At 41.2% G+C, this 144,179-nt stretch overlaps 1 protein-coding gene across 1 annotated transcript; it reads left to right on the top strand.

Moving 5' to 3' along the window:
• Positions 1 to 49,127: 49,127 nt before the first annotated feature.
• LOC126355710 (facilitated trehalose transporter Tret1-2 homolog) lies at positions 49,128 to 128,649 on the top strand. The gene is made up of 6 exons (XM_050006077.1): positions 49,128 to 49,243; positions 49,319 to 49,442; positions 58,927 to 59,196; positions 71,054 to 71,362; positions 96,910 to 97,018; positions 127,859 to 128,649. The coding sequence occupies exons 1-6, from the start codon at positions 49,128 to 49,130 to the stop codon at positions 128,149 to 128,151; spliced, it is 1,221 nt and encodes a 406-aa protein (XP_049862034.1). The 3' UTR covers positions 128,152 to 128,649.
• The last annotated feature ends 15,530 nt before the right edge of the window (positions 128,650 to 144,179 follow it).

Genomic DNA, 144,179 nt, shown 5'->3' with positions numbered 1-144,179 from the left:
AGAGACACCTGCTGACTGTTGTCACACAAAGCTGGTGCAGACGCTACAAACTTTTACATCTCGTCATGCTACGTGGGGGCCTACGGAGACAGCTCCTTGCTGTTTCAAGTAGTAAGTAAACATATATTTTCGTCATTTATATTACTAATTCTTTTGTATTCTAATTTGCGCTTGTTCAACAAGGTCGTGTTCCTTTACATAACTTCTCGATTTTAAGTCTAATAACCGAAAACATCTTGTTAAATTGTCAACAGACGACTCCTTAACCATCTTGCACTGTATTTTAATAGTTATTTTCTTCCTTGTAGCATCCCGCAAAGCAGGGGCCCAACCGATATTTCACTGCTTCTGACCAACCTGCCCTTTTTCCTCCTCTCTGGGAATATTCCCTGACGACACAGCATCGTCTTAACCGAAGAAAACCTACACTATGTGATCAAAAGTATCCGGCTGAAAATGACGTACAAGCTCGTGGCGCCCTCCATCGCTAATGCTGGAATTCAGTATGGTGTTGGCCCACCCTTAGCCTTGATGACAGCTTCCACTCTTGCAGGCAATACCTTCAATCAGATGCTGGAAGGTTTCTTGGGGAATGGTAGCCCATTCTTGACGGAGTTCTGCGATGAGGAGAGGTATCGATGTTGGTCGGTGAGGCCTGGCACGAAGTCGGCGTTCCTAAACATCCTGAAGGTGTCCTACAGGATTCAGGTCAGGATTCTGTGCAAGACGGTCCATTACAGGGATATTATTGTCGTGTAACCACTGCGCCACAGGCCGTGCTTTATGAACTGGTGATCGATGGTGTTGCAAGATGCAATCGCCATCCCCGAATTGCTCTTCAACAGTGGGAAGCAAGAAGGTGTTTAAAACATCAGTGTAGGCCTGTGCTGTGATAGTGCCACCCAAAACAACAGGGCGTATAAGCCCCCTCCATAAAAAACACCAGCACACCATAACACCACCGCATCCAAATTTTACTGTAGGCAGTACACACGCTGGCAGATGACGTTCACCGGGCATTCGCCATACCCACACCCTGCCATCGGATCGCCACATCGTGTACCGTGAGTCGTCACTCCATACAAAGTTTTTCCAACTGTTCAGTCGTCCAATGTTTATGCGCCTTACACCAAGCGAGGCGTCCTTTGGAATTTATCGACGTGATGTGTGGCTTATGAGCAGCCGCTCGACCACTACATCCAAGTTTTCTCACCTCCCGCCTAACTTTCATAGTACTTGCACTGCATCCTGATGCAGTTTGAAATTCCTGTGTTGTGGTCTTGATAGATGTCTGCCTAGCACTCATTACGACCCTCTTCAACAGTCTGCGGTCTCTGTCAGTCAAGAGACGAGATCGGCCTGTACACTTTTGTGCTGTACGTGTCCCTTCACGCTTCCACTTCACTATCTCATTGGAAGCAGTGGACCTAGGGATGTTTAGGAGTGTGGAAATCTGTCGTACAGACTTCGACACAAGTGACACCCAATCACCTGACCATGTACGAAGTCCGTGAGTTCCGCGCTCTCACACGATGACCAAAGACAACTGAGGTCGGTTATATGGAGTATCTGGCAGTAGGGGGCAGCACAATGCACCTAATATGAAAAACGTATGTTTTTGGGGGTATGAAGACTGGCGTCTTTTCGTTTTTCAACTGTTTATGTTTTCGAGGTACCCTGGGGAACTTTGTCGCTTTTTTAAAATCATAAATATATAATGTCCGTTTCAAATCTCTGACGCCAGCATCAGTATCTCTGGAATCACTGACGTCATCATCATCGTTCTTGGAAATCCTTCCCCTCCTCTCTCATTTCCCAGAATTCTGTCCACCCTACCCCTCACAACGTTATGCATACCATGCTCTCAGCCAAAGGCCTTAGGACTATAGTGTACTAACGTTTCACCAAATGGCGCGCGAATTCAGCCCCTCTCCCTTGAGCAATTTTAATTTTTATAATTCGATTGCGTCAGTGTCATTATTTGTGTCTGCACTTCGAGGATGAAGGGTCCTTCTGCCATTGGGAATTGTGCTCTCCATTGTAGCTCATTGCCTGAGTATTTGTTATAATTAAGTAATGCACTATTATTAGGTGAATTTTGTCATTCGCAGTAGTAATAATAACAGTGTCTTGTGGTTAGGATCTCCCGTCGGGTAGACCGTTCGCCTGGTGCTGGTCTTTCGAGTTGACGCCACTACGGTGACCTGCGCGTCGATGGCGATGAAATGATGATGATTAGGATTAGATTAGATTAATACTTGTTCCATAGATCATGAATACGACACTTCGTAATGATGTGGAACGTGTCAGGTTAAAGAAAGATGTCTGTACAAGATATTACATTACACAAAATGTTGCATGGCACTAATGCTTAAGTTAGTTTTTATTTCCCTCCCTTAATTTACACTCCTGGAAATGGAAAAAAGAACACATTGACACTGGTGTGTCAGACCCACCATACTTGCTCCGGACACTGCGAGAGGGCTGTACAAGCAATGATTACACGCACGGCACAGCGGACACACCAGGAACCGCGGTGTTGGCCGTCGAATGGCGCTAGCTGCGCAGCATTTGTGCACCGCCGCCGTCAGTGTCAGCCAGTTTGCCGTGGCATACGGAGCTCCATCGCAGTCTTTAACACTGGTAGCATGCCGCGACAGCGTGGACGTGAACCGTATGTGCAGTTGACGGACTTTGAGCGAGGGCGTATAGTGGGCATGCGGGAGGCCGGGTGGACGTACCGCCGAATTGCTCAACACGTGGGCGTGGGGTCTCCACAGTACATCGATGTTGTCGCCAGTGGTCGGCGGAAGGTGCACGTACCCGTCGACCTGGGACCGGACCGCAGCGACGCACGGATGCACTCCAAGACCGTAGGATCCTACGCAGCGCCGTAGGGGACCGCACCGCCACTTCCCAGCAAATTAGGGACACTGTTGCTCCTGGGGTATCGGCGAGGACCATTCGCAACCGTCTCCATGAAGCTGGGCTACGGTCCCGCACACCGTTAGGCCGTCTTCCGCTCACGCCCCAACATCGTGCAGCCCGCCTCCAGTGGTGTCGCGACAGGCGTGAATGGAGGGACGAATGGAGACGTGTCGTCTTCAGCGATGAGAGTCGCTTCTGCCTTGGTGCCAATGATGGTCGTATGCGTGTTTGGCGCCGTGCAGGTGAGCGCCACAATCAGGACTGCGTACGACCGAGGCACACAGGGCCAACACCCGGCATCATGGTGTGGGGAGCGATCTCCTACACTGGCCGTACACTCTGGTGATCGTCGAGGGGACACTGAATAGTGCACGGTACATCCAAACCGTCATCGAACCCATCGTTCTACCATTCCTAGACCGGCAAGGGAACTTGCTGTTCCAACAGGACAATGCACGTCCGCATGTATCCCGTGCCACCCAACGTGCTCTAGAAGGTGTAAGTCAACTACCATGGCCAGCAAGATCTCCGGATCTGTCCCCCATTGAGCATTTTTGGGACTGGATGAAGCGTCGTCTCACGCAGTCTGCACGTCCAGCACGAACGCTGGTCCAACAGAGGCGCCAGGTGGAAATGGCATGGCAAGCCGTTCCACAGGACTACATCCAGCATCTCTACGATCGTCTTCATGGGAGAATAGCAGCCTGCATTGCTGCGAAAGGTGGATATACACTGTACTAGTGCCGACATTGTGCATGCACTGTTGCCTGTGTCTATGTGCCTGTGGTTCTGTCAGTGTGATCATGTGATGTATCTGACCCCAGGAATGTGTCAATAAAGTTTCCCCTTCCTGGGACAATGAATTCACGATGTTCTTATTTCAATTTCCAGGAGTGTATATCTAAACATTCAGCCAATGAGTAGAAGGAGTTGTCATCTAGAAATTCCTTTAATTTATTTTTAAATGTTGGTTGACTTTCTGTCAAGCTTTTGATGCTGTTTGGTAGGTGACCAAAGACTTTTGTGGCAGCATAATTTACCCCCTTCTGAGCCAAAGTCAGATTTAACCCTGCATAGTGAAGATTATCCTTTCTCCTGGTGTTATAGCTATGCACACTGCTATTACTCTTGAACTGAGCTGGATTATTAACAACAAATTTCATAAGTGAATATATATACTATGAGGTTACTGTGAGGATCCCTAGATCCTTAAATAGATGTCTGCAGGATGACCATGGGTGGACTCCAGCAATTATTCTGATTACACGTTTTTGAGCACTGAATACTTTTCTACTCAACGATGAATTACCCCAGAATATGATACCATACGAAAGCAGTGAATGAAAGTAGGCATAGTAAACTAATTTACTGAGATTCTTATCACCAAAATTTGCAATAACCCTAATAGCATACCTAGCCGAACTCAGACGTTTCAGCAGACCATCAATGTGTTGCTTCCAGTTTAACCTCTCATCAATGGACACACCTAAAAATTTAGAAAATTCTACCTTAGCTACAGACTTCTGTTCAAAGTCTATATTTATTACTGTAGTTGTGCCATTACTGTACGGAACTGTATATACTGTGATTTCTCAAAATTTAAAGAGAATCCGTTTGCTGAGGACCACTTAATAATTTTGTGAAAAACATCATTTACAATTACATCACTTAGTTCTTGATTTTTGGATGTTATTACTATACTTGTATCATCAACAAAAAGAACTATCTTTGCATCTTCATCAATATGGAATGGTAAGTCATTAATGTATATCAAGAACAGTAAAGGACCTAAGACCGAACCCTGTGGGACTCCGTACTTGATAGCCCCCAGTTTGAGGAATCAGCTGTTGTATTAACATTACATGAACCACTTATTTCAACTTTCTGCATTCTTCCAGTTAAGTATGAATTAAACCATTTGTGCCCTGCCCCTCTCAAACCATAATGATTTAGCTTATCTAAAAGAATTCCATGATTTACACAGTGAAATGCCTTTGAGAGATCACAAAAAAAAGCAATGGGTGATGTCCGGTTATTCAGAGCATTTAATATTTGGTCAGTGAAAGCGTATATAGCATTTTCTGTTGAAAAGCCTTTCTGAAAACCAAACTGACATTTTGTTAGTACTTTATTTTTACAAATATGGGAGGCTACTCTTGAATACATTACTTTCTCAAAAATTTTTGATAGAGCTCTCAGAAGAGAGATTGGGCGATAGTTGTTGACATCCGACGTATCCCCCTTTTTATGCAATGGCTTTACAATGTCATATTTCAGTCTATCGGAGAAAACACCCTGCTCCAAAGAGCTATTACATACGTGGCTGAGAATCCTACTTATCTGTGGGGAACGAGCTTTAAGTATCTTGCTGGAAATGCCATCAATTCCATAAGAGCTTTTACTTTTCAGTGAGTTTATTATTTTACTGATTTCAGAGGGAGAGGTTCGTGGAAATACAGTTGTTTCAAACTGCACAGGGATGGCCTCTTCTATTAGAAGCAACACAACAAGGACAACACAACACCCAGTCCCTGAGTGGAGAAAATCTCCGACCCAGCCGGGAATCGAACCCGGGCCCTTGGGACTGACATTCTGTCACGATGACTACTTTTTTTAAACTTATTCTGTCTTCTTCCTTTTTTTTAATAATCTTTATTGAACAAACTAAAAGTGCATATATATACACTATGCAAGAGTTCTTCAAGGTACCATTTAAACATATACAAATGACTGTTAGTTAAACAAAAAATATTAGGAAAACATTAAATACAACTAAATATAACGTATTCTGTCTTCTTCCTTTTTTTATATGTTTTTTTGGTCGATGCATGAGAACGTGGATAATGATGTTGCATCATGTGACAGGTAGGCACGGCACACCCCAACTTTGAAGGGGGGTCAAGGAAGACGCTGCAGAGATAACCGCTAAAAGTTTGTCGGTAAGATGGTTTTCGGGTGAGGGTGCTATGCGCGGTCACAGCTTTGTACCAGAAGTCGAGGACTGTTTGCGGACCACTCTTAAAGAGGTATTCTAAAGCCTGTCCTCGAAACCAATGAGGGTATGGTGCTTAGCAAGAGGGTAGTGATGAGTCTGGGGCAACAACACGAAATCCGGGATTACCGTCGTTGGCGGAGCACGGAGGTCAAAAGCACACGATTCGTTGGATGAGGAGCCATACGTTTTGTTTGAGGGGGCAGGTAAGACGGTGCTCGTCGGTGTCTTCGAGCTGACAGTCAGGGCAGAGTGGGGAAGTGGCCAGTCCTATGCGGATTAAGTGGACTATTAGTTGGGAATTTGCCATAGACTAAAACATGCCTGAGTGCAGACACAGACGACGGTAAAAAGGGTGCATGCACACACCCCCAAACCGTTCGCCAGTTAATGTCAGAATGCTCTAGCACCATGGCGTGCGGATGTGGTGTCCTTCCAAACCGTCAGTTTCTGCGTTTGGCGTCCTACAAAATTACCATCGTTGCAGCCAGTTTTATGAATTTGCAGATTTGGTATCCTACCAGTTTACCAGTTGTACAGCCTGTACTACCAGTTTCTAGATTTTGTATGCTACAAAAACTGTTAGTCCTCTAGCTCAGGCTTGGGAAACCTATGGCGACCTGTGTGTCAGATTCACGTAATAATTTACGTTCACTGGAGGCGTCTTCACGACGCGACAGCAGCGCCCCTAGTGAATAAAGTCAAACTCTAGTGTCTGTGACTTTAACGTTTATGAGGTGATGCATTGATACGTAGGGCACTCCTTTCCGGACATGCCAGTCCAACAAATAAGGCTTTATAACATGTGTTTTTAATAAAACAATCATTTCATGTTCATCCGGAATTTCTTGCTCAGGCCGGATTGAAGCCAATCGCGGGTCATTGGTTGCCCACGTGTGCTGTAGGTGAACTGTGTGTGACAGAAGCTAAAAATGGTAGCAAATATTACCATAATTAATGGCATTGGTATCTTATTTAACACAGTTAGAAGCAAAGTATTAGACGTTTTTAGTAAACACTATACAAACATGTGCTCTAAGTACCAGACTGGGTAACACATATGCGTTCAATATTCGGGTGCTGTGAATGGGTCTTAGCGATTATGTATGTAAGAGCATTTGTTTGGCACAAAATGTTGATTACGTGTCAACAAACTCAAATTCGCATGTTTTGCCGTTCTCAACCTGTTCCTACACCCATGCATTTCTGTCAAGACAGTCATTGAAGAAAGTACTAAGTACTTTTACAAACTCCAGTTCTTCAGGAGGAACATTCTGTCTACTTCCGTGTGTAACGTAGTGCCTATGCCCCTGCATAAATGTTGTATTGAAACAGCATCAGAAATATATTTTTTAACCACAATCCCATCAAATAATTTCCGAATTATGACTGAGACCTGCAAGCGATGTTATTTCATAGGTCTTACGGAAAAGAGCCAGTGTATCAAACACATACTGTTATGTTTCCTGTCTACAGTTTTAATTATTTATCGAGGAATAAGAGACATTGTTGTATAAGAGGTGGCACAAAGTCTTGCAGAATATAGTTAATGTATTTTGTATGTTAAGCTTCTACTATTTAACTACAGCGTTTGCCCTGCGCATACAAAGAAGGCGTTAATTGTGTAATGAACTTTTTTAGCTGCACTGTGGGTACGCCCCACATCTCGTGGTCGTGCGGTAGCGTTCTCGCTTCCCACGCCCGGGTTCCCGGGTTCGATTCCCCGCGGTGTCAGGGATTTTCTCTGCCTCGTGATGGCTGGGTGTTGTGTGATGTCCTTAGGTTACTTAGGTTTAAGTAGTTCTAAGTTCTAGGGGACTGATGACCATAGATGTTAAGTCCCATAGTGCTCAGAGCCATTTGAACTGTGGGTACAGCGAACACATCCACCTGTCACCCCTGTCAAGTGCGACCAGCTGTAAAAAGTGATGGAATAGACTAATATGCAAGCGTTAAAAGTTGGTATAATTAGCTGCCTGACGTTAAGATAATACATCTCAGTTTGAGCAATTCCATGGCTGCCTTTAAAATAATTAGGAGCATTGCCTCCAGTATTAAGTGCTCTAAAAAGGAAGGGAAACTTTTACTACTTCCTGAAGAGTTAATACGTTGCCTGTGAGCGCTACAAAGTATGACCACCACACATCTTTCTTCCACCATGTATTCATGCATTAATATGACACCTATATACATCCTCACACAGTAAAGCGATATCTATATCAAAAATGTTCCACGTATCTGTAACGTTTTTGATGAATGTGACTCTCTGGTAAATTAATATTGTCCTGTGGCTGCAGAGTACTGGAATAATGTGCATCCCACTTCTACATATGTACCACCACCAATTCTTAATTCACAGCTATAAATTAACATAGAGAGATTGTGCAGTTGTCACACAGCTGGTCATCCATATACTGAGTGCATTTCATGAGGTGCAGCATCTCCCCTCATAACTAGCTGCTACACCATACGCCCATGTCCCTAGCCTTGACATCTGTATCAGATACCACATGCGGATGGTACACATCTTGATGCAGTGCACTCTCATTCCACTGTGTAGAGTACAACTGTTTGTATAGATGCTTTGGTAGTGTTTCCGTGTTAAAAAATTTAATATGTAGATAACAGAGCATAGTTTTATAAACTGTTATGGTCCTGTTTACCTGGAATTGTGTACTTTTACACAACTCAACCTTCATCTTTTATGTTTTTACATTAACTCTCCAGAAGGTGTTGCTTTAGTTCCCACTTGAGTCTGTCTTCGTACTTTTATACTTGTAGGCCAAATATACCAAGGCGTTTTAGTATAGCAATGTAATCAGAATGGTTTATGCATTCTTGCTGATGATGATTATTCGAATTGGTAGTGAAAATCTGTAGACCAAGGTGGTAACACTTCTGCTCACAAGTTCTTCCAGGGAAAGTCCTTGAGCTTCAAGCGCTAATAGAAAGCACAGAAGCTGAAATCGTTATAGGTACAGAAACCTGGCTAAAGCCTGAAATAAATTCTTCAGAAATTTTTACGAAGTCTCAGACGGTGTTCAGGAAAGATAGATTAGGCAGAATTGGTGGTGGAGTGTTTGTGTCTGTCAGTAGTGGTTTATCTTGTAGTGAAGTCGAAGTAGGTATTCTGTGCGACTTGGTATGGGTGGAGGAAACTGTTTGGGCGTTTCCTCCAGGCTCTACGTACAGAGGTGATGAATATAGCAATCAATTCTGGGAATGTGTAGCAATAGTGCGTCTCGTTCTTAGAGCAGATAGTTGTGGCGAGCTTACTGAAAAATACCCAATACTTCACTGCTAAATGTATTAATTAAGATACGAAACTTGGGTCCTACGATATTACGAACTACGAAACCATTACTTATAATAATAATGATGGTTACCATTTTTAAGTTAGATAGCTCCTCCTTTCACACACAATTCGTGTACAGCGACGGCGCATGGCATTGCAGCAGAGCCCTCGTTCTGCGTACATGGTGGCAGAGTGGCTGAATGCTTCACTAAATGCCACATAGCGTTTCGACTTCCAAGAACTGCACATACGACCCCATGTGCAGATGACTGCTACCACATAATAACACATGCAGTTGAAGATCGGAAGATTAGATGTGCTGATGATACTGAGGAACTTGTTCATTTGCGCTAACTACGACTGCCTTAAAAGCACCCCTTTCCCAGATGTTTTCTAATAGCTTTAGGAACATCGACAAAAACTAGTAAGACTCATTATCTTCGTGGTAGTAACTCTGATAGTGCAAAGAACAGCTATACATCTCTGCTAACAAAGACGCGCCTGACGGTCTTACTGGCGAAGACTTTTTTTTGTCATCTGTCTTCTGACTGGTTCGATGCGGCCCGCGACGAATTCCTCTCCTTTGCTAACCTATTCATCTCAGAGTAGGCCTTGCAATCTATTTCCTCAATTATTTGCTGGATATATTCCAATCGCTGTCTTCCTCTACAGTTTTTGCCCTCTACAGCTCCCTCTAGCACCATGGAAGTAATTCCCTCATGTCGTAACAGATGTCCTATCATCCTGGCCCTTTTCCTTAGATTTTCCACATGTTCCTTTCCTCTCCGATTCTGCGCAGAACCTCCACATTCCTTACCTTATCAGTCCACTTACTTTTCAACATTCATCTGTAGCATCACATCTCAAATGCTTTAATTCTCTTCTGCTCCGATTTTCTCACAGTCCGTACAATGCTGTACACCAGACGTAAATGCACAGAAATGTCTTCCTCAAGGCCAATATTTTCTATTGGTAGACCTCTCTTGGCCAGGAATGTCCTTTTTGTCATTGCTAGCCTTCTTTTGATGCCCTGCTTGCTCCTTCCGTCATTGGTTATTTTACTGCCTAGGTAGCAGAATTCATTAACTTCGTCTGCTTCGTGGTCTTCAATCATGTTTCTCGCTGTTCTCATTTTTATTACTTATCATTACCTTCGTCTTTCTTCGATTTACTCTCAGTCCATACTCTGTACTCATTAGACTGTTCATTCCGTACAGCAGATCATGTACAGGTAATTCTTCTTCACTTTCTCTCAAAATAGCAATGTCGTCAGCGAATGGTATCATTGATATCCTTTCAACTTGAATTTTAATTTCACTCCTGAACCTTTCTTTTATTTCCATCATTGCTTCCTCAAAGTACAGATTGAACAGTAGGGACGGAAACTACATCCTTGTCTTAAACCCTTTTTATACGAGCACTTCGTTCTTGGTCGTCCACTCTTACTATTCCCTCTTGGCTCTTGTACATATTGTATGTTACGCGTCTCGCGCTATAGCTTTCTCCTATTTTTTTCAGAATTTCGAACATCTTTTACCATTTTACATCGTCTAACGCTTTATCCAGGTCGACAAATCCTATGATGAGATGTATGCATAATTAGCTTATGTTTCAGTCTGATAGTTGTTCGGACATATGTATAAGTAAACAGTGGGCTGCCTTACCGTGTCCACAGTAAAACATGCTGCCATCATATTTTGTCCAGATAATTGTACCGCACAGCTATTAATCCTACCTGGTAAATGTCCTAGGCTGACGAACAAATCCCGTATTTTATTCATAAGACACCACAAAGCACGGTATTTAGATATAAATAAGTATAGACTGAATCAAACATAACGGGTAATCACAGGTATTTTACGACTACATACTGACATTGGCATGACATGGTGGAACTGTAAGACATTTATGCATACGATGTTATCTGTTGTAGTTTTAGAGCACTAAGCTAACACCAAATGGGATGTCATGGTCATGTGACCAGCTTAGAAGCTCTTAATAGGTAATGCCTTAAGTCTGTTCATCGCACTGACTCCTTTAGGTACCTATATCTTCGATAGTTCAGCTGTACATGCCGATGTCGCAAGAAAGCGTATGAGGATATTGAAAGGGTAATGTAGTATGTAAAGGGGGATGAAAATCTAATAGTCATGGGGGACTGGAATGCAGTTGTAGGGCAAGGAGTAGAAGAATAGGTTACAGGAGAATATGGACTTGGGACAAGGAATGAGAGAGGAGAAGACTAATTGAGTTCTGTAACAAGATTCAGCTAGTTACTCTGTTCAAGAATCACGAGAGGGGGAGGTATACTTGGAAAAAGCCGGGTGACACGGGAAGATTTCAATTAGATTACATCAGGGTAAGACAGAGGTTCCGAAATCAGATACTGCATTGTAAGGTGTACCCAGGAGCAGATATAGACTGAGATCACACTATAGTAGGCTGAAGTTTAAGACATTAGTTAGGAAGAATCAATGCGGAAAGAAGTGGGATACGGAAGTACTAAGGAATGACGAGATACTCTTGAAGTTCTCTAATCCTGTAGATAAAGCAATAAGGAATAGCTCAGTAGGCAGGACACTTGAAGAGGATTGGACATCTCTAAAAAGAGCCATAAAGAAGTTGGGAAGGAACACATAGGTTCAAAGAAGGTAACTGCGAAGAAACCATGGGTAACAGAAGAAATACTTCAACTAATCGATGAAAGGAGGAAGTACAAAAATGTTCCGGGAAATTCAGGAATACAGAAATACAAGTCGCTGAGCAATGAAATAAATGAGGCGTCCAGATGATGTAAGTCCACTTTTTCTCGAAAATGAGTTGCTGCCACTACTTTGTTCTCTGTGCTGCCATCTATCGATTACGCTCTTAAAAAACGAACGAAACAGTTTTTTCTGGCCTGTAATGTACCTCGAAAACCGTCTACGGATGCAAAACTCTGTTTTTCCACTTCTGGTTGCAAAGCCCTTTCCAGCTTATTACTTCATAAACTTCACTTTTGAGCCTATGGGTGGCAATTTGTCAAGTTGTCTCTACTGCAAACTAATGTGAAACAAGAAACAGTAGTACGTGAACTGGTACCTAGCTATATTGGTGCGTTTTTCTTGGCATGGCTTGTTTGTGAGTGCATGGAGAGCGTTTGTGGTATTGTTGTTGGATAAAGTATGAAGAGTGCTTTATCATTTCCTCCATAATCATGGATGTTACCGATGGAAGACATGTACAATTAGTTCCAAAATTAAAAGGCCGTAAAAATCGGCCAATCATTTTGATTGGAAGAGGAACAATGCAAAACGCATGAGGTGAGATTTAGTTCTCAACCCTGGTATTTGATGCAATTTCACTGCATGGAAATAATAACTTCGTTACCAACATTTCTGTAAACAGTAAGTTACACTGTGATGTTATAGGTTTTTGATAATATATATTATGGTCATTTCATATGGCTGCAGCCAGGAACGATTTCCTCGAATGAAGAGTGCGTCATTGATTTTATAATCATTTGTTTAGGAAAATGAAGTACAGTATATGGTTTTTTTAGTGCATTATCCGAGCTGTCTCCTTATTAGTACTGTTCTTTGATAGATATTCCACAAGTGGGTTTCCAGTTCGTCCCCATTGCAAGCAAGTAGCTTCATCAGTATACCAGTGTGCAAGAGTATCAATGCAGCATATAAAGAGATCACATCAAGCCTTTTATAAAGTTGCAGACAAAATTAAACGGGACGAGTTTATAATTATACAAATATCAGTCGAATCTCAGAGGAGACGTCGGATTCAAGCAGCAGATTCCAGGAAAAGCATAAATACTTCAATCAGATACTATTTGCCCCATCTGAAAGCGGTTAACCAAACTCAGCAACTGTTTGTGTCCCAAAAGATGTTTACTAGTGTTCTCGGCACATCAAGAGCGAAAATACAAAGAGTCTGTAGACGGTACTTACAGACCGGAGAAGCTCCAATTGAAAGACGAGGTGGAGACCGAATGTCGAAATTTAGCAACGAAAACGAGGTACGGTTAAGAGGTTTATTGAGAAGCTGTGTTGGAAGAATGCCGTTGCTGGTGTCATTAAACCACCTCGCCAATGGCACTTCAGATTTGCCCCTGTAAAACGGGTTGTGATCATCAGAAGTAAATAAAGAAACACACTAGTAACAGGTGAAGTGGCTTACAGAATGGACGCTGGTGAAGGAAGAGTGATATGCAGACGAGGCAAAGTCTACTTGTCCATGGAGCCAAACGTTGTCAGTACTGGATGTTCAAAAAGCATTTCGGGCACACTTGGGAAGAAAACGAAAATCTTGCTTTCTACAAGAATGTAATTCATTGTCAGACAGCTGGGAACAATACAGATCAAGATTCAAACTTTGAAATTCGTCGAGGGGACAATGAGTTGCCAGTGTAATTTAGAGGGGACGGGACAGGACTTGAAAGGTTGTGTCGTATTAACTACTTTCAAACTATTGTTTACTGTCACATACTTTGTATTAACTGCTTTCAAACTACTGTTTGATGTCACATACTTTGTAATCACATTCAGGTTTAGTCATTAAATCTCTTGTAACAGTATTAAGATGTCTTTTTATTTTTATGTAATGCTAATATATACACAATCTCTACAGAAGCATAACTCTGTAGATCCCTGGGAACAGAGGAAAAACTCAGTGAATTTAAATCATTCTAAGTAATAAATTGCAAAATAAAAGCCGAATATTTCAGGAATTGTCAGAAATATACTCGTTACGCAAGCATAAATCTATGATGAAAAGGAATTTCGAATATCTGCCGTATGAAGTGCGTAAGAAGTTTTTTGCGTTCGCTTAAAAAAAATGTTCCAGTGCACTCTCTGCATTTAGCATTTGGACGCCTCAAATAGGAAGTGAAGGGAAGCTAAGACGAAATGGCTACAGGAAAAATGTGAAGACATCGAAAAAGAAGTGATTGCTGGAAAGGCAGACTCAGCATACAGAAAAGTCAAAACAACCTTCGGTGACATCAAAAGCAAGGGTGGTAACATTAATAATGCAATGGGAATTCCACTATTAAATTAAGTGGAGAGAGCGGATAGGTGGAAACGATACATTGAAAGCGTCTATGAGGGGGGAGATTTGTTTGATGTGATAGAAGAAAAAACAGGAGTCCATTTAGTAGAGATAGAGGATCGAGTAGTAGAATCAGAATTTCAAAGAGCTTTGGAGGACTTAAGGTCAAATAAGGCAGAAGAGTTAGCTAACATTCCATCAGAATTTCTAAAATAATTGGGGTAAGCGGCAACAAAACGTCTGTTCATGTGGGTGTAGAATGTATGACTATAACGACATACCATCTGACTTTCGGAAAAATATTATCCACACAATTCCGAAGACAGTAGGGGCTGACAAGTGCGAGAATTATGGCTCAATCAGCTTAACAGCTCATGCATCCACGTTACTTGTTGTTGTTGTGGTCTTCTGTCCTGAGACTGGTTTGATGCAGCTCTCCATGCTACTCTATCCTGTAAAAGCTTCTTCATCCTCCAGTACCTACTGCAACCTACATCCTTCTGAATCTGCTTGGTGTATTCATCTCTTGGTCTCCATCTACGATTTTTACTCTCCACGCTGTCCTCCAATACTAAACTGGTGATCCTTGATGCCTCAGAACAAGTCCTACCAACCGAGCCCTTCTTCTAGTCAAGTTGTGCCACAAACTTCTCTTCTCCCCAATCCTATTCAACACCTCCTCATTAGTTATGTGATCTACCCATCTAATCTTCAGCATTCTTCTGTAGCACCACATTTTGAAAGCTTCTATTCTCTTCTTGTCTAAACTATTTATCGTCCATGTTTCACTTCCATACATGGCTACACTCCATACAAATACTTTCAGAAACGACTTCCTAACAGTTAAATCAATACTCGATGTTAACAAATTTCTCTTCTTCAGAAACGCTTTCCTTCCGATTAACAGTCTATTTTATATCCTCTCTACTTCGACCATCATCAGTTATTTTGCTCCCCAAATAGCAAACCTCCTTTACCACTTTAAGTGTCTCATTTCCTATACTAATACCCTCAACATCACCGACTTAATTCGACTACATTCCATTATCCTCATTTTGCTTTTGTTGATGATCATCTTATATCCTCCCTTCAAGACACCATCCATTCTGTTCAACTGCTCTTCCAAGTCCTTTCCTGTCTCTGAGAGAATTACAATGTCATCGGCGAACCTCAAAGTTTTTCTTTCTTCTCCATGGATTTTAATACCTAATCCGAATTTTTCTTTTGTTTCCTTCACTATATTTTACCCCTGCTGCCTTCAGAATTTGAAAGAGAGTATTCCAGTCAACATTGTCAAAAGCTTTCTCTAAGTCTACAAATGCTAGAAACGTAGGTTTGCCTTTCCTTAATCTAGCTTCTAAGATAAGCCGTAGGGTCAGTATTGCCTCACGTGTTCCAACATTTCTACGGAATCCAAACTAATCTTCCTCAAGGTCGGCTTCTACTAGTTTTTCCATTCATCTGTAAAGAAATCGCGTTAGTATTTTGCAGCTGTGACTTATTAAACTGATAGTTCGGTAATTTTCACATCTGTCAACACCTGGTTTCTTTGGGATTGGGATTATTATATTCTTCTTGAAGTCTGAGGGTATTTCACCTGTCTCATACATCTTGCTCACCATATGATAGAGTTTTCTCAGCACTGGCTCTCCCAAGGCCGTCAGTAGTTCCTATGGAATGTTGTCTACCCCCGGGGCCTTGTTTCGGCTTAGGTCTTTCAGTGCTCTGTCGAACTCTTCACGCATTATCATATATCCCATTTCATCTTCATCTACATCCTCTTCCATTTTCATAATATTGTCCTCAAGTACGTCGCCTTTGTATAGACCCTCTATATATATTCGTTCCACCTTTCTGATTTCCCTTCTTTGCTTAGAACTGGGTTTCCATCTGAGCTCTTGATATTCATAGGCGGTATCTATCTTACTCTTAGTGAGATAAGCCTCTATATCCTTACATTTGTTCTCTAGCCATCCCTGCTTAGCCATTTTGTCTATCTCATTTTTGACACGTTTGTATTCCTTTTTGCCTGCTTCGTTTTCTCAATTTTTATATTTTCTCCTTTCATCAATTAAATTCAATATTTCTTCTGTTACCCAAGAATTTCTACTAGCTCTCGTCTTTTTATCCACTTGACCCTCTGCTGCCTTCACTACTTCATCCCTCAAAGCTACCCATTCTTCTTGTACTGTATTTCTTTCCCCCATTCCTGCCATTTGTTCCCTTACGCTATCCCTGAAACTCTGTACAACCTCTTGTTTAGTCAGTTTATCCAGGTCCCATCTCATTAAATTCCCACCTTTTTGCAGTTTATTCAGTTTTAATCTACAGTTCATAACCAATAGATTGTGGTCAGAGTCCACACCTGCCCCTGGAAATGTCTTACAATTTAAAACCTGGTTCCTAAATCTCTGTCTTACCATTATATTATCTATCTGATACCTTTTAGTATCTCCAAGGTTCTTCCATGTATACAACCTTCTTTCGTGATTCTTGAACCAAATGGTAGCTATGATTAAGTTATACTGTGTACAAAATTCTACCAGGCGGCTTCCTCTTTCATATCTTACCCCCAATCCATATTCACCTACTACTTTTCCTTCCTTTTTCATACTACCGAATTCCAGTCACCCATGACTATTAAATTTTCGTCTCCCTTCACTATCTGAATAATTTCTTTTATTTAATCATACATTTCTTCAATTTCTTCGTCATCTGCAGAGGTATTTGGCATATAAACTTGTACTACTGTAGTAGGCGTGGGCTTCGTGTCTATCTTGGCCACAATAATGCGTTCACTATGCCGTTTGTAGTACCTTACCCGCACTCCTATTTTTTTATTCATTATTAAACCTACTCCTGCATTACGCCTATTTGATTTTGTATTTACAACCCTGTATTCGCCTGACCGAAAGTCTTGTTCCTTCTGCCACCGAACGTCACTAATTCCCACTGTATCTAACTGTAACCTACCCATTTCCCTTTTGAAATTTTCTAAACTACCAGCCCGATTAAGGCATCTGACATTCCACGCTCCGATATGTAGAACACCAGTTTTGTTTCTCCTCATAACGATGTCCTCTTGAGTAGTCCCCACCTGGAGATCCGAATGGAGGACTATTTTACCTCCGGGATATTTTACACAAAAGGACGTCATCATCATTAACCTTACAGTAAAGCTGCATGCCCTCGGGCTAAAATTACGGCTGTAGTTTCCCCTTGCTTTCAACCATTCACAGTACCAGCACGGCAAGGTCGTTTTAGTTAGTGTTACAATGCCAGATCAGTCAATCATCCAGACTGTTGCCCCTGCAACTACTGAAAAGGATGCTGCCCTCTTCAAGAACCACACTTTTGTCTGGCCTCTCAACAGATACCCCTCTGTTGTGGTTGCACCTATGCTATGGCTACCTGTATCACTGAGGCATGCAAGCCTCCCCACCAATGACAAGGTCCATGGTTCATGGGGGGCCAAATTACTTACAAAAATAATGTTCAGAAGAATGTAAAAGAAAACTGAGGATGCTCTAGATAACGATCAGTTTGGCTTTAGAAAAGGTAAAGGCATGAGGAAGGCAATTCTGACTTTGCAGTTAATAATGGAAGCAAGACTAAAGAAAACTCATATGTAGAGAAAAATTGTTTCACGCATTTTTAACCCTGGATAGTTGACGCCAGTAGGAACCAGAATTACTAGTGTTGTGTAGGTCGACAACGCACAATTTTTGAACTACGGAAACTTGGCGCCACGCGCTCTGATTGGCCATGGGACTGCCCTGTTGCCAGATGCTCTGGCCAACCCACGACCGCGTATGCTTTGCCTGCCAGAGATCGCGATGTATCCAAGGCGGCCCTCACTGACAACCATAGCGCTGCCCGTCAGCCGACCAACGGCAACAGAGCAGTCTCACGACCAATCGGAGCGTGTGGCTCCACGTTTTCGTGGTTTAAAAATGGTGCGTTCTCGACTTACACAACATTAGAAATTTTGGTTCCCACTAGCATCAGCTATCCAGAGTTACAATTTTGTGACGCAGTCTTTCTCTACCCTGTATAATGGAGTCATTTGCACCTTTTCCTAGTCGGTTGGGACTTTGTACTGAGAGAGAGATTCACGATAAATGCAAGCCAATGCCATAGAATACTCTTTGTAATGTCGAACTTGGATTCCATTCGGCCCTGGTGATCTGTTTACTCTCAAATCCTTCAGTTGTTTCTCTGCACCAGATATGCTTATTACTATGTCTTCCATGTCTGTCCGTCAGTCAAATGGCGGTATGTTTGTACGAGTCTCCTGTGCGAGCGATCTCTTGAATGTGAAATTTAGAACATTGGCTTTCGTTTTGCTTTAAATGAAACAATAAGTTTACTGTTATCAGTCACTGTTTATTTGTTTCCACGACGCGTTTCAAAGGTTTAAACCTCCATCATCAGGTGGATATACATCTGTTAATATGGCATTTGTGTGTTTGTGTTGTGTTACGATTTCTTTGGAGGAAGTTGTGACACTGTCTAGTGGAGAAAACAAAACAGTATTTCAGAACTTGGTCTGTTTTGACAAAAATTGAACTTGTATCTAGCAGTAAACATAAATTAAGTAAGATAAAGTACCTCCAGTGGTCACAGGATCCTTTCACAGTCGTAACACATCACATGAACACTATCATATTGTATAAACAAATATGGCGTCGTAATCTATTAGATGCATGGATCGTACAGCAAAAGAGAAAACGTTCTCACAAAGTCCAGAGAATATACGTCCTAACAACATTATTACAGAAAACTTTTATGAATGATTTGGAGGTGTTGAATACATTTGTTGGAGTAAATACTTCAGGCAGTAAGTAAATACGATTTTGACAGCTTAAAATAGCATAAAGTTCATACTCATTTATACAATCAGGTGAGGTGTTAGAAACTTTAAGTACAATAATCATATTGGCTACAGTGATAAAATAAAATAAAATAATACACAATTGACCATTCTTATAGGGGTTCATAGGTAGATATGAAAGGCTGGAGGCAGAGGGGAAGGAATATAAAGAGAACATGAGAGGGAGGGAGAGGGTGGAGAGAGATATTGTATGACAGCAAACTTTACAAGGCAAAGGATCTTAAGATTATATCTGTTGCATGTATTAACTGTCTAAAGGTTGTGGTAATACATTGGTAAATGCTTAAAAAGTGCACATGGATGTGCATTTGTATCAGCAGTTGTATACATAGTTTCAAGCTGACAAGGGGTACAAACTGTTGGTGTGATTGTATATCTGTAAATGAAGTCAATCTCCTGTACACTCAGGGCTGTTATGGTAACATAAATAAATATTAGTGGTAAATCTTAGGGTCTGTGTGTGTGTGTGTGTGTGTGTGTGTGTGTGTGTGTGTGTGTGTGTGTGTGTGCTTAGCAATTTTTAATGACGTAGGCAGTTGTTGAAACCGGAGATGATACTACTGTAAATATTGTCATTTTTGTCATTTAAGATGCATTCAGGTTGTTTAGTTTGATGTTTGTATATTTGGAGTGTTTCAAGGATGTCTAGTTTTCTGCCTTTTGGTTGGATGTGTAGGATGCTGATACTTGTGTTGTTAACATGGTGTTTTGTTTCATGCAGGTGGGTGGCAATAGCTGATGTGTGGTGTTTTTTGTTTTTTAGTGCTGCCATGTGTTCTTTGAACCTAATCTCAAATGATCTCCCTGTCTGGCCTATGTAGAAGCAGTCACAGTCTAAACATTTAATTTTGTATACGCCTGTGTGATGCAGAGGGTTTTGTGTGCTGATGTTGTGGGGTAATTTCTGTCCGATCCTGTTGTCTGTTGTGAAGGATATGCTTATGCCTTTTCGTTTGAAGACATTAGCTATCTGATGGACCTGCTCGAATTTACACTTTCACACAACTACTTTAAATTCAACACACACACACACACACACACACACAGACCCTAAGATTTACCACTAATATTTATTTATGTTACCATAACAGCCCTGAGTGTACAGGAGATTGACTTCATTTACAGATATACAATCACACCAACAGTTTGTACCCCTTGTCAGCTTGAAACTATGTATACAACTGCTGATACAAATGCACATCCATGTGCACTTTTTAAGCATTTACCAATGTATTACCACAACCTTTAGACAGTTAATACATGCAACAGATATAATCTTAAGATCCTTTGCCTTGTAAAGTTTGCTGTCATACAATATCTCTCTCCACCCTCTCCCTCCCTCTCATGTTCTCTTTATATTCCTTCCCCTCTGCCTCCAGCCTTTCATATCTACCTATGAACCCCTATAAGAATGGTCAATTGTGTATTATTTTATTTTATTTTATCACTGTAGCCAATATGATTATTGTACTTAAAGTTTCTAACACCTCACCTGATTGTATAAATGAGTATGAACTTTATGCTATTTTAAGCTGTCAAAATCGTATTTACTTACTGCCTGAAGTATTTACTCCAACAAATGTATTCAACACCTCCAAATCATTCATAAAAGTTTTCTGTAATAATGTTGTTAGGACGTATATTCTCTGGACTTTGTGAGAACGTTTTCTCTTTTGCTGTACGATCCATGCATCTAATAGATTACGACGCCATATTTGTTTATACAATATGATAGTGTTCATGTGATGTGTTACGACTGTGAAAGGATCCTGTGACCACTGGAGGTACTTTATCTTACTTAATTTATGTTTACTGCTAGATACAAGTTCAATTTTTGTCAAAACAGACCAAGTTCTGAAATACTGTTTTGTTTTCTCCACTAGACAGTGTCACAACTTCCTCCAAAGAAATCGTAACACAACACAAACACACAAATGCCATATTAACAGATGTATATCCACCTGATGATGGAGGTTTAAACCTTTGAAACGCGTCGTGGAAACAAATAAACAGTGACTGGTAACAGTAAACTTATTGTTTCATTTAATGTCAATAACAGTCACGGTAATGCCTAACCTAAAAATGTTCGCATTTAAAGTTTCGTTTTGCTGTCTTTAACTGCCACATTAGACTTGTCAACCAGGGACTGAACGAAAGTCTGAGACCCGATTGGCGATTTTACCAACGGCGAAAATTTCCTCTGGTTCTCTGCCAAATCTCTTACTATGATGTGACGGTCGTAAATGTTGGACTCTTCGTGCATTTATGGTTTCACAGACGCCCGAATCTCCATTAACCTTTCTTAGCGTCAGTTGTGGGTTCCCCTTTGAACCCAGAGTGCCAGAGCCCCAACTTCTTCAGCATGCTCCGAATTTCTATAGTAAACCATGGTGGGTGATTTCCATCCTTAATCCACTTGCTAGGCACTTAACTCTCCAGACTACGATTTACAATCTGTTTAAACTTTGCCCATAATTCCTCTACATCCATTTAACTGGAGCTAAGTGATGCCAATTCACTGTCTAAATGAGATACTAATAACCGCTTATCTGCTCCATCTAGCAGAAACGCTCTCCTAGCCTTCTTGACTGATTTATTAACTTATGTAATCATAGTTGCTAGAATGGCATCATGATCGCCAATCCCCATTTCTATAATGACATTCTCGAAAAGGTCCAGCCCATTTGCAGCTAGTAGGTCTAATGTATTTCCACTGTGTGTGGGCTGCCAAGCTCAGAAAACGTGTTCAAAAGTATTTCGCATGACTATTTGTCTGTACCCCCCCCCCCCCCCCCACAATGAATCCATAGACATTCCAGTCTGTTCTCGTAGCCAACTAGTATTGCATGATCTGGGCAATTACGCGCTGTTGACCCTAGACTTTCTTTGAATGACTCTAGAACTGTCACATTAGGGTCAGGCGGCCAATATGCAACAATTAATTTGGTTTCATCTAACCTCCTATACGAGACCAGATAACTTCGGTGTCACACTAAACTTCGACCTAACTAGAGACAATATTTTTGTCAACTGCAATGAACAGTCGCACTTCTACGGTCTAATCTGTCTTTCCGATATCTGTCTTGACGTCAGTTTTTTACTCGGCATCCCAAATCGCCAATTGTTGCGTTCCACATGCTTTATGAACATCTATAACAACATAGACCGTCACTCACTATCACTGAAATGTTGCATAATCTGATACCATCGAAGTTATTGTCAAAGTTTTTTCTCTGCAACTCATTATTACACAGGATTATATATTCGTATTTTACACTGTGTTCGTTACATTAATATAAATTGTCACTGTACAACCATTCACAGAGACGTTTCATACTGTCATGAATTCAGTTTCAAAATCAATTATTTACTGTCACAGTACTAAAAATCCGTTCCCACGAAGGATATTAAACAAAAACCCTTCCACTCGTAGGAGTGACGGGCCATGGTATTTGATGGTAACTGATTAGTGGTGCGTGTGAGAGCTGTTGTTCGAAATGAACTTCGTCAGGACCATCTCTTGGTATTTCCCCGTAGAACACGCACCTCACGTCTTGTAATGATGTCCCTCTCGCTGAAGTGGCAAACACTGTCGTATTCTCGTTTAGAAGTGGTGCTGCGTCAGTGAGAATTGGAGCAAAGCACTTAAGTACTTCTCAGTAAAGAGTAGCAGTTATTATTCCAAGGATACCTTTCATGAAGTGCTGCGGTTCTTGACACAGTATGTTCAACATTATTCAGAACAGTGGCCCACTAAGATGAACGTTTATAATGCAGTTATCAACACATTTTGTAAATAATTGGTGGAGCTATAACCGGCATGACACTGCGCCGTTGCCAACTCCACTAGATTCTTAATAAACAGTACTTGTCAACAAAACAATTGGATAGATCCATAACTGATACGACTGCCCACCGCGACCGCCGTTAGCAGGCTTCTACGTGTACGATCGCTCACGACAATGGTCTGCTACCCACTGCTTCTCCCCGCACAGGAGAACTTCCCTAGCTCGAGCGTTTCAGCCAATCACAGCAAAGAAAATTTCATGCTACTATACAGGGTGTTACAAAAAGGTACGGCCAAACTTTCAGGAAACATTCCTCACACACAAATAAAGAAAAGATGCTATGTGGACACGTGTCTGGAAACGCTTAATTTCCATGTTAGAGCTCATTTTAATTTCGTCAGTATGTACTGTACTTCCTAGATTCACAGCCAGTTGGCCCAACTGAAGGAAGGTAATGTTGACTTCTGTGCAATTGTGCAATCACCTCATTCAACACAGATTTTCTGTGAACGTTTGGGCAGGCATTGTTGGTGATGTCTTCATTTGGCCCCATGTTCTTCCACCTATGCTCAATGGAGCATGTTATCATGATTTCATACAGGATACTCTACCTGTGCTGCTAGAACATGTGCCTTTACAAGTACGACACAACATGTGGTTCTTGCACGATGGAGCTCCTGCATATTGCAGTCAAAGTGTTCGTACGCTTCTCAACAACAGATTCAGTGACCGATGGATTGGCAGAGGCGGATCAATTCCATGGCCTCCGTGCTCTCCTGACCTCAACCCTCTTGACTTTCATTTATGGGGGCATTTGAAAGCTCTTGTCAACGCAACCCCGGTGCCAAATGTAGAGACTCTTCGTGCTCGTATTGTGGACGGCTGTAATACAATACGCCATTCTCCAGGGCTGCTTCAGCGCATCAGGGATTCCATACAATGGAGGGTGGATGCATGCATCCTCGCTAACGGGGGATATTTTGAACATTTCCTGTAACAAAGTGTTTTTAGTCACGCTGGTACGTTCTGTTGCTGCGTGTTTCCATTCCATAATTATTGTGATTTGAAGAGAAGTAATAAAATGAGCTCTAACATGGAAAGTAAGCATTTCCGGACACATGTCCACATAACATATTTTCTTTCTTTGTGTGTGAGGAATATTTCCTGAAAGTTTGGCCATATCTTTTTTTAACACCCTGTATATGGTGGAGCTTTGCTTACCCATTAGCAAACGAGGATGCTGTTACCGGGTGGATGACACCATGACACGTCAGCAAACAGCTAAGCTGGAAATGCCACATTTTCCTTCTGCCCAGACAGTGGCCTGGTGATATATTGCACAATATTACAAATATTCGATAGCCGTTTTAACGTAAGTCCTATAGACACTACGAGAAGCCAGTAATCCATCTTGCCAAGCTGGCTGGTAACTTCTGCAGCCTATGCCGCCTCTTGAAACGACTCTCAATGACTCTCATAGTTATTTAGCAACTCTAAATCTCTTGCTGTGGGGTTTTTCCCCGAGTGCATTTGAAATTTGAACTATTTTTGTTTCCTACATTATTGTAGTATTTACTTGGTCGACTGCCATATTGTAGTTCTGTTTCAACATGTTACAGGTTAGGCTAAGCGAACTTCTCTGTCTCTTTAAAACTATTTCAATTCAGATATTTCCTCATGTCTAACATTGATATTCACACTGATAATCCTGAATAGTGGATTAGCGGCCACCATAATAGAAAAGCTGGTGCAAATTTAATTTCTTGGTGAAGTATACATCAAATTACTTTAGATCCTCCTGCTGCAGTCTTGGCCATAGAATTCTCTGATGCTAAGAAATTGCTTGAAAGTTGGGAAGGAAACAAAAGGCGACAAACAATCCTAGGGGTTACACCACCAGCAGTTCCCGATTTCACAGGAGTGTAAATATGTGCATGTTCAAAGAGCCTACTATTATTTAGGTTATTGTCTCATTTTGAATTCACAATAAAATTATTTTTCACCATGCTTATTCTTTCATTCCATTTAATTCCATTCTAATACACACATGCAGATGTGCTGATGGTGCAAAACGTGTTTTGAGCCATTTATATACACATTTTGTCTTTCCGTTTGAGGCACTTAAGCGTCAAAAACCCTCAACATGTCACTGTTTCTACATCGTATCTTCATACTCCACACGAATTTGTGGGTAAACCAGTTTTAGGACAACGGTTAAAGCTTAGTATTTATCGTTACCATTGTCTCAAAGACATCACTCCGAGCGAAAATATTTAACTCCTAGGAAAGCGCAGCTTTGATATTTTCAGAGCACTCTTCCCAGGAATATGTATTCAAATCCCAATTGGCCACAAATGGTCTACACAGAGAGGAACTTAATAAACAGTTATTGAAGTAATGTAGATCATGATGCGTAATAACAAATTTCTTGACTCTATCCAAAATTTATAAAAACTGAATTCCATTTCTTTATATACGTAAGACATATTTATGACAACAAAACAATATTGCTGGTCCTTTCTGAAGTTGTATTTTATGATTCCTGTAAGTAATCCATGTTTCGAATGTTAAACCATTTTAATACGTAATCCAGAAGTTCACTACCATGAATTGAGGATCTACACGCTGTGAATTACAACTATTTACAACGTATCACAGTGAAGCTGGGAAATTATGTCAAAAAGGACTACATAAGCCATCTAAGTTACAGCACATGTGCATCACAAGAGATTCTGGATAACGTTGTTCTTGAATATTAGAAACTCCTTGTTCTTGCACTTACAAAACAAAAATTGTCATTTGCGGAAATTGCACTTCAAAATATTGTGAATTCCAAACCAAAATTAAAAATTAAAAGCGTTTTGCTTGTTTGGCCTACTTACAGAGACTCTACTGTGCTTGTGAGGGTTAATCAAATTAGTGTGTGCATAAAGTTTACAAAAGTCATTTTCCTTCATTACCCTCAAGGGAAAGCTTAAATTAATAATTTAACAAAAAATCTGATTAAAAGGGCCTATTGTATAGATATCACTGACTAGAGATCAAATTTGACATTAGATCAGAAATGGAACTATGTTCAGGTCTCAGCTGTAGTGTATGTTGCTAAGCTTGAATCAACCAAAGCAGGTCCAGATTTGATCTTAGCAAATAACATGCTTGGCAAGACAGATAAAATCGGCTATCGACACGATTATTGCTCATCAACTGCAGACTTTTATCGTACATTGTAGATATGCAGAAATGATTATAGAAGGCATCGTGCTATACCGGGAGCAAATAAACAGGAGAAGGAACGATCGTTAAACTTCTCTCTCAATACAAGAAAGATTTTCTGCCGGAAATTTTACTGGTCCCATATAAAGATATAACTGAGGCCAAAAAACACATTAAGTCACTGTGGCCAACAAAAAGGCACAAAGAGAGGTTGCTGTTGACTTTATAATTCTCATAAGGCCGATACCTCATGCACAGATCTGCAAGCTGTTGCTGTGTCTGATTTAAGCAGATCACGAACCACAATTTTAAAGGTTCTTGTGGCGTAAAATTTTAAGGTTAAGGTTAACATTCACATATCATTGGTTGATTTCTTTTGGTTGGTTTCATCAGACAGTCTCTAAGCCTTAGTTCCATCTGCTCTGCAGTACTTTTCTCGAAACGAAACCTCAGTTTAAATGAAATGTTATCTAATCCCAAGTATGGGTTCAGCCTTTCACGGGACGTGCAGGAAGGTCGTTATGTCCAGTCATCGTCATCCTCAGTGGATATATCTGAATGCTCAGATATTTGTAAAGTAAATGAAAGGAAAGACTGTAATTCAGATTGCGTAGGATTATTGAGCACAGAATTTGGCCCATTTTGTCGATAGTGCTCAGGAAACAGAGAGTACGATATGGTTCCAATGGTACAGATTGGTGTGGTAATGTTGTTATATTTATCTTTATGACCAATAACGTAGAGAAAGTAACAACAAATGGTAAAAAATTCAAGAATTGACGTGGGTTCCCACATGTGATCTTCTGCACAGAAGTCAACAATGCAACCTCTAAGCCACAGAAATGAATAAAAGTGGCTTCGTTTAAGGATGTGTTCAGCAGTTAAAAATTTCATACGAACTGGATACTTACTTCTATTTGAGCTGAATTCTGTGTGGTCTCTTTGCTGAGATAGCAGATAGGTTTGTGAACATACTTGTGTATTCATGCATGGTTGCTACCACATAAATTCAAACAAATTTAGTATGTAACTGAAAGACTCATTTAAGTTAATACTAATACAAATGAAAAAAAATTTGGCCTTCAGGTAGCTTAATTCTATTATTAAACACATTCATTTTGTCATTGTGTGACATCACATTTCTTGATGGATGTTTAAAATACAACAAGCATCACTAGATAGTGAGCTAATGTTGTGGAAGACGACATAGAGTTTGAAGTTCTGAGAATACCAACCAAGTGTTGGTTGGCAGCATTAGTATATGGGTACATTGAACGTAATAGTGTTTGTTTGGAAAACGATTAAAAAGGAAACAATGGAAAAGTAAAACAATGGAAGAGTATCATAATTTTCTAGAACTACTCTTTTATCATTCTGAAACAATAATTCTTTTTTAACATCTTACTTTATTAAATTTTTAGTATTAATGTGTCCAGTTATGTGATTGTGTTCTAATTGTACCTTTTCTTTTACTTCATTTTCGATTAATCATATCATAGTTTCACCATTCAACTTTGGAGGATTCTTATAGTTTAATACAAATTCTTTTATCTTTGTTACAGAACTTTTATCATTTGTTTCATAATAATAAACTTTAGGGCCAGTTGAAGCCCAGTTTGTAATCTATTAATTATTTCTGAACTCATCTGTCCACTCTCCTAACATACAATCTGTCTCTCATGTATTTTCCCCATTGTAAATATACAATATAGAATCACTATCAAAATAAACAATATCTATTCCTAGTTTATCTATCATTTCATATAATCTAAGTCTAGCATTTGATGTAGTAAATGCCACTATGAAAATATTTGTAGCTGTGCTATTTTCCACATAATAATAATAATTGAAATTGTAGTTATCTGAATCATATTGTCATTATTAAAATTTATGTCTATTTTATCTAATCATCTAATAATATTTCATAGAATTTTTGTAAATCTGTAACATACTCAGTTTTAGTTATATTTTGATGTTGTCCAAATTTTCCCCATAATGAAACAAGATATCTCCTAAAAACAGCTCTCTTTCCTAGATTTGATTTTATATTATTAAGATCTAATTCAATGTCCGTTTTTTCTTTCACATATTTTTTTCTCCTTATTGTCTTTGAAATTATATGGACTGGTTTCTAATACTATTTTCATAAAGTCCTTCAGATAATTTTTAAACAACATGTTGCTTTTATTTCTAAAATTCCACACTTCATATGTTTCTATAATTTTATATCCTTTTTCTAATGCCTTATTTACTTCATCAGTTGTCCAAGTACCAATAAAACTTCTTTCACCATTATTGTGATTACATTCATTTGTTCTTTCTTCTACACATTTTATACACAATGGAAACAATAGTTTTTCATTTTGATTGATTTCTATACATACTGGAAAACAGGATGGTACAATTTTCTATGTGCTAGTATGTTACACTTTCTTAATCCATACCATTTTTCTATAGCATTGTGGTTTTCATATTTTTGCTGGGTGTCCTACAGGATAATAATCATAGTATTGTACAGTTGGATAAAGGCTACAAACATCAAAGTATGTTATTTTGATTTACTTGTGTATTGAATGAATGTGGAAAGTAACCTTTCTTTAATTTTTTCAAATCAAATATTTTTGGAAACTCACTAAGTTTTCCTTGTAGAAAATTATTATTATCTATAATTTTAAAACCTAATGGCTTTATTTTTAACAACATTAATTTTGTACCTGTGTAGATAGTGTATGGTTTTATTGCATTTTCAATGCGATACTTCAAAATAAACTGTGAATCATAACTTTTAGCATAATGAGCTATGAAAGTATAATCTTTATATTTATTAGATATCATTCACATGCAGAAATCATCATTGGTCTTAAATCTGTAAGTAGTATCACTATTAAAATAGTGTACTTTATTAGATTCGGATAATGTGTTCCCGTTTCTTAATCAGCTTCATAATAAACCACATATATTATTCTGTATTAGAACAATCAATTTGCTTTGGATGCCCATTTTCACAACATCTGAAAACTTGCCTGTAACTACATTATGGCATTCTTCACTTTCAAATACATAATAATTTTAACTTTTGCAATTAACATTACAACAATTTTTACTACAATCCTGACATCTTTTCACTTTATATTTCTTACTTTCATTACCGATTTTGTTTCTTGCACATTGACCAACTTTCGTTTTTTTATATTCCATGTAACATTGATGTGTTTTTATTTCAACTTCTAGAAGACAATTTGGACATATTTCAAAACCAAATTTATCTTCTTCAGGTCTCAAACAAATCTTCTGACATTCTGAACAAACAGTTTGAGGATTGTTTAAATATTCTCGATTATAACAATATCTATTACATTTTTCACAATATTATTTATTTTCTATTGTATAGTGTTCCTTGCTATTTCATAATATACACTTTTTCCTTTGCTTTTTACATTGATGTCGATTGTTGTTTTATATGCTTTTTTATACACTGCAATAATACGATGATTCTAAGAATGCTGACATGCTATTAATTACATCAAAATGGTTTTGATTTTTATACAAATGTACCTTTATTTCTTTATCAGCACCATAATAGATAACTGAACTGAAATTGTCAGCACATACAACATTTGTTTGAATATTTAGTAATTCTTCAACATGTCTAATATACTTTATTGTAAATCCTTCTCCATTATAATCTTTTAATTTGTTACACAATATCGTAATTAGTTCTTTTTTAAGTTTATATTTTTCTCCTGCACTAATTTTCTTAATCTCACCTGTAGTTAATTCTCTACCTAAGATACAATTTGTAGAATATGTTCATGCAACTATTATTGCTCTAGGACAGCATAAATTATCATTATTAATCCTTGTAATAGATCTTTTAGTTCTCAATATACTATTTTACTACCTATACTACCTCTAAGAATTGCAAACAATTGAATAGTAAAAGAGGTATCTGCTACATCAATAGTCTCATCAGATGTTAATATATATTTCTCCCTATTATACAACACTTGAACGGCTTGTTTAGGATTATTTTAGGATTTATATCCTGTAGATATTGTATAAGATATATTTGGATTTTTTACTGTTATATTTAGTTTATCTCCATTTCTGAAATTAGTTCTTCTTTTAGCTACATGAGCCATAGCATTAAGTGATTTGTTATATAATCTATTTGCAATTAATTTTATTGAGCTTACTAATACAATCATCATTAAAAACAATTTTGTAATCAACAAACCAGGCTTTAAATTGTTGAATGAATCGTGATTTCATTACTTTAATTTCAAATCCATCTTTTTTAATTTTTTATCTTATACTGTTTCATCAAATAATTTATTACCAGATGGAAATGTTTGATCTAATTTTACTAATTTCCCTTTTCTTTGTGGTTTAGATTTGCAAAGATTTCATCATCAAATTTGTAAAAGTAATTTATATTAAGTAGTCGTTTTGATTTTGAAATTGTTGAAACAATTCATTTTGAAAAGGAAATTCATGTAACATAATTAAATTAAGTAACTCTGATTTCTTTAAATTACTATAGTGTTTAATACCAAGACTTTTGGCTAAATCGTGAGAGTCTTTAAACTCATACTGCTAGTTGAGTAGATCTTCCTCTTTCAGTAAACTGTATCAGTTCATTTTTGTTTAATTTCGAGCAACCATTAAGTTTTAAACTCTTAGCTGAAACTTTGAGCTCTTTGATCTTAATTTCAGATAGCTCCATTGAAAAAAGAAAAAAATGTTATTTCTGTGTCTATGTCTCTTTATAAGTACAATTATTATACAGAATTTTTTGTCTTATTGAGATTAATATGAATGAATCACTTTTCATGTTGTGTAAGTTTACACATATCTACAACACCCACATGAAACTTTTTCACATATTTATTCTTATTATTCTCAAAATACTTTTTAGCATAGAAAGAAACACATGGCCATATTTTGAAATTAATCAAAATGAATCTTAATCAATATCTTTATCATTTTTGCATCGACTACATTTCTTGGTTGCAGCCATATATTATATATATAAAAATCTATATCATGAGTTTCATTAGTCATACCTTTAATTTTAATCTTATCATCTAGCATCAAACATGTTTATAGCCATATTTTGTATTCCCATTTTCTTTATTTGTAATTAATATGATTGATTTGTATCAAGTTCTCTTAACTTCATTAAAGGCATACATTTACAGTTTCTATTGAGCTTTGCTAGAAGTTGATTTTTCTCAACTTACATATCTAAAAAAGCTAATCTTGAATTTTTTCTAATGGTTCAATATAAAGAAATTCTTACCACAGTTTAACGTTTCTTTTTATATACTTAATTTCGGTGTTGTCGATATTTAACAAATCAGTTATTTTTGCAATGAAATAATTGTATGGTAAATCTTTTCCTTTGTTTGTTGTTGTTGTTGTGGTCTTCAGTCCTGTGACTGGTTTGATGCAGCTCTCCATGCTACTCTATCCAGTGCAAGCTTCTTCATCGCCCAGTACTTACTGCATCCTACATCCTTCTGAATCTGTTTAGTATATTCATCTCTTGGTCTCCCTCTACGACTTTTAACCTCCACAGTGCCCTCCAATACTGAATTGGTGACCCCTTGATGCCTCAGAACATGTACTACCAACTCCTCTTCTCCCCGATTCTGTTCAATACCTCCTCATTAGTTATGTGACCTACCCATCAAATCTTCCGCATTTTTCTGTAGCACCACATTTCGAAAGCTTCTATTCTCTTCTTGTCTTAACTATTTATCATCCATGTTTCACTTCCATTCATTGCTACACTCCATACAAATACTTTCAGAATCGACTTCCTGACACTTAAAGCTATACTTGATGTTAACAAATTTCTCTTCTTCAGAAACGACTTCCTTGCCATTGCCATTTAATTTGACTACATTCCATGATAATCGTTTTGCTTTTGTTGATGTTCATATTATATCCTCTTTCCAAGACACTCTCCATTCCTTTCAAATGCTCTTCCACGTCCTTTGCCGTCTCAGACAGAATTATAATGTAATCGGTGAACTTCAAAGTTTTTACTTGTACTCCATGAATTTTAATACCTACTCCACATTTTTCTTTTGATCCCCTTTACTGATTGCTCAATATACAGATTGAATAACATCGGGGAGAGGCTACAACCCTGTCTCACTCCTTTCCCAACCACTGCTTCCCTTTCATGCCCCTCGACTCTAATAACTGCCATCTGGTTTCTGTACAAATTGTAAATAGCCTTTCGCTCCCTGTATTTTCCCCCTGCCACCTTCAGAATTTGAAAGAGAGTATTCCAGTCAACATCGTCAAAAGCTTTCACTAAGTCTACAAATGCTAGAAACTTAAGTTTGCCTTTCCTTAATGTTTCTTATAAGATAAGTCGTAAGGTCAGTATTGCCTCACGTGTTCCAACATTTCTGCGGAATCCAAACTGATTTTCCCCGAGGTCGGTTTCTACTAGTTTTTCCATTCGTCTGTAAAGAATTCGCGTTAGTATTTTGCAGCTGTGACTTATTAAACTGATAGTTCGGTAATTTTCACATCTGTCAACACCTGCTTTCTTTGGGATTGGAATTATTATATTCTTCTTGAAGTCTGAGGGTATTTCGCCTGTCTAATACATCCTGCTCACCAGATGGTAGAGCTTTGCCAGAACTGGCTCTCCCAAGGCCGTCAGGAGTTCTAATGGAATGTTGTCTACTCCGGGGGCCTTGTTTCGACTTAGGTCTTTCAGTGCTCTGTCAAACTCTTCACGCAGTATCTTACCTCCCATTTCGTCTTCATCAACATCGTCTTCCATTTCCATGATATTGTCCTCAAGTACATCGCCCTTGTATAGACCCTCTATATACTCCTTCTACTTTTCTGCTTTCCCTTCTTTGCTTAGAACTGGGTTGCCATCTGAGCTCTTGATATTCATACACGTGGTTCTCTTCTCTCCAAAGGTCTCTTTAATTTTCCTGTAGGCAGTATCTATCTTAACCTTAGTGATATAAGCTTCTACATCCTTACATTTGCCCTCTAGCCATGCCTACTTAGCCATTTTGCACTTCCTGTCGATCTCATTTTTGAGACGTTTGTATTCCTTTTGCCTGCTTCATTTACTGCATTTTTATTTTTTCTCCTTTCATCAATTACATTCAATATTTCTTCTGTTACCCAAGGATTTATAGCAGCCCTCGTCTTTTTACCAACTTTATCCTCTGCTGCCTTCACTACTTCATACCTCAGAGCTACCCATTCTTCTTCTACTGTGTTTCTTTCTCCCACTGCTGTCAATTGTTCCCTTATGCTCTCCTTGAAACTCTGTACAACCTCTGGTTCTTTCAGCTGCCCCTGGAAATGTCTTACAATTTAAAACCTGATTCCTAAATCTCTGTTGTACCATTATATAATCTATGTGATACCTTTTAGTATCTCCAGGATTCTTCCATGTATATAACCTTCTTTTGTTAGCTATGATTAAGTTACGCTCTGTACAAAATACTACCAGACGGCTTCCTCTTTCATTTCTTCACCTACTGTGTTTCCTTCTCTCCCTTTTCCTACTGACGAATTCTAGTCACCCATGACTATTAAATTTTCGTCTCCCTTCATCATACTTATCATCAATTTCTTCATCATCTGAAGAGCTAGTTGGCGTATAAACTTGTACTACTGTGGTAGGCATGGGCTTTGTGTCTATCTTGGCCACAATAATGCGTTCACTATGCTGTTTGTAGTAGCTTACCCGCACTCCTATTTTATTATTCATTATTAAACCTACTCCTGCATTACCCCTATTTGATTTTGTATTTATAACCCTCTAGTCACCTGACCAAAAGTCTTGTTCCTCCTGCCCCCGAACTTCACTAATTCCCACTATATCTAACGTTAATCTATCTATTTCCCTTTTTAAATTTTCTGATGTACCTGCCCGATTAAGGTATCTGACATTCCTCGCTCCGATCCGTAGAACGCCAGTTTTCTTTCTCCTGATAACGACATGCTCCTGAGTAGTCCCCACCTGGAGATCCGAATGGGGGGCTATTTTACCTCCGGAATATTTTACCCAGGAGGACGCCATCATCATTTAATCATACAATAAAGCTGCATGTCCTCGGGAAAAATTACGGCTGTAGTTTCCCCTTGCTTTCAGCCGTTCGCAGTACCAGCACAGCAAGGCCGTTTTGGTTAATGCTGCAAAGCCAGCTCACCAACGGCAAGGTCCATGGTTCATGGGGGGGTCACAAATAATAGGTGATCTATATTTTCACTTGTACATAATGATTCAACTGGTTCAGTTGGTGTAGATAATGCCGTCTGCTTCACGTCTGCTGTGCAGCGAGCTACCTTAATTTAAGTATTAACTGTATTTTTCTTACTTGTCACTTCTTCTTCTGCGTGTTTTTGCTTTTAGGAAGCTTTAATAGTTGAGTGCTATTAAGTGTTCCATAGATCTCGTGTTTGTTTTGAATACAGTCAGAGAGTCCCTTTAGTCAGCCATAGTGCTAGTAGTGCTAGTGTTTGTTTTGAATACAGTCCAGAGACAGGTAGTGCTATTTTCCTTGTTTTCTACAAGAAGTGGTTAGTAATCACAGTTTAGTCAATAATCAACCGCCTTTAGTGAATTAGCAGTGTATTAAAAAGTTTATTAACACTCTATAGTAAATTGATTTCTTAGGATGGATAGGATGTGTGGCTGCTGTGTACGGACGCAGGAGGAGATGGCCACTCTTCGCGAACAGCTGAGCATGTTGATGGCCGCGGTTAGCCGTCTTCAGGCTGCTGCCTCGGAGTGTAGCGGCAGTGGGGAGTTTGGTGCGTCGCAAGGTACACCCCAGGTGTTACATGCTTTACCCACTGTCCCTGCTGTCGAGACATCTTCACGGGTACCGGGCGCGGTTGGGCCACCCTCTCCCCAAGGGGAGTGGCGGGTTCAGCGGCGTTCGCGGCGCACGAGGCGGAGGGTCAATGTGGAGGCTGGCCGTGTGGCATCGCCCGCTCTGCCTGTGAGTGGACATGTGGCTGCTCCTTCAGCAAGGTCCGAGCAGGCACACGGGGGGAGGGGTTTATTAGTTATTGGGAGCTCCAACGTTAGACGGGTGATGGAGCCCCTTAGGGAAATAGCGGAAAGGTCGGGGAAGAAGGCCAGTGTTCACTCTGTCTGCTTGCCGGGGGGTCTCATCCGAGATGTGGAGGAGGCCCTACCGGCGGCGATAGAGAGCACTGGGTGCACCCGACTGCAAATTGTTGCTCATGTCGGCACCAATGACTCCTGCCGTCTGGGTTCAGAGGTCATCCTCAGTTCGTACAGGCGGTTGGCGGAGTTGGTGAAGGCGGAAAGCCTCGCTCGCGGGGTGGAATCAGAGATAACTATTTGTAGTATCGTTCCCAGAACCGATCGCGGTCCTCTGGTTTGGAGCCGAGTGGAAGGCTTAAACCAGAGGCTCAGACGATTCTGCGGAGAGCTGGGGTGCAAATTTCTCGACCTCCGCTATCGGGTGGAGAAATGTAGGGTCCCCCTAAATAGGTCAGGCGTGCACTACACGCCGGAAGCGGCTACGAGGGTAGCGGAGTACGTGTGGAGTGCACATGGGGTTTTTTTAGGTTAGAGAATTCCCTCCCTAGGCCCGACAAGACGCCTCCTGAGACGCGGCAAGGCAGGAGTAGGCAAAATGCAACAAGGAATAACAATATTAATGTGCTAATAGTAAAATGCAGGAGCGTCTATAGAAAGGTCCCAGAACTGCTCTCATTAATAAATGGTCACAACGCCCATATAGTACTAGGAACAGAAAGTTGGCTGAAACCAGACGTAAACAGTAATGAAATCCTAAACTCGGATTGGAATGTATACCGCAGAGATAGGCTGGACAGTGAAGGGGGAGGCGTGTTTATAGCGATAAGAAGTGCAATAGTATCGAAGGAAATTGACGGAGATTCGAATTGTGAAATGATTTGGGTGAAGGTCACGGTTAAAGCAGGCTCAGACATGGTAATTGGATGTGTCTATAGGCCCCCGGGCTCAGCAGCTGATGTGGCTCAGCACCTGAAGAACAATTTGGAAAATATTTTGAGTAGATTTCCCCACCATGTTATAGCTCTGGGTGGAGATTTTAATTTGCCGGATATATACTGGGAGACTCAAACGTTCATAACGAGTGGCAGGGACAAAGAATCCAGTGAAATATTTTTAAGTGCTTTATCTGAAAACTACCTTGAGCAGTTAAACAGAAAACCGACTCGTGGCGATAACATATTAGACCTTCTGGTGACAAACAGACCCGAACTATTTGAATCAGTTAATGCAGAACAGGCAGCGATCATAAAGCGGTTACTGCATCGATGATTTCAGCCGTAAATAGAAATATTAAAAAAGGTAGGAAGATTTTTCTGTTTAGCAAAAGTGACAAAAAGCCGATTTCAGAGTACTTGGTGGCTCAACACAAAAGTTTTGTCTCAAGTACAGACAGTGTTGAGGATCAGTGGACAAAGTTCAAAACCATGGTACAATATGCGTTAGATGAGTATGAGACAAGCAAGATCGTAAGAGATGGGAAAGAGCCACCGTAGTACAACAACCGAGTTAGAAAACTGCTGCGGAAGCAAAGGGAACTTCACAGCAAACATAAACATAGCCAAAGACTTGCAGACAAACAAAAATTAGCGAAATGCAGTGTGAGGAGGGCTATGCGAGAGGCTTTCAATGAATTCGAAAGTAAAGTTCTATGTACTGACTTGGCAGAAAATCCTAAGAAATTTTGGTCCTGTGTCAAAGCGGTAGGTGGATCAAAACAAAATGTCCAGACACTCTGTGACCAAAATGGTACTGAAACAGAGGATGACAGACTAAAGGCCGAATTACTAAATGTCTTCTTCCAAAGCTGTTTCACAGAGGAAGACTGCACTGTGCTCCCTTCTCTAGATTGTCGCACAGTTGACAAAATGGTAGATATCGAAGTAGACGACAGAGGGATAGAGAAACAATAAAAATCGCTCAAAAGAGGAAAGGCCGCTGGTCCTGATGGAATACCAGTTCGATTTTACACAGAGTACGCGAAGGAACTTGCCCCCCTTCTAGCAGCGGTGTACCGTAGGTCTCTAGAAGAGCGAAGCGTTCCAAAGGATTGGAAAAGGGCACAGGTCATCCCCGTTTTCAAGAAGGGACGTCGAACAGATGTGCAGAACTATAGACCTATATCTCTAACGTCGATCAGTTGTAGAATTTTGGAACACGTATTATGTTTGAGTATAATGTCTTTTCTGGAGACTAGAAATCTACTCTGTAGGAATCAGCATGGGTTTCGAAAAAGACGGTCGTGTGAAACCCAACTCGCGCTATTCGTCCACGAGACTCAGAGGGCCTTAGACACGGGTTCACAGGTAGATGCCGTGTTTCTTGACTTCCGCAAGGCGTTTGACACAGTTTCCCACAGTCGTTTAATGAACAAAGTAAGAGCATACGGACTATCAGATCAATTGTGTGATTGGATTGAGGAGTTCCTAGATAACAGAACGCAGCATGTCATTCTCAATGGAGAGAAGTCTTCCGAAGTAAGAGTGATTTCAGGTGGGCTGCAGGGGAGTGTCATAGGACCGTTGCTATTCACAATATACATAAATGACCTGGTGGATGACATCGGAAGTTCACTGAGGCTTTTTGCAGATGATGCTGTGGTGTATCGAGAGGTTGCAACAATGGAAAATTGTACTGAAATGCAGGAGGATCTGCAGCGAATTGACGCATGGTGCATGGAATGGCAATTGAATCTCAATGTAGACAAGTGTAATGTGATGCGAATACATAGAAAGATAGGTCCCTTATCATTTAGCTACAAAATAGCAGGTCAGCAACTGGAAGCAGTTAATTCCATAAATTATCTGGGAGTACTCATTAGGAGTGATTTAAAATGGAATGATCATATAAAGATGATCGTCGGTAAAGCAGATGCCAGACTGAGATTCATTGGAAGAATCCTAAGGAAATGCAATCCGACAACAAAGGAAGTAGGTTACAGTACGCTTGTTCGCCCAATGCTTGAATACTGCTCAGCAGTGTGGGATCCGCACCAGGTAGGGTTGATAGAAGAGATAGAGAAGATCCAACGGAGAGCAGCGCGCTTCGTTACAGGATCATTTAGTAATTGCGAAAGCGTTACGGAGATGATAGATAAACTCCAGTGGAAGACTCTGCAGGAGAGACGCTCAGTAGCTCGGTACAGGCTTTTGTTAAAGTTTAGAGAACATACCTTCACCAAAGAGTCAAGCAGTATATTGCTCCCTCCTACGTATATCTCGCGAAGAGACCATGAGGATAAAATCAGAGAGATTAGAGCCCACACAGAAGCATACCGACAATCCTTCTTTCCACGTACAATACGAGACTGGAATAGAAGGGAGAACCGATAGAGGTACTCAGGGTACCCTCCGCCACACACCGTCAGGTGGCTTGCGGAGTATGGATGTAGATGTAGATGTAGATGGTGTTTGAATAGCATCAATATAATTTTGCGACAATTCTAAGTGTGAACCATAATATAGAGAGTACATTATTGATCCATAAACATCTAAATTTTGAAAAACGTAATGTATGGGCAATCTCATGTAATACTTCAAATAGATTTATTTGATTTTTTGATGTATTTGTGTCAGTTTCTGAATACCATAAATCTTCGTCATCCATGTGTATTTCTACTGCATTATTATTCATATTTAGAAAAAAGCATGTCCTAATAAGTTACTTAATCGTTTTGGACATTGGGTATGTTTATGAATTTCATATTTATTTATGTTTTCTTCTTTTATTTGTAATTAAAATGTCAGGATTATTGAGCAAATTTAATATCGATTTATTTTTGCCACACATTAAATGCTGTATCTCTTATTTGTAATACTGTTTTAGTAGCACCTTTATAACGCCATTTTATATATTTCTTATTCCATTTATAGAAAGCAGTACTATAGCTACCAAACCGATCTTTTGTACCACACTTTGGCATTTTCATAAAATTCATTAATCTTCATTTATCTCACAATTTTTTTTTGAGATTATGTGTTAACTGAAACAACATTAATGCTTCGCTTAAATCATCTCTTCTCACTTGAGTGTTTTCATTATCAGGTATATTAAAATAACCAAAATCATTTAAATATTTTATTACTCTATTCCTGTCATCTCCAGCTAGTATTTGTGAAAATAACAGTAGTAGAAGTATCTTCGATTATATATGTATAAAATATACTTATTATTTAATCAATGATATTTTATGCTATTTTTCAAATGGAATTTCAGAGGTCATCAACATGACCCTTTATTTAAAACATATAATAAAATTGACGAGGGAGTTGTTTCACCACCCTAGAAGAAACACAACTTTTACATACACTTGAAAAATTCAATCCTTATATGGTCATTCTCAACACTAGACTGATTATCAAATGTTTCAAATGCTCTAAGCACTATGGGACTTACCTTCTGAGGTCATCAGTCCCCTAGAACATAGAACTACTTAAACCTAACTAACCTAAAGACATCACACACATCCATGCCAGAGACAGGATTCGAACCTGCGACCATAGCAGTCACGTGGTTGCAGAGTAGTGCCTAGAACCGTTCGGCCACCCCAGCTGGCAATATGATTATCAAGTGTAGACTAAAATTCCCAATCAGATGAGGTGACTGATTCTTTATAGCTATGAAATATCTTTTCATCAATGTTATAAATAATTATTTTGTAACTTATATACACCCTTTTTTCATATGTTAAGTAAACTATTCTAAGATTATTGTGTAAATAAAAATCTACTATAAATGCTTCTTGTTTAGATAAGACATTTATCAACATCATTTATTAATAAAGAAAACATATACTAGAGCAGTGTGCGGTCACAACTACCCACTAAGTTATTGTGATGTAAAAAAAGATTTAATAATATTCGAAATGGTATTACTGGCCCAGTATCCTGGACGATAAAAAATTGAAGAAAATAATTTTTACATATGTAAATGGAGTCAGCTGCAAGTACATCAAATGCTATAGCACCTAAGATGAATGTATTTGAACTAATTCAGAATAATAATCTATTATACAACAACAAGCAAGTATGTGTTATTGTTCATAATGATAATGAGCCATTGTTGCAGAAATATTAGGGTATAAAGATACTAAACAAGCTATTAGAAAAAATGTTGATAAAGATGATTGTATTGTATTAGAAAATATGAAGAGTGTCTTTGAGGCACCTTTAAGAGGTAATGAAAAATCTTCAATATTTGTTAATAAATCTGGTTTATAAGCACTCACTTTATCATCTAAAAAGAAGAGGCTAAAAAGTTTATTAAATGGGTAACTAGTGATATCTTACCATCAATAAGATAATATTGCAAATGCAAATTGCAAAAAGAAAAAGAGGAACTAGCAATAGAATTTCAGCAACTAAAACAACAATTACAAGAGGAAGACAAGGAGTGCTTGAAGCTTAAATCTATGATATCTGGTGTTGTAGAAATGAAGAAAGATCAGATTATCTACATTGCAACATCCAAAGAGTATGTCAAGAAAAACTATTTTAAAGTTGGAGGTGTATTGTCTGAAAATCATCTCTCAGGAAGAGTATAAACTTACAATAGTGGAAGACCTAAAGAAGATAAAATATCTAATATGAGCAATCCTGAATGTACTGATTTTAAATCAGTAGAACATATGATTTCAGTTTATTTTGGTGTATATAGAGTACATGGAAGGAAAGAAATGTATAACATACACTTCAACAGTATATCTTTTTTTTTAGAAATTATGTAACCAATCCTGCAATATTGTTGATGAAATAAATGGGAAAAGGAAACATATTTTTGAAGAGCTTTTGACTAAGGCTAGTATAGAATTTGAACCTATGTTAACTGAGGAAGTAAATGAGCCAATTGTAGTAGACAACTTACCTAGAGAATAACTTCAACAAATTATTTTTTCTGTATACAATACAGTGGTGGATTAAATGAATGTGACTAGAAAAACTCTAGAAGAATTAGTTGAATCAAAAGGATATATAATTAATGAAAAGAGAAATATTTGGAATAAGGCAAAGGAAACATTGAAAACAATTAATTCACAAATGTACTTCAAGTACCGGTATTCTTAAAGTATTCATAAACAACACATGATTCATCACCATCCAAATCAAATACATAATTCAAAGACTTCTCTGTTAACTGCTTTACGAATAGAGATAAATTATCATCAGGATAACAAAGAGATAGGAGAAGTTGAAGTTCAAACTTCTTTATTTATATATATTAAAAAACTACATTATCTTTATTTACCCAGTTGTAAATAAATCTTAACGACTTTACATATACTTTATCACCTTTTTGTCTCAACACCTTTTCAATAAGATATACAGGTGAATATTTTGTTTTGTGTGATTCTTCTTCATAAAAATTTTCTTTAGTATCTTTTAACTTGTATGTAACTGGAACTGAATATATAACATCTACAATTCAAATAATTCTGTAGACCAATCAGCAGTGTATCATTTTTCAAAAATTCCTTTATCTTTAATTATCCTAACATTTTCACCAACAGAATGTTTAAATGGGTACCTAATAACTATTGTATTAGGTTTATAATTTTTCACATTAACTTCTATTGGTTTAATTTTTACAGTTGAATGTTTTGTGTTGTTATATTCATCAACTAATTTTGAGTCAATTTCTATCCACTTACAGTTACCTTGAATAGAAAACGTTTTCCACATTTTACTATTAATGTCATATTTAATCTTTCAGCAACAGATGCTTTTATTTAAGAATAACTTGAATTATGGTTAACATTGTATTTTTTCATTAATTCTTGCAAACCTTTATTATAGAATTCCTTACCATTGTCTGTTTGTAAATTTTGTGGATTTCTATTTCTAAATATTTTTCAAAAGCATCAGTTTCATTTTTGCCTCTTCTGTTGTTAACTGGAATAGCCCAAGCACATTTAGAAAACTCATCGATCACAGTTAACAAATATTTATATCCTTTATTTTTGCTATTCATTTTAATTTTCCAGAATTTATTTAAATTAAATCAGCTTGCATAAATCATCAATTCCAATAGCTGCAACTTTTCTTTTATTATATTTTTAGTTTTACATATTGCACATATACCATCAACTTACTGTCTTTCATTTTTAGTTGTTACTCTGAGAGGGCTATGTGTTTCTGTAACTTTTTTGCACTTCAGACAGTAGATATGGTGCTCCATTTATGTAGTTTAAAATCTATCCACCTAAATGCTTCAATATTTCTAGATCTCTTCCAACTTTTTCATCTAATTTGGAACAATAATTTTAAGTGTACATTCTATCGAATTGATCTTTGTTTTCATCTGACGTATCTCCTTATTATGATGTGACATGATGCCATCATTAATTCCAAATTCTTTCTTAATCGATTCATCAAGATCAGCATAGTTCTTTCATTAAAATTTGTTGTGGCGACATCATTACTGAATTGTATTTGAATACTTGTACATTCAGGTCTTGTAACAAATTCCTTTCCAATGTATTGTTGGGTAACTCCATCATATCCATTTACAGGATCTTTTACCTCCACTAATCTTCTATTAAAATTAATATGATCTTTACTTATACAAAAAACTTTTAATTCCTTTTGAAATTGCTTAATTAAATTTTCTATTCTAATTCCTTTTTCATTTTTTCTGAATGTTTAAGTTTTGTTTTTTCATTGCTTTGTTTGCTGATTTTATTTTCAAAAACGTCCATTTATTAGATTCAAAATATCGTTAAATTCATAACTGTCTGATTCTAACACAAATAAACACAACTGATCACATATTCTTTCATTATTATAGTACACATCACTTTTCCTCAAATAATTAACTAGTTGTTTAGGTACGTTGCCACCAAATGAGTCAAACACAAATTTTTTATCATTATTCTTATAGTAGCTTGTCCAATGGGTATTAACACGTTCAGATGTATCTACATTAACTACTCCACATTCGAATATTTTTAGTTTATTAGGTAACTCGCCAATCATGAACACAACACAAAAGTATTAAATTTTCATTTTTTTAGCAAGTTTTCTGTATCAAAATTTGTTTATGCATTAGGATAGTTATCTTTTTTTTGCAACGTTTTTGAACCCTGCGCCTTTCTTTTCCGTTTCTAAATTATGTCTCTTTGGCTCCTCTATTTCTTTATCACCTTTTTTCTTGTTCATGACAGCATATGCAACTGCTGCAGCACCACCTGCTAATGTACCAATAGTAGCTAAACATGTTAATGCTGCTAATAGTAATGGTAGAAAATCACCTCCATGTTTATTTAAACCAGATCCTTCTTTCTTTTTCGTTAGATATGCAATAATTTTCTTCACAAAAGGAGTTGCTAATGTTATCAATAAATTTCTATCAGTTTGCTTATCTCTTTTTCTTTTTTGCACTTCAGTTTAAAATTTATCAGTACTGTACAGTTGATCATTATTAGCTTTAATTTTTATTTCTGTTGGTTTAATTTTACCACTAGGTAGCAATTTCTAAACAATGTCAAAGCTACTCATTTACATAATCAAAATCATCCATTGTCATCATGGTCAAGTCCCATTCCTAATTATCTTTTTCCATACATTATTCCTCTACCGGCCTCTGCTGCTAATTTTTCACTAACATATGCATCAGAAGCGTACATGATTTCGTATGCAGCTAACTGAGGCTCTTTATCTGATTCATGTCTTTTTTCTGAATCTTTATTATATCTGTAGGTGATATCACGTTGTTTGCAAGCTTCATTTAATGGATTAATTCCTTTACCTTCTCTAGATAATCTTTGATCTGATTTTGCACCTAGACCACAATAATAATATCCTGGAAGACACATTCCAAATGGAAGATTTTTAATTAATATGTTTACTATCCCTTTTCCATATTTTTCACTTTTACAAAGTGTATGGGGTAGGTTATTCAAAAATCGAATTAAACATGATATACCTAATGATTTGCTGATAATAAAATCTCAAAATTTATTTGTTAACATCTGTACTATGCCAACTTTTTATTGTGATAGTTTTTATATCCAGCTATTCTTTCTTCATGGATTACTGTTAATCCATCAATTAAATCTCTAACATTATATATACAAACATATTATACTGATTTTTCTCTATATTTCCTTATTAAACCGATACCCATTTTCTCATCAGAACTTATTTTATAATCTGATTGTTATCGTCTTAATTTTGGAAAATAAACATCAACAATTTCTTTCATCTGCATAATTTGATAAATCAACTTCATCAAATTTTTCATTCATATCATTCATAGTAATCTGCTTTTTGGTTAAAAGGTTCATTAATCCATCTGTACCTTAAATATGTCTTTTCATCGATTTTCAATTTATCTCCCTTAAATTCAACTATAATTACTAACATATTCGAATGTACCAACAGGTCTCAATCCAAAAACTTTATCTTCACTATGATTAATATACTTTAACATTCCTTCTCTAACACTTATTTTTTAATATCATTGCCAACCTTCTTTAATTTTTTTCTATTTACTTCATATTTCTCTTCTTCATATTTATTTAAGGCAGATTGAATTCCTGATTCACTTAATGTAAAGTCATACTGACCAGGAATGTCATCAGACCAATCTCCGAAGGCTACTACATCATGACGATATGTAATCATTTGTTTTAACTTCTGTTTTTTTCAATAGCTTTCATAACATTATTACCTAAACCTTCAATTCCTTGTTTAACACCGAGCGAGGTGGGGCAGTGGTTAGCACACTGGACTCGCATTCGGGAGGACGATGGTTCAATCCCGTCTCCAGCCATCCTGATTTAGGTTTTCCATGATTTCCCTAAATCGTTTCAGACAAATGCCAGGATGGTTCCTTTGAAAGGGAACGGCCGATTTCCTTCCCAGTCCTTCCCTAACCCGAGCTTGCGCTCTGTCTTCAATGACCTCGTTGTCGATGGGACGTTAAACACTAACCACCACCACCATCTCGTTTAACTTGTTCTATTGCATCAGTAACAGGTGGGTCTTCCTTTTTGTGTTTTTCATGTTCTGGACTTGGTTGATTTTCCACTTTTAAAATCCTTGTTTTAACTTTTCTTATTTCTTTTTATTTCGTTTTTCTTGTTTAACAAGCTGTGGATCGTATTTTGTAATCATTTATATAATGTAAAAACGTTCATGTTTATGTTTAACATTTATTTTTATGTTCGTAAATGTTTAATTTGTGCTCTGTATTTAACATCATTTGATTTACATATCATGTCTCTTGCTATAAAACCAAAATCATCATTCCAACATTTACTATGCATATTTCTGCGTTCATCATATCTTAAATTACCTGCAACAAATTCATAAGAAATGTGACATAGATATGTATTATCTTGTCTACAAATATTTAAGAATTGAGATTATCTCCAACTAGTTCTTTTGGTATCTTTGAATACGATTTGAGCTAAATATAAAAGCAATCGTTTCCTTTATGTCTACCTCTAGTAAAATATTCTCTTACAATATCTTGATTTTCCAACATAAAGTCACCAAATACTACAACTACATTATCTTTACACTCATGTAATGGTATAATTTCGCCATAGTTACTAATAAATGAACTATTTCAGTATCTTATTTATCTTCCAGTTTTGACACTTTTTAATAAATGCTTGATACTTTGATTGATCAAAGCTTTTTAAATAGATGTGTAGATGATTAATTTTATCCTAATTTAAACATCCTGGTGCTGAAATATAATTATCGATGATTAATGTTGTTTTACCACTTCCACTAGTTCCAACAATAGCACATCTAATAGAATTAGGTAATAATTTACCATGTCTATTTTTTTACTTCTCTTCTGAAATTCTTATTTTTGGATCCCAATCTGTTTTCATTTAATTATCAATAAATGAGTAAAATAATACATCTAAGTGACAATTCGTCAGAGTTCAAAAAAGATTAACTGCACCTATAAGAGAATTTTAAAAGTGTAGCATTGGTTGGGTTTTATACTACATTTTTAACTCCAAATGTTACACCAAAAAATAATGAATTATATTACAATGGTGAAACAATAATAATGTCAACTGGCCAGTATAGTTTGAAAAGTTTAGAAGAATATATCCACTGAAAGAAGCCTAATATACAAATTAAAGCTGATGAATTGTTAAATAGAGTTACTATTGTAAGCAATTTTAAATTGTGTATGGATGTAAAAGATAGGATTGGAAGTGTGTAACTATAACTGATGAAAATGTAACAGTTGTTTTAGAGATGAAATGATATTTTTATTCTTTATAAATTAACAATATTGAAAGCTTTCATTATTACTCATTTCCTGCGAATGAGAAAACTAAAAATAACCTGAATATTGCTGGCAAGGATACAAAATTTAATATTCATATTGGAGGTGGATGGGTGCATCCTAATGATGCTCAGTTGTACATGAAATTTATTATTGGAGCTCATGGCACTGAGTACCCTACATATGGTGGAAAATCCAATAAGAAATTGATTTACAACTATGTGACAAAACTATTAGACTTCATAACCATAAAAAAGGGAAATAATTTTTTATCTAGTGTTGAACATCCTTTCATTTCATCAGTAGTTTCATTGAATTTAGAATCATCCGTTAATGATAAAATATGTATGAAGTGCATATACTTGATAATGGTAAAATGAGAAAGAAGACATATCTTCTAGAAATGTTTCATGGATTTTTCAAAGATTACAAAGAGATGATTTGAGAAGAAGAAATTACTGTAATTTTCACATGGACAACTAGTGCAAAAGATTGTGTTCTTAGAAGAGCTGATGTTAATAATGCTGGTCTTGAAATGAAGGATACACTACCAAAGGAAAGTAAAATAGTAGTAGAAAATATGGAAATTAGAGTACCAGTTGTTAAACATGAAGCTAATTATGAACTAGAACAAAGAGAAAACATTCTGAAAAATCCTAAAATTCCCATATCATTTTATGAACTACAAACTACAGAGGTGGCTGGATTGAGTGGTAAGAAAACGTTTGAGCTAGATATCACAAACTGAGACATCAAGGCAGCACAAATTAGCATTGGATGGCGGTGTGGAGGGTAAAAATCGTAGAGGGAGATCAAGAGATGAATACACTAAGCAGATTCAGAAGGATGTAGGTTGCAGTAAGTACTGGGAGATGAAGAAGCTTGCAGAGGATAGAGTAGCATGGAGAGCTGCATCAAACCAGTCTCAGGACTGAAGACCACAACAACAACAACAGCACATACTACTATAATTCAATGGAGTTTGATATGCCTTATTTTATATTTGTTGTTTTTCAAACTAATCGAAAAATAATCAGTTGATTGATTTATCATTATGTGATCATGTAATGCTACATACATTATACTTGAAAAATGGAAGAAATCAAGTATTTCCTCAAGAAATACACAATTTAGATCCACCTTATGATTACATGAAAGCTTGTGATGCATTTAATGAATTTAAGCGTGTTAAACAATTGAATGGAGATGCTGATATAAGTCCATATAATTTTATAACAAACTATCCTATCTACATGATTAATATGACACATAGAAAAAATGTAGTAGCTACACAAAAAACACAATGAAGTTATGTGCTAATGTTAATAGTTTACATAATTATGTATGGAAAGAAAAATCTCACTTATGATTCACAACATAGAATCCTAACTGAAAATTTTTAGGTCATTGTACAAGCTCTAAAATTGGGTCCCCATATATTTGTCACATTCCTTTTGTTTTTTAATTATATCAAAAGGATTCATGTCTAAATTAGCATAAATTACTGTTACACTTTGTATCATTTACGTTTATTTCATGCTTAATATTTAACAAATTGGCTATCTTTGCAATAAAATATTTGGCAAAGCTTTGTTTTTGTACCGTTTATTAAACACATCAAATACGTCTATAATATGTTCCATTTCATAATTAGTAAACATAAATACGATTGCAGCATTGCAATCGATCCTCATTTATCTAATTAGTTTATCTACAAAATATTTTGCTCGATATTTAGGATTGCATTTTGGTTTAATTTTATTAGGATAGCAATTGTACCACTTTTTATAAACACTACACCACTGTCCACAAATTTTGACAAAATACAGGTGGAAAAGGTACATAGGGAATTTCAATCACAATTGCTTTCTGGAATTGCTCCATTTACTATATAAAAAAATGAAAAAACTGTTGTCATTACTTTTTGTCGCTTAATAAATGAATGAGAAATTACAAAAAGTTACTGTACACTATCAGAGTGTTTGTATTTCTTTCTGAAGCGCTTTAAGGGGCAAAAAAGTACAAGGAAATGAACTGTACATTTTTAAACTTTCAGTCAGATACCTAGAGATGTATTTACCAAAAATTTAATAAACAAAGATGTTAAAAACGAATTCTCATTTCAGTACAATAAAAGAGTAGTTCTAGAAAAATATCCATATGGATATTAATTGGAAACCTCTAAATACATAAATACAGAATAAATTGTAAATAAATCCCGCTTTTGCATTGTTTCCTTTTTAATCGTTTTCAAAACAACCGCTACTGCAGTCAACGTACCCATATACCACAGGCAACAGGTCATAGATATGACTGAAGTCAAGCATGAGAATCTTTTATGAGATTTTTTTACAAAATAAATCTGAGCTATGAAGCCAGGTTTCTATTCATCCATTTACATTACACACAGTTACAAAACCTCTCAGCACAGGTGCGCTTCAGGACCAGGGACCTGAAATCGAGTGCGGCCATCAGGTTCATTTCATTACATCACTGAAATCCACAAGTTGTTTTTGTGACCTGCCGTATTGAGTGGGGTATTTGACTACTTTTTTTTATCAACCCCAAGAGTAGATTTTGAATTGCCTTGCCTTGCCTCTCCATGAGTGTCAACCTTGGTGCCTCTTTTGGCAGTGAGCCTGGGGATCATATCGATGGGTGTCGTGCTGGCGTGGTCGTCGCCGGCGGTGCCCAAACTGCCCCACCTGACGGCCGCCGAGGCGTCGTGGGTGGGCTCCCTGCCGTCGCTGGCGGCGGCGCTGGGCCCCTGGCTGGGCGGCTGGGCGGCGGACTGCGTGGGGCGGCGGACCGCGGCGCTCCTGGGGGTGCTGCCAATCGCTGCCAGCTGGGTCGCGCTCATGTTCGTCGAGCACGCGCCCACATGGCTCTGCATCGTGCGCTTCATCTCGGGGCTCGGCATCGGCCTCATCATGCCCGCCCTCGGCATGTACGGCGCCGAGATCTTCCAGGTATGAGTGGCTGCTCTGTCTGGGAGAGTCAATGAAATCATTTTTGTACTAAACAGGAAACTAAGGATATCTTACATGACGACCAGTTTGGCTTTAGGAAGGATAAAAGCATCAGAGACAGTTTTGACTTTGAATTTGGTAATGGAAAGAGAAATCAGGAGAAGTACACTTTGAAAAGGTTCTGAAAACGTAAAATGTAGATATTTTAGTGGCGTCTGTTCTGTTGGACATGGTCGACAGAACAGACACTGGTACGTAATTTCTTTTTGAATTGCAATTTCCTTAACCTTTAATATACAGGGAGTGGAAGGACTTGACCCACACAGTGACCATTTCATTTCTACATATTCATTTGCATCATAGATAAATCATTAAGAGAATTACAATCGTAAATCAGATAGTAATTTCTTTAAGAAACGCCATTCAGGCAAACTTTACAAACTGCTTGTCATATGAAACCACAAGCGAATTAATCTCTTTGCAAACATTTAAAAAACCGCCACTTGGGCCAAGTAAATCATTTAAAATAATCTTTACATCAGATAAGCAGGAAATCAATTATTATTTCCACATAGACTGAAAACCGCCCCACCCAGGCGAGATATTACGAAACAACTTTACAAGGTTATTGACAGTTTGATCAATAATAATCCAGTTATTTCCCCATCAAAATTGGCATACACCACTAAGGCTGAATTTCACCACAATATTATAAAACGGTTTCAATTAAGAAACATTCTTCTCAAAATCCCCCGAAATTCTTAAGAAATATATTTAAAACATTTAACCTGGGCAACCTTGCAGAGCCACCACAAGTCTTCAAGAACTGCAGCATGTACAATAACTGAGGCCCGAAATTGTGAGGCTGTGACTTGGCCACGAACGGTGGAGGCAACTGAGTACTTATCTTCGAATTAAGATGTGGAGTCTGTTTCTACTTCCACCCCGTTCAGAACACCAAAATCGGAACCAAACAGCACACACGAGCTAAGGTTAAGTCCACCGCCCGTACGCCCACTAGTAATTTAAAAAGGGGAGGCACTGCACTTCAGTGGCCCACTGCTTCTGATCTCTGAAACATAAATCAGAAGAGACAACAGGGAATCAAACAACGCTTCCTTCACCTTAATGCTCAAACTTATACAGAAAACTACTTCGATAAAATTGACAATAATAAAACTGATTTCACTCCTTTAAGCATAATCATGTACACGAATGATGGAAACAGAACTGGCTCATTAAAACCCAAGCATCACGCGGAGCACCTTATGTGGGCCTGTAACGTACCACATGGCAATCTTTAGACACGGAATACAGATCGTTCAGTAAGGCTGCACACACGTATCAATATTTCAGACACTTGCTTACTGAAGTAAGAACAATACTATTAAGGAGCGAAGCACACACTTATTAAGAGGCACGAAATATCACATCACAGTCCGTGCAACGCTTTGCTGCCTCAAGAGCAATCATCATTATATTTCACTAATCGTTGGTAGGACTTGAATTACTTAACTTGATGCCAGTTGCTGGATCGATGTGGCGAAGACGCCAGACGTTGCGTAGTCCGACAGTAACAGCGTGTTGCTTCATGGAAACGAGCATGTGCATATCTTCACGAGGTTGCCAAGAAGCCACAGCGCCGGCCCGCTGTTACTGACCCCAGTACGATCAAGCGCCAACTGCCGCCCGTAGTCAGGCACACCGTGCTCTGCTGTCGTCTCTCCAACGTCTTGCTAATACGCGCTCTTCCGCGTTCCGTGCCCAACGTTGTTGCCCTTTTCCACTCGGTACTTCCTCTATATCCTGACCCGGCCCAGGCTCCAAAGACAAACTTCTGCCGGAGGGAATCGATAGTGCCTAAGCCAGAGATATCCCTGGAGCCAGTCCCGCCACAGCTCAGACACCACTCAGATTTGTACATTTCTATAAGAGCGCGACGGCTCCTTGATCTTTGTTTCAACGCAAATGCAGTAAATCGTCACAATCCCTATGCGAATCATTAAATCGCATGTAAGAGGTCAATGGATGAGGGACGTTGCATTGCAGCATGCTATTAATTGGAAATGTGAGTCGCTCAGGGGCTGTGTCTGGATGGCCAAAGTGGTTGAGTCAACTGGTCATCACAAGCCGTTAATCCAGTTCCGAGTCCTAGAGCGACATAGATTTTCAATTTTCGCCATTGGTTTACCTCAGTGCCATGTGCAACTAGAAGTCACGAAGAAGTCACGAATTCCCAGACATTCCTTGCAACCCTTTCTCTGTTTCATATGTAAAATGTTCCAAGATGTTAGAACGTTTCAGACAGATAGGTGTACACTATAGGGATAAACAGATAATATTCAGTATCCACAAAAAGCAAGGAGGAGCAATAATGTAATACTGCTTGGGGTGTGGATACCACTTATGCCACCATGTTCATCATAGGATAATGGTGTGTGCATGACAGTGGCTTGCGAGCTCCATGGTGGTCGTGGAATCAGAAGATCTCAATTGGCAACAAAAATCGGTACTACATTCATATGGAGGTTGATGGTAGCGACTCACTGGTGTGTGTAGATACTCCGATACTGGCTGCTAGCCCAGCATAGCACATAGCAGCTTGTTTGGCCATTGCAGCACAAGGATGCCAGGCAGGCCAGGCAACCACGGGTACCATTAGAGATGTCCTGATGCTAGCCAAAGTCACATTAGAGGTAGTCCCTTATGGAGTCACCAGCTTGTGCCCCAAGAATCATCAGCTCTAGCAGCAACCTAAAGGCCAGCAGGTATTGGATGATGTGTCTAGATGTAGGTGATGTTGACTGGCCGACATGGGGCTGATGTCTGACGTGGAATACGTCTCAGTGCCAGCGGTAGTTGGACACAATGTACTCCTAGGGTCTGGACATTGACTGTGTATAGTAGATCTACCCAATTTTGTTGAGACAGGGCCCCACCAGAGTCATACAAGTGACCAAGGCAGGCAGCATTGGGCTCCAGTGTGAGAATATTTAGCTTGCCACTGTGGCAAACTGATCCCTTGCACCAGGCTGTTTCAGCAATATTGTGGCCCTACCAGCAGGACCTGATAAGCAGATCGCTTCCCCATCTCAACACTGGTTTTGAAGTCTCAGTGGAGAGGAAGATTCATTCGGTAAATTAAAGGCTGCTGCTAAACCCATGAATTACTTAAGCTGATATGGTACTATTGACATTCTCTTACATGATTATTTACAGTTTTCACACTTGATATCTTTCCTTCTTTGCTCACTCTGGCACATGGGGGTACATACATTGCTCAAGTCTTAAGGGTGACCCATTCAACCAGTATTTAATGTAACTGAAGTTCAGGAGGGCAGACGGCACTTTGCTGTTAAAAAGATAAGAGTACTCTTTGGAAGAGAGAAACAGGTTCAACGTGGTACCTGAAGACTTGATTCCTGTTACCATCATCCTGTGCTGACATCTGCCACAATACTGCAGAATATGTTGGAACCTCTGTTCCACGCTAATGCTCCCCAACAATGTGGCTATCGTTTCGTCATGTTGGGATTCAGGGTTCACGCAGGTGGTCAGTTGGTCAGTTCGTGGCTAGCAGTATTCTAGAGGGTTATTCAGCAACTGCAGTATGGATATGTTAATCCCTGTTATTGTTGCTCGAAGCAGAAAAATTGGTCCCAGTATGTCACACTTATAACATTTGGTATTAGCTCACTCTCCCACTGTTCTAAGTTTCCTATTACCTTTAAATGTCCCTGCCTGCAGCAAGTGGTGACAACTACAACTGGGTCATATATTAAGTCTGCCCAGTGAGATCATGTCTTCTGGAACAGCAGTTGGATTGTAAGGATGTTCCGTCGGCATCCTTCCATCTCAATCCGGCTAGAAACTTTCTCGCATGTCTCTGTGAGTGTTTGGACTATCAGGAAGAGTATGCCGAAATCTGTTCTCCTTGGCTTTGCCGCAATCTGCTGACATGGTTTACTGTCTGATGTAACTAGTAACATATCCTTCGTTCTAATATGTACAAATTTCCCCAGCGTTCACTATTTTACAGGATACAAGGGATTCGCATATCCGCTACTGGTTCGTCTACAAGGACACAGAGGCAGACATTTGGCAATAAATCTACTGACTCAAGCTAATGGTACAGAGGCAATATTTCTTTCCTCTGGAAGTACAGTAAATTCCAGGACAGCTAGCTGCTTATCTTGTGTCTGGTGTAGACTGGCCAGAAACTCATTCGACGACTTCAGGACAGGAATCAGCTATCCTTACACTGCATAGTATAGGACTTCCTCTGACTTATCTATTTCTACAAGTGCATCCTCCACACTCGGCAAGAGCAGATAGGAGCCTTACCATGGTACGAAGGCATCCAGTAGATCCAGCTGGGCCTGCAATATGCTCAAATCTCGATTCATGGAAGTGATAGTCGCCTTTATGTAACTTGTCAGCTCTGCCATTGGCCCCAAAACAGTCTGGTATTACATGACACAAGTTTTTTCAGTTGGGTGGTATGCCATTCCTCTTCGATTTTGGTGCCTTCTGCTTCCCTTTGTAACCCTTATATCGTTGCCATCAGTGATTCAAACACAGGTTTTGAAAGCCTCATCTTGCATCTATCCACCCTTGCTTCTGTTTTCTCAAAGTGTAGAAACCAAAGCCTTGGCCTGCTGTAACTTTCCCCAAAAATGATACTAATTATCCTACAACACCTGGTACTTTTCTCACACTTTGCTTAGTAATTCCTTCTCTTCAACGTTTTGGCAAAGCCCATGAAATCTTCGCCCAGCCTCTGCGCTTCATTCCTGAGCGTCCATGCATTGTATGTCAGTTTCTGCCCACCCTGTAGTGGTCACGCCTGCAAGACGTCTGCACCAACAAGGCTGTAGAAGTGCAGTGCTTACAATGCACATCTCCTTTTCTCTTGTTATATGAGGCAGGGAAGTCTCAATCATTCTCCTTTCGTAGGCTTTACGGCGCATGAAGAAAAGCGCACGTAGATGGCACAGCCATGGTCTGGTCCAGCTGTCTTCACCTTCCTAACGCCTGCCCCTTTTTTGTGCTGGTAATTGTAGTGAAAGTCCAGAGCACGCTGAAAAGGGCAGATACACCCACTGTATGCGTACTATGCAAAGGAACTTTGTGACATTAAATTAACCAAAGTAATATGAGTAACGAGTGAGCAAATGGAATACCACAGACTAACACAAGAATGCCTAAATGCATGTCGTACCTTCCGACCATGAGACCGACGCAGTTCCGAGGCGAGAAACGAGAACAGAAGCTGAGAGCATAACCGTCTTAAGCTAGAAGGCCCTACGATAAGGGACAGACTGGACACCCACGCCGCCAGCCTACCTGTACGACTACCACCCGCACGTTTTAGCGTGAGACTTTTTCGCGTCTCAGGTATGTCAAGGACCACCCCCCAGCCCATGTTAAAAGATAGAGCCCTCCATAAGAACAGTATAGATCTTAAGATAACGCTAAAAGGCCCACACCAGCTGCAGGTTTTAGCATGAGACTTTTTCGCGTCTCTGTTACGTTGCAAACTTTAAAAACATTGCCCCACCACGAAAAGTATAACATTTCTCATTGGATAGAAAGAATTTTTGTAGGCGGAGCTTAAGGTTAACATTGAGACCCTGACTGGTCAGATGACAACACAGCCAGATAATTCGGTAAATTGTAGTAAGGAGAAGTTAGGGGAGAGTTGCTTCCGAGATGGCGAGGTGAGTGGAGCTGGCTGCCCGCCGCTGCCCTGACGCTGTCTAAACACCGACAAGGTAATGAACGCACGCGATGCCGCATTTTTGAGCGCATAAGGCTTCACTAAGAACTGCAGAAGTCTCATCTGTTACACCCCTTTTTTGCGTAATACTAGTGTCGACCGTTAATTAAAACTCATGGTGTTCACATTTGCCACTTGAAGAACAGATCTGAAACGCGATGATTTTTCTTTTATATAGTTATTGAGAAGCCACATCAGCCACTGTAATTTACGACAAATTAAATAAGTAATTAAAGATAATTGAGGGTCACTGTAGACAATTTTGATAGTTGTAGACCATTTTGATAGTTTTCTCTTTTGTGAAACTCAAATTAAACCTAGATTATAGATGTGATATGGCATAGGTCATCCTTCGATCGATTGTAGAACTTGGAAACCCATTCAGGGAATATTCGTTCATATTTTTGTTGAACGCAGTTGGTTTTTACCATCCTGTATTGAAACATTTCCTTTTATCAATAGTGCAATTTATAAACGATGTTTTGTGAGTAGAATAAAATTTCCAATGGTAAACTTAACTGCTTTTTCGACGTTATTTTACCAGCTAACTAAAAATAGGAAAGCCTTGAACCCTTTCCACTATATTTAGTTAGTATTAAGATTCTTTTACAGGGAGTGCAGTGGAGCTGACGCTGAGATCATTTAGTATTTGGTTATATCATCGCTAGTCTCACTGAACTCTTCTGAATTCTACATGTCATGTGTGGTCTGGCGTCTCCTTACCAGTAACAGGTCCAGGGTTCAAACTAGTCAATTCTCTAAAAAACACGCTCAGAGCGTCGTTGCGCGAAAGTGGTAGGGAGACACGATATAGAACAGACAGACACCACCATGAATGTTTAGAACTTATAGCTTCTGGTTCATCTGTGGCGTTGGTTGGTTGGTTAGTTGGTTGGGGAAGGAGACCAGACAGCGTGGTCATCAGTCTCATCGTATTAGGGAAGGATGGGGAAGGAAGTCGGCCGTGCCCTTTCAGAGGAGCCATCCCGGCATTTGCCTGGAGTGATTTAGGGAAATCACGCAAAACCTAAATCAGGATGGTCTGACGCGGGATTGAACCGTCGTCCTCCCAAATTCGAGTCCAGTGTCTAAGATCCGTGGCGTTATTTAAATCACTTGGTAAACAGACCTTCGTAACGAGTGGAACCTCTTTGTGTTTCGCTTCAAGGTGATCAGTCTCGTTAACACCACTATACAATATACAAGTAAATTTGCATTCTGTTGTCCCTTTCGTTCCCTGACTTCCTGTACTTGTTTACATACCTCTTGCAAAATTCTTACGAAACTTCCTACTTTAGGCTTCGCTATATCTAATGGTGGTGGCGTTTTCTAGTTATATTCTGCCTTGTGTAAAGTCAGACCCATACTTTCATAAAGCTTAGAACTATATGATGTGACAATATTCGGTAGCACAGTCCCTCAGTCATTGCAAAGCCTATTTACATAGTCACTTAACATCTCCCTTGGTGTCTGATGAACTAACTCTGTTCTCTCATTGATCAGTGAATCTGATGCTCTTGTCCTTAACTTACAAATATGCAATAAATGACAAAGCTGATTCAATAGCCCTGATACAAAATTTATGCCTTGATCTATATTCAGTGTCTCTGGAACAACAAACAACCAGTTATTTACCATAGCCCTAACTATTGCATTGTCTTTCTGATTTAGATAACCGCCATTCCCACATATCATAAAATGTGATCTACTATTATCAGTACCCAGTGATCCCATGTCTGTCTTTGAGCAAAAGGACCAGTGATGTCTATACCAATCATTTAAAGTAGCTTACTACTCTCTGATAATCTACAGTGAAATACGTCGCCGACCGGGGTGGCCGAACAGTTCTAGGCGCTACAGTCTGGAACCGCGCGACCGCTACGGTCGCAGTTTCGAATCCTGCCTCGGGCATGGATGTGTGTGATGTCCTTAGGTTAGTTAGGTTCAAGTAGTTCTATGTTCTAGGAGACTGATGACCTCCGATGTTAAGTCCTATAGTGCTCAGAGCCATTTGAACCATTTGAACCATTCCAAATATCACAGAAGCGCTCCTGCGTTCCCTGCAGTTCAAAAGTGTAATAGAGGTACTGGCGGAAGTTAAGTTGGTAGGATTGGTCACGAGCACTTCCCAAGAAAGACGAGGTTCTACGTCTAATCTACACCTACACTTATGAGTGTGTAGCACACTGTACATCTGCTACCACAGTGATTTTCATCCTTTTATGTTTCGTTTGCCAATAGTACGTCGGAGGAACGACGGTCTTGAAACTTCTGTTTGAGTTCCAATTACTCTGATTTTCTCGTCCATCGAGGTTATTTAGCGAGTCAAAAATGGTTCAAATGGCTCTGAGCGCTATGGGACTCAACTGCTGTGGTCATCAGTCCCCTAGAACTTAGAACTACTTAAACCTAACTAACCTAAGGACACCACACACATCCATGCCCGAGGCAGGATTCGAACCTGCGACCGTAGCAGTCGCACGGTTCCGGACTGCGCGCCTAGAACCGCGAGACCACCGCGGCCGGCTTTAGCGAGTCTTAAGTGGGAGGAAGTATTAAGTTGTCCGATTGTTCTTCGAATTTACACTCTCGAAATTTAAACAATAACTCCCTACTTGATACACAACGCCTGTCTTGTAGCGTTTACCACTGGAGTTTGTTGAGCATCTCGCGCCGACTAAATGATTCCATGGCGAAACGCGCCGCTCTCCGTTTATTCTATTAACACTTGACCCTACATAGTAATCGTCCTATACTGATAAACAAGATTCGATAATCGGTCGAACAAGTGTTTCGCAAGCTACTTCTTTCGTTGATGAATTTCTTTTCCTTAATGTTCTTCCAGTTAATCTCAGCCTGTCATTTGCTTTTCCAGCAATTACCTTTATGTGACCGTTTGATACTTTACATGATGCGATTGCACAATTTGGTTTACTTGTTTTAATTTCTATTGTCCAGCATAATGATCATAATTGAAAGAATATTTTCAGCTTTCTTAATGCTTACCGTAGAATCTTTGCTGGAGATGCAACGAGCTCGAATCATCATGACGACTTTTATTGCGTCTTTTATTCTATTGTATGATGTTTGTACGCCCTGTAACGTAGTTTCCCTGAAAACGCAGTAAATGTCTTATATTTCGTTCACTGCAGTGGCTATTGCGTCCTTCCCAGGCGCCTCAGCCATGCATGCGTTGTTACTGTCTCCAGTGAGTGTTCACCAATAGCGTAATCGTACCGTAATGTATTTCTTCGCCCGTTTACGGGTAATATGTTAAATTTATTTATGTTCAGAGACAAGTGCGCCGGTCATTGGTCCCATACACAACAGCATCATCTGCCTAGAGACTCGAGGAGCTACAAACGTTATCAACTAGATCATTTACGTATATTGTGAACGATAAATCGCCCTTTACCACTCTTCTGAGGTATTCCAAAAATTAACTTTAACTCTGTAGCCTTCTTTCTGTTCTGTACCAGGTTCAAGTCCCGGTCCAGAAAGCTGTTATAATTTGCCAGACCGTTTTGAAATACCACACATTCTGCTTCAAAGTAAAAGACACACTCTATCCTCTTCTGTTATTTGTATTTAGGTTAACGACTCGAGTTTTAACCCAGGCGTCACTTTTCTAAATAAGCGCGGTGCACACACAGCTTTCTCTAGAAATGTACTTTTCGCTACAAACGCGGCACTTTCTTCCTACAGGCCAACATCAGGGGCGCGCTGTCTATGGTGCAGCAGCCATCGATAACCACGGGCTTCATGATCGACTACTGCATCGGCCCTTTTGTGTCGTACACTACGCTAGCCGCCATAGGGCTGGCCGTTCCTCTCCTGTTTCTGGTGACCTTCGTCTGGGTGCCAGAGTCGCCCTACTACCTGCTGGCCAAGGGTAGGGATGAAGACGCCGCGGAATCTCTCCGGCGACTGCGAGGCGACAACAGCGACATCTCTTCTGAACTTCAGAGGATGAAGGTACGCGCTTCATACGACCTGTACTCAGTGCAATTCCAGCCTAATCATTTCTCCTCCACTGCAAGATACTGTGGTTACAATTGTCGTCTGAAACTCGCTTAGATTTTCTTAATAGATTTCAATTTAGCCTTCTCGCACCCCTACTCTCCATCCGTCCCCCCCTCCCCCCGTCCTTTTAGATTTCACGGTCATCTTCACTGTATGCCTTGTTTTTTAATGATCAAGCACTGGCGGTAAAGCCTCAACTAAGACATAAGAAGTAAAGTTGTACAAGAGGAAAGAAAGGCTTTTAACAAGATACTAAATCAACTGATGTGTGTCAGTTCCGACTATAAATTGCAAGAAACCACAACCCTACAAATGCTACTCCTGCGTCCACAGTACTAGGCTCATCTGTACTGAGACTGCAGCCCATGTGGGCGTCGCAATTGCGTCTTAATGCATGTGCAGATGGCTGTACTCTGTAAGTTGTACCGACTCCCAGCAGTTTGCCCCAGCACTTGAGAGGCAAGGCGTCGGTTCTTGATCAATTACTGTTGGGCAAAATGGATTGCTGCTGTATGTGACTCGGATATTCAGGTCTAGGCACACTATTAATTAACACAACTGACACCATCTCAATGTTAATTAATGAGAGGACACTTTCAACAGACCTTAACAAAAGGACTGAGTGACAACTTGAACATCTTCACAAATTTTTACTACAATACAGCAAAAAATATCTTTCAAATTTACTTAAGTTTATTTCTTTTATCAATTAACATGTTTTAGCTGCAAGAATTTTTTTCTTTTCCTATTAAAACAGTGCAACATTACAAAGGGTTAACCACAGTGAGAATCCATTTTTTGCATTGTGTTTCAAAAATATTGCAAGAATGTCAGGCATTAAATGTTTTCTTACTAAAAATGTACAACTCTACAACGAGGCTCACTTACATTAAGAAAACAAATTTCCTCATTAAGTTCCAAAAGAGTGGTCCATTGATCGTGACAAGGCCAAACATCTCACGAAATAAGCGTCAAACGAAAAACTACAAAGAATGAAACTTGTTTAGCTTGAAGGGGGAAACCAGATGGCGCTATGGTTGGCCCGCTATACGGCGCTGCCATAGGTCAAACGGATATCAACGGTTGTTTTTTTTTTAACATGAACCCCCATTTTTTATTACATATTCGTGTAGTACGTAAAGCAATATGAATGTTTTAGTTGGACCAGTTTTTTCGCTTTGTGTTAGATGGCGCTGTAATAGTCACTAACATATGGCTCACAATTTTAGACGAACAGTTGGTAACAGGTAGGTTTTTTAAATTAAAATATAGAACGTAGGTACGTTTGAACCTTTTATTTCGGTTGTTCCAATCTGATACATGTACCTTTGTGAACTTCTTATTTCTGAGAAAGCATGCTGTTACAGCGTGATTACCTGTAAAATTAATGCAGTAAATGCTCAAAAAGATGTCCGTCAACCTCAAAGGATTTGGCAATAAGTGTAACGGCATTCCTCTCACCAGCGAGTAGTTCGCCTTCCGTAATGTTCGCACATTCATTGACAATGCGCTGACGCATGTTGTCAGGCGTTGTCGGTGGATCACCATGGCAAATATCCTTCAACTTTCCCCACAGAACGAAATCCGGGGACGTCAGATCCGGTGAACGTGCGCGCCAATCCACCTGTCATGAAATATGGTATTCATTACTGCTTCAACAGCACGCGAGCTATGTGCCGGACATCCATCACGTTGGAAGTACATCGCCATTCTGTCATGCACTGAAACATCTTGTAGTAACATCGGTAGAACATTACGTAGGAAATCAGCATACATTTCACCATTTACATTGCCATCGATAAAATGGTGGCCAATTATCCTTCCTCTCGTAATGCCGCACCATTCATTAATCCGCCAAGGTCGCTGACGTTCCACTTGTCGCAGCCATCGTGGATTTTCCGTTGCCCGATAGTGCATATTATGCTGGTTTACGTTACCGCTGTTGGTGAATAACGCGTCGTGGCTAAATAGAACACGTGCAAAAAATCTGTCATCGTCCCGTAATTTCTCTTGTGCCCAGTGGCAGAATTGTACACGACGTTCAAAGTCGTCGCCATGTAATTCCTGGTGCACAGAAATATGGTACAGGTGCAATCGATGTTGATTTAGTGTTCTCACGTTTTAGAGATCCCGGATTCGCGCGCAATTTGTCTGCTGCTGATGTGCGGTTAACCAAGGCAGCAGCTGAGACACCGACTTGGGCATCATCATTTGTTGCAGATCGTGGTTAACGTTTCACATGTGGCTGAACACTTCCTGTTTCCCTAAATGACGTAACTATCCGACAAACGGTCCGGACACGTGGATGATGTCCAGGTTACCGAGCAGCATACATAGCACACGCCCGTTGGGCATTTTGACCACAATAGCCATACATCAACACGATATCGACCTTTTCTGCAATTGGTAAACGGTCTATTTTAACATGAGTAATGTATCACGAAGCAAATGCCGTCCGCACTGGAGGAATGTTACGTGATACCACGTAATTATACGTTTGTGGCTATTAAAGCGCCATCTATCGCAAAGCGAAGAAAGTGGTGCAACTAAAACATTCATATTTCTTTACGTACTACACGAATATGTATTAAAAATGGGGGTTCCTGTTTTAAAAAACGCAGTTGATATCCGTTTGACCTATGGCAGCACAATCTAGCGGGCCAACCATAGCGCCATCTGGTTTCCCCCTTCAAGCTAGACGAGTTTCGTTCTTTGTAGTTTTTTCGTTTGATGCTTATTTCGTCAGATATTTGACCCGGTCACTATCAATAGACCATATAATTAGAAAGCAAGAGGCATAATGTGTTCCTATCAATGTTGACAGCTGCCTGACACAGTTTGAATGCTATTTGATGATCGACCAGAAAATGGTACCAGAATGGGAACGTGTATTATAAAAACATCTATTAGGCAAAATACTGTAATTCTTAAACTGTAACAGATATTTCAATAAATTTCCTTTTACGGCTTGAGTTAATGTCATTCATTGCTGGTAAAAAGCCACAACTTCCTCCACATTGCCGATCAAGAGTAATGTTCACTGAGAGCGAGATATAAAAATGCAGCCTGTTGTCGTCCAGGTCGCCTTAAAGCAAGTGTTCAAAATTTTCGCCCTACATTTGAAGGCGAAGATGAGCACGGGAGCGAACCGCGCGAGTAGCATTCCGTAATTTCAAATGCTCGCTCCTTATTGACGTCGCGGCATCGGAAATGCGTGGCATCAATTCTTCTCGTGTTTCCACCTTAACTTCGTACACGATGTCTTTCATCCACCCCCAGATGCAGTAATCCAGGTGTGTTAAATCTGGGAATCTGGTAGGCCAGTTGAGAGGGTCCCCTCGACCTATCCATCGATGTGGGGATTGCTGATTAAGATAAGCTCTTACGACACTGTGGAAGTGCGCAGCTGTCCCGTCATGTTGGACGTAACTGTGACGACGTGTTTCCAGAGGAACATCTTCAAGAAGCTGCGGTAAGTCTTGTAAAAAGTTACCCTGCATCTGACCATTTCAGTTTCCCGGGAGAATAAACGGCCCCAGTAACTAGAAACACACAACACACACCAGACATTGGCACTGAATCTGCGTTGAAATTGAGACACTACCGTGGCATGGAGGTTTTCGTCTGCCCAGACATGCACGTTGTCGATGCCACCTCTTGTAAAGGTTGTCGCATCACTGAACATTATAAAGCGATAGAACTGCCAATTTTCATTTAACCAGTTACAAAAGTGGAGACGCTTGGCACAATCATATGACTCTAAATGGTGAACTTTCTGCACATGAAAAGGATACAGTACACTCTCATGAAGAATCCTACATACCTTAATTGTGAAACGTTCAATTGGGTAGACAGGCGTCTTGTACTTGTACGAGGATTGCGCTCTATTGAATTAAGAATGTTTCCCTCTTCTTGAACGCCACGATGTCATTCGGAGTGAATGCGAATACTGGGAAGAATACCAGTTTCTAGCAATGTTCGAAATGTTCCAGTAAATGTTTTGGCACTAGGAATCCTACGATTAGGATACCGACGGTCATATTCGGCAACAGCAGCTTTCGCATTACCATTGCAGAAGCCCAAAATGTACACCATCTCTCCATACTCCTGCGATGACAACTTGTACGGCACCGCAAAGTGTACCGTACACAGGAGCCAATAACAGTAAACAGCGACTGCAGTATCAACAACGTGGTTGTTATGAAAATGAACCAATCTCTGCACTTGTCTACTTAAGAATGGTCGTGTGTCCTGTCAACACACATACACCGTGGCATGTTTCGGAACTCTGTTGTAGCTCCTTTATTATGGATCTCATCACATTACTGTATTTACATTTTTTGTTCCAAATAGCCAAAGGAATAACCTCCAGCAACGGGGAGAAAACCTCGTGACTCATCCTGTGTATGAAGATTCCATACTCCGCATCATTTTTATTGAAAATTGTTAGAACTAAAAATGGAATAATTGTTGGAGCTTCAGAAATTTTACTATTCATACAATCACATCTTCAAACGCTCCATGCGTGGAAATGTAGCACAAAGTGCTTCTTGATGTACAGAACAGTTGTAACGTCCTCTTAGGAAAATTAATGAAATACTGTGCTGGAAAACCCCTTACGTTATTTGATTTTCAAACAGCTGAGCAGAACTGAACGCACTCAGACATTTAGCTCTTTACTTATTCTGATCAACACTAAACTGGCAAACAATATTTTTAGCGCAATGCAATCTTACTTTTAATAATCTCTACAAAAGAATGGCCCTGACTAACAATAACGTATACCTTCCATGAATCACATACCTCACAAAAACCTTCATTACTGGAACTACTGCAATAGAGCGAGAGCCACTACTGCCAGCTAAATAAAAGATTCTAACTACCGAAGGCACTAACTACTCATAGGCATACTTAGCAAATGAAAGATTTTGATGGAGAACAAACAATGTGTTTACCTTAATAGTGTTGAAAAGTCAGTTCATGACATCCAGTCTTACAAATTTAGTGTCTCTGATGGACACATGTCCAGATCATCCGCTCTCAAAACTCCGCCGTCTCTCCCCCCACATCCACCACTGCTAGCGGCTCACCTCCAACGGCGGAACGCTATGCGCTGTATTTTTATTTTTTATTTTTTTCTATTTTTTATTTGGCCTTTGAGTGTGTACTCAATTTAGCCATCGGCAACACATAGTGACAATGTACACATAATTGAATAAACAAATGCAGAAATGCATATTTACAAGAATAAAAAGCTTAACGGTTACAGTTTTGTACATAATGTTTTAAAAATTGAATTGAATTGCACATCCAACTGCTCAGCACTACAATGGCGAATATTGCAACAATGGCAACCAGCCACAGACTGCACACAGCACAGCCAGTGATTTTCATACAGAGCGCTAGGTGACTTTACCAACATAAAAACCTAAACAGCCTACTTACACAGTGAATCCCATCTGTTGATCGTTGTAATTTTTTGCTCTTTCATTGTCATCTAAAAGTTTAAATTCTTCCTGCATGGTACTATAATGTCATTTGATACCAAATATGCAGTAACGGTCGCCTTTGCAAATTGACAATTTTCATCCCTCTCTTCTGTCATTCCTGTCCATTTTTACTTGATTGTACCGATAGATCATTAGGATGCCTCCTTTTCTGCAGAAAGCTACTCGACCTGTGACTTCCATAATACTACGAACAAGTACCGAAGGATAAACAGAGGTGACAACACGGTTCTGCGAACTCAAAGAGTTGTGCTCACTGCAGAAGTGCCGCACTTCAATGCTAAATGAAATGTCGCACTGTTGCGGGTACTTCCGAAGAGTACCGAACAGAACTTACTGGCAGGCCGGTCCTCAGCCTGCACATCTGGAGTTTGGCAATCGGTGGCCCGCCCCGCTCTATACCGACAGCGCCAGCACACGGGCCCTGCTGAAGGAATATGCGCACACCGGGAAAGTTGGTCACTCTAAGAGTCTAACCCAAAAGCAGGTATGCTTTGCCTATGAGCAGCCCTCTGTAGACTCCATACCAGCCTCCAACTGACTGTAACTTCCACCGTCCTTCCGCCAGACAGCGCTAGCTCCAAACATATCCAAAGACGGTGCTCAACATCGCCAGGTACAAGGTATTTCATAATGCTCGTGGACAAACAGTGCGAGCTGGCTTTCACACAATGTTGTTCCCTGCAGAGGAGATTTGCGGTCTCAAGCAATGTCATAATACGGGTGTATGAAACATGTTGGCAGCACTACAGCCAACCTAAATCACTGATCCATGCCTGTAGTTCTGTACGCATGTTCGACTACCATTCTTGGAAACGGGAACGCTTCGCTCCTCAGTGGCCTACAGTGCAATGTGCTTCGTTCACCCTATGTAGAATGGTACTGGAGTCCCATCAGATCCAGTGATCTCTCCTCTATGTAGGGCTTTCAGTTACTTTCCTATCCCCGTCGTCACTTGTTTCGATATTTGTCATTTTGACGTCCTTACAACGATTTAAGGGAGGACCGCAGTACGATCATCCTCAGTGGAATAGTTTTCGAAAAAGGTATTTGGTATTTCTGCCTTTTCTCAGTTATCTTCCGTTACGATGCCATAGGGTCACAGAGGGTCTGGACAGACGGCTTCAATCCGTTTATTCATTTAACTTAAGGCCAAAATTCTTATGATTTTCTGTCAAGCCGGTAAATAGAGATATTGATAGTCGACTTCCAAACTCCGTATATCACTCATACGCCAGAGGCAGGAAACCACAAACAATTTCTTCGTCCTATGACGAATGTCTTGCCACGTTGCTCCTTATTTTCCCACGTAAACAGCTTCTCCCTTTGCAGATGACAAACTTGTTATTGTCAAAGATGTTGCATGTATTGCTACTGATGTAGCTAATAGTGTAAGTCAGGATGTGGCTCTCAGAGAAAAGATTAAGACTTAAGTGCGACTACACGCACTTCATACTCACGAAACTCCTCTAAAAGTGAAGTTATTCTGTCAGAAGGTGCTCAAACAGGAAATGAAGTCAATCGTATTGAATTCTTATAACGGAGGTTAGATGGAAAGCGTACTTGGAAGTACCACTTTCAAGAGCATCTGCAGAAACTGAATGCTTCTGTCTGCCCTATAACAATACTCTCCACTTTGACTGATACTTAAGCGCAAAGGCTTGTTTACTTTTATTACTTGAACTTCATGATTTCTTGTGATACCATATTTTGGCTGTGCTCTCACCGAGAATATTCCCAGCCAAAGAAAGAGATATCAGGTAGATCTGAGGTGTCGTTTCACGAACTTCATGAAGGCCAAGACCGTTGTTCAGGTGCCACGGGATTCCAAATCCGCCATTCATGTACACACACACACACACACACACACACACACACACACACACACACACACGTCATCGTCATCGTCATCATCATCATCATCATCATCATCATCATCATCATCATCATCATCATCTTAATCTTCATGGTATTTGTTGTTGACAATAGTGCCTCATCCAGAAGAAACTGCAACGTTCGTTCAATGACCTCTAGATGTAAAAACGATTTTCACGTAAGACTTGCTTTATTGGTTGAAATGGCTCTAAGCACTATCGAACTTAATATCTGAGGTCATCAGTCCCCTAGAACTTAGAACTACTTAAAACTAACTAACCTAAGGATATCACACACATCCATGCCTGAGGCAAGATTCGAACCTGCGACCGTAGCGACCGCGCGGTTCCAGAATGAAACGCCTAGAACCGCACGGCCACAGCGGCCGGCAGACTTGCTTTATTATCGTACAGAATAGTGTGCACGATTCAACAGTTTCCTTTCATAGAAAGTTTTCCGCAGAACTAAATAAAAATTAAGCGATAATCCACAAGTGTTGAAATATAACTAATTTGAAAAGTTTCCTTGTGGCACACACATTAAATACTACACAGGAGTATCTCCCATCAGTAGAGGACTTTTCTGTGTACAGCATTATTCATATTTATACTCTCCCATTTTTTTGTACTGTTTTCTCAGTTCTTCAATTCTTTTTCTCCATAAATTTTCTAATAATCAGCCTGTTGTGGTAGATTCTTTTATGTGTTTGTCTGTTTTTTATTTGTCTGTTGTCGATGTGTTATGCTCGCAGTAAAAGGTCGGAACAACGTGATAAAATCTTCTCTGATAGTGCTGTCAAAAGAATTACTGTTTGTTGTACGTATGAAGAGTCTTGGGAGAGACGGCTGGATATTTTTAGCAACTATTCATACATGAGATTGCAGGTTCGAGTATCATTGTCCACGTCTCTTCCCGTACACGTCGCATTCAGTCTGAAAACAATTCTGCTATTTCGATACTTCCATAAATACTAATCAAGGTCGTGACGCTCACCTTTGTTCTCATGAAATAATAACGGTTTATTGTGTCTCTTGTACAATTCTCCAAATAACATCAAAAGAAGTGAACAGAAAACCTTAGTTACGAGTAAACCACGTAGAGAGTAATATTCCGAGACAACGATATAATTATCATAGAATGTATCACATAACGTCTTTGCCACTTAGCTTTCTCACAGTCGATTCAGTACATTACATATTTATTACACTACACTGTCCGCAGCTCGTGATCTGGCGGTAGCGTTCTCGCTTCCCGCGCGCGGGGTCCCGGTTTCGATTCAAGGCGGCGCGCGGGGTCCCGGTTTCGATTCAAGGCGGGGCCAGGGATTTTCTCTGCCTCGTGATGACTGGGTGTTCTGTGTCATTCATCATCATTACATCTCCATCGACACGCAAGTCGCCGAAGCGGCGTCAACTCGAAAGACTTGAACCAGGCGAACGATCTACACGACGGAAGGCTTTAGCCACACGGCATTTCCACTTGCATTACACTACACTGCTATCAATCTACTGACGCATTCCATGATCAGAAGTCTTTGAGTCATCTGGTCCCAAGCAACGTGACAAGTAAAAATAAAGAAAAGAAAATCACCGACCATATAAGTCTTGAAGGCCCAATGCCACCTCGTGGTCGTGCGGTAGCGTTCTCGTTTGCCACGCCCGGATTCCCGGGTTCGATTCCCGGCAGGGTCAGCGATTTTGCCTGCCTCGTGATGACTGGATGTTGTGTGCTGTCCTTAGGTTAGTTACGTTTAAGTAGTTCTAGGGGACTGATCACCATAGATGTTAAGTCCCATAGTGCTCAGAGCCCAATGCCACCGACCGGCCGCCATGTCATCCTCAGCCTTGAGTTGTCACCAGATGCAGATACGGATGGGCATGTGGTCAGCACACCACATTCCTGGCCATTGTCAGCCTTCGTGTATGCCACCGACCGGCCGCCATGTCATCCTCAGCCTTGAGGTGTCACCGGATGCAGATACGGATGGGCATGTGGTCAGCACACCACATTGCAGGCCATTGTCAGCCTTCATGTATGCCACAGACCGGCCGCCGTGTCATCCTCAGCCTTGAGGTGTCACCGGATGCAGATACGGATGGGCATGTGGTCAGCACGCCACCTTCCTGGCCATTGTCAGCCTTCGTGTATGCCACCGACGGGCCGCCATGTCATCCTCAACCTTGAGGTGTCACCAGATGCAGATACGGATGGGCATGTGGTCAGCACACCACATTCCAGGCCATTGTCAGCCTTCGTGTATGCCACCGACGGGCCGCCATGTCATCCTCAACCTTGAGGTGTCACCAGATGCAAATACGGATGGGCATGTGGTCAGCACGCCACCTTCCTGGCCATTGTCAGTTTTCGTGTCTGGTGCCACTACTTATCAATCAGGTAGCTCCTCAGTTGGCCTCACAAGGGCTGAGAGCGCCCCACTTGCCAACAGCACTTGGCAGACCTGGACGGTGACCCATCCAAGTGCTAGCCAAGCCCGCCAGCGCCTAACTTCGGTGATCTGACGGGGACCAGCATTATCACTGCATCAAGGCCGTTGCCTATGATGAGTGAACAAATACACGAGGAGATCTCTTGTTTTGCCATACCTGGCGACGTTACGCTTTTAAACAAATCCTGTAGGTCCAGGAATGGGGTCAGTAGTATCTCTGTCCTGCATGCGTGTTTTAAAATTACGCTATTGCATTCTTTTCAATAGTAAGATATAGATTAGCCCGCCGGGTTGGCCGTGTGGTCTAACGCCCGGCTTTCCGGGAGGGAAGAAGCGCCTGGTCCCCGCCACGAATCAGCCCGGCGGATTGTGGCGAGGTCCGGTGAACCGCCCAGTCTGTAGATAGTTTTTAGGCGGTTTTCCATCTGCCTTGGCGAATGCGGGCTGGTTCCCCTTATTACGCTTCAGTTACACTATGTCGGTGGTTGGTGTGCAAACAAGTTCTCCACGTATGCGTACACCACCATTACTCTAGCACGGAAACATAGGGGTTACACGCCTCTGGTGTGAGACATTCCCTGGGGGGTCCACCGGGGGCTGAAACGCACAATAGCCCTAGGTTCGGTGTGGGGCGGCGGAGGGCTGAAGTGGACCTCGGTAGTCGTCATGGGGTTGTGGACCACTGCGGCTGCGGCGGGGGCATAGCCTCTCTGTCGTTTCTAGGTCCACGGTTAACATACAATACAACATACAATGCAAGATATAGATTAGTTTTTGATGCGGCCTTGTACCTCAGCAAACTCCAAACTTGAAGCACACCATTTGGTTTCGAAGCCTGCTGCTGGGACGATGTGGTGGTTCTCCAACCCCAGGTTCTCTATCTCAAATTGTTAAAGGGAGCATTCTGTGTGTCCGGTTACATTTTTGCACTCTCCTACGGAAATACCCTGTAGAACCGATTGTCAGTGACACAAGTGACCTTGAGGCGACGTCGTGGCACCCGAAATGGTGAGCGTAGACAGCCCCCTTTGGGGTCATACATAAACGCTAATACCAATCAACTTTTGAGCCCAACTCGATAACAGAATCGATCGCATTCGTGCCATTCGCCACTTAGATCACCACTCGGATTATACCAGGGACTACAAACAAGATCTAAGTGGCAAGATTGACAGAAAATCATCTGGAAACTAGTAAGGTTTACCTGTGATAATCAGTACAGGCCGAAGCAATCAGCAAGGGACGCGGGTTTCGAATCCAGGCATTGGTAAAAAATTTATTACGGTGCTTCGACTTGCATGCATTATCATTGATAAAATTTAGAGTTTATGTAACATACAATTTTACCTAACAGACAGTTTACGTTACTCCGATTTTCCGTAAAAGAGCAGCAGGCACTAACCTTTACAGTAACATTATCAATACAAATACCCCTCATATCTTTCGGGCGGGAAGGAGCGCCTGGTCCCTGGCACGAATCCACCCGGTGGACTTGTGAAGAGGTCCGCTGAGCCGGCCAGTCTGTGGATGGTTTTTGGGCGGTTTTCCATCTGCCTCGGCAAATGCGGGCTGCTTCCCCTTAGTCCGCCTCAGTTACTATGTCGGAGATTGCTGCGCAATCAAGTTCTCCATCATGTACGCGTACACCACCATTACCCTACCACGCAAGCATAGGGGCTACACTCGTCTGGTGTGAGACGTTCTCTGAGAGGTCCACCGGGGGCCGAACCGCACAATAACCTTAGATTCGGTGTGGGGTGACAGATAGGTGGACTGCGGTAGACGTCGTAGGGTTGTGGACCACTGCGGCTGCGGCGGGGACAGAGCCTCTCCGTCGTTTCTAGGTCCCCAGTTAACATACAATACAAGATATAGATTGGTTTTTGATGCGGCCTTGTATACCAGGAAGCTCCACACTTGAAGCACGCCATTTGGTCTTGAGGCCTGGTGACTAGGCCGGTGTGGTGGTTTTGCCTTACAGAAAGCCGTGGAGGAGTCCAAGGTGAACGAGGCCTCCGTGCTGGACCTGTTCCGATCCCGCAGATGCTGGCGCGCGCTGGCCATCTCGCTGGGGGTGGTCTGCGCCGAGCAGCTGGCGGGCATCAACGCGGTGCTCTTCTACACGCAGAGCATCTTCGACGCCGCTGGCGGCGACGTGGACAGTCGTGTCGCGCCCATCATCGTCAACGGCGTCATGCTGCTCGAGTCATGCGTCACGCCCTTCCTGGTGGACCGCCTGGGTCGCAGGCCGCTGCTCGTCTTCTCCTCCACTGGCATGTCAGTCGCCCTGGTGAGGACTGGTCTCTCAGATATCTCTCATTACTATGACCGTACATTCGATTCTTATGATACATGTTTGATCTGTATCTGTCCTGCAGAAGTATGAAGTGGTGCACCGACTTTATATCCTAAAGAACACTCATAATCTAAACAGCGTGTTAAAAAGAGTCAATATTTTGGGAGAAGGTTAAACAAAAGGTTACCGAACGACGTGGCCCAGTGGTTAGCACACTGGACTCGCATTCGGGAAGACGACGGTTCAATCCCGAGTCCAGCCATCCTGATTTAGGTTTTCTGTGATTTCCCTAAATCGCTCCAGGCAAATGCAGGGATGATTCCTTTGAAAGGGCATGGCCGACTTGCTGCCCCATGCTTCCCTAATCCGATCAGACTGATGACCTCGCAATTTGGTCCCTTCCCCCAAACAACCCAACCCAAACAAAAGATTTCGAACGCTTGGCACATTTTTTGTTTTAACTAAGGCATTTGATTGTGTTGATCACAAAATATTACTCCAGAAGTTGGACCATTACGGAATATGGGGAGTAGCTCACAATTGATTCAGCTCTTACTTTAACAACAGGCAGCAATAAGTCATTATTCACAATGTTGATAACGGCTGTGATGTGAGGTCTGAGTGGGGTACTGTCAAGTAAGGAGTGCCCCAGGGGTCAGTGTTGGGGCCACTCCTGTTCATTATTTATATAAATGACATGCCCTCTAGGATTACGGGTAACTTTAAAATATTTCTGTTTGCTGATGACACTAGCTTGGTAGTAAAGGATGTCATGTGCAACATTGGCTCGGTTTCAAATAGTGGAGTACATGACCTCAGTTCATGGCTTGTAGTAAATAAAGTAACGCTAATTCACAGTAAGACTCAGTTTTTACAGTTTCTAACACATAATTCGACGCAGACGCACATAATGGTCTTTACTTGACTTTTGTGCTGTTTTTTTTTCTTTTAAGGTTGAAAGGATAGTTAGAGCGATAGTAGAAGAGGTAGGAAAAACGAACGGCCCAATTGACTTGCCAGCGTGATTTTTGAAAGATGACAGGACAGTAGAAGGGACAGTCGAAGTGTGAGGAAAACGAACAGCCCATTGGCTAGCCGGGAATTACAGCTAAGTGACAGATTAAAGGACAGGAGGAGGAACAGTATGAGGTAAACGATAGCGAAAGGTCATTATCCTGGCCTCTTCTTCTTCGTGGCGGCGTCAATCTTGAGGTGTTGGAGTGGGGGGGTGGGGGGGGGGGGGAGAAAGGTGTGACAGATGGAGAAGTGTAAAAAGAAGAGCCTGTCATGATTAGGCCTGGGAAGGGTGTGGGAGAGATGGGGGTGGCGTGCTGACCGGGGGGGGGGGGGGGGGTGAATAGAATGACATGGTGGGGAGATGAATCGATTATGTGAGAGAGAGTAGTTGGCATGAGATCAGGTGGCTAGTGAATGTGGGGTCATGGGGGATGGAAGAGAAGGTCAGGCCATCGAGTGGTGGCTAGACGATGGACTCGGGTGCCCAGGGAAAGGATTAAAGGATTGGGAGAGTGTCAGGTTTGTTGGTAAAAGGAAGTGGCTGCGGAGAGGATGCGGGTTCGAAGGAGAGGCACCTCGGCCAGGATGTGGAGTTCTTGGGTAGGGTAGTCGAAGGGGAGGCGGAGGGCACGCCGGAGAGCCCGGTTCTGGACAGTTTGGAGTGGGTGGAGGTGGGTGGGGGCAGCATTGGAACCACACCACCACTGCGTATTCAAGGATGGGGTGAACAAGGGAGGTGTACAATCTGACAGCAAGGGAGTGAAGAGGTTGGACTGATGAGAGGGTAGAGCAGGCATTGCCTCCCCGTTGCCTTACGACGCACGTCATCGATATGGGGGCGCCAGGTGAGGCGCTGATCCAGGGTAACGCCCAAGTACTTCGCAATACGAGTCCAGGGGACTGGGGTGCCAAGGACCATCACCTGTGGGAGCCGAATGGGAATATGGCGTCGGCACACAATTCAACAAAACCTGACGTTTTAATTTCACGGAATGGGCATATGATTAGTGGAACTGGAGAGTTCAAATTTCTAGGTGTTCAGATAGATAGTAAGCTGTCGTGGAAAGCCCATGTTCAGGATCTTGTTCAAAGACTTAATACTGTCACTTTTACTATTCGAACGCTATCAGAAGTGAGTGATCGTTCAACAAGAAAATTAGTCTACTTTGCTTATTTTCATTCGCATATGTCACATGGTATTAAATTTTGGGGTTACTCTTCCCATTTGGCTCAGAAACGGGCGGTTCGGGCAATAATTGGTGTTGGTTCACGAACTTCTTGCCAACCTCTATTCACGAGTCTGGGTATTTTGACATTGGCCTCTCAATACGTATATTCCTTATTGTCGTTTCTTTAAATAATACTAGTTTATTCCCTAGAAGAAGCAGCTTTCACTCGGTTGATACTCGGCAGAAATAAAACGTGCATTTGAATCGGACTTCCTTAATTCTTGTGCAGAAAGGTGTGCAGTAAACTGATGCATCCATTTTCAGTAAGCTGCCACTCGAATTCAGAAATCTTAGCAGTAATCCACGCGCTTTCAAATCGAAACTAAAGAGTTTCCTCATGGGTCATTCCTTCTATTATGTCTAGGAGTTCCTTGAAAAATTAAGCTGATTTTTGTTGTATTGCTGGTAGCGTTTACTTAAACTTAAGGACTGACGTTTTTAAAGTTCATGAACATTTATTTTTATCTGTTATTACGTTTATGTTGTAATCTCATGTACTGACACGTTCCATGACCTTGGAGGTTTGCTTCTCAATTTGGTCCTACGGAACTTGACGAGTAAATAAATAAATAAGTAAAACCATGAAAACAAGAAAAAATGAGCAATAAATATGGTCTCCAAAAAGCATACCTTTAGAGCTATCAGCACTCGTTCACCTTCGCTACTGAGAAAGACATCTCTTGTACCGAACAAATGTTCGTAGCTCTTAAGGTATGCATTTTATAGCCCTTCTTCGTTGTAATTTCCCTCTTTTTTATGTTTGCTACCATCTCTCAAAGTATTCGAGAGTTTACAAGCCAGGCTTTCGTGGCCGTTGTCACTGATGATAAGATCTGAGTCGTTAGGCCGTGTCATACACCCCCTCGCAATTCTTCAGCGCTCGACATTTCGAATTCTCTCCTTGAACTTCTACAGAATTCCACAGGTATCCCTGGCTGGCGGAACGCTGTCGAAAGACAGTGCCATGTTCGCTAAGGATCTTTCCCTGCGCTTTTTTCCGAGAAGTGGAGATGTTGGGCAAAAATCTTCAGGATGCTATTGGTGGTCCGTCGTCATTGCGTAACCGATGTAGCCACATACTTACAAAAAGGAAATATAATTGTCGTTCTGCCACATCGTTTGTTTCTTTACTGTTCTTTACGGTCCTCGCTCTTCATGTCAGTGTTTTCACTTCCGTAATACCGTGAAGCCATACAGATGGAAGCCTGTAGCAGTCCCCTCTATTAAAATTGTACACATTCTGCGATATTTCGACTGCTTCACAGACTTTCCTTCTATGTTTTCTAGCTATTTCAAAATTTAACATATTTCTTTGTACCTTTGTGAGTACATTTGAAAACAGTTTCCCTAACAAAACACTGAATCATAATTATAAGAAACCATCTAAAAAGCCATGGCTTACTAAAGGGATAAAAACATCTTGTAAACAGAAAAGGGAAATGTGTCTCAGAGCGAGAAGGAGTAATTATTCATGAACATCAAACATTATAAAAACTCTGTATTAAGAAAAGTTATTAAAAAGTCCAGAAGTATGTGCATTATGTCTGAGATTAGCATCTCTGATAATAAAATTAATGTAATTTGAAATATTGTTAAAAGGAGAACAGATCAACTGAGAGCACAGGAACACTATATTTATATCAAACTCAATGAAGCGTTTGTTAACAAGAAGCCAGAAGTAGATAATATTTTAATAACCTTTTTTAAGTGTTGCAGAGAAGATAGGATCCAGTTATTCGTTAGAAAATACAAGGTTCTTTATGGAAGAGGCAAAACCTATGCAATGTGATAAAATTTAAATTCAGCCAACACCTTCTACTGAAATTAGGAAAATTATTAATTCACTCAAAAGTAAAAACTTGCATGTAATTGATGGCATTTTCAAAAGAGTACTAAAAGTTTTTTCCCAAAAGATAAATAGGATTCTCAGCCGCATATATAATATTTCAAAATTTTAGGAATCATTCTGTAATTGGAGCAAAGTACCGATCGTTATAAAATACTAAAAATCAAATAAAAACAGTCTTGATCGCGTTTTAAGATTTTTATTCGGTAGCAACCTGTTTTGACTCTTTCCTCAGACCATCTTCAGGCTTTTTCCCGCCAATTAGTTCTACGGATCTCGCTGCGTCTGCTGGCACCAGCAGCCATAATAACGGGAAATAGTTTGAAGATGGTCTGAGGAAAGGGCCGAAACAGGTTGTTACCGAATAAAAATCTAAAAACGCGATCTAGACTGTTTTTATTTGATTTTTAGTATTTTATACCCATCAGTTAACGCACACACGTTTCGCAATTTCATAAAATGCAGAATTACGTAAACTATAGCTTTCCGTTCCGTACAACTTTCGTGGGTTCCACAACCATAATAGTTTCCCAAGACTATTTTTACCAGCTAACACAAAGTTCGAATTATGTTGTCGGAATCATTTTCACTTCACGCGATAATAAACGCCTCTGATCACTTCGTCACACGTAATGTATTTTGAACTTGCTTGAAGAGTCTTTAAATAATCTCCTTAACGAATTTCGCAGTCGCGTACCACTTTTTCATAGACTAGCCCGATAGCGATAACTGAAGGTAGAGAGCTCAATAATGTGGCACATGTTCTTTTATATGTATTAAAAAACAAACGCGCCCCTGTATCTTTCTGTCCTGCTTGGTCTTTGCTATTTTGCTTTTTATTAATTTTCATTATATTGCTTCTTAGTAATACTGTGCAGTTATTAAAGTTTCGTGTTACTTTCCCCTTTTTAATTCTTCCAAAATGAAGTCTATTTATCCCCGATTTTAATTATGTTGCTAATTGACACGCCTGCCCGCGAAGTACTGTTATACCGCCCCCTAGAATGTTGGCAGATTTCTTGTATAGACAATCGGGAAATATTCTACCTTACTATTAACTTCTTCTTGCTTTAGGGCTGTTACGTTGGTATAACATTGTTTTTTAGTGATATGACTTGGATCTTTCTTTTCCTTTTATTCCTGGGTTTGGGCTTGCATTCTTAGACTTAGATTTTTCATTGGGGAATGAGGTAGGGACAACATCATATTTAGTGCTTAGTTTTCCTTTTCTTTGGGTTAGGGGTTTCTTTTTCATTGGGGTTTGTTGTGACCGGCGAGGCGGGAGCAGCCTCTTATATTTCGCTTGGTTGGCACCGAAGTACTGATCAATGATGTACATCGAGTTATACATCGAATAATACATGTCTCAATATCATTTCAGTTCTCAACACAGTACTTCTTAGGTTCGAATTAGATTAGCACTTAAGTATTTCATTTTTAGTCTACTTTGCAGAATAAGTCCGCTTATCATAATAAGATGTCAATTTTACAATCTTCTTTGAGACGTCTTCATCCTGTCGTACCAGCTGCCGATGACCCTTGGCGCCGAACTCCAACCTGCCGAACTGCATCTTCTTTACGCCCTAATTCTCGCAGATCTTCGCCTCCTAACCCGCCAAACAGCGACAATGCTCAGCGACTCACCTTCTTCTCTGACAGTTCACAAGTCACCTCTTGAATGGCTAGTGACTTGACTATGGAGAACCTTGGCCTCAGTTGTCAGATACGTTCATTTATTCAAGCCACCTCTTCTATAGCTTGTGGCGTGCAACAATCTGGATCATCTGGACGATTTAATGACATTAACATCGACTGAATGTTCTCGCACTCGCCTCTTCTTATAATTTGCGAACGACCGAGATAATCAGTCCCGAACGTACGCAGAGAATGTTATTCGAACATGACGATAAGATCTCTGACAACTTCTGCTCTCGCCAAGATGTCCGCCAGGTGTGCGCGGTTCACCATACTGTCAGATGTTGATCTCCGACCACTGGATTGGTAGGCTCCAGGCGTCGAAGATGCGCTGTTGTAAGTGATGCCGCTCGCCCCATCGGGTAGGTTATGCCGCTACAGTACGATCCAGCATCACGTGGCAAGTGGCGGTTCATACAACTCAGCAACACAGCACATGAAACAAAAATAAGAGCATCGGTTTCTGCAAGACATTTACACTGTTTCGTCACTCCTCTCCTTAAACATTGGTCACCTCCCACCTGCTACGAAACTTGTACAGCACTCTGTTCATCATGTGTCCAGCACTGATTTCAAAAATGTATCAGTAATCCCTTCCTCCACTTTCCTTACTCTATATACATCATTAAAATATTCATATATTATCAGAAGCATTGTCATAATACTAGTTCAAAACGTTTATCACGTGACTGTTCTCATTTTTTTCCTTTATTGTTATTTTTATCACCTTATACAACGGCAGGCTGTCAGCAGCAGAGTACCCCGCTCTTCAGCCCTGAGTTGGACAACAAGTATTACACATAGGAGACACAGAGATAACAATCAAAATGGTGGGCAAAAAAAGTAGACACTAAAAAACAAAAAACATGGAGTCATTCACGCTGGACAAGTAATATCACTAACACTAGTTGACACGGCGCACATAACATGGAGGATGGCGACGGCACACGTGAACAGTGGCAGCGTGACGGCGAAAGAACACAAGACACATTCAAAGGCACAAAACGAGACACTGATGGCAATGATCTCCGGCGCGTAAATGTGTGTGCGAGTCTGGGGACCTGCCAAGAGAGGAGGAGGAGGAGGAGGAAGGGGAATTGGAGAGGGAGAGGTGGGGCAGATGCCGTGGGCAGGCGAGATAGGGGGAGGGATGGAAGGGGGGAGCCAGGGGGAAGAGGGGTGGAGGAAGGGGATGGGGAAAAAGGAAGGAGAAGGGAGGGAGGGTGCCAAAAGGAAAGGACACAGGAAGTAGGGGCCGGGAGGATCAAAGTTGATGGGAGGGGTAGATGGACGGGAGGAGGACATCATCAGGGAGGGGGAGCTGGCGGAAGCGACCTTGGGAGAGTGTAAGGAGGGTGGAGAGATGGAGTCCGGGTGAGACGTGGGAATACAGGCGCGGCAACGGGCAGGGGTGGGAGAGGATGGGCGAGACAAGCAGGTGAGGAGGGTTGAGTTTATACACCCTCATATTGACTTTTACAAAGAGGCATAAACTTGATTAACTAATTTTTTTCAATAACCTAATACTACGATGAACAATGATGAAATCTTCTGTTGCTCATAACGATGACTATCAGGAACACATCATATACTACTCGAACACAATAACAACGAAGCACTATACATACCTCGATCTTTTTCATTTTGTTCATTTGCATTATATGTAGAAATTAGAAATTCTTATATACAACCTTCTATTGCACTAATACTAAATAACGTCATTCACTTTTCTCAATTCCACAATTAGGCTCACTAATAAAACCTATTCAAGTCTTTGTGGGGATACAATCCACCTGTTTTATATTCTCGTAACAAATAACTCCCGGCATGTGGGATGTCGATTATTTGGAATGGACCCACGTACAAATGTTGCCATTTTCTGTTAATCTTCATTACGGGAGATGACTTTACAGGCTTCTTCAACAGGACCTTATCGTAAATTTTATAAACACATACTCTAGATAACAGATTCGTGCACCATGCAATCCCTGCACTAATTCTTCGAGATTTTCTGGTTTGGTTTGTACTGGCTTAGTGATTTTATTAATCTCTCGTGCATCGAGCACCAATCTGAAACTACCATCAGCCTTACCCATAATAACTAACGGACTACTATAGGGTGAAGTCGAGGGTTCAATTATGTCCCAATACAACATTTTACTTATTTCCGCTGCCACTCTCTCCTTCTGGGCCCACCGTATGGAATAAGGTGCCTTACAGCAAGTTTGGTGGGGTATACTTCCATGTGATATACATGATCCTTGATAACACCAGGCTTAACATCAAACACTTGCACAAATTCATTTAGTACAGATTCTAATTCCCTTTTCTGTTCTTCCAGCAAATACTCAGACTCGGTAGTCTTGGTTGAAATTAATCCTCACATCTCGGACACAGCATTACAATTTAAAGAGTACAAAAAGCTATTTTGACCTAAATACAGAACTTTTTCTTTCTGTTTAATAAAACTTACTGTGCTATTAATGTTCGGCTGATACTCTAACTTCCGGATTAACGGTATGGTAATTGTCTTTCCAAGATTGCTTAAGATACATTGACCCCATGCGAAGTTGAGCACTGCGTCACGTACCCGCAAAAAATCAATACCTCAGATACAATTATGTGACAGGTGGGGAGCTAGCAAGAAGGCACCTTCTATTAGCTCTCCTTGAACTTCCACCTCCACTATTACTTGAGACTTAATCACGACGGACTTTGTTCCCAACGCTCCTGATAAAGTACAATTAGAGACCGGTAAAACTGGGAATTTCTCCTTAGTCATTAAGTATTTATATACCCCAACACTTATAACACTAAATGCTGCTCCTTTGTCCAACAAAATCGCAATTTCCTCGCCACGGATCCGTACATTCACTAAGGCGTGCACAACATCCACCAAGCTACCCTGAATTCTTCCTGGGTTGTCGAATAACTCCTGGCGTATATCTTCCCCTTCGTAATATCTCAAGACGCTTATTCTATTATCATTCGAGCCTCCCAAACTTCCCCAGCCACACCGGGCAGGCGTAGAGTAGTTGGTTTTAGTTTGTTGCATTACTACCGTTGTGTGCCGTGCCACTTTCATCAAGCACCACAACTCTTACTCCCGATCCTTGCCCACGAAAATCAGAGACGTTATTATCACCTCGCTCTTCCTGTCTAGGGAGCACAGGAGTTGGTACATACTCTGGATTAGCAATAATTGCGTTCGTCGTTGCCTCCCAGCGTGCAGTTCATTGACTTCCCCAACTTCTATCGCGTTCGTACGTTGTCTTGTTCCCAATACAATGTTCATCAAGCTTTCTTTTTCGATTCGCTCCTTCCATATTATTCGTCTGTGTACATGAAACATCACGACTATCTAGCTCGTATCGGTAATTCCTACTGTCGTTTTTTCCCGTTACATTATTCCCATTTGATATGAAATGTACCTTTTCCATTGCATTATGATTATTATTAAGCTCGTAGTACTTCTCCGTGCTGTTTCGCTTAGCTTAATTTACATTACTCTTTGGATTTCCATTAGCGTTATCTCCGTTAGTATGATAATCACATCCTCTTCCATTATTGCCATAATGATTTCCCATGCTTTTAGCATCTTCCATTATGACATCTAACGAATCAATAACCGCTAAAAAATGACTACATCATCTACGCGTACATTAATTAATTTCTCACGCAAATGTATGGGGCAACTTCCCCGTTAATATTCTTAACACTTCACAAGGGCTCATAGGATTGTTCCAATAACGTGTTTTGTTAATATATTTATCAAACTATCTCCTAAGCGTGCCTTTTTTCGGGTTGAAATACTCAGGCGTATAGATCTGATTTCCTAACCTATCTTTGACCAGTACTTTGCTACAAATAATTGTTCAAATTCATGGCATGAGCGATACTTTTCAGCGATTTCGGACACCCACAACGCTACTTTCCCTCTGGTTTTAGACACAATAAACTGTATTTTGTCCCGTTCCCTCCAGGAACATGGAAATACATTTTTAAAACTATTTATGAACACCATAGAGTGTACCGAGTTACGCCCATTAGAAAATATCTGAAATAGTCTTGACTTAAAAATACTGAGCTCTACTTTAGCTGATTCTACAGCCCCCCTATCTGTACAACTTCTCTCGTTATCCCATTTCTCCTTATTATTAGTGTTCGTTCCCATTCCATTCACCGTACAATTACGATTCCGGTCAGGTGATACCGGTGGACAACTACCTTCACACATTTCATCTCTTACCGGACCATAACTTGTAGTTAACCGTTTATCTATACTCTCATACCACATGGGTAATTCAGACATTACTTCATCTTTAATTATATAAACTCTTCTTTAAACTTACTAAGTCTGATTCTTTCGACTGTGAGGCATGAAGTCTACATTGTTGTACGGCAGTACTGACAGCCTCAATAACCTCCGTTTGAATTTCCCCCGATTTTACCTCGATCCATTCAGACATTTCTACCTCAAACTTTTTTGTTTGCTTATGCAAATAATCATCTACATAATTTTGCCACGAGATTTCCAAGTTCTTTACTTTGCTCACAAACCTTTGCCAACTGCGTGTTCAATTGATTCTGTTCATTACTAATAGCTTCTACCTTATTCTTTAAACCGCTCACAGGTGCCTTTAAGGTGCTCACTTGCTTATTATTAGTCTCTACAGTTAAATCTACTTTCTCCATTTTATCAGACAACAACTTATGACTATCCTTACTTTCCTTTTCACATTTAGCAACCACGTCTCGCATCTCTTTCTTATATTCATTAAACTGTTCAATTTTTGCAAACCATAATTCTAACTTTCTATCTACTAATTCCGCCATAGCTCGAGTTTGTTCTGCCATGGCTTGAGCTTGTTCTACTTTTGCTTCTGCTCTATCTTGAGCTTGTTCTACTCTGGATTCGTGGAACCTTTTATTTAACAACTGTTATATTAATCCAAGATCAACTGGACCTGAAAACCCTGTACGTTCCTCAAATTGAGTGTGTGTTCTAGGCACCTCTGTTACATGTAAACTATCATTATTAGTAAGGACACCCGAATCATCAGTCACTGCATTATTACTAGGAATAAAACTAGTTCCAACCGATTCCATAGTATTGTTACCTCCAATCTCTTCCAATCGACCAACATTACTAGATAATTCAGTGGGTTCAGCCATCGACGAAGTGTCATTGGCAGATCTCAATAAGTAGTTACGCTTCATGGTTCTAACTTTAACCTCGCAATCTACCCAGACAAATGACTATTAAAATTCACTCGACACTTCCCTGCAATCTCTAGTTTAACCACTATCCTATTGAGCTAAGTACAATGAGAATCACGATCTCGAACCAACTGTACTCGATTTGTAATACAACGCCCTCACCACGAGAGTAAAGTTAGTTAGTTCCTACCTCCTTGTCTCTGCGTGTGATGTGTTGTTGCGATGTATCGAGTGGCTGCAGCGCGTCGTCAGCTACCCCTCGCAGAGACGACAGCGCCAACTGTGATCTGCGCGCCGGACGACGTCTCCAGGAACGCGACGTGAGGTCGCCGTTGTAGAACACCGACTGATGTGATGTTGACGGCACGTCTCAGCCGTCGGAGTTGCGTAGATCTCTACTTCGACGGTTTTTTTCCCAAAGTATGGCCCTTGAGTGACCACACTCACGCACACGACTTTTCGTCGTAAGACTTCACTTTCTTCCCGACTTCGCGCACTTTCTCACTTCGTCAGACTTTCTTCTGATTCGCGCTCCACGTTCGGGCAACACTTTCTTTCTCCCTTCTTCGTGTGTGACCGCTCAATGTCATTCAATACGAATACGACAACACCCCTCGATCGACGTTAACACTCGTGGTGTCACTCGCCTTCATACATGGCAGTGGACGTTTGAAAATTCGTGAAGCTAGCTCAATGGTCATCAATTGATTTAAATGTTATTCCCGTCTGACTCTTAATTCAATTACTGCCACGGGGGTGAGGAGAAAGAACACATCCAGATGATATCAGCATTATGCGCATTTAGCTGTCCGATTAATATGAATGGTTTGCAATGTTCCAGCTATTATATTCGAACTCCCTGCTGATGTACCGACAAGGACCATTTTCGCAGATAAACATGCGAGTACGTAATGGATGTTGAGTTTCTCAATATAGTTCGTCGTACTCACACATTATACACCCGCTGTAAGAAAAATTTCATGCAATTACATTTTTGGTGTCCCACAATATTGGTTGGCTAAATATTATGACGATACGTTGTATACAACTTCCACAGATATTGTTTATCATGTAGTTAAGACTACGTAATGAAGCCAAAATCGTGGATAAAATTGGAATGTAGTTTGTTTTTTATCACTTTTCTCCTCACTAACTAAATATGAAATATGAATCGGGATTGCGGGTTATGATCCTATCCTTCTTTCCAGTATTGAAATGGTCGATATCGTATTCTTAATAACGCGTGTCATATAATGTCCAAATATCGACGCGACCCAGGCTATCAATTCGGCACTTAAATGTCTATTCTTCGCCCTCGAAATGTTCGATGTGATTGTCTTTCACACGCAGGGTTCAATTTAACGGTGTATGCACTGTTTTTAGTATTTTAGGTTCCCGTTAATTAATATCTGGTAGTTAATAAGCGAAATACTTTTCTGTTGGCGCGTTGTTTGTATCAGTTACCCCCGCAACCGTCCAAGGATAAGATTCTCTTAATGTTCCGCGCACACGCGTTTCACAATTTCATAAAATGCAGAATTACGTAAACTATAGTTTTCCGTTCTGTACAACTTTCGTGGGTTCCACAACCATAATAGTTTCCCAAGAGTATTTTTACCAGCTAACACAAATTTCGAATTATGTTGTCGGAATCATTTTCACTCCACCCGACAATAAACGCCTCTAATCACTTCATCACACGTAATGTATTTTAAACGTGCTTGAAGAGTCTTTAAACAATCTCCTTAACGAATTTCGCAGTCGCGTACCACTTTTTCATCGACTAGCCCGATCGCGATAACTGAAGGTAGTGAGCTCAATAATGTGTCAATGTTCTTTTATATGTATTAAAAAACAAACGCGCCCCTATATCTTTCTGTCCCGCTTGGTCTTTGCTACTTTGCTTTTTATTAATTTTCATTATATTGCTTCTTAGTAATACTGTGCAGTTATTAAAGTTTCGTATTACTTTCCCCTTTTTAATTCTTCCAGAATAAAGTCTATTTATCCCCGATTTTAATTAAGATGCTAATTGACACGCCTGCCCGTAAAGTACCGTTATAACGTATTTGTAAAAATGAAGTGCTAACAAAATGTCAGTTTGGTTTTCAGAAAGAGTTTTCAACAGAAAAAGCTATATATGCTTTCACTGATTAAATATTAAGTGCCTTGAATAACTAAACATCACCTATTGGGATTTCCTGTGATCTGTCAAAGGCTTTCGACTGAGTGAATCATGAAATTTGTCTAGATAAGCTGAAGTATTATGGTATGAGTGCGACAGTGAACAAATGGTTTAATTTATATTTAACTGGAAGACTGAAAAAGGTTGAAATTAAGAGTGCAGATAATCTGAAAAAATCAGCAGAGTCTTCTATCTGGTGAGGTACCAAGAATGGTGTCCCCCACGTTTCAGTCTTGGGCCTCTTAATGTTCTTAATATATATATAAGTGGTTCCCTCCAAAATGGACTCTCTCTAAACTTTGAGAAAGCACAGTATATACAATTCTGTACAATAAATTGCATAATACCATTGATAAATATAGACTTTGAACAGAAGTCTTCTGCTAATGCAGAAAATTCAAAATTTCTTGGTGTAAGCAGTGATAAGAAACTGAATTGGAAGAAATACATTGATAATCCACTGAAACGTTCACATTCAGCTACTTATGCTATAAGAGTTATTGTAAGTTTTGGTGGTAAACATATCAATAAATTAGCTTGCTGGACTATTTTCATTCACTGCTTTCATATCTCATCATATTTGGGATAATTCATCATTAAGGAAAAATTATTCGTTGCACAGAAGTATCAGAATAATAGCTAGAGTCTACCCAAGATAACCATGCATTTATTTAAGAAACTCAGGATATTCACAGTACCTTCGCAATACTTACATTTACTTACGTAATTTGGTATTAATAACCCATACCAACTGAAAAATAATAGCAAAGCGCATTGCTAGAACACTAGAAGAAAGGATGATATTCACTACCCTGGGTTAAATCTGACTTTTGTGAATTATGCTGCTATAAAAATCTTTGGTCATCTCCCAAATAGCATTAAAAGTCTGACAGATAGCTAAACAGCATTTAAAAACGAGTAAAAAAATTCTGAATGACAACTCCTTCTACTCAACAGATGAATTTTTGGATATGAAGCAGTAATTGTAAAACAATAGATAATTTTTAGATATGAGGTGGGAGAAAATTATATTGTATAAAGAAAACTTATGTTATGGTCTTGGGCCTCTTAATGTTCTTAATATATATATAAGTGGTTCCCTCCAAAATGGACTCTCTCTAAACTTTGAGAAAGCACAGTATATACAATTCTGTACAATAAATTGCATAATACCATTGATAAATATAGACTTTGAACAGAAGTCTACTGCTAATGCAGAAAATTCAAAATTTCTTGGTGTAAGCAGTGATAAGAAACTGAATTGGAAGAAATACATTGATAATCCACTGAAACGTTCACATTCAGCTACTTATGCTATAAGAGTTATTGTAAGTTTTGGTGGTAAACATATCAATAAATTAGCTTGCTGGACTATTTTCATTCACTGCTTTCATATCTCATCATATTTGGGATAATTCATCATTAAGGAAAAATTATTCGTTGCACAGAAGTATCAGAATAATAGCTAGAGTCTACCCAAGATAACCATGCATTTATTTAAGAAACTCAGGATATTCACAGTACCTTCGCAATACTTACATTTACTTACGTAATTTGGTATTAATAACCCATACCAACTGAAAAATAATAGCAAAGCGCATTGCTAGAACACTAGAAGAAAGGATGATATTCACTACCCTGGGTTAAATCTGACTTTTGTGAATTATGCTGCTATAAAAATCTTTGGTCATCTCCCAAATAGCATTAAAAGTCTGACAGATAGCTAAACAGCATTTAAAAACGAGTAAAAAAATTCTGAATGACAACTCCTTCTACTCAACAGATGAATTTTTGGATATGAAGCAGTAATTGTAAAACAATAGATAATTTTTAGATATGAGGTGGGAGAAAATTATATTGTATAAAGAAAACTTATGTTATGGTCTTGGGCCTCTTAATGTTCTTAATATATATATAAGTGGTTCCCTCCAAAATGGACTCTCTCTAAACTTTGAGAAAGCACAGTATATACAATTCTGTACAATAAATTGCATAATACCATTGATAAATATAGACTTTGAACAGAAGTCTACTGCTAATGCAGAAAATTCAAAATTTCTTGGTGTAAGCAGTGATAAGAAACTGAATTGGAAGAAATACATTGATAATCCACTGAAACGTTCACATTCAGCTACTTATGCTATAAGAGTTATTGTAAGTTTTGGTGGTAAACATATCAATAAATTAGCTTGCTGGACTATTTTCATTCACTGCTTTCATATCTCATCATATTTGGGATAATTCATCATTAAGGAAAAATTATTCGTTGCACAGAAGTATCAGAATAATAGCTAGAGTCTACCCAAGATAACCATGCATTTATTTAAGAAACTCAGGATATTCACAGTACCTTCGCAATACTTACATTTACTTACGTAATTTGGTATTAATAACCCATACCAACTGAAAAATAATAGCAAAGCGCATTGCTAGAACACTAGAAGAAAGGATGATATTCACTACCCTCGGTTAAATCTGACTTTTGTGAATTATGCTGCTATAAAAATCTTTGGTCATCTCCCAAATAGCATTAAAAGTCTGACAGATAGCTAAACAGCATTTAAAAACGAGTAAAAAAATTCTGAATGACAACTCCTTCTACTCAACAGATGAATTTTTGGATATGAAGCAGTAATTGTAAAACAATAGATAATTTTTAGATATGAGGTGGGAGAAAATTATATTGTATTAAGAAAACTTCGAAATGTCGGATTCATGATTTATGGAACAAATATTAATGTAATGTAACGCTCATTTCTCTCAGGGTGATATTGAAACAACTGAGGCTCACCCATGGTGATCAGGCTGCTAAGGAAGTCATCTGAATTGGCAAGATACATATGCAACATTTCTGTTGCTGCGATTGTTGGGTGACGTTTCCAGTGGGTGTGGCCGTGGAACCCAACACACAGTGATCTTTCTCATATTCACTATGTCATGTAAAGTCTTGAAAACTTATCCATGACTGATTTTCACTGTTTCCACTATCGCCTCAATTGTTATCTTGAAAACTTATTCATGACTGATTTTCACTATTTCCACTACCGCCTAACACCAAGGCATCCACTTCTCTTATAGTTACCAGTTCTTCACAGAGATAGTCCAACTGTTGGATCTTCGTCATTCACAACCTGTTTGACCACACTGCAAGCACCTACACCACCTAACCACTGCACACCAAAACATGTGTTCCATTGCAGAAATCGAATCATCATGTGATACTCCACTATTTCAATAGGCTGCACCATTTTGTTTTGGTTCTTCTGGCGGCGTGTTGCAATAGTATGTAATGGGGATTTTAACGTCTAGTATGGCTGTATACAGGTAAATATGTGAGATTATTTTTTCGATGTGATAACTGAAACTTTATGAGTAGCCTTCGTTTGCAACAAGCACTGTAAAAGTAGTTTAATTTCTTATTAACACTTTTCCAAACTTGGTATTATAACAGAATATTAACAAAAGCGTGGTATCACATCTTTTTACTGACAGACTGTAATCATCTACCATTTTTGGCGATCGTTCCTGCGTCAGATTGGTTGTTTTCCTTCCCAATACTTTTGTGTTAAAAGTGAGGAATTTACTGATAGCTAATGGTTTGAGACGTACTCATAGCATTCATTTGTTAAGAGCGTTTCCAAAGGCAAGGACTTATGCTCGACTCATGGAGAGAAAAGAAATTATTTAGGATGTTGCGTTATTAATGCAGGTGACATACACTGGTGTCCAAAATTAAAGCAACAAACCGAAATATTGTAAGATTGCCGCAAAACAGTATAAACAGGTGATAGTAAAGCAGAAACAATATCAAGAATACAGAACATAAACAACTGCAACATGCATAACGGTAGACAGAAATATTCTTCGTTCTTTTTTCCATCTTAACGGATTTACACACACAATCCGACAGCTGGTTGATGTGTTTAGTACAGGGTGTGTCCACTCTGACAGCAGTACAGGCCTGACGAACAACGGGGCATACTGTGAATGATGTCGTCAATCACACGTTGAGGCAATAACGTCCATTCTTCCTGCGGGTCTGCTCGCAAGCCTTCTTTAGGGGATGCTGACGTGATGCAAAGAATGTCACTAGTACATCGCAGATGTGCTCTATGGGATTCAAATCGAGAGAGCGAGCAGGCCACGCCATACGTGCAATATCTTCCGTTTCCAGAAAAACATCAACATCCGTACTCTGAGGACGAGCATTATCGTCCAGCAATACCACGTCTGGGCCCACAGCACCTCGCAACAACGGTACATGAGGTCCCAAGATTTCGTCACGATGCCTGGCAGCAGTTAAACATTGCATATTCACCCACACAATTTCGTGAAGAGTTGTTCGTGTGGTTAACAAAACCCCAGCTTTCAAAAACTCGTTTACGATAGAGGACTGCAGTACCATTCTCCCTTTTAATTATCGAACAAACGAAAAGATGGCTGGCATAGCGATTGTAAAACAGTTAAGATCATTAGACGCCAGGAAGGCATCTGGCCCAGACGGTATCCCCGTAAGATTTTATGTTGACTATGCTACAAATATAGCACCATTCTTATCCGTCATCTATCAGAGATCATTGGAACGGCGGAAAGTTCCACGGGACTGGAAGAAGGCCCAGGTCATAGCAGTCTATAAAGAGGATAGAAAATCGGATGCACAAAATTACCGGCCAATTTCACTGACATCGATTTGTTGTAGAATCATGGAACATATTTTGTGTTCAGACATAATGAGCTTTCTAGACTCTGAGAAGCTCATCAGCAGAAACCAGCACGGTTTTTGGAAAGATCGGTCATACGAGACACAGCTGGCTCTCTTTGTGCATGATATACAACAGGCTCTAGATACCGGCTCCCAGGTTGATGCCATATTTCTCGACTTTCGAAAGGCGTTCGACTCAGTTCCGCACTGTAGCTTGCTACAGAAAGTGCGCGCTTACGGTCTATCCGATGACATTTGCGGATGGATAGAAAGTTTTCTAACAGACAGGGAGCAGTATGTCGTCCTGAACGGGGTAACTTCAGCAAAAACAATCGTAACTTCGAGTGTGTCCCAGGGCAGCGTAATAGCTCCGCTGCTTTTTACAATTTATATAAACGATCTGGTTAATTGCATTGTCAGCGGCATTAGACTGTTTGTCGATGATGCTGTAGTCTACAGGAAAGTAGTATCACACAAAAGTTGTGAACAAATGAATTAGGATATGCAGAAAATAAATGAGTGGTGTAATGACTGGCAGTTATCTCTCAATATTAGTAAGTGTAACCCACTGCGTATAACAAGGCGAAAATCCCCATTAATGTATGAGTAAAATATAAATGATCAGTCTTTGGAAGCGGTAACATCAGTCAAGTATCTGGGTGTGACTATTCGAAATGATCTCAAATGGAATGATCAGATTACACAAGTAAGGGGTAAGGCGAACTCTTGATTGCGGTTTATTGGTAGAATCCCGAAGCGATGCAGTCCTCCAACAAAGGAAATAGTTTACAATACGTTAGTTCGTCCAGTCTTAGAGTACTGTTCGTCAGTATGTGACCCTTACCAGCTAGGTCTGATTCAAGAGATTGAGAAGATCCAAAGAAGAGCGGCAAGATACGTGACTGGTACATTTACCCATCGCGAGAGCGTTACAAATCTCATAGAAAGTTTTTTGAAGTGGGACATACTTGCAGATAGACGGCGCGCTAAAAACACAAGGGGCTGCTCTCTAAACTCCGAAATCCAGTCTTCACTGAGGATGTAGAGTATATATTATGACCATCAACTTTCAAATCTCTTAATGATCGTCATTCAAAGGTAAGAGAAATAAGAGCTCGTTCTGAGGCGTTCGGACAGTCGCTTTTCCCTCGCGCGATCCGCGAGTGGAACAGAGGGGGGAAATATGACTTTGGCGCGAATTGTGCCCTCCGCCACTCACCGCTTGGTGGCTAGCGGAGTATACATGTAGATGTAGATGTTAACACAATCCCTGCCCACGACATTAGGGAGCATTCTCGCTATCGGTGTCGTTCCACATTGGTTGGGTCTCGAAATCATGTTGCACGTCCCTCCAGATAATCCTTCGCGACTAACTGTTCAGACCAAACCGGAACTCGTCTGCGAAAAGAACATTGGCCCACTGTTCGACTGTCCAGGTGGCCTGTTGACGGCTCCACTCCAGACGTTGCCTTCTGTGAAGACGCGTCATGGGTACACATACAGTAGGTTTCCGACAATAAAGACCGTTCTTCGAAGCTATACACAGTTTGCCTCACTACAACACGTCCAATGGATGCTGCGAAGTCATATGCCAGTTGCCGTGCAGTACTGAGGCGGTACCGCCGTGCCCTTACAGCCAAATCTGTTCTTTCTTTCCGATGTTACACGTGGTCGGCGCCGCCCTGGTCTTCGGGATAGTTTCAGTCACTATAAACTGTCGCCATATCCAAAAGACAACTGAACGAGTCACATTAAGCCATCGGATCACATCAGTTTGCGACTGTCCCGCCTCCACTCTTCCCGTAGCCCTCCACCGCAGAGAGCCTGGTTGGCGTCTTCTCTGTGCCATACTGCACCGTCTACGTTTGATATCAGTCCTGACGTCATCGATGACGTGGCTGTCCGTCGACCACAATGCCATCTTCCGTGCAGGACACGATCGTACTGACATCTGTTGGCAATTTATATTGTTATATAGCGAATTGGACACAGGACTGGGAAATAGTGTTCTGTTGCTTTAATTTTGGACACCAGAGTAGTTCGGAAAATTTAGAGGTTTACCGAAAGTACTATGGCATTGTTTACCGATTGCGCTACTGTTCGCTTAAAAAAATTAAAATAAAAAAATAATTAGAACCCTCGACATATGACGATATACCATAATGAATCCACTACTTTAGAATAGTTTTCGACGAACAGTGTAGAACAACTATTGAGCAATTAGTTAATCCAGTTCATACCGTAGGTTTAAGTTTTACTCCTGTTAATACACATCGTTATTGTAGGAAGCCCATTCTACAACCTTTCTCTAAAACGGCATGTTTCATTTCCGAGATAAATTTTGCAATCAATCTGTCTGTAGCTTCCGCTGATTTTTCACTATTCTGGAAACATTTGACATCTAATTCACATCTTTTCCAATCCATTGCCTGATGGGTACAGCAACCGTTACTTATTATTTCAAAAGGGAAACAGTCTACGTTTGCAAAATAATGGTTATTTAATAATGAGTTTCACCCTTTTAGGGTATCATTTGATTCTGTAGTATCCTGCAAGTAAGCATTCGCCACAAAACGTGCGGGATATGGCGCGGACCTTAAACACACTGTCGTCTGCAGATCTATAAGCGCAAGACCACGCTTACAAACCTGTACAAATGTGGGACATAGATGAACATTGTCCATTGACACATCGGTTTCTCTTGCGTCACGAGGAGCCACAAGCGTGTCAAAGACGTGGAATACAGCTGTGAATACGACATATTTCGCTTGAGTGCGATTTACATGACAACCTCAAGGCAGACCTGGATATCCCTCAGGATCTGCCCTCTATTATAACACAACGACTCGAGTGCAATTCGTGTTTTAAGACTCGTGTGATGTCACGTTCCTTCCCAAAATATTAGGAATGCGCTCTTAGTGCATCGTAGAGTGGCTTTGTCATTAGTTATTTCTAAGCAGTCACTCATCCACAGTAATTTGGTCCCTTTTTAGATGTGTCTGTACTCGTAGTTCTTCTTTTGTTTTATGTTGCTATCCTGATGTGTTCTATCTGAATTTTACAGATTGTCTTGTATGATACTCCTGATGTCAGTGTTTGCATTTGAAATGCTTCCTTGTTGATGTAGATTTGGTTTTATAATGTACTGGGTGATCAAAAAGTCAATTTAAATTTGAAAACTGAATAAATCACGGATAATGTAGATAGAGAGGTACAAATTGTCACACATGCTTGGAACGACATGCGGTTTTATTAGAACAAAAAAAAAATACAAAAGCTCAAAAAATTTCCGACAGATGGCGCTTCATCTGATCAGAATAGTAATAATTAGCATAACAAAGTAAGTCAAAGCAAAAATAATGTTCTTTAAAGAAAACGCTCAGTATGTCAACCAACATTCCTCAACAGTAGCTGTAGTCGAGGAATAATGTTGTGAACAGCACTGTAAAGCGTGTCCAGAGTTATGGTGAGGCACTGGCGTCGGATGTTGTCTTTCAGTCCCTAGAGATGTCGGTCGATCACGATAAACTTGCGTCTTCAGGTAACCCCAAAGCCAATAATCGCACGGTCTGAGTGAGGTCTGGGGACCTGGGAGGCCAAGCATGACGAAAGTGGCTGCTGTAGTCGAGGAATAATGTTGTGAACAGCACTGTAAAGCGTGTCCAGAGTTATGGTGAGGCACTGGCGTCGGATGTTGTCTTTCAGTCCCTAGAGATGTCGGTCGATCACGATAAACTTGCGTCTTCAGGTAACCCCAAAGCCAATAATCGCACGGTCTGAGTGAGGTCTGGGGACCTGGGAGGCCAAGCATGACGAAAGTGGCTGCTGAGCACACGATCATCACCAAACGGCGCGCGCAAGAGATCTCTCACGCCTCTAGCAGTATTGGGTGGAGCGCCATCCTGCAAAAACATCGTACGTTCCAGCAGGTGTTTGTCAGCCAGACTGGGGATGATGTGATTCTGTGACATATCGGCGTACGTCTTACCTGTCTCGGTAGCAGTTGCAAAACCAGAATCAGGCATTTCCTCGAAGAAAAAAGGCCCAATAACGGTAGATGTGGTAAATCCAACCCATACCGTGACTTTCTCGTCCTGCAATGGAGTTTCCACAACAGTTCTAGGATTTTAGGTAGCCCAAATTCTGCTGTTGTGGGCGTTGACAGATCCTCGGAGTGTGAAATGAGCTTCGTCGCTCCACAACACGTTACTCAACCAATCGACATCTTCCGCCATCTTTTGAAACGCCCACACCACAAATGCCCTCCACTTCACTAAATCGCCAGGTAACAGTTCATGATGGCGGTGGATTTTGTACGGATAGCAACAGAGGGTACGCCTCAGTGCCAACCAAACAGTAGTGTATGGAATGGTGGTGCGACGTGCGACTGCACGAGCGCTGACTTCCCCATGCATAGACGAACCCGCTACAGTCTCCATTTGTTCCTGAACTGTCTCAGCAGCATTACACCTTGTGCTCGGTCGGCCGCTATGGGGTCTATCTTCGAAACAACCCGTGGTTTCGAACTTTGAAATCATTCTCGCCGCAGCTGCATTTGTCAGCGGACCTTTACCCGTTCGAATTCCCTTCATATGGCGATAGGATCGTAACGCTGACCTAGCACATTCCCCATTCTGATAACTCAAATTATTTTCAAATAAAATGCTAAGCTGAAGACCTGTTACTATGCAAACTGCTTGTTCATTTAGATTCTCATGAGTTATTCAGAAGAACAGTATTTGATAATTCTGACACATACACTCCTGGAAATGGAAAAAAGAACACATTGACACCGGTGTGTCAGACCCACCATACTTGCTCCGGACACTGCGAGAGGGCTGTACAAGCAATGATAACACGCACGGCACAGCGGACACACCAGGAACGGCGGTGTTGGCCGTCGAATGGCGCTAGCTGCGCAGCATTTGTGCACCGCCGCCGTCAGTGTCAGCCAGTTTGCCGTGGCAAACGGAGCTCCATCGCAGTCTTTAACACTGGTAGCATGCCGCGACAGCGTGGACGTGAACCGTATGTGCAGTTGACGGACTTTGAGCGAGGGCGTATAGTGGGCATGCGGGAGGCCGGGTGGACGTACCGCCGAATTGCTCAACACGTGGGGCGTGAGGTCTCCACAGTACATCGATGTTGTCGCCAGTGGTCGGCGGAAGGTGCACGTGCCCGTCGACCTGGGACCGGACCGCAGGGACGCACGGATGCACGCCAAGACCGTAGGATCCTACGCAGTGCCGTAGGGGACCGCACCGCCACTTCCCAGCAAATTAGGGACACTGTTGCTCCTGGGGTATCGGCGAGGACCATTCGCAACCGTCTCCATGAAGCTGGGCTACGGTCCCGCACACCATTAGGCCGTCTTCCGCTCACGCCCCAACATCGTGCAGCCCGCCTCCAGTGGTGTCGCAACAGGCGTGAAGGGAGGGACGAATGGAGACGTGTAGTCTTCAGCGATGAGAGTCGCTTCTGCCTTGGTGCCAATGATAGTCGTATGCGTGATTGGCGCCGTGCAGGTGAGCGCCACAATCAGGACTGCATACGACCGAGGCACACAGGGCCAACACCCGGCATCATGGTGTGGGGAGCGATCTCCTACACTGGCCGTACACCTCTGGTGATCGTCGAGGGGACACTGAATAGTGCACGGTACATCCAAACCGTCATCGAACCCATCGTTCTACCATTCGTAGACCGGCAAGGGAACTTGCTGTTCCAACAGGACAATGCACGTCCGCATGTATCCCGTGCCACCCAACGTGCTCTAGAAGGTGTAAGTCAACTACCCTGGCCAGCAAGATCTCCGGATCTGCCCCCCATTGAGCATGTTTGGGACTGGATGAAGCGTCGTCTCACGCGGTCTGCACGTCCAGCACGAACGCTGGTCCAACTGAGGCGCCAGGTGGAAATGGCATGGCAAGTCGTTCCACAGGACTACATCCAGCATCTCTACGATCGTGTCCATGGGAGAATAGCAGCCTGCATTGCTGCGAAAGGTGGATATACACTGTACTAGTGCCGACATTGTGCATGCTCTGTTGCCTGTGCCTATGTGCCTGTAGTTCTGTCAGTGTGATCATGTGATGTATCTGACCCCAGGAATGTGTCAATAAAGTTTCCCCTTCCTGGGACAATGAATTCACGGTGTTCTTATTTGAATTTCCAGGAGTGTATTTCCGATACTCGGTCATGCCAGTAGGAATCTTGGAATCACAAACCCATCCGAAGTAATAGTTTATAGGTCCGTAACGTAGTCTACCAAATTTCCCTCACACAACGTACATCGATGCAATACAGTATACGAGAAACGCTCAAAAAATTCCGGAACATTCGTATTTCAGCGTCAATGGTGTGTGGGAGCGCAATGCGTTTAGCATCCCGACACACGCCCGTTTACTGTGTAACTGCCAGAAGTTTCATTGCCATACGTCTGTTAGCCACTATTCAACGCTGCATTGAGTAGAACGTGGTCACAGTTAGCGACTTTAGAGATGACAATTAGAGGAGCAACACAGCTGCATTAAATTTTGCGTTAAACTGAAGAAAACCTTCAGACACACATACACACACATGGTGGTGAGTGCTTAATCCATACGCGATGATAAAAATGGTTCGCACTGTTTAAAAATGGAAGTATGGAACTTAAGGAACTTTAGGATGACGTCGTCCAGGACACTCTTCGAACTCCGCCGAAGACGGTCATGTTAGGAACGTCAACGAAAATTGTGTCCGTACCAATCGAAGACCGACTGACAGATTGCAGAAGAATTTAACATTTCAGTTGGATCTTCTCGTGAAATCCTGATACAGCATCTTGGAATGCATTGTTGCCGCCAAGTTGGCCCACGGTTAATTAGCCAAGAAAAAGATCTTCCCCTCGCAATCTGTGAAGAGCCTTTGGATCGTGCAAATGAGAACGGGATGTTCTTAGAATCATAAGTGGTGATAAGACGTGGGTCTGTCATTATCATGTTGAGACTTAGGCCCCGTCCATATAATTGGTCGGGAAACTTTCTCCAAGGCCAGAAAAAAGCTCTTCAGGTCAAATCAAATGTCAAAGCCATACTGATAGTTTTCTTTGGAGGATTAGTTCATCATGAATTCGTGCCACAGGGACAAAGTTAATCGATGGTACTATTGTGACGTGTGGCGACACCTGCGGCTACACGTGTAGCAGGGACTGTGTGGGACTGTTTCCTCTTCTTCGGCGCTCTGCGCATGCGTCGCTCCTCTTCCGCTGACTAGCAACGAGCGCGGATTCATGTAGTGTGTGTCAACTAGCGTACCATCTTCTCTTTCAAAAACAATGACGAAATTTTCTTTCGGAGCGACCCTCGTGTTTCATGTAGGAGCGTTGATGATTTCGCCGTTTCGCGCCCTAGAGCACTAATCACTTCTAAAAGTCACTAAACACGTACACTTATTCCGTTTGGAGCACTCCAATTTTCTTCTTCTGTGATTCTGTGTTAATGTAGTCAACTTATGCAAGTATTTTTGAATCATTTCTTGTAGAATTAACATCTCGTGACGGCGATTTTCGAATTTTATAGCGTTAAAAGAGCATTCAGTATTGTGCAACAGTCCTGTCAGAAATCTTTGATGTTTTATCAAACTTTTTACCTTGTCTTTACTTTTCAGACTGTTCTGGCTGTGTATTTCTACCTGAGTGACACAGGGAAAGGCGTCGAGGACATCGGCTGGCTCCCACTTACTGCTCTCGTCTTCTACATCGTCACCTACACCTCAGGTTTGTTCCTGTATCTCTGATCACTACACACGCTCATTGTTAGAGTCCAGAAAAAGCCTACACATCTTTTGCACGCAGACAAGGTGTATCAACTGAAACAGCTTAAACAGCAGTTGAAGTAGACAACGTTCAAGGAATGAGAGTTGAAACTCTTATTTAATTTGGGATGTATCAGAAAGAAATTTTTGCATGTTAGTAAATTAAGCTAACCCTCTGGGACTATCAGTTAGTTGAATACCTGTTTTCGGCGCCGTTCTTTAGTGCAGCGCATCTGATAAGACTACTGCCTCACGGTATCTATTCGTCAAAACTCAAATAAACAGACATTGTGTTAGACTATTAAAGCTCTAGCAGTTAGTCTCCTGTGTAGAATACAGATAACGATAATACGCGGTCACTGCAACACTTCCCTATCTATACCAAAATGTTACCCAAACTTGTATTTTTATCAGGATAAGCATACGAAAAAAATCACGTTATGAACAAAACGCTACGTCACTACTTCCGTACAGTTTATTAACGTGTCTGAAATGTTATTTTCCAGAAATATACACGAAAGCCGACAGTTTTGTCTGACTTAAACGCGAAAGGACCATTCAGCCTATAATAGCAGTTACACTACTGGACATTAAAATTCCTGCATCAAGAAGAAATGCAGATGATAAACGGGTATTCATTGTACAAATATATTATGCTAGAACTGACATGAGATTACATTTTCACGCAATTTGGGTGCATACATCCTGAGAAATCAGTACCCAGAATAACCACCTCTCGCCGTAATAACGTCCTTGATACGCCTGGGCATTGATTCAAACTGAGATTGGATGGCGTGTACAGGTACAGCTGCTCATGCAGCTTCAACACGACACCACAGTTCATCAAGAGTAGTGACTGGCTTATTGTGATGAGCCAGTTGCTTGGCCACCATTGACCAGACGTTTTCCATTGGTGAGAGATCTAGAGAATTTGCTGGCCAGGGCAGCAGTCGAACATTTACTGTATCCAGAATGTCCCGTACAGGACATGCAACATGCGGTCATGCATTATCCTGCTCAAATGTACGGTTTCGCAGGAATTGAATGAAGGATGGAGCCACGGGTCGTAACACATCTGAAATATAACGTCCACTGTTCAAAGTGCCGTCAACGCGAACAAGAGGTGACCAAGATGTGTAACCAATACCATCACGCCGGGTGATACGCCAGTATGGCGATGACGAATAAAACGCTTCCAACGTCAGTTCATCGCGATGTCACCAAACACGGATGCGACCATCATGATCCCTTAAACAGAACCTGGATTCATCCGAAAAACTGATGTTTTGCCGTTCGTGCACCCAGGTTCGTCGTTAAGTACATCATCGCAGGCGCTTCTGTCTGTGATGCTGCGTCAAGGGTAACCGCAGCCATGGTCTCCGAGGTGCTACAAACGTCGTCGAACTGTTCGTGCAGATGGTGGTTGTCTTGCAAACGTCCCCATCTGTTGACTCAGGGATCGAGACGTGGCTGCACGATCCGTTACAACCATGCGGATAAGATGCCTGCCATTTCCACTGCTAGTGATACGAGGCCGTTGGGATTCAGCACGGCGTTCCGTATTACCCTCCTGAACCCTTCGATTCCGTAGTCTGCTAACAGTCATTGGATCTCGACCAACATGAGCAGCAATGTCGCCATACGATAAACCGCAATCGCGATAGGCTACAATCCGACCTTTATCAAAGCCGGAAACGTGATGGTACGCATTTCTCCTCCTTACACGAGGCACCACAACAACGTTTCACCAGGCAGTGTCGGTCAACTGCTGTTTGAGTATGAGAAATTGGTTGGAAACTTTCCTGATGTCAGCACGTTCTAGGTGTCGCCACCGGCGCCAACCTTGTGTGAATGCTCTGAAAAGCTAATCATTTGCATATCGCAGCATCTTCTTCCTGTCGTTTAAATTTCGCGTCTGTAGCACGTCTTCTTCTTGGTGTAGCAATTTTAGTGGCCAGTAGTGTACTTCAAGACACTCAGTCATACAAATCTTTGATTTGAAAATAGGTTATTTTGTGAATCCCATAGATTAGTTGCAACTAGCTGTGATAAACTTCTCGAAACAAACAAGTTTCCATCATTGTCAGTTACTCATTTCCGTTCTATTTTTATTTTGGCAGTAAGACGTTTCTGCTGTATAGCCATTCTCAAGTGAAATCATTAACCCATTAACTGTACACGTTTTGTACACATTAAAAACCGCGGAAATAAAGTAATCCAAATTCTACCATAATTTTAACTGACACTACAAATAACTGGAATGTTCAAGTAGTTCCACGGGACGTGTATAGGAGTAATAGAGATTTTTGTATCCTCCGCTTGCAGTACAGTTCGGCCGGAATAGCTCCTGTCTTTACCACTGTCACCCGGAAGAAGGTCGGCTCATTCGTTATGGTTTCCACATAACCGGAAGCTTTTGTCAGAATCGCTGATCAACTTAACAAAGCTGCAAATGCTACCTGTGCTCAAAGAGTTTCGTGCTTCGGGAATATCGATCAAGGAATCTTTGGTTCAGCTGATACTTCGTCAACTGAAGGTTGACAATTTACTACAAGCGCGATGAAAGTTACGTATGAGTAATGTTTATTGCCGTACGTACTGGAAACACAGCTAGTTTTGAAGTATCTTTACTTATCTGTTGTTTTCTGTATTGATGGATTAGTTGGGTTTTATCTGTATCGCCCCCTGTTATCAGAGACCATAAAATATTTTCGATAGGCAAAAAATTGGAGAAAGAAGAATCAGTTTGCCTCTGTTCTGCCCTTGAAAATGTATGTATGTAACACAGAAATATGTGTGTGCAATCTGCAATATTCTATACAAGTATTCTATATGTACGGTGTGAACAAAACGCTGTAAGAAAAAAGGTCTATTGTTCAGAATGGCGTCAAATTTTAATGGACTTTTATCGAAGAAGGGAGAAACCTTACGCAAAAAAAAGCGAAACAAAAAAATAACAAAAGTTTTCCCATTAAGTGGATTCGTAAGCGTCGTAACGTAAGTGGGTTCGCCTACAAATAACAGATGAATCCCAAATCGACTTCTGTGACGTGAGTTGCACATAAAACCAACCGCGCTGTGCAGTGTGCGCGGCAGCACAAGTGGTTATTCAACACTTGTGGCTCTCCGAGTTAGGTAAGGGCGTCCACCACGGCAAGGTCGTACCACGTAGATCGGAAAAATCGGTCTGTAATAGACCTGAGGTCAAAAATCGCATAAAAACGAACAATGAAATCGGGATTTAAATGTCCTGAGGTTGGCCCAATGTGCTCTCCACCTTCTAGGCGCTTCAGTTTGGAACCGCGCTGCTGCTACGGTCGCTGGTTCGAATCCTGCCTCGGGCATGGATGTGTGTGATGTCCTTAGGTTAGTTAGGTTTAAGTAGTTCTAAGCTCTACGGCTACAGGTCAAATGTAAGGATGTAGAGGCTTATCTCACTAGGAGTAACATAGATACTGCCTAGAGGAAAACTAAAGAGACCTTTGGAGAAAAGAGAACCACTTTTATGAATATCAAGAGCTCAGATTGAAACTCAGTTCTAAGCAAAGAAGGGGAAAAAGAAAGATGGAAGGAGTATATAGAGGGTCTATACATGGGCGATGTACTTGAAAACAATATTACAGAAATGGAAAAGAATGTAGATGAAGATGAAATGGGAGATACGACACTGCGTGAAGAGTTTAACAGAGCACTGAAAGACCTTAGCCGAAACAAGGCCCCGGGAGTAGACAACACTCCATAGGAACTACTGACGGCCTTGGGAGAGCCAGTCCTGACAAAACTCTACCATCTGGTGAGCAAGATGTACGAGACAGGCGAAGGCCCACAGACTTCAAGAAGAATATAATAATTCCAATCCCAAAGAAAGCAGGTGTTGACAGATGCGAAAATTACCGAACTATCAGTTTAGTAAGCCACAGCTGCAAAGTACTAACGCGAATTCTTTACAGACGAATGGAAAAACTGGTAGAAGCTGACATCGGGGAAGATCTGTTTGGATTCCGTAGAAATATTGGAACACGTGGGGCAATACTGACCTTACGACTTACCTTAGAAGATAGATTAAGCAAAGGCAAACCTACCTTTCTAGCATTTGTAGACTTAGAGAAAGCTTTTGACAATGTTGACTGGAATACTCTCTTTCAAATTCTAAAGGTGGCAGGGGTAAAATAGCAGGGGTAAAATATAGGGAGCGAAGGGCTATTTACAATTTGTACCGAAATCAGTTGGCAGTTATAAGAGTCGAGGGACATGAAAGGGAAGCAGTGGTTGGGAAGGGAGTGAGACAAGGTTGTAGCCTCTCCTCGATGTTATTCAATCTGTATATTGAGCAAGCAGTAAAGGAAACAAAAGAAAAATTCGGAGTAAGTATTAAAATCCAGGGAGAAGAAATAAAAACTTTGAGGTTCGCCGATGACATTGTAATTCTGTCAGAGACAGCAAAGCACTTGGAAGAGCAGTTGAATGGAATGGAGAGAGTCTTGAAAGGAGGATATAAGATGAACATCAACAAAAACAAAACGATGATAATGGAATTTAGTCGAATTAAGTCAGGTGACGCTGAGGGAATTAAATTAGGAAGTGAGACACTTAAAGTAGTAAAGGAGTTTTGATATTTGGGGAGCAAAATAACTGATGATGGTCAAAGTAGAGAAGATATAAAATGTATACTGGCAATGGCAAGGAAAGCGTTTGTGAAGAAGAGAAATTTGTTAACATCGAGTATAGATTTAAGTGTCAGGAAGTCGTTTCTGAAAGTATTTGTATGGAGTATGGAAGTGAAACGTGGACGATAAATAGTTTGGACAGGAAGAGAATAGAATCTTTCGAAATTTGGCGCTACACAATAATGCTGAAGATTTGGTGTGTAGATCACATAACTAATGAGGAGATATTGAATTTAATTGGGGAGAAGAGGAGTTTGTGGCACAACTTGACGAGAAGAAGGGATCGGTTAGTAGGACATGTTCTGAGGCATCAAGGGATCCCAAATTAGGATAGGAGGGCAGCGTGGAGGGTAAAAATCGTTGAGGGAGACCAAGAGATGAATACACTAAGCAGATTCAGAAGGATGTAGGTTGCAGTAAGTACTGGGAGATGAAGAAACTTGGACAAGATAGGGTAGCATGGAGAGCTGCATCAAACCAGCCTTAGGACTGAAGACCACAACAACAACAACAAGCTCTACGGCACTGATGACCTTAGACGTTAAGTCCGATAGGCTCAGAGGCATTTGAACCATTTTGGAACTTGTTAATAAGTGAGAGGATTTTGCGTTGCCCATATTCTGCAATTCTGTACACTGAGACCTCCTTCGAGATGAAAATGGGGTTCATCTGTCCACAGAATGTTTCGTGACCATTAATTGACCAATTCCACGCGAGCAAGAAAACTTGCAGATCAGCATGAAGCAACTCTTGAACATAGGTAATTTTGTATGGATAGCAATGCAGAATATTCCGCAAAATTTTATGGACAGTCGTCACAGGAATATCCAAATTTCGGACGCTTCCAAGTGCACTGCACGGTTGCACACCACCGCTCGGCCCCTCCTGTAATTCTGAGGTCACATCTTCTGCTGACATCGGATCAATTGCCACACTGCACTCCAAAAGAAACTGTCTTTTCGAGTTTCGTATCTATGTGCGCCGGACGCTCGTCAGACATCCATGCGCTTCATGTGAGTGGAACTTTTGCACAGCTACTGGCGCTCCGTCACCGTTCTTGTGAAAGCGCTTTACCAGCAGCGCACGATCCTACATTGGTACAGACGTGCCGAGCAAACTGAGGAATAGACGCGTACCCAGCATTTACTACGACGGTTGGAACTTAAACAGTGGCAACTATTTGTTCACAACCGATACAAAAGAGTTAAATGTTTTCACCTGTTACTGTCCTTAAAGTAATCATCAGCGTGGTGTAGAGCCCGTTGCCAGCGATGTGTAAGGTGTAGTCTACCGTTAGCAGAGCCTGTTCTGTTGATGGCGCTAATGGAGCGGTCTACTGCCTGTCGAATCTCTCGAACACTTCTGAAGCGAATGCCACGGAGCCAAAACTGAAACGCCAATCCAACGAATGGCGTCATTATAGGTCGCCGCGAAAGTCAAAAGTGCGTCAGAATTCAGTATGGTGAAAGTTATGGTGATTCTCGTGTACGACTGTCATGGAGTTACCCTAACGCATTACGTTCCTCCACGGCAGACCGTCAGTGCACAGTATTGATGTTAGTTTTTGGAGCATTTCTTGTCTCCCCAATTCTATTCAGTACTTCCTTATTACTTACACGATTGTCCCACGCTAATCTTCAAAATTATTCAGTAACCACACATTTCGGAAGTTTCTATTGTATTTTTGTCTAAACTGTTTATCGTTTGTTGCTGTTTATCGTTTCACTCCCGAACATGGCTACACTCTAGACAAATACCTTCAGAAAAAACTTATGACCACTTAAATCTGTACTCGATGTCAACAAATTTCTCTTCTTCAGAAATGCTTTTCTTCCCATTGCCAGCCTGCATTTTATATCCTCTCTACTGTGGCCATTATCAATTACTTTGCTGCCCAAATAGCAGAACTCATTTACTACTATAAGTGTCTCGTTTCCTAATCTGATTCCCTCAGCATCACCTGATTTACTTCAACTACAATCCATTATCCTTCTATTTCTTTTATTGATGTACATCTTATATCCTCCTTCCAAACCACTGTCCATTCCGTTCAGCTGCTCTTCCAAGTCCTTTGGAGTCTCTGAAGGAATCACCATGCCATCGTCAATACTTAAAGTTTTTATTTATTCTCCCTGAACTTTAATACCTTCTGCAAATTTTTCCTTGGTTTCCCTTAATGATTGTTCAGTGCACGTATTGGATAACATAGTGAAGGCTACAGTCCTGTCTCACTCTCTTCTCAACCACTGCTTCCCTTTCTGTCTCTCTTATATCTACCATCTGGTTTCTATACAAGTTGTAAGTAGCAGTTCGCTCCCAGTAGTTTACTCTTGATCCCTTCAAAATTCCCAAGAGTGTATTCCAATCAATATTCTCGAAAGCTATCTCAAAGTACGCAACAGCTAGAAATGTACGATTGTCTTCCTTGACCTATCTTGTAAGACAGGTCGAAGGGTCAGTATTACCTCGCGTGTTCCTATATTTCTGCGGAATTCAAACTGATATTCCCTGAGGTCGCTTTATAACAGTTTTTCTATCCTTCTGTGAAGAATTCGTGTTAGTATTTCGCAGCCTTGACTTATTAAACTAATAGCTGGGCACTTTTCATACCTCTCAGCAACGACTTTCTTTGGAATTGGAATTAATATAGTCTTCTTGTAGTCTGATGATCTTTCATCTGTACCGGCCGCGGTGGTCTCGGGGTTCTAGGCGCTCAGTCCGGAACCGTGCGACTGCTACGGTCGCAGGTTCGAATCCTGCCTCGGGCATGGAAGTGTGTGATGTCCTTAGGTTAGTTAGGTTTCAGTGGTTCTAAGTTCTAGGGGACTAATGACCACAGCAGTTGAGTCCCATAGTGCTCAGAGCCATTTGAACCATTTCATCTGTCTCATACTTCCCCAGATGGAATAGTTTTGTCTTGGCTGGGTCCCCCAAGCTATCAGCAGTTTTTACGGTGTATCGCCTACTCCCGGGGGCTTGTTTCGACTCTGATCTCTCAGAGTTCTGTCAAACTCTTCGCGCAATTACGTATCTCCCATCTCATTCTCATCTCCGTCCATTTTCCGTTCTACAGTATTACTTTCAAGTTCAACTCCCTTGTATAGACCCTCTACACACTCCTTCCACGTTTCAGCTTTTCTTTCTTTGCCTAGGACTGGTTTTCCATCTGAGCTCTTGATATTCATATAGCTACTTCTTTTTTCCCCAAATGGCTCTTTAATTTTTCTGTAGGCGGTGTCAATCTTTCCCCTACTGAAACATGTTTCTAAATCCTTATACTGTCCTCTAGCCATTCCTGCTTTGCCATTTTGCACTTACTCTTAATCTCGTTCTGTAAACGTTTTTATTCCATTTTGCCTTCTTCATTTTTCGCATTTTAAAAATTTTCTCCTTTCATCTGTTAAATTCAATATCTTTTGTGTTATCCAAGGGTTTCTTCTAGGCCTTGTCTTTTTATCTGGTTGATCATCTCTTATCTTCACTGTTTCATCTCTTACAGCTACCCATTCATCTTCTGCTGTATGCCTTTTCCCTGTTGTAGTCAACAGTTGCCTAATGCTCCGTCTGAAACTTTCACCAACCTCTGGTTCTTTTAGTTCATCCACCTTCCATCTTCTTAATTTCCCACCTTTTTGTAATTTCTTTAGTTTTAATCCAAATTTCATAACCAATAGATACTGGTGAGAATCTACATCTGCTCCTGGATGTGTTTTACAATTTAAAGTTGTAAGGTGGCAGAATAAATGAAGGTCAGATTCGCACCTTACATGAGATCTTTATACATCGCAATAGGAAGGTGAATACGACATCTAACTTAATTCAGCGGTTATGAGAAAATTTATCTATCAGTATGTAATGCAAATAGGGATGACACTCAATTGAAGGTAATTAACACTTTGTTCCTATAATGTATATTTGAGCGGAAGGTGAAACAAGCAGTGAGTGGTATTTTAGTTTGGAATTAAGAGGGACGAGGACAGAGTCTATGCCGCGCTACAGGGGAAACCACTTAAAGGGATGTCCCAGGCAGAAAGTCAATGACTTACCAGGTGACTGAGATGGGGAGAGCAAGCGTAATGGCCTATCTGATGGAGGACAGGAAAGAAAGATTTTAGACAACTGCATTTGAAAAGTCCAAATGGATACGAAACAAGACCAGTGACGCATTTTCGATCACATTTTCTGTGAGTGGTACACATGTGAGACAGTCAATGTACGCATTTAGGCGTCTGGAACGGGAACAAAATGTCAGATTGGCGGAAACGCGCTAGGAAGGAGAATAGTGCCAAAAGTTTCAATGGAATTTAATGGTAGGGAGCTTGCGACTGGTAGGGAGAGTTTCCACAAAATAAGAGAAACGCTCCTATTGGTCGAAAAAAGCCTTGACGTGAAGAACAAAAGAACCCAGGTGGGGACACAGTTCGGCTGTGAGTAAAACAAGACGGAAATTTTCGTGGACTCTTTTCTGAACTGGCGTCAAGTGCAGAACGGAGTGTATAACGCTCTGTACGACGAAGAGGAGTAATTTGTGTGCACACTGCGTTCACGTTGGCTGACATTCAGATAGAAATTAGCTGTAGCATCGTTTAGCTCCAACTGTGGAGAAACGGACCAGCCAGCTAGTTAATTGTTCTTGCGAGAACCGAGAGGGCATTATAATATGTACACTGTTCCAATCACGCGAATGTACATCGCCACATTCTAAGACTATGGATGAGTACATGTTCTCTCGCATAACGAGTAACATAGGGAAAGTTTCTGCTGGAAAATTCAGCAGAGGTATAATTAGTTTTATAGGACTTTCAGTGGAAGAGAATGGCCTAGCAGACGACAGCTCATCGTAGCTTAAGGTATATGCCGCGTGCAGAGGTATAAACTTGTTGGTTCACCAGCTTGTGTCCAATGTAAACCCAAGTGTCCTTGGGTAATCTATTGCTCAATTTGTCACATGACTAACTATCAACCGTAGACTTGATTGCCATCCTAAAAATACCAAACTTTGAACCAGAATCAGACGACTATTGTAGTAGTGACCAACGTCATAATGTAAGTGTAAGAAACATTTTGTAAAGAAACTGCTGGTTTAATATTGTCGTGTTTAGGATGATTTAACCTTGTGTGAGTTAATATTTAATATTGTTGTGTTTAGGATTATTTCACTTTTTGATGTTGACGAGGTGCGTTATCCTGACAACTGGTTTTGTTGTCACATTGAAAACTGTGTAAAAGGGTGGAATGTGTGCTAATATTGCGACATTAAACATGTCATTTTAGCTTACACAGATGTCTTCAATCCTAGAATAAGTAAACCACTAAAATATTGCACCTTACAAAATCTTGTTCCTAAATCTCTATACAACCATTATATAATTAGTCTGAAACCTTACGGTTTCTCCAGGTCTCTTCGACACGCACCAACCTCCTTTCTGACTCTTAAATCCTGTGTTAGCAGTGATTAAATTATGCTCTGCGCAAAATTGTTCCAAGTGGGTTCCTCTTTCATTCCTAACCTCCATTCCATATTCACCTACTACTTTTCCTTCTCTTCCTGCTATCGAATTCTAGTACCCCATAACTGTTAAATTTTCGTCTCCCTTCACTTTCTGAATAATTTCTTCATCTCATCATACATTTCGTGAAGCTTTCCATTATATGTGGAGCAAGTTGGCATGCAAACTTGGCGCTGCTCCACCCGCAGGAGGTTCGAGTCTTTCCTCAGGCATGGGTGTGTGTGTTGTCCTTAGCGTAAGTTAGTTTCCTCCTGCCACCGATCTTCAATAATTCCCACTATATCCAACTTCAACCTGTCCATTTCCCTTTTCAAATTTTCTACCCTGCCTGTCCGATTGAGGGATCTGACATTCCACGCTACGACGCGTAGAACGCCCGTTTTGTTTCTCCGATGACATCATCGGCCTGCGTAGACGACGTCCGGAGATCCGAATGGGGGACTATTTTACCTCCGGAATATTTTGCCCAAGAGGACGCGATCGTCATTCAACCATACTGTAGAACTGCATGCCCTCGGGAAAAATTACGGCTGTAGTTTCCTCTTGCTTTTAGCTGTTCGCAGCACCGGCACAAAAAGGCCATTTTGGTTGCTGTTATAAGGGGATAACAGTGAATCATCTGGGCTGTTGCTTCTGCCATTGCTGAAAAGGCTGCTGCCCCTCTTCAGGAACCACAAGTTTGTCTGACCTCTCAACAGATAACCCTACGTTGTGGTTGCACCTACGGTACGGCTGTCTGTATCGCTGAGGGACTCAAGCCACCCCACCGACGGCAAGGTCCATGGTTCTTAAGGAGCGAATACCGGTATGGCTATTAAATATTTGTACATGCAGCTCACCGTGTACAGCAAGATGTCTTTTAACTGATTTTCCTTCTATAACTACCGTTTGATTTGAGTGTCGCATGTTAATTCAGTGAACATCAGATTTGTCTGCTACTCAGTTGGTATTCTAACATGAATCTAGATTACCAAATAATTCGAGCACTACAGTATACACATGGTATCTCTCATTGCGGTTCAAGATATCGAAATGAGGGTTTCAGCGAATGACCTTACGTAAAAGTTTTCATTTGTGTGGCCATAGTGTCCGTAGTTGCTTTATAATTCGTAAGTGTATTTTTGTTCTGTCGTTGCAACTACAAAAACGCGTGATTTTTATTCCATCAGATGCGTTTCGGTTTATTGAAGTAAAGCTTTATCAGTGGTCAATAATTAAGTTATTTACATTTTGATTTGCTTTTAGATCGAAAAACAGTTCGTTAAGAATAAATTGATTTGTACTTACGGTGGTTTTCGGTTGATTTCTCTCTTAAATTCCGCCTGCTGGCACATACAAAAAGCATTAACACAAAATAAACAGTTGTTCAATAAATATTGAAAACGAGACTCTATATAGAATTATTGATGAAGTTACATGAAAAAGAAAACAGCCTTTTCCATCCTTCACCGCCTCCCATCTCCCATAACCAACCCCTCTCCATTCACAGTGTCTCATCAAGATTTCCCCCTCCCCTACCCTCCAAACAAATCCCTCCATCGCTATTCCTTCTCTGCTCTTACACAGTACATAAATACTCACAAACATAATTAAATAGAATTACACACAGACAATAATCTGATCAAAAAAATGTTGTAGGTCAAAGGGAAAGTAGTGGAAAGGTATGTTGGCAACACTACAAAACACAAACCACAACACATACTTGATGTACAAAAACGAGCAAAATACAGTGGTGTGTATAAAAGTGTGTTGTGAAAAACATAAGAAATGCATAGTGCTGAAGAACATCTAAAAATTAGACCAAGATTATCAGTGTCTAACGCAGAAAAACAACGATGTGCTAGCAGACGGCATTTCCCGGTGTAAGCGAGAAATCAACCGAAAATCACCGTAAGTACAAATCGATTTATTCTTAACGAAATGTTTTTCGATCTAAACGCAAAAAAAACGTAAATAACTTAATCATTGACCACTGATAAAGCTTTACCTCAATAAAGCGGAACGCGTCTGGTGAAAGGAACCACGCATTTTTGTAGTTGCAATGACAGAACAAAAATACCCTCAAAATTTATGTAATTGGGTTCGTTATTTTCTTTCACGTTTCATTGTCTTAACTTATGCAGAAATCGAATATGAATTTTTTTCTTTCTTTTAATGGATCGATAATGTTGACGCTGGACCATTTTTGCAAAAGTATACGAGAAATGTGCTCAAATTGAAAAGCAAGGCTGCCGAATTTAGCAATCGCGATATAAGCATTACCAGGTGTCACTCCCATTCCAGTTCCGTCGTTTTGTGGAGCAAGAAGATAAGCCTAAGCTGCTTGGATAAAACGTGTTTGCTCTTGGCTTTACTTTGTCTTGCAGTAACAGGATCAGCTACGATTTTTGTAAATGGAACTGAATGTGAGTTTGAAGAGCATTACAAGGGGTTTAGGAAAGCTATTTCAAAAGTTTGTACGTTCTCATGTTTTAGTGCGCACCTTTTGTGGAAACAAGCAAATAGTCGTAAAGTTTGATACACCGACGGAGAATGGCAGGAATGCCGCACATGGTGATGTTTACGCCGCAATAGCCTGTTCCCGCCGCTCCTCCTTTCAATTTTAGCACATTTGCCAGATAGTGCCGTACTTACTCCCTTCAGAGGTTGGCTATCATTATCGCTAGTCTTGTCTTTGAGTTTGTGGACACAAACAGTTGTAGGGAAGTACATTAGATTCTGTAGTCATGATGTTCGTCTTCTTCCTACTGATCTTTTGCCTACAACCTCCTCTTTCATTATCAGCCTTGTAATATCGTTATCTTTCACTTCCCATGATATGGCTAGTTTTCTGATTTAGATTTGGCCCCCAATACCTTATCTCAATCGATTCGCCTTAGAACGTCTTCGTTGGTAATTCTTTGTATCCAAGGTACGTCACCGCGGTTGGGGCAGGCAGTCGTCAAACGCTAAATTCCCAGACTACTTGGTCGTATGGACAGCTGTAAAAAGTACACTTAACTACCTTTGTACCACAGAGAGCCATATGAATGTCAACATCGTACAGATTTCATATTTAACACATCGTCATCTGATAGAGACGCAGACGGTATAGAAGGCTATTCGGAAAGTAAGGTCCGATCGGGTGCGAAATGAAAGCCCGATGAAGCTTTTCACGGATATGAACCATGGACCTTGCCGTTGGTGGGGAGGCTTGCGTGCCTCAGCGATACAGATGGCCGTACCGTAGGTGCAACCACAACGGAGGGGTATCTGTTGAGAGGCCAGACAAACGTGTGGTTCCTGAAGAGGGGCAGCAGCCTTTTCAGTAGTTGCAGGGGCAACAGTCTGGATGATTGACTGATCTGGCCTTGCAACATTAACCAAAACGGCCATGCTGTGCTGGTACTGCGAACGGCTGAAAGCAAGGGGAAACTACAGCCGTAATTTTTCCCGAGGACATGCAGCTTTACTGTATGATTAAATGATGATGGCATCCTCTTGGGTAAAATATTCCGGAGGTAAAATAGTCCCCCATTCGGATCTCCGGGCGGGGACTACTCAGGAGGATGTCGTTACCAGGAGAAAGAAAAATGGCGTTCTACGGATCGGAGCGTGGAATGTCAGATCCCTTAATCGGGCAGGTAGGTTAGAAAATTTAAAAAGGGAAATGGATAGGTTAAAGTTAGATATAGTGGGAATTAGTGAAGTTCGGTGGCAGGAGGAACAAGACTTCTGGTCAGGTGACTACAGGGTTATAAACACAAAATCAAATAGGGGTAATGCAGGAGTAGGTTTAATAATGAATAGGAAAATAGGAATGCGGGTAAGCTACTACAAACAGCATAGTGAACGCATTATTGTGGCCAAGATAGATACGAAGCCCACACCTACTACAGTAGTACAAGTTTATATGCCAACTAGCTCTGCAGATGATGAAGAAATTGAAGAAATGTACGATGAAATAAAAGAAATTATTCAGATAGTGAAGGGAGACGAAAATTTAATAGTAATGGGTGACTGGAATTTGAGTGTAGGAAAGGGGAGAGAAGGAAACATAGTAGGTGAATATGGATTGGGGCTAAGAAATGAAAGAGGAAGCTGCCTGGTAGAATTTCGCACAGAGCACAACTTAATCATAGCTAACACTTGGTTTAAGAATCATGAAAGAAGGTTGTATACGTGGAAGAACCCTGGAGATACTAAAAGGTATCAGATAGATTATATAATGGTAAGACAGAGATTTAGGAACCAGGTTTTAAGTTGTAAGACATTTCCAGGGGCAGATGTGGACTCTGACCACAATCTATTGGTTATGACCTGTAGATTAAAACTGAAGAAACTGCAAAAATGTGGGAAATTAAGGAGATGGGACCTGGATAAACTGAAAGAACCAGAGGTTGTACAGAGTTTCAGAGAGAGCATAAGGGAACAATTGACAGGAATAGGGGAAAGAAATACAGTAGAAGAAGAATGGGTAGCTCTGAGGGATGTAGTAGTGAAGGCAGCAGAGGATAAAGTAGGTACAAAGACGAGGGCTGCTAGAAATCCTTGGGTAACAGAAGAAATATTGAATTTAATTGATGAAAGGAGAAAATATAAAAATGCAGTAAATGAAGCAGGCAAAAAGGAATACAAACGTCTCAAAAATGAAATCGACAGGAAGTGCAAAATGGCTAAACAGGGATGGCTAGAGGACAAATGTAAGGATGTAGAAGCTTATCTCACTAGGGGTAAGATAGATACTGCCTACAGGAAAATTAAAGAGACCTTTGGAGAGAAGAGAACCACGTGTATGAATATCAAGAGCTCAGATGGCAGCCCAGTTCTAAGCAAAGAAGGGAAGGCAGAAAGGTGGAAGGAGTATGTAGAAGGTTTATATAAGGGCGATGTACTTGAGGACAATATTATGGAAATAGAAGAGGATGTAGATGAAGACGAAATGGGAGATACGATACTGCGTGAAGAGTTTGACAGAGCACTGAAAGACCTGAGTCGAAACAAGGCCCCCGGAGTAGACAACGTTCCATTAGAACTACTGACGGCCTTGGGAGAGCCAGTCATGACAAAACTCTACCAGCTGGTGAGCAAGATGTATGAGACAGGCGAAATACCCTCAGACTTCAAGAAGAATATAATAATTCCAATCCCAAAGAAAGCAGGTGTTGACAGATGTGAAAATTACCGAACTATCAGTTTAGTAAGCCACGGCTGCAAAATACTAACGCGAATTCTTTACAGACGAATGGAAAAACTGGTAGATGCAGACCTCGGGGAGGATCAGTTTGGATTCCGTCGAAATGTTGGAACACGTGAGGCAATACTGACCTTACGACTTATCTTAGAAGAAAGATTAAGAAAAGGCAAACCTACGTTTCTAGCATTTGTAGACTTAGAGAAAGCTTTTGACAATGTTGACTGGAATACTCTTTTTCAAATTCTAAAGGTGGCAGGGGTAAAATACAGGGAGCGAAAGGCTGTTTACAATTTGTACAGAAACCAGATGGCAGTAATAAGAATCGAGGGGCATGAAAGGGAAGCAGTGGTTGGGAAAGGAGTGAGACAGGGTTGTAGCCTCTCCCCGATGTTATTCAATCTGTATATTGAGCAAGCAGTAAAGGAAACAAAACAAAAATTTGGAGTAGGTATTAAAATTCATGGAGACGAAGTAAAACCTTTGAGGTTCGCCGATGACATTGTAATTCTGTCAGAGACGGCAAAGGACTTGGAAGAGCAGTTGAACGGAATGGACAGTGTCTTGAAAGGAGGATATAAGATGAACATCAACAAAAGCAAAACGAGGATAATGGAATGTAGTCAAATTAAATCGGGTAATGCTGAGGGAATTAGATTAGGAAATGAGACACTTAAAGTAGTAAAGGAGTTTTGCTATTTAGGAAGTAAAATAACTGATGATGGTCGAAGTAGAGAGGATATAAAATGTAGACTGGCAATGGCAAGGAAAGCATTTCTGAAGAAGAGAAATTTGTTAACATCGAATATAGATTTATGTATCAGGAAGTCGTTTCTGAAAGTATTTGTTTGGAGTGTAGCCATGTATGGAAGTGAAACATGGACGATAACTAGTTTGGACAAGAAGAGAATAGAAGCTTTCGAAATGTGGTGCTACAGAAGAATACTGAAGATAAGGTGGATAGATCACGTAACTAATGAGGAGGTATTGAATAGGATTGGGGAGAAGAGAAGTTTGTGGCACAACTTGACTAGAAGAAGGGATCGGTTGGTAGGACATGTTTTGAGGCATCAAGGGATCACAAATTTAGCATTGGAGGGCAGCGTGGAGGGTAAAAATCGTAGAGGGAGACCGAGAGATGAGTACACTAAGCAGATTCAGAAGGATGTAGGTTGCAGTAGGTACTGGGAGATGAAGAAGCTAGCACAGGATAGAGTAGCATGGAGAGCTGCATCAAACCAGTCTCAGGACTGAGGACCACAACAACATTGGGTAGTGTCTCTAGTACGCCCGTCTAGTATGTCCGATGACCGTAGCACTGTAACTATAAAAGGAGATAAATTCATGTGATGTGTTATTTGAAACGATGAAATGTTCTTTAACTATTCGTAAAAGATGGCTTATGTGATAGTAAAGTTAACAGATCTAAGTTCTACTGAACTACGTTTGTATTCCGAAAAGATGTTCACGCTGTTCTAACACAATTTGCCCAAGTATGGTATGTTTTGAAATGCTTAGACACATTAACAGCTATATCACAATTCCGACAGAACCAGCAAATTGTTCCCTTCTGGCTCTTACTGACAGTCGAAAGTAGAATGGACGCAATACGAAGCAGAAACACACAAGGGAGGTAAGCCAGAGTTCGAATACTACTTGATAGCACAAAGTAGTTCTCTTCTTGTGTTGAGTACATGGTTAAAGATTTAGGCAACGATTCGCAGTGGCAGCTACGAAGTATTACACACTGCACGGACAAGACTTGGGTGACGTCGTCTGACTAACTGCCGTTGGACGGCTCCTACTCGGGTTCCGTCGTGAAAGCACTAACACTCGTCAATACAGTCACATTTCAAATGCCTCAATCACCCTCACTGTGGTATCAGTAATCGTGCTTGCCCTACCATTTTAAAGAAGAGTCTCATCTTATAAAAGACAGCTAAAGCTTGTTAAATTCTGCTATTTATTCCCTGGGTCTTATTAAATGTATCATTGATGCAAGTACAGAGATGTTTACATTTTCATATCCTTTCGTCTCCCCCCCCCTCCCCCCCCCCCCCCCCCATGAACCATGGGCCTTGCCGTTGGCGGGGAGGCTTGCGTGCCTCAGCGATACAGATAGCTGTACCGTAGGTGCAACCACAACGGAGGGGTATCTGTTGAGAGGACAGACAAACGTGTGGTTCCTGAAGAGGGGCAGCAGCCTTTTCAGTAGTTGCAAGGGCAACAGTCTGGATGATTGACTGATTGGAAAATAGCGCAGGTCGCACCAGTGTTCAAGAAGGGTAGCAGGAGTAATCGATTTAACTACAGACCTATATCATTCACGTCGGATTGCGGTAGGGTTTTGGAGCATATACTGTATTCAAACATTATGAATCACCTCGAAGGGAACGATCTATTGACACGTAATCAGCATGGCTTCAGAAAACATCGCTCTTGTGCAACGCAGCTAGCTCTTTATTCGCACGAAGTAATGGCCGCTATCGAGAGGGGATCTCAAGTTGATTCCGTATTTCTAGATTTCCGGAAAGCTTTTGACACCGTTCCTCATAAGCGACTTCTAATCAAGCTGCGGAGCTATGGGGTATCGTCTCAGTTGTGCGACTGGATTCGTGATTTCCTGCCAGGAAGGTCGCAGTTCGTAGTAATAGACGGCAAATCATCGAGTAAAACTGAAGTGATATCAGGTGTTCCCCAGGGAAGCGTCCTGGGACCTCTACTGTTCCTGATCTACATAAATGACCTGGGTGACAATCTGAGCAGTTCTCTTACACTATTCGCAGATGATGCTGTAATTTACCGTCTAGTAAGGTCATCCGAAGAGCAGTATCAGTTGCAAAGCGATTTAGAAAAGATTGCTGTATGGTGTGTCAGGTGGCAGTTGACGCTAAATAACGAAAAGTGTGAGATGATCCACATGAGTTCCAAAAGAAATCCCTTGGAATTCGATTACTCGATAAATAGTACAATTCTCAAGGCTGTCAATTCAACTAAGTACCTGGGTGTTAAAATTACGAACAACTTCAGCTGGAAGGACCACATAGATAATATTGTCGGGAAGGCGAGCCAAAGGTTGCGTTTCATTGGCAGGACACTTAGAAGATGCAACAAGTCCACTAAAGAGACAGCTTACACTACACTCGTTCGTCCTCTGTTAGAATATTGCTGCGCAGTGTGGGATCCTTACCAGGTGGGATTGACGGAGGACATCGAAAGGGTGCAAAAAAGGGCAGCTCGTTTTGTATTATCACGTTATAGGGGAGAGAGTGTGGCAGATATGATACACGAGTTGGGATGGAAGTCATTAAAGCATAGACGTCTTTCGTCGCGGCGAGACCTTTTTACGAAATTTCAGTCACCAACTTTCTCTTCCGAATGCGAAAATATTTTGTTGAGCCCAACCTACATAGGTAGGAATTATCATCAAAATAAAATAAGAGAAATCAGAGCTCGAACAGAAAGGTTTAGGTGTTCGTTTTTCCCGCTCGCTGTTCGGGAGTGGAATAGTAGAGAGATAGTATGATTGTGGTTCGATGAAACCTCTGCCAAGCACTTAAATGTGTATTGCAGAGTAGTCATGTAGTCATGTAGATGTAGATCTGGCCTTTTAACACTAACCAAAACGGCCTTGCTGTGCTGGTACTACAAACCGGCTGAAAGCAAGGGGAAACTACAGCCGTAATTTTTCCCGAAGGCATGCAGCTTTACTGTATAATTAAATGATGATGGCGTCGTCTTGGGTAACATATGCCGGAGGTAAAATAGTCTCCCATTCGGCTCTCCGGGCGGGGACTACTCAAGAGGATATCGATATCAGGAGAAAGAAAACTGGTGTTCTACGGATCGGAGCGTGGAATGTCAGATCCCTTAATCGGGCAAGTAGGTTAGAAAATTTAAAAAAGGAAATCGATAGGTTAAAGGTAGATATAGTGGGAATTAGTGAAGTTCGGTGCCAGGAGGAACAAGACTTCGGGGCAGGTGAAAACAGGGTTATAAATATAAAATCAAATAGGGGTAATGCAGGGGTAGGTTTAATAACGAATAAAGGATAGGAATGCGGGTAAGGTACTACAAGCAGCATAGTGAACGCATTATTGTGGCCAAGATAGATACGAAGCCCACGCTTACCACACTAGTACATGTTTATATGCCAACAAGCTCCGCAAATGACGAAGAGATTGATGAAATGTACAATGAGATAAAAGAAATTATTCAGATAGTGAAGGGAGACGAAAATTTAACGGTCATGGGTGACTGGAATTTGATAGTAGGAAGAGAGGGAAACGTAGTAGGTGAATATGGAATGGGGATAAGGAATGAAAGAGGAAGCCGCTTGGTAGAATTTTGCGCAGAGCATAACTTAATCATAACTAACACTTGGTTCAAGAATCGTGAAAGAAGGTTGTATACATGGAAGAGCCTGGAGATACTGGAAGGTTTCAGATAGATTACATAATGGTAAGACAGAGATTTAGGAATCAAGTTTTAAACTGTAAGACATTTCTAGGGGCGGATGTGGACTCTGACCATAATCTGTTGGTTATGAACTGTAGATTACAACTGACGAAACTGCAAAAAGGTGCGGTTTTAAGAAGATGGGACCTGGATAAACTTACAGAACCATAGGTTGTAAAGAGTTTCGGGAAGAGCATAAGGGAACCGTTGACAGGCGTGGGGGAAAGAAATACAGTAGAAGACGAAGATTGGGTAACTTTGAGAGACGAAATAGTGAAGGCAGCAGAGGATCAAATAGGTAAAAAAACGAGGGCTAGTAACAATCCTTGGGTAACAGGAGAAATATTAAATTTAATTGATGAAAGGAGGAAATATAAAAATGCAGTAAATGAAGCAGGCAAAAATGAATACAAACGTCTCAGAAATGAGGTCGACAGGTAGTGCAAAATTGCTAAGCAGGGATGGCTAGAGGACAAATGTAAGGATGTAGAGGCTTATCTCACTAGGGGTAAGATAGATACTGCCTACAGGAAAATTAAAGAGACCTTTGGAGATAAGAGAACCACTTGTATGAACATCAAGAGCTCAAATGGGAACTCAGTTCTAAGCAAAGAAGGGGAAAAAGAAAGATGGAAGGAATGTGTAGAGGGTCAATACAAGGGCAATGTTACTGAGGAAAATTTTATAGAAATGGAAGAGAATGTAGATGAATATGAAATAGGAGATATGAAACTCCGTGAAGAGTTTGACAGAGCACTGAAAGCCCTAAGTCGAAACAAGGCCCCGGGAGTAGACAACATTTCATTAGAACTACTGTTTGCCTTGGGAGAGGCAGCTCTGACAAAACTCTACCATCTGGTGAGAAAGATGTATGAGACAGACGAAATACCCTCAGACTTCAAGAAGAACATAATAATTCCAATCCCAAAGAAAGCAGGCGTTGACAGATGTGAAAATTGCCGAACTATCAGTTTAATAAGTCACAGCTGCAAAATACTAACGCGTATTCTTTACAGACGAATGGAAAAACTGTTAGAAGCCGACCTCGGGGAAGATCTGTTTGGATTCCGTAGAAATGTTGGAACACGTGAGGCAATATTGAACTTACGACTTACCTTAGAAGAAAGATTAAGGAAAGGCAAACCTACGTTCCTAGCAACTTTAGACTTAGAGAAAGATTTTGACAATGTTGACTGATATATTCTCTTTCAAATTCTAAAGGAGGCTGGGGTAAAATACAGGGAGCGAAAGGCTATTTACAATTTGTACAGAAACCAGATGGCAGAAGAGTCGAGGGGCACGAAAGGGAGGCAGTGGTTGAGAAGGGAGTGAGACAGGGTTGTAGCCTATCCCCCATGTTATTGAATCTATATACTGAGCAAGCAGTAAAGGCAACAAAAGAACAATTCGGAGTAGGAATTAAAATCCATGGAGAATAAATAAAAATTTTGAGGTTCGCCGATGACACTGTAATTCTGTCAGAGTCAGCAAAGGATTTGGTAGAGTACCTGAACGGGGTGGACATTGTCTTGAAAGGAGGATATAAGATGAACACCAAGAAAAGCAAAATGAGGATAATGGAATGTAGTCGTATTAAATCGGATGATGCTGAGGGGACTAGATTAGGAAATGAGACACTTAAAGTAGTAAACGCGTTTTGCTATATAGGGAGCAAAATAACTGACGATGGTCGAAGTAGAGAGAATATAAAATGTAGACTGGCAATGGCAAGGATAGCGTTTCTGAAGAAGAAAAGTTTGTTATCATCGAGTATAGATTTAAGTGTCAGGAAGTCGTTTCTGAAAGTATTTGTATTAAGTGTAGCCATGTATGGAAGTGAAACGTGGACGATAAATAGTTTAGACAAGAAGAGAATAGAAGCTTTCGAAATGTAATGCTACAGAAGAATGCTGAAGATTAGATGGGTAGATCACGTAAGTAATGACGAGGTATTGAATAGAATTGGGGAGAAGAGAAATTTGTGGTACATCTTTACTAGGATTAGGTATCGCTTGGTAGGACATATTCTGAGGCATGAGGAGGGATTGAATAGAATTGGGGAGAAGAGAAATTTGTGGTACAACTTTACTAGGATTAGGTATCGCTTGGTAGGACATATTCTGAGGCATCAAAGCATCACCTTTTTAGTATTGGAGGGCAATTTGGAGGGTAAAAATCGTAGAGGGAGACCAAGAGATGAATACACTAAACATTCAGAAGGCCGTAGGTTGCAGTAGGTACTGGGAGATGAAGAAGCTTGCACAGGATAGAGTAGCATGGAGAGCTGCATCAAACCAGTCTCTGGACTGAAGACCACAACAACAACATCCTTTCGTTGGGTTCGGTGTTAATCAAGGAACGCAGGAATTAAATAAATTTGCTGACAGTGGAAATTGATTTATATCAATGGAGAAACTTGAAAACTTATCGAACGCTTACAGGAATTGGAGAGATGCCGCGAGTAATGAGGTTAATGACCCGGGGCGCTACATCAGTAGTGTGTGATGAAATGAGAGGTTGAGTCTGACGGGGGGCGTGCTAAGATAGTCAGTGCGGTTGTCTGACCAATGTGTCTAGGTGACGTAGTGGTCGGCACAACTGCGTATTGAGCAGGAGACGTGGGTTCGAATGCTGGTCTAACACAAATTTTCATCTTGCTCCATTGGTATAAACCAATACCCACTGGTAGCTAATGTCTAATTCTTTGTGTCTTTATTAATAAGTGGCTGCAGAATGGGAATGGTGTCTGTTCTTTCAGTCAAGTCCGAAGGAACAGGCACAACATACATGGCGTTAATAGTAATACCTGATAAGATCTTTAGAATTCTTCTGATAATCATACACTCCTGGAAATTGAAATAAGAACACCGTGAATTCATTGTCCCAGGAAGGGGAAACTTTATTGACACATTCCTGGGGTCAGATACATCACATGATCACACTGACAGAACCACAGGCACATAGACACAGGCAACAGAGCATGCACAATATCGCCACTAGTACAGTGTATATCCACCTTTCGCAGCAATGCAGGCTGCTATTCTCCCATGGAGACGATCGTGGAGATGCTGGATGTAGTCCTGTGGAACGGATTGCCGTGCCATTTCCATCTGGCGCCTCAGTTGGACCAGCGTTCGTGTTGGACGTGCAGGCCGCGTGAGACGACGCTTCATCCAGTCCCAAACATGCTCAATGGGGGACAGATCCGGAGATCTTGCTGGCCAGGGTAGTTGAGTTATACCTTCTAGAGCACGTTGGGTGGCACGGGATACATGCGGACGTGCATTGTCCTGTTGGAACAGTAAGTTCTCTTGCCGGTCTAGGAATGGTAGAACGATGGGTTCGATGACGGTTTGGATGTACCGTGCACTATTCAGTGTCCACTCGACGATCACCAGAGGTGTACGGCCAGTGTAGGAGATCGCTCCCCACACCATGATGCCGGGTGGTGACCCTGTGTGCCTCGGTCATATGCAGGCCTCATTGTGGTGCTCACTTGCACGGCGCCAAACATGCATACGACCATCATTAGCACCAAGGCAGAAGCGACTCTCATCATCGCTGAAGACGACACGTCTCCATTCGTCCCTCCATTCACGCCTGTCGCGACACCACTGGAGGCAGGCTGCACGATATTGGGGCGTGAGCGGAAGACAGCCTAACGGTGTGCGGGACCGTAGCCCAGCTTCATGGAGACGGTTGCGAATGGTCCTCGCCGATACCCCAGGAGCAACAGTGTCCCTAATTTGCTGGGAAGTGGCGGTGCGGTCCCCTACGGCACTGCGTAGGATACTACGGCCTTGGCGTGCATCCATGCGTCGCTGCGGTCCGGTCCGGTCCCAGGTCGACGGGCACGTGCACCTTCCGCCGACCACTGGCGACAACATCGATGTACTGTGGAGACCTCACGCCCCACGTGTTGAGCAATTCGGCGGTACGTCCACCCGGCCTCCCGCATGCCCACTATACGCCCTCGCTCAAAGTCCGTCAACTGCACATACGGTTCATGTCCACGCTGTCGCTGCATGCTACCAGTGTTAAAGACTGCGATGGAGCTCCGTATGCCACGGCAAACTGGCTGACACTGACGGCGGCGGTGCACAAATGCTGCGCAGCTAGCGCCATTCGACGGCCAACACCGCGGTTCATTGTGTGTCCCCTGTGCCGTGCGTGTGATCATTGCTTGTACAGCCCTCTCGCAGTGTCCGGAGCAAGTATGGTGGGTCTGACCCACCGGTGTCAATGTGTTCTTTTTTCCATTTCCAGGAGTGTATATTTAGTTTCGCAAAAATCAATTTTTAGTCCAAATCCGTTGTTGAATATATTTATTTCTTCATGCTGTGTTCTCGCCAATATCATTGACCACTTTAACGTGTACTTTTATACCTGTTTCTATGTTTGAGTATAGAATTTGTACTCTGGAAAGACTGGAAAGTCATCGACTTGAAGTTGCTGAAATGGGGATGTGGTGGAAAAGGACAAGAACGAGCGGAACGGAAAGAAAAACCAACCTGGAAGCCTTAAGTGTAGTAAACGAAGAGAGAAGTTTATTGAAGGAAATATAAAAGAGAAATAAATATAAAAGAGAAAAGAAAATTGACATGTCCTCACACATAACCATCATAAATATTCTTGAAGACAAACTGCTCTGAAAGAAAGGAAGGGGACCACCTAGAATGAAGGATTTGGTGCATATGGAGATGAGGATATGACGTCACAATTACATGGAACTGAAAGTAAAAGTCAATGAAAGAAGAAAGTGGATGCATCGACGAGGAATCAGACTTTAGAAAATGCATGCTCTGTGGTTGATATAATTTCCCTGAATATTGCTTCAGAATTAGACAGAACACAGCCTTGCTTCACATTATCTTAATATCTTCTGATGTTCTTCCATCGCAGTTGATAATAACGGTCTGTTGTCAGTACAAATTTTTAATTTTTCAAATATTCTGGCGGTCGATTTTACTTTTTTCTATTAGGCTCTCCAGTTTATCTTGCCACAGTTTATTAAAATCTCTTTCGTAACCATTCATCCCTAGCACCACATCTTGATTCATGTCTAGGAATTTTTCTATAATGATATATTCACTGCAAACTGAGCTTCTCTCGTGCCTATACCGTTACGGTATCCATACTGATTTTCCCTTGTTTTATGTTTTAGTTTTTTGTTTATTCGATTGTGAATTATTTTGAAAAAGAAATTTTAAAGGCTTACGACTCTGAGTCTATCATTCCATCTTCTGAGTATTCTATGGTACAAATTGTTATGCGGGAGCCAATGTAGCTCCTGAGGGCCGGCAACCCATTTTACACCACAGAGGATGGGGTTGTCTATGTCCAAGGCGTACCAAAAGCACCATGGTAAACACTGGCTGTTTACTTAAAAGATAATGGAAAGAGACAGTCTGAGCACTACTTCCTGCAGGGGGAACTCAAGCCACGGCCTGCAGGAAGTATCACTACGCCAAAACCTGATTGGCTTGGGACAGCTATTTAGGAGCCAGTACCTGGCCCGAAGTTCAGTTCTCTCTGGAAGCCGACCTCGTGGACTTCGGCAGCGGAAGATTATGTCTTCGTCTCTGAATTGGACTTTTACTTCTGTCTGTGTGTGTGTGTGTGTGTGTGTGTGTGTGTGTGTGTGTGTGTGTGTGTGTGTTACCACGAACCTTTGCGGAAGTTAGAGAAGTGAACTTTTGTTTGCTTCAATTAGGAGACATTTACTGGCATCGTTATTGTTACCTTTCATTTTGTTGTTCAGTCATCAACCTGGTAAACTTACATAAATGAAAGTTGTGTTTGTGAAAAACTGCGAATTTTCAGTCACAACATAAACCACCTTTAACAAGAGTTACATCACGGTGTTGTTGTGAGTGCTCTAGAAAAAGAGCATTCGAATCCCATCAAAAGTTTATATTGTTGCATTAAAAAACGCTTGCTTCAGTATCTCATTTATAACAATATTTAAGAGCATTAAACATGGAACTAAACTGGTGCCCTTTGTGGCTGTTGTTTACTCAAAACCTAATACCGATTTCTCGAATCGATTACAAAATAAATGATTGTTATGCAACACATACAAGCTCAGTCCCGGGAAAGTGACAGTAGGCACAGTGGCATATTGTTTGGTTATATTACTACTAAATGTGTTTTGTGTAGTGTCAGACCAATATGCTGATAAAAATGCTTCCTCAAATGCTTCTACGGAAAAACATTGTCTAGCAATTGGTCGCATTCGTCGTGCTGGTTCTCCTTCAAGAAAACTGACAATAAATTCTAACTTATGTTGTACTGGCCATGATGGTGGAAGTGCTCCCCTGAACTGTTGGATAAAATCCAACGGATGTATTTGCGCCCTGTCGTTTTTAAATGTTTTAAACTTTCTAACTGAAAGAAAATGTTTGTGATCAAAACTGTCATGTCTGTGTGTGTAAGTGTTGTCGTATTGTCTTGAATATGGATTCGGGTGTCTTTCTTCCTGGGTAAAATCTCTTACTCTCTGAAGTCTACCAACATTATATGTATTATGGATCTGAGGCATTTCGTAACGGTGTGTGTTCTGTTGAAAATGATTATGTGCGGCGGTTTCTTGTGCGTCCGCTATCTCTTGCTGTAGAGAATTTATTTGCTGATGCAATGAATCATTACGCGATTTTAGATCTGTGATAGTTTGTTGTATATTTGTCAATGGCGTGTTATTACTATTAGAGTTCTGTTGCACTGGGACTGGTGCAGTGTCGTCTGATCTCTCGTCATTGTTAGTATCTAAAAGATCTATTCTTGTAGTGAGTTCATTGATCTTTTCTGTCAGTTCGTTTCGTAATTTACGGTTGCTTTTGGTGACTTTCTTAAAATCTGCCTTTAAATTTTCTGTGTCATGGTTAATTTCTATGTGTTCTATTTTGTCAGTTAGTGTCTGAACGTCCTCTGTTAATTTATCTTTAACATTCTGGATTTCAGTGTCTGTAGAAGTTTTCACATCGATTGTCTGTGTTTGGATTTCTGTAAGCCTGTCTTGTATTTGATTATTTGTTTCTTTGACCGTTTCGATTTCTTCCGAGATCGACTGTATGTGATTGTCTACATATGTTTTGCCCTGGGCAAACACTTTCTTTTTGTCGTCCTGACGCTGTTTAGTGATTGTTTGTAGTAATTCTTTTCGTTCTTTATCCTGCGATCGCACGATTTTACGGTGACGTATCAAACAGTTTTCTGTGTGATTGTTAAAACGTTCATCAATCTGAGCGTTTTGTTTAGCAAAGTTTTCTGTCATTGTTTCCCGTATACTAACTGCAAATGTTTCTTGGTTATCGGATATTTCTTGAATTTTGTCGCGTAATTCTTGTGTTGATTGTGAACATTTTTCAGCGACTGTTTGAATTTCTACTTTGATTTCGTGTTTTAGATTTTGGTACATGTTGTCTAATTTCTGATCTGTGTGTGCGTGTTCTGCCTTAATTTCGTTTTTTAGATCTTGTGACCTTTTTTCTAATTCTTGTGACCCTCTGTTAAAGTTTTGATTCATGTCTTGTCTCATTTGTAGCAAAAATGCCATTATTGGATCCGTTTCGGATTGACTTCTGTGTGTATTTGTATTCGTTGTTAAAGGCTGTAGATCTGTGTTCATTTGAACATCCTCAGATGATTGTGACTGCGTCACGTTTTCCGTAATTTCGGAATTTTGGTCATGAGAACTGTTGGATCTGCTACGCAGGTTGTGTAGCTGTGTACCGTTTGAATCTAAATCAGTGCTTAATGGAGTCTCTCTGTCTGACTGCATTGTAGTGGTTTCGTTACTGAAACTGTTATGTCTACTATGCGGAATTTGTGACTGTGTACCGTCTGTTGCATTTAATGCCAAATTATTTTGCACTACCGTTTCATTGTCTGTGGGCATTTCTGAAGTTACTTGTTCGTTAAACGCTTCCATATTGTTACAGTTATTAAATATCTGTTCACCTAACGTTTCAGAATCAGGGTTTTCACACGTATTATTACTGCCTATTCCAGAAAAGAATCTCTCGTCAGTATTTTGTACAGTTTTATCAGTTTGAGAACGAGTAATTATTCTGTGGGACATTGTCTATAATCATCACACGCAACAAAATATATCACTGTTCAAAGCGGATTCAACACTGAACAAACACTTTTCAACGCCGAATCAATAAAGCAAACAGAATTGCCGATGACCTGTGAATAAAAGTTATACACTTTAGTATATGCGTTGCGCCACTTAACAGTAACTTATTCACACTATCATCAAAGTCAGTATATTCACATCCACAGTAGATTCACTAAAATGTCGTACTGAATGGATATCGCCAAGTGAAACCTTCCCGTCTAATATTGGATGAAGTGTTATGTAATAGGCGTATTTAAACTGTTTTAGCATGTAATTATCTGAACTGTTTCTTATTTAAATTGTTTTGTTAATTAAATTGCATTGTGTATTATTGAGAAAGAGCGGGAAACCGCACATAGATACATTTTGAGAAAGAGCGGGAAACAGCGCGCAGTAATACATCTGTAATGGTAGCAGGGATTGTCTGCACCAAAAACCATTGTTGGCGGCGAGACCGCACTTTTGTAGCAATGAGCGTTGGAAGCGAGCAGTTGCGAGTAAGATGTGAGACGAGGCAGTCGTAGCTAGCGAGACATGAGAGGAGGTCGCTGTAAGCGAGGTATGAATTAACACTTTGAAAGAAGCGGTGTGCTCGCCAGCCACTCGCTATATGTAGCGCAATGCTAGTTTTTAAGAATTTTTGTAAAGAACTATACTCCTTGTAATTGTTTGTCAAGATCGTTCTCAGAATATAGTTAACTTCTACCAGATTAAATGCATTAAGAATTTTCTATCCCAAAATCATTCACGTAAATGCTTTACGGAATTTATTGTTATCTTAAAAGAAAAGTCTAAACTGAGCTTCAGCTTTTATCAAATCTAAATTAACTTCAACTTAAAGAATTCCAGTCACAAAGTATTATGAAACTCCACCAGCAGCTTATAATTATGTTAAAGAGAAGTAAGTATATTCATTCCACAGTTTGCTGTAGCAGTCAGATGGCGATCCAGTATAAATAATTAAAGGTAAGAATCAGTCTTAATAATTTCAGGTAACGACTGAGGGCCACGGCGACAACACATTTTATGTTTCGTCGTAATAATCAGCAGGTAGTCTTGACAGAGCAGCAGTTAAAAGATTTTAAGAGACGCAGCGTTCAGTCAGCAAGCAAACGTTCATCCAATATTAGACGGGAAGGTTTCACGCGGGCGGAAACACCATATGTAATTATGTAATAGGCGTATTTAAACTGTTTAAGCATGTAATTATCTGAACTGTTTCTTATTTAAATTGTTTTGTTAATTAAATTGCATTGTGTATTATTGAGAAAGAGCGGGAAACCGCGCATAGATACATTTTGAGAAAGAGCGGGAAACAGCGCGCAGTAATACATCTGTAATGGTAGCAGGGATTGTCTGCACCAAAAACCATTGTTGGCGGCGAGACCGCACTTTTGTAGCAATGAGCGTTGGAAGCGAGCAGTTGCGAGTAAGATGTGAGACGAGGCAGTCGTAGCTAGCGAGACATGAGAGGAGGTCGCTGTAAGCGAGGTATGAATTAACACTTTGAAAGAAGCGGTGTGCTCGCCAGCCACTCGCTATATGTAGCGCAATGCTAGTTTTTAAGAATTTTTGTAAAGAACTATGCCCCTTGTAATTGTTTGTCAAGATCGTTCTCAGAATATAGTTATGTAATTTTGATGGAAAATTACGTATGTAGCGCAACGCTACTTTTTAAGAATTTTTGTAAAGAACTATACCCCTTGTAATTGTTTGTCAAGATCGTTCTCAGAATATAGTTAACTTCTGCCAGATTAAATGCATTAAGAATTTTCTATCCCAAAATCATTCACGTAAATGCTTTACGGAATTTATTGTTATCTTAAAAGAAAAGTCTAAACTGAGCTTCAGCTTTTATCAAATCTAAATTAACTTCAACTTAAAGAATTCCAGTCACAAAGTATTATGAAACTCCACCAGCAGCTTATAATTATGTTAAAGAGAAGTAAGTATATTCATTCCACAGTTTGCTGTAGCAGTCAGATGGCGATCCAGTATAAATAATTAAAGGTAAGAATCAGTCTTAATAATTTCAGGTAGCGACTGAGGGCCACGGCGACAACACATTTTATGTTTCGTCGTAATAATCAGCAGGTAGTCTTGACAGAGCAGCAGTTAAAAGATTTTAAGAGACGCAGCGTTCAGTCAGCAAGCAAACGTTCATCCAATATTAGACGGGAAGGTTTCACTGTATTGCAAAATCGACATTGAAGTGAATGTAATCCTGCATCTTTATTAGAAGACGGACCTCGTGGATTTCCCCATGAAGTGATTCCAGCAGGGATGACAAGGAAACGTCAAGAATACTTCTTTAGGAACACCAGATCATACTGTAAAGTTGAATTCGAAGACGTTTTATGTCCTCAAGCTGAACGTGAACCTGTTACTAGAGTCAACAGTAATGCAACTACCGATCCCGAGCGTAATGCTCCACAAGCAGTTCCCGGGGTCTCAAGGACGTGCAGAAAATGCTCAGTTCGTATCGTCAGACTGAAGAGTTGTGAAATGCATTTTTATATTATTTAAATGGGACTTTTAAATCTGTGTTTTGGTATTAAACTAATTTCTTAAATGTAAAATATGAAGGTTCTGTATTACTTTGAACTTTTGAATGCATTTTCTTCAAAATTGCCATTTTAATTTGATAAAATATAGATGTTTGTAACACAAAAAATAAAAATAAAGCCAAGATTATTGCACCCAGTTATTCAGAATTTAAAACTCAATTTGAAAATATTAATAACACAAGTCGGAAATTTTCGACAAAAGGTTCCTCTTTGCTTTCCGCCTCACAGATAATGATGTCTCTGATCTGATACGTGTTGAGCACTGCCCAGAAAGGCTTATCTGCTGTATCTTTGTATTGTTGCAGGATACGGCGGCCTACCGTTCACCGTCACAGGGGAAATCTTCGCGCAGAACGTCAAGTCTGTGGCGTTACCCGCAGCTGCCTGTGTGTCGTGGACCATGTCCTTCCTGGTGACGAGGTTCTTTGAGGACATTTCCATCGCCGTTGGCAACTACGGGCCCTTCTTTCTGTTCGCAGCTTGCTCCTTGCTCGCCTCGCTCTACGTGTACCTTTTACTGCCTGAAACGAAGGGGAAGACTTTAGAAGAGATACAGGTTCTGCTTGAAAGCGATAGGACAATCAGAGCATGTCGCTGAAGAGATACGCGATTGCTTAATCTTTGTTTTGGAACCTCTCCACATCTGGTGCTCACTGTACTCCTTCACGACTGAACCGGAAGCAGCAAAACTTGGTGCTTCACATCGAGCATAATTATTACCTGAGAACTGACACTGCTGGAAGAAATGACGTCGAATGTCATTCACCTTTGTTTTGTGAGGACTCGTTACGATTGCACTGACCAGTACTACTCTCTATTTATGATTTGGTGATCGAGATTTATATAAGAAAATTAACGTTAATACTCATTAATTATAGTGAAGAAGTATTCTCTTTTCGACCATGGTGACGAAGAACGCTAAAATGTAACTCATTTTTAGTTGGTCCCCAGAATACGAAACCATGTGAAGAATGAGATACACCTTTCATCAAATGTGTTGCCTGTGAGTCACATTCTGTTACTTGATTAGAAATAAAATGTAGACCAAGGGTAATGTAATGGTAACGCTTGTGACAATGTTTGCGACTAATTTCATCTGAGGAATCTTTCATAAATATATGACATTTTCGTTGCATTTACTATTATTATATTTGAAAGTTGTATTTAAAAAGAAGAAAGAAAGCCATAGCCAACCAGTACGGAAGTGAGAGATGGAATCCTATTTTTAAGTTTGGAGTGCTTCTACTAGTAATTTATTTTTAAGCAGATATCTTACAAAGTGTCCGAACTCAAAACAGCCTTCTTCATTACTAATTAGAAGCACCAAAGATTATCATTGACCTCCTCTTACCAGTAAACCTGACCTGAAAATTGACGCCTTCTGTCAGAAGTCGTTACATTCTACAAGAAGTTAATGGGGACACACACACATACGACTGGCATTTCCTAAATTCCATACATTCATTGCTAAATTTATTATTATTATTGTTATTATATATGGGATGTAGAAAAAATACCGCACTTGTGGTCAGCGTACGATTCCTCATCCCAATCCAAGACAAAACTGCATCTAGAAGAACTTAGTCCTGCCAGTAGGTTTAATAGAAATGCTACTTAAAAATCGAGGCTCTGACAACACTATAACTGCGTACAGCGTTGCCAAGAATAGGTAGCGAGAACTCTGCGCTCTGCTCGAGCTGTCCCATTAGGCCAGTGAGATGAAGGAATGCCGTCGAGAATGGCTGCGCTGACTCGCTAATGTTGGAGTCGCGTTCGCCAAACACTTTTTTTTTTTGGTAGTTAAAGCATCAAACTGTATCGAGTTTACAACTCGTCAACGCGGTATCTTGTGTATTTCTTTCTGTTACTGTCACCTTTATTTAACCATTAAGGTATAACATGACTCTCACAAACATAAACGACCACTTTGTTTCATACATGACACAAATAAAGCCAATAGAAAATGACAGTGGATACAATGCACCATCTGTATCCAATGAGGTTAAAAAAACACAAAAGGTAGGCTACATTAGATTACACTTTATGCTGAGAACAATAATTCCATTCTGTACGTTTGACGACTTGCCTTATGTTCACAGAGCTAGTACATACAGGTACAAGCAACGTTCACTTTAGAGAAGATGTTCAAAGTGACCATCTTGCATTTGCAAACCCTTCGCCACTCGCTGGATCGTAATTTGCTGGATCATACGCAACACACGAGCATCCAGCATTGCCCAAGCAGCACCCACGCGAACTACACTGAAGCGCCAAAGAAACTGGTATAGAGATGCGTATTCAAATACGTAGATATGTAAACGGCACAATACGCAGTGGTCGACAACGCCTGTGTAAAACAAGTGTCTGGCTCAGTTCTTAGATCGATTACTGCTGCTACAACAGCAGGTTATCAAAATGTAAGTGAGTTTGAACATGGTGTTATAGTGACGGCACGTGCACCTCTTAGGTAGCGATGAAGTTCGGATTTTCCCGTAGGACCATTCCACTAGTGTACCGTGAATATTAGGAATCCCGTAAAACATCAAATCTCCGATGTCGCTGCGGATTGAAAAAGATCCTGCAAGAAAGGGACCAACGACCACTGAACAGAATCGTTCAACATGTCAGGAGTGCAAACCTTCCGCAGATAGCTGCAGTTTTCAGTGCTGAGCCATCAACAAATGTCACTGGGCGAACCATTCAACGAAACATCATCGACATGGTTTTTCGGAGCCGAAAGCCTACTCGTGTAACCTTGATGACTGCACAACACAAAGCTTTACGCCTCGCCTGGGCCAAACAACAGTGACATTGGACTGTTGATGACTGCAAACATGTTTCCTGATCGGACGAGTCTCGTTTCAAATCGTATCGAGCGGATGCACGACCAGGGGTATGGAGACAACCTCACTAATCCATGGACGCTGCATGTCAGTAGGGGACTGTCCAAGCTGGTGGAGGCTCTGTAGTGGTGTGGGGCGTGCGCAGTTGCAGTGATATGGGACCCCTGATAGGTCTGGATACGAGTCTGACAGGTGAGTAACACGTAAGTAAGCATTCTGTCTGATCACCTGCAACCATTCACGTTCATTGTGCATTCCGACGGACTTGGAAAATTTCAGCTGGACAATGCGACACCCCACAAGTCCAGAGTTGCTAGTGGCTCCAGGAACACTATTCTGAGTTAAACACTTCTTCTGGCCACCAAAATACCTAGGCATGATTATTATTGAGCGTATCTGGGATGTCTTGTAATGTGATGCTCAGAGGAGATATCCACCCCCTCACACTCTTACGGATTTATGTACAGACCTGCAGGATTCATGGAATCGATTCCCTCCAGCACTACTTCAGACATCATTCGAGTCCATGCCACGTCGTGTTGTGGCACTTCTGCGTGCTCGCGGGGGCCCTACACGATATTAGGCAAGTGTACCAGTTTCTTTGGCTCTTCAGTGTATTAGATCGTGTATATCTATGGGTGTAACACTATAAACTTGTTCCTTTAAGTGTCCTCGGAAATCCAAATGTAGTGACTTAAGGTCTGGGAAACCTGGAAGCCAGAACGTTGGACCTTCACGGTCAGTCCATTTCCCTGACAATACTTCGTTTACAAAGTTAACCTCGATCATTCCAGTGTGCACGGTTCACCATCATGCTGAAACGATAGCTTTCACCGAGCACCAAGTGGAACGTCTGCGTCAGGTGAAGTTTTGCAAGGTACTGCAAGATACAGGGGAGCATTCAACTTGTACGGAAATAGTTAAGGACCCATAAGCACTCCTCCCACGATTCCAGCCCATAAGGTTTTTCGGAAGTGTGCCTCAAAGCCACGTTCGCGGGCTACACTTGCGTTGTGTTCTGACCAATTATATCTGTTATGGAGGTGGAAAATACCTTCACGAGTGAAGCTAGATTCGTCAGTCCACATCACGTTATTTATAAAATGTTCATTTTCTTGCTGTTGGTGTAAAAACCATTCACTAAACTCTACTCGTCAAACACTATCTTCTGGCCGCTGGTGCTGACTTAATGTGTAATGATATGGATGTACTTCTTCGTCGTGCAATACTTCAATAACCAGTCTTTGAGATATCTGGAATCGCGTTGTAATAACACTGCTACTTTGCCGAGATTACTGGTGACTGTTTACACATACTTCAGTGAAGAAGTGAATTGCACTAGTTGGTTGGTTGTTTGGGGAAGGAGACCAGACAGCGTGGTCATCGGTCTCATCGGATTAGGGAAGGATGGGGAAGGAAGTCGGCCGTGCCCTTTCAGAGGAACCATCCCGGCATTTGCCTGCAGTGATTTAGGGAAATCTCGGAAAACCTAAATCAGGATGGCCGGACGCGGGATTGAATCGTCGTCCTCCCGAATGCGAGTCCAGAGCCTTACCACTGCGCCACCTCGCTTGGTCAATTGCACTAGTGTGTTCTATTGTATAAACTAGTGTTTACTAAATTACTCAAAGTTTCTTGCGTAAATAAAAGTGCATAATCTTTGTGTGAACCGACCTTATAGTGTAGTATCCACCGACTTCTTGAAATAGTGTTAGCGTACATTACTTGTGATATACACAAAAACTGTTTGAAGATGAGTAGGGACCGCACCTCTTGCTTTGCATACAGATCCTGGGTGATTGGTCACTGTCCACAAACAGCTGGAAGGTGCTTGGCCACAGTCGATAGCCTTCAGGGTCCTGTCGTGGGCTCTGATGGCGTTGGAACAGTTGAGGCGAATTCGTCGGCACTTCTGGACCCCTGATGCCTCAGCGCCTCCTGATTCGTAGGTCCTGGCTGGGTGACACTTACTTGAGAGAGACTGGCCTGGTCGGAAATGTCTATGTGGAAGGCGAAAGTGGGTACCAGGTGCACGGCTGTCCCTTCACGGCTCAAAACCAGATTTTAGGTGTTGTCCATAGCTACATGTGCATCTGTTGCGGAAGTGGGTGTACTTCCTGAGAGGAACGGACAATTATAGAGGGCAAGACTCCTTACTGTAGTAAGCAAAACCAACCGCGGGAACGGCTTGGGCTGCGGATCGGAGCCACCAGGCGGGGAAGCAGCCGGCGGTAGAGCACGCACTACCAGGTAAACAGAGGGACGAGTCGGACGACAGACCAACGACAACTGGCAACAACCAACCACGACCGACTAAGACCGACACAACAAGGAAGAAATAAACAATGGAGGCTTGTGGAATTCACAATACCAAACACCAACAGTAAATCCACTCGGAACCAGAGCCAGGCAAATGTCAACAACGAGCAAAGACCAGAACGCAGAACCGCCGAGATTGAAACGCAATCCAGAGCGAGTATCAGACTGGCTGGACTAGTTTTTTTTCTTTATTGTAATTTTAAAACCTGTACAACAGGCAGGCTGTCAGCAGCGTTCTGTGCTGCTCTTCAGCCATAGGATACAAAATGAGAAAAAAAACAGAAAGATTACACATAGGTTACAGAACGGTGGGCAAGAAAACAGTTGACACAGAAAGGCAAACACGGAGCCGTTCACACTCGACGATAGTCCACACTTGAAACTGTTGACACGACGCACAAGCACGCAAGACGGCGATAGCACAGGTGAACGATGGAGTGCGACGGTGAACACTGAACACTAAACACGACGGCACACACGAGACACTGATGGCAGGGATCTCCGGCGCGCGAAAGTCCACGTAGCGTGTGCGAGTCGGGGGACCTGCCAAGAGGGGAAGAAGGGCGGGGGGGGGGGTGGAGAGGGGAGAACAAAGACGCCAATGGCTGAGGAGATGGGAGGAGGAGTAGAGGGACAGGGGAGGGGAAGCCCGGGGGAGGAGTGGGGAGAAAGGGATGAGGGAGGGAGGGTGCCCAAAGGAACACAGACAGGAAGAGGGAAGGAGGATCAAAGTTGGTAGGAGGGGTGTATGGAGGGAAGGAAGACATCATCAGGGAGGGGGAGCTGGCGGAAGCCACCTTGGGAGAGAGTAAAGAGGGTAGAGAGATGGAGACCGGGTGGGGCGTGGGAATAGAGGCGCGGCAGTGGATGGGGGCGGGAGAGGATGGGCGAGACAAGCGGGTGAGGAGGATCGAGTTTGCGGGAGGTGTACTGGATCTGTATCCTCTCAAGGAAAAGGAGGAAGTGGGGGAATGGATTGAGATTGTACAGGATCCGCATGTTGGAGGGGAGACGGATGCGATAGGCGAGGCAGAGAGCATGGCGTTCAAGGATTTGGAGGGATTTGTAAAAGGTAGCGTGGGCGGAGATCCAGGCCAGATGGGCGTAACAAAGGATACGGCGGATGAGGGATTTATAGGTGTGGAGTATGGTGGACGGGTCCAGACCCCACGTATGACCGGAAAGGAGCTTGAGGAGATGGAGACGGGATCGTGCCTTGAATTGGATTGTCCGCAGATGTGGGGTCCAGGAGAGTCGACGGTCGAGGGTGACGCCAAGGTACTTGAGGGTGGGGGTGAGGGCGATAGGACGGCCATAGACAGTGAGATAGAAATCAAGGAGGTGGAAGGAAGGGGTGGTTTTGCCTACAATGATGGCCTGGGTTTTGGAGGGATTGATCTTGAACAACCACAGCTTGCACCAAGCGGTGAACCAGTCAAGATGGGATTGGAGAAGGTGTTGGGAGCGCTGCAGGGTGGGGGCAAGGGCAAGGAAGGCGGTGTCATCGGCAAACTGGAGAAGGTGGACGGGGGGTGACGGCAGCGGCATGTCCGCCGTATACAAAAGGTACAGAAGGACGGCGGGAGAGAAAGGAGCCGATCAGACGGACGTAATTAATGGGAAGGGCGAAGGTTTGGAGCTTGAAGAGGAGACCGGAATGCCATACGCGGTCATAAGCACGTTCGAGGTCCAGGGAGAGGCACTGGACTAGTGCATAGCGGGTCCCTATAGACGAAACCGGAGGAAGCGGCTATTGGCCGCTGTCTGCACGTGGCTTAGCGGTGGCGCCCTCGTCGCACGGAATAGCCGCCGCGGAGGCGGAGCCCTCTATGGGCTGACCACGTCCATTTGTTCTGCCGCGTGTTCAACTTCCGCGGCGGAAGGTACTAGACATACCATTAGGATCTCCAAAGTTAGGCTGTTGAGCCCCTCGGGGAAGTGCTGGGAAGGTCAGGGAAAAAGGGCAGTGTCTGCTCTGTTTGGTTGTTGGGGTGCCCCGTGTGAGAAGTGGTAGAAGCTGTACAGGCAGCAGTTAATCCTACTGGGTGCACATAGCTAAAAATCATGGCTCATCGTGGCACTAATGCTGCCTGCCGCCTGGATTCAGAGGCTATCTTCAGTTCCTGCAGGCGACTGTTTGATTTGGCGAAGACAACTAGCTTCCCTCACGAGGTGAGAGTAGAGCAGTCGTTTTGCAGTGTTGTTCCCAGCACTGCTAGCGGTGATCTGGTTTACAATCATGCGAAATGCCTAAACTAGAGGTTGCGACGATTCCGTGACGATCTTGGACGCAGGAGCGTCTATGGATAGGTCTTGGAACTAGTTTCGCTTATAAACGGTAAAAATTCCCACACAGTACTAGAGGCAAAAAGCTGGCTGAAATCAGATACGATACGTTCAAGTGAGATTAGTAGAGATTCAGAATGCGAAGTGATTTGTTTGAAGATAAGTATTAAATATGGATTAAAGATGATAATCATGTGCTTTTTTAATTCCCCTACCTCAGCAGCAGTAGTTGCGAAAAATTTGGGGAGAAACAGTATTTGGAAAAGAAAATAGTTTTAGTTGGAGACTTTAGCCTTCTTTCTATAGTTTGGGACACTCAAGTGATTAGGACAGGTAATAAGTACAACGATACGCGTGAAACTGTTCCAAGTGCCTTATCCGAAAATCACCTTGAGCAATGAACGACAGAACGTACTTGTGGAGGTATCTGCTGGTGTCATACAGGTCCGAACTTTTCGACTCATTTAGCGTATGGGAGGAAAGCAGCGATCATATGCCCTTAAAGCAACAGTGAATACGGATGTGAATATGAATACAAAGAAAGGTAGGGAGATCATTCTGTTTAGCAAGAACGACAAGAAACAGATATCACTTATCTCACAGGTCGACATGAAAATTTCATCTCTAGAACTGACAATGTTGAGCATCAATGGACAAACTACAAGAGCTTTGTACAATAAGCTTTAAACTGATGTGTGCAGAGCTAAAGTTATGAGAGGTGGAAAAAGACACACCGTGTTTCGACTACCGTGGTACAGAGATTCTATGGAATTGACTACAATTTTAAATGGCCAAAGCCTCACAGGAGAAAAACAAAATTCAAACGAAATCAAAAGTAGCGTAAGGAGGGCTATGCGCGAAGCATTTAACAAATTCGAAGGTAAAATTCTATTTACCGAATTGACAGAAAATCTCAAAAACTTTTCGTCTTAATTTAAATCAGTGAACGGATCGAAGCCATCCATCCAAGCATTGTGTGACCATAATGGTTTTCAAACAGGGGATGCCACAGGAAAGGCCTAAATATTAAACGTTTTTTTCCAAAACTGTATCACGATAGAAGATCGAAGTGTAGTCCATCGCCGGCCGAGGTGGCCGTGCGGTTCTAGGCGCTTCAGTCTGGAACCGCGTGACCGCTACGATAGCAGGTTCGAATCCTACCTCAGGCATGGATGTGTGTGATGTTCTTAGGTTAGTTAGGTTTAAGTAGTTCTAAGTTATATGGGACTGATGACCTCAGAAGTTATCATAGTGCTCAGAACCATTTGAACCATTTTTTGTAATTCATCCTTTAAATCATCGTACGAACGGTAGAATGACAGATATCGAAAATACCGAGCAAGGGATAGGAAAGAAACTGAAACCGCTTACTGGATCTGATGGAATATAAATTCGATTCTACACAGAGTACGCGAAGGAACTTCCCCATCTTCTAGCAGCAGTGTTACGTAAGTCTCTGGAGCAGCGAAGAGTTCCGAATGATTGAAAAAAAACCGCAGGTCATTCGCGTTTTCAGAAATGGTCGTCAAACAGCTTCACAAAACTACAGGCCTATCCCTGACGTGGCGTGTCGTAGAATTTTGGAACATGTATTCTGCTCGCGTATTACATTTCTGAAGATCGCGAATCTCCGCTGTAGGAATCAACATGGCTTCGGAAAACAACGATCGTGTGCAACCAGCTCAGTCTCTCCGCTCGTGAGACACAGAGAGCCGTAGGTAATGGCGCCCACGTAGATGCCGTGCTCCTTGACTTCCTCAAGGCTTCCGATACACTTCCACACTGCGAGTGTAATGAACAAAATGCGAACATATCGACTGTCAGACCAACTTTGTGACTGAGTGAACAGTTTCAACAAACAAACACAATACGTCACTGTCAATGGAGAGACGTCTTCAGACATACAAGTAGCTTTGGCCGTGCGCCGAGGGAGCGTTACAGGACTATTACTTTTCATAATAAACAGGGCGGTCCGCTGATCGTGACCGGGCGAAATATCTCACGAAATAAGCGTCAAACGAAAAAACTACAGAGCACGAAACTTGTCTAGCTTGAAGGGGGAAACCAATGGCGCTATGGTTGGCCCGCTAGATAGCGCTGCAATAGGGCAAACGGATATCAAATGCGTTTTAAAAAAAATAGGAACCACAATTTTTATTGCATATTCGTGCAGTACGTAAAGAAATATGAATGTTTTAGATGGACCGTTTTCTTCGCTTTGTGATAGATGGCGCTGTAATAGTCACAAACATATGACTCACAATTCTAGACGAACAGATGGCAACAAGTAGGTTTTTTAAAATTAAAATACAGAACGTAGGTACGTTTGAAAATTTTATTTCGGTTGTTCCAATGTGATACATGTACCTTTGTGAACTTATCATTTCTAAGAACGCATGCTGTTACAGCGTGATTACCTGTAAATACCACGTTAATGGAATAAATGCTCAAAATGATGTCCGTCCACCTCAATGCATTTGGCAATACGTGTAACGACATTCCTCTCAACAGCGAGTAGTTCGCCTTCCGTAATGTTCACTCATGCTCTGACGCATGTTGTCAGGCGTTGTAGGTGGATCACGATAGCAAATATCCTTCAACTTTTCCCACATAAAGAAATCCGGGGACGTCAGATCCGGTGAACTTGCGGGCCGTGGTTTGGTGCTTCGACGACCAATCCACCTGTCACGAAATATGCTATTTAATACCGCTTCAGCTGCACGCGAACTATGTGCCGAACATGCATCATGTAAGTACATCGCCATTCTGTCAAGCAGTGAAACATCTTGTAGTAAAATCGGTAGAACATGACGTAGGAAATCAGCATACATTGCACCATTTAGATTGCCAACAAAAAAAAGGGGGCCAATTATCCTTCCTCCCATAATGCCACACCATACATTAACCCGCCAAGGTCGCTGATGTTCCACTTGTCGCAACCATCGTGGATTTTCCGTTGCCCAATAGTGCATATTATGCCGGTTTACGTTACCGCTGTTCGTGAATGACGCTTCGTCGGTAAATAGAACGGGTGCAAAAAATCTGTCATCGTCCCGTATTTTCTCTTGTGCCCAGTGGCAGAACTGTACACGACGTTCAAAGTCGTCGCCATTTAATTCCTGGTGCATAGAAATATGATACGGGTGCAATCGATGTTGATGTAGGATTCTCAACACCGACGTTTTTGAGATTCCCGATTCTCGCGCAATTTGTCTGCTACTGATGTGCAGATTAGCCGCGACAGCAGCTAAAACACCTACTTGGGCATCATCATTTGTTGCAGGTCGTGGCTGACGTTTCACATGTGGCTGAACATGTCCTGTTTCCTTAAATAACGTAACTATCCGTAACGGTCCGGATGCTTGGATGATGTCGCCCAGGATACCGAGCAGCCTACATAGCACACGCCTTTTGGGCATTTTGGTCACAATAGCCGTACATCAACACGATATCGACCTTTTCCGCAATTGCTAAACGGTCCATTTTAACACGGGTAATGAATCACGAAGCGAATACCGTCTGCAATGGCGGAATGCTACGTGATACCACGTACTGATACTTTTGTGACTGTTGCAGCGCCATCTATCACAAAGCGCAAAATGTGGTCCAATTAAAATATTCACATTTCTTTATGTACTACACGAATATGTAATAAAAAATGGGGGTTCCTATTTATGAAAACGCAGTTGATATCCGTTTGACCTATGGCAGGGCTATCTAGCGGGCCAACCATAGTGCCATCTGGTTTCCCCCTTCAAGCTAGAGGAGTTTCGTTCTCTGTAGTTTTTGCGTTTGATGCTTATTTCGTGAGATATTTGGTCCGGTCACTATCAATGGACCACCCTGTATATGTGTGACCTAATTCGAGGGGCGTTTAATAAGTAATGGAACAAGTTTTTTTTCCTGAAAGTAGGTTGATTTTATTCAGGATTGTAATATATCACATCATTCCCCACTCTTTTGGCTACAAATCCTAATTTTCAACATTATGTCTGTTCAATGCGACGGCCTTATGACACCTTAGTGGGAAGGCTTATGTGCTCACATGTTAACACTCTACTGGTCGATGTCGGAGCCAACATCTTGCTGCATCAATAAAATTCCCATCATCCACATTCTGCTTCCGTGGAGTGCATCCTTCATTGGGCCAAACAGATGAGAGTTGGAAGATATGAGTTCCGGGCTATAGGGTGGATGACGAAGAATAGGCCAGTGAAGTTTTCTGAGATTCTGTCGAGTGCACAGACTTGCGTTGTCATGTATAAGGAGACGTTCGTGTCCACTTTTGTAGCGACGAACACGATGAAGTCGTATGTTCGATTTCCTGAGGGTAGCACAGTACACTTCCGAGTTAATTATTGCACCATGAGCGAAGGTATGAAACAGAATAACCATGACTTTACCGCCTCAGCGTGCGGCTTTGAATTTTTTCTTCAGAGGAGAGGTGGTGCAGCGCCACTCCATGGACTGCCATTTTGTTTCCTGTTCGAAGTGATGAAGCCATGTTTTACGACCTGTGACAATTTTCGACAAAAATTATCACCATCAGCCCCGTAACGTGCAAGCAATTCCGCGCAGATGATTCGTCGTTGCTCTTTATGGTGTCTGTTAGGCGACGAGGAAGCCAGTGGGCACACACCTTTGCGCAGCCCAACTGGTGAATGAGAGTGTCAACACAACCAACAGAGGAGTCCCGTTGGGCAGCGAACTGCTTTATTGGGATCCGTCGATGATTTCGAATAAGAGTGTCCGCACGTTCAAGCATTGCAGGAGTCACAGCTGTGTGTGGCTGGCTGGTACGCGGGACATCGGACAGGTTTGAGCGATCTTGTTGCGATGAAGGCAGACGCTTCATCCAACGACTAACCGTGGCAGGTCTCTGAAAACATTCTGCAAGCGCCTATGAATACCAGTGATGCTCTGCTTTGCCGCCAAAAGAAACTCAGTAACAATTCTCTACTTGGTTTGCCGCCAAAAGAAACTCAGTAACAATTCTCTACTTGGTTCAAATGGCTCTGAGCACTATGGGACTTAACACCTGTTGTCATCAGCCCCTAGAACTTAGAACTTCTTAAACCTAACTAACCTAAGGAAATCGCACACAGCCATGCCCGAGGCAGGATTCGAACCTGCGACCGTAGCGGTCACGCGGTTCCAGACTGAAGCGCCTAGAACCGCACGGCCACACCGGCCGGCTCTCTCTACTTGCAACGGAACTCTGTTATAGGCGCCATTTTGAAGACTATATATAACGATGTCGCTTATTGGAATTTCAGGGAACTATAGGGGAGAAGCTGTAATATTCCACGATTCCCCACAACAAATTCCGCATTTTTCAACAGGAATTGGTCGCAAAAAAGCGTTGCATTATTTATTTATTTATTTTTTAGCCATCCGTGGACATTTTAAAAATGTATGGATGTTGTCAGTTGCGTACATTCATATATTTATACAGTTTCTTCATACATGTAGTTAAACATTGTGACATATAAGTTATTTACAATCATTTTTGCTCCTTACCAAAATATTGTGAAACAAAAGCTATTTACTATCATTTTGTACTGAGGAATTCACTTATAGTGTAAAAGCAGTGTTCATGCAAAAACAATTTAAGATTTTTCCTAAAACGGTACATCTTATCTGCTTCTTTTATTTTCTGCGGCAGTTTATTATACAGTTTTACACCTTCATGCAAGAAGCTATTTTGAGTCTTATGTTTATTCTTCTTGTCTAGGTGAAAACAGTGTCTTGTTCTTGTACTATAGTTATGAAAACTGGTATTTGTGCTATAATTATCTGTAATTTTCTTGATGTACACTATAGTTTGGAATATAAATTCGCTAGAAACAGTCACAATTTCTAACATTTTGAAAAGTGCTCTGCAGTGGGTCCGCTTACTGCTTTTTGTTACAATTCGTACTGCTCTCTTTTGCATTTTTATTGAAGGCCACTCGTACGTAACCTCGAAAAGTCCATGAGTCCTTCCGCGGTTGATGCTGTTGTATACCGACAAGTCGCAACGCTACAAAATTGTGGCTTAATGCAGGAAAGCCGTTTATGATACGATTTCAGAACAATCACTGAAAGTATTTACTTCCAAAAGTATCTAGGAGTATGCGTAAGGAGGGATTTAAAGTGGAACGACCGCGAGAAAACTAATCGCCGGTAAGGCAGATGCCAGACTGAAATGCACTGGAAGAATTCTCAAGAAATGCAGTCCATCAACAAGGGAACTAGCTTACAAAAACCTTGTTCGCGCAATACTTAAATATTGCTCGCCAGTCTGGGATCTTTACTAGATAGTACTGTTACAGGAAATAGAGAATATCGAAAGAAGAGCAACACTTTCCGTTAAAGGTTCATTTGGTAAGTGCGAAACTGTAACAGAGTTGTTCAGTTACCTCAAATGGCAGACGCTGCACGAGAGGCGTTGTGCATCACGGTGCAGTTTATAATTCAAATTCTGATAGCGTACGATCCTAGAAGCCAGTATATTACGTCCTTCTACGTGCATCTCGCGTAAAGTTTATGAAGATTAGAGAGATTGGAGTCCACATGGAGGCTTACCAGCAACCGTTCCACCCACGGACCATTCGATAGTCGAACAGAAAACTGGGGAAATGACAGTGGTTCACAAAGAACCCTCCGCCACACACCGTGAGGTGTCTTTCAGAGTATGTGGATGTAGATCGCTGTTATTAATTCAGAAACTTTATACCTTCGCTATACAGTCAGCCTGGTTGTTACGACAGGTCGAAGTACGAGCAAAGATCAGGTTGCATTCTTTTTCAATGAGCCGAAATGTGAGCAATATTGTTTTTTCCTCTGAAGTTGTTTGTGCATTTCTGTTTTAAGGTACAGGTATGTACGAAGGTCAGTGCAAAAGAAATGTAAAACATTTTTTCAAAAATCCAACTTTTGTTAAACATATTTGTTATTCACTGCGGTCATAGAAGCATTTTTCCCGCTTGTATTCAAATTTAATTCTATCTTTTTCCGCAAGGCACGCTGTCGCAGCACTCGGTCAGGATGGCTGCTGCCTCTGATGTTGTCTAGAGCAATGTGCTGGTATAGTGTTTCTGTGTTGTGTGAACAAGACAAACATTCACAAGCGACTGAAGAACGTGTACGGGGGTGACACTGTTGATTTCTGTGCAGTTAGCAGATTATCCGATGAATGTTGGCAAGTGCAGCGGCAGACCGAGCACTGCACAGACTCCTGAAAATGCGCAACGTACTGAAAAACGGATTTTGGCTGACACACACATAATAGTGAAGGAACTGTCATTCCGAGTGAGAGTAGAAAGTGCGAGTTAATGCAGAATATTGAAACATTGGAAACGGAGAAAGGTGGATTAGGGATGATGAATTTCTTTTCCAAACAAGCCTTGTTCTCGATAACGGTTCTTCAGATCTCGACAGACAGGTTACTGGATATTTCTTAAAACAGCAGAAAGAGCACTCTCTCTCATGAATTGGCGAGTACGCGATAGACTAGAAGGCTGGTGCATTGGAGTGTCAAAATTAAAACTGGTTATGCACCGCATACACCTGTCTTGTTATCAAAACCGGTAATCTAGAATAAAGGTAATTATTAGCGATCTCGGCAAAGAAGTTTATCTTCTCTAATCTTTTATCACATAACGCCCCTTGCGGCTCAGAATGACTAAACTAAAAGAGAAAGGCGGGCTCACCGTGTGGGCTTTCAAATAAAATTAATTGTGTCCCTCAACTATGTACCCTCAGACTCACGGTTGAAATATTAAAAGTTTTGGCTGGTTTCGTTGTCTAGGGGCTGCCGCATTGCAAGCCAAATACTGCTGAGTGTACAGTATAAAATATGAATATACACATGAACCGAATGATCGGAGGCCCCTGTTGTTGTTGTTGTGGTCTTCAGTCCTGAGACTGGTTTGATGCAGCTCTCCATGCTACTCTATCCTGTGCAAGTTTCTTCATTCCCAGTACCTACTGCAACCTACATCCTTCCTATCACTCGGCAATTGCGAATTTTGAATATAACACAGAAATTTGTAAATGAAACATTGCAATCAAATAAAATCTGCAGGTACTATTTTTGACGACTTTAAATGATGAGTACAATAGCAGAAGTACCTTTAAGAATGCCTTTTATTACTGCAAAACACTTATTGGTGTCGATTGTCCAGCACTTAAATAAAATGTAAGTTGAATAACAAGGAAACAATAGATTCCTACTTCACGTAATTAGTTATGAACAACAACATTGTTCGCAAGATATTCACTTCCAAATGCATACTACGTCTTCACTGTAGGAACCACGGAAATGTCACAAGTCGGTACTACGAAATATTTCTATCTCCCTCAACCACGCGCAAACTGCTCAACATTCTCCTAGTATTTCCAGCAACCGTCCTTCGCGCGTTCCCATCCAGCACTCCCTGTCCCATGCGACCCGATGCTCCTGCCCTACTTCCATCCACTCTCTCCATTGACTTCGGTACTCGCCTTCAGTAGTAACAGTGCTGTAGTTGGCTAGAGCACTCCACCCATGTCTCCAAGACAACACACACTCACAAACATACTGAAACACATACTAAATACTGGATTTACATTTAAATAACTTGAAATTAAATAAATATTCCTACAGCTGGACCGTAAACACGCTCTAACAAATATTATTAAATATATAAAGAAATCAAATAAACAAATATCAAAGTAATAAAAATAAAAGTAGGCCAGTAGCCTAATGTGTCTGTGCTTTCTAAAACACAGTAATATTTGACCAATTTCTTCATGAATGGTATATATAGGATATAAACGAAGATATAGACGAATAAACATACACTCCTGGAAATTGAAATAAGAACACCGTAAATTCATTGTCCCAGGAAGGGGAAACTTTATTGACACATTCCTGGGGTCAGATACATCACATGATCACACTGACAGAACCACAGGCACATACACACAGGCAACAGAGCATGCACAATGTCGGCACTAGTACAGTGTATATCCACCTTTCGCAGCAATGCAGGCTGCTATTCTCCCATGGAGACGATCGTAGAGATGCTGGATGTAGTCCTGTCGAACGGCTTGCCATGCCATTTCCACCTGGCGCCTCACTTGGACCAGCGTTCGTGCTGGACGTGCAGACCGCGTGAGACGACGCTTCATCCAGTCCCAAACATACTCAATG

This window comes from Schistocerca gregaria, chromosome 3 (genome assembly GCF_023897955.1).
Source record: "Schistocerca gregaria isolate iqSchGreg1 chromosome 3, iqSchGreg1.2, whole genome shotgun sequence".
In the NCBI taxonomy this organism is placed as follows: Eukaryota; Metazoa; Arthropoda; class Insecta; order Orthoptera; family Acrididae; genus Schistocerca; species Schistocerca gregaria.
The sequence above is the reverse complement of the archived record's forward strand: the minus strand, read 5'-3'. Positions and strand labels throughout refer to the sequence as shown.

Excerpts from the sequence above, each read along its gene's own strand:
- LOC126355710 (XM_050006077.1), top strand. The coding sequence starts at position 49,128 with ATGGGTGTCGTGCTGGCGTGGTCGTCGCCGGCGGTGCCCAAACTGCCC. Across the intron at positions 49,443-58,926 it reads ACGGCGCCGAGATCTTCCAG|GCCAACATCAGGGGCGCGCT; the intron begins GTATGAGTGGCT and ends TTCTTCCTACAG. Across the intron at positions 97,019-127,858 it reads CATCGTCACCTACACCTCAG|GATACGGCGGCCTACCGTTC; the intron begins GTTTGTTCCTGT and ends GTATTGTTGCAG.